The sequence below is a fragment of the Ammospiza nelsoni genome, chromosome 23, assembly GCF_027579445.1.
Source record: "Ammospiza nelsoni isolate bAmmNel1 chromosome 23, bAmmNel1.pri, whole genome shotgun sequence".
Classification (NCBI taxonomy): domain Eukaryota; kingdom Metazoa; phylum Chordata; class Aves; order Passeriformes; family Passerellidae; genus Ammospiza; species Ammospiza nelsoni.
In genome coordinates this window covers 4,735,971-4,867,001 of record NC_080655.1, presented here as the reverse complement: position 1 = coordinate 4,867,001, position 131,031 = coordinate 4,735,971, and the positions used below count along the sequence as shown (strand labels likewise).

Sequence of the window (131,031 nt, the reverse complement as noted above, 5' to 3'; positions counted from 1 at the left end):
AACAGTGTCAACAAGGACATTTATGTTTTTTACTTAATCTTTAAGTATTTCATCTTATGGACTCTGAGCTTTCTTAGCCAATCATGTTTTGACACACAAACCTACAGGACTGTACTCAACTCTAAACTTTTTTCTACTTACTTTAATGTGTCTCCGCTTTAAACTATAAATCCACATTCTTGCTTCTAGCACCTAAGTTTGGAAGCCTTTTCTAAAGTCTCAGATCAAATCTTGTGTTTAATTCTAAGCTTTGGCTTGCAGGCCCAAAGTTCTAGGAGTTCCCTGCATTTCAGATTCCAGCAAAGATGAAATGCTGTGCTCTTCCCAAAGGTTGCCTTGAATCTCCTCTTTCTTAAGAAAGGTAAACTTGGGAGACTGACAATTTGGTCTTTCACAAATTTAGATTATTTTCAGAGGTTTCAATAGCAGAATAAGGTTCCTTTCCATCGCCTCAGTGTTACAGAACTCTTGGGTTTTGTCTTTCCTTCCAGAGTTGTAATTTGGGAATAATTTACCTGAAATCCCTGATGTCCATGAAATAAAACCAAATTCCTATTTTCTTCAGATAAACCAAAAATTTTTGAGTCAACTGTTGACTGAGGAGGGCAGGCTAAATCTCAGATGCAAATATTTCAGCATTCCAGGCTGCTTAGATAAGATCTCACTGCAGCTATAGGCTCCTACTGCAGATTTGGATCTGAATGGGAGCCTAAATATGGAATTTCAGCATGTGCCATCTCCATGGCTTCTGCTGAACATCCTTATGTGATTTGCCACTCTGTGTTTAAAAGTGACAGCTGAAATGTGGTCCATGTTAAACAGCTAAAAATGCAATTGGTTTAATTTTATACTGCAGAGAGGGTGAGGTAAAATGGTGCTGTATCAAATACATCGAATTTTTCTTCTGCCATGCCTGGAGGAACTAAAAGCAGTGCGGAACACAGCCCATGGAATCAATAGTGAGCAGTTTTTTAGTAATATCAATGAAGAAAAAAGGTAATATTACTTACTTTTCAAGGTCTTGGCCCATTGTAAAACAGGCAAAAATAAGAATTGCCAAAAATGTAACTGTCTGCAGAGATCTCTGGGGCAGGAACATTTTCTCTCTTCTTTAAATCAGCTCCACAGGACCAGAAGCTGGCAGAAATCTTTTCCTCTGTTCTTGCTTTCACCTGACAAAATGAATTTCAGCCTTTAAGCAGGGGTGAGAGTGGAGCCCTGTGCTGTGGTAAAACACCCCAGGACCTCCCAATCATCCCAGACCTGTGTGTTTGTAACATAGACAGGAAAGGATGGACAGGGTTCACAGAATATTTCTGCATTTCCTTGCTTTGAATCTCCTTTCCCACTGCTGCCTCTCGAATAACATTTTGTCTTGTGCATTTGCAAGCACAGAAAATTATTTTAGGACTTGGAAGAGAACCTCCTGATCAAAAAACTTCACAGCAATTTGACACAAAGATCAGGATTGCTGAAAATCATGAAACCCAAAAGGTATTTAAGGTGGAGCAGGAATATCAAGTTAAAACATGTTCACAGCCCTGGGGTTTGGGCCTTCAATAACACAACCTTTTCCATGAGCAAGACAAGTGCTGACACCCAAATATCCAGGATTGTGTTAGACTGATGCTGGATTTCTTTTCTGTGAAGAAGTGGATTTCTGGCTTAGGGAAAGGACAACTAGAAGATGTAATTGTGCAATTAAAAATGATTATTTTAATCTATGTTATCATTTCATCCAGCTCTACATCTGGTCATGGCATTGGTACATCCATACCTACCCATCCCTTCAACCTCACCACACCTTTTTTGCCAGGTCTAGCCCTAAAATTTTTGCATTTTTGGTATTGATGACTGTACTCTGCTTTAGGATGGGCTCCAGCCTTTATTCCTGTATTAATTGTTACATCAAAACCTGGAGGGACAACAAAACAAAAGTTCTAGCATTTAAGTTGTTATGTAAGATTAGTAAAGACAAGTTCCTGAACAATTTTTGTAGGAACAATTCTTTCTGAGCAGAAGAAATTTGAGATTATAAAAAACTCAGCATCTCCTCAGAAGACTTAACTTGAATATTGTCAGTGACTGGATAATAAAGCAAATTAAACATTAATAGAACATAAGTGCAAATCAGTTCTGTATTTGCTTGTAACAAGTTTGTTCTTAATAAGCCTGCCCTAGTAATTTGTGAGTAATTTTCTTGGGCAATATGTTGAAATCAAACTAGATGTGAAATAACAAGTGGGTATTAGTTCTGATGAAAAACATGTGTATTAAATGCAGATACATGCACATAAATATCCATAGAGATGTGTGTATTAAATGCTGAGGGATATTTGAAGTTATGCTAATGCAGAACTGCTCAGACACAATAGAGAAATGACATTTTGCCACTGTGATCAACACTAAACTCTACATTAATTAAAATCATCTCTCAGTTACAAAAGGAACATTATCCACTTACTGGAGGTGTTTGGATCCCAGGGAAGTCCTGACCTGCAGAATCTCCTGCCAGCCCCGTGGTGATGCTCCAGTGCAGTGACACTGAGGGCCCTTGAGCACCTTTTATAGCAGCCCAGGGAGCTCAGAACAATGGGAATGGGCTGCACAGCACTCTGTGACTGACACCTTGTGCCAGGGAAACGAGACAGCTCCAGCAGTAATACATCTTGGATTTTAAAATATTCAGCTCTGACTAAAGGCAAGATCACAGCTTTGCAGGCAGTTTCTTCTTCCTTTACAGTCTCTCCTGGTTTGTGAGAACTTTTGATTTTAACACAGCTTGGCTGTGCCCCAAGATGATGGACAGCTGTACCAGAACTGATCAGGAAAAGTATCTCTGGTGTGGAAACAGATTTTGCTCCTTTCCTGTTCTTATGGCTCGGGTATGGACCCTGAGTTGGGTAAGAGGAATCTAAATTAACAGTACTGGTGATGCCTGCAATGTACAGTCAGCAAAACCCAGTTACAGAATCACAAAATGAACCAGGTTGGAAAAGATCTTTAAGATCATCTAGTCCAAGCTATGACCTAACACCTCCTCATCAACTAAACCACAGCACTGAGTGCCACATCCAGGATTTTTGTAATCTCATCCAGGACAGTGTCTCCACCACCTCCCTGGGCTGACAATTCCAGTGCCCAATCACTTTTTCAGTTAAGAATTTTTTTCTGATGTCCAACCTAAACTCCCCCTGGTGCAGCTTATGGCTGTGTCCTCTTGTTCTGTTCATGGTTGTCTGGGAGCAGAGACCAACCCCACCTGAGCACAGGCACCTTTCAGGAGCTGTAGAGAGTGATAAGGCCACCCCTGAATCTCCTTTTCTCCAGGCTGAACAACCCCAGCTCCCTCAGCCATTCTTCACAGGGCTTGTGTTCCAAGCCCTTCACCAGCCTTGCTTCCCTCCTCTGGACATGTTCAAGCAAGTTCAGTTACTCACAGCAAATCTCAGGAGCTGGTAAATAATAAAATTCCAGAATGGTTAGGCTGGAAAGGAGCTTAAAGCTCCCCATCCCACTCCCTGCCATGGCAGGGACACCTTCCACCATCCCAGATTGCTCCAAACCCATCCAACCTGGCCTTGGGCACTTCCAGAGATGGGGCAGCCACAGCTGCTCTGGGCAACGAGAATAATTTTAATGTTCAGTACAAATTTAATTTAAATCTCTTGATTGCACAGTAAAAAAAATAATTTGAAATTTTGGAAAATGGGAGAAACTCACTAAACAATAAAAGTGTAAGTGGTAGTACAGGCAGAAAGCCAAATTCTGATATGTTTTGAAATCCTGCAAGCTGACACCACACAAGGTTTTATATTCACTGTATGACCTCTAGGCAGGTAATTTCAATAGAATTTGGATACTCAGGATGTGGCTTGATCATTAGGCTGGAACCACTTAAGAGGACCAGTTCCTGCTTCTCAAAGTGAAAGTCAGTGAATGTGTTTGTCACCTCTGAGGAGCAATTCCCTGGGAGGATTGCAAAGATCATTTGCTCACTGTTTTCTGATTGCTTTCCCATAGGCACAGGGCTGTGTTCTGACAAAGCCAGGCTCAGGTGGATGCAGACACGTTGTCCTGCACAGACAGACCCCTTGCAGGGCTCCACAGCCTCTGTTCTCCAGCTTCCATGGACACCAAATTGCTTTTCATTGTGTTCCTCAAGGCAGCTTGTCTGAGACAGCCAATAAACATTCCTGATTTCATTACCTGAGTCCTGATCACTAAAGACAGCGTTACTCATTAGAGTGTGTCACCAATTAAGGCTGACATTCGTTAGCACTTACACTGTTACACCAAATTATCTGCTGTGGATCCCTTGGTTACATCTTCAAGGATTAATGAGCGTTGGCCAAAGTCCTGTGAGAAACATCTGGGACAATTCATCCATGAACTTTTCAATTCTCCAGCGTACAATTGGTTTTCATTGGATGCAGTTATGGCTTCTCCACCGGAAAAACATCAATTGAGTGACCACAAGCAGAGATGGTGACGTGGGATCAGGACAGGGGAACTTGGAGAATGTTCTGGTGGTCACAGCACACTGCCATGGCTTTGCCCTTCCACCAAGGACTCTGGAGAAATCAGAACAACCATGGTCATCACTTTGGGACATCCCACACTGCCATGGCTTTGCCCTCCCACCAAGGACTCTGGAGAAGTTGGAATAACCATGATCACCACTCACACTGCCATGGCTTTGCCCTTCCACCAGCCATTTTCTTCCACAAAGGACTCAGGAGAAGTCAGTCTAACCATGGTCATCACTTTGTGACATCTCACGAGGTGGGACTGCGCCGGGGTTACCCTATATCCATGAGAGATACAACATTTCTAAAGAAAACATAAAATGTGTCCATTGCACACAGGAGGAAATGTTCCCAGCTGTAACGGGGTCAGCGCTAATGTCACAGGGGGGAATTGTACCACCAGCACTCCCAGGTGATATTTTTAGATAAATTGACCTCTGTGAGAGGCCTGAGCAGTGCAGAGAGGAGCAGGAACCCTTTCTGCTGAAGGGATTTGGGCTGACCAGAGCTTGGTCCTCCCTCAGGGCATCCTCCACAGCATTTTTGGAGCCATCAAAGGTTTCAGCCTTGGCTTCAAAGCCTTCTCTCCCTCCCTCCAGCTTTCCCTGCTCCCTGCCTGGGAGGGCCTTTTGCTGTTCCCTCACCTCGAGCAGGAGTTTTGGAGCAGCAGGGTTGTGCCAATTACAGTTTCCCAGGGAGCGATTCCTTTGTTTTGCTTTCCAGCCCTTTCCCCGGGGAGCCAGGTGGGGGAGGAAGGGAATATGGCCTGCTGCAGGGCATGAAAGAAAAAGGGAAGAGAAAGCCTGGAGGCCCAGCTGAGGGGGAAGAAGGAGCTGGGGGAGGGAACAGAAAGCAAAGCGAATGTGCAAATAGCCTCGTTAGGCTAAGGGGGATCCTCTGGCCTGGGATGTGAAAACTTAATTAAACAAAGACTGTGCTGCATCAAAGGGATCCTCTATCTGTAGGGAGAGGGCTGGGAGATCTGAGGAATTTTTTCCATCTGCTGTTCTCTGTTACTCACCAGTAACAGGAGTGTGGGCTTCAGAAGTCTTCCTGCTTCCCTGACGAAAACATCAACTCTTTTTTGATTACCATTATTTTTGGGTTGTGTTTTTTTGTTGTTTTTCCCTTACTGCTCTTAGCCCAACAGACCCGAAATCCTGTGAGTGGAAAGCCGGGCACCGCCCTGCGAGAGGAAACGCTCTGACCACACTCAGGGCAAACAGAGCTGCTGGAGGAGCAGCAGCTGCCAAAGGGCTGTTTGCCCTCCCTGGCCTCCCCCACTCAGAGACAGGAGGAAATGACACCTCCCAGCAAACCACGAAGATTTTGGCACCATCACACCTGCACTCGGTGCTCCAGGGGCATCACCAGCTCTCTGTCCCCAGGAAGGAGCCAGCAGACCCATGGCTTCCATCACCATTTCAAGAGGTTCAGCTCCAGGCTTCCCCTCCTTTCTGGGTGCTTTTAGCTCTTCTGTGTCACCCTCTTGTTGCTGGGGACAGTCCTGTGCCATCTGGAGAGGTGCCAGCAATCTCATTTGGGAAGGGGCAAACTGTTTGAAATTGTGGCCCCTGTGCACTGCGTCATTCCAGAGAAAACTCCCATCTTCCAGGGAATTAAAATTAGAGTTGAGCAGCAGTGACTCAGGCTCACTGTTTTCATTTTCCATTTTCTGTTTCCAAGCCAGATCTACAGAAGATCCTGGGACTCACAGCTCTGTGTGAACACGGTAACAAGGGTGAATGTTTTGTCCTCCAAAACCTACCCTGAAGCCAAGCCTGGGGCTGGTTCTCTTTTCTGCCCAAAATTGTCTCCAGATGGAATATTTTATGTGTGCAAAACAAATTCAGGTGAAGCTGAGACAAAGCTTCAGGTCCCTTTTGCAGCTTCTGCAACACCCACTGGGCTCTCTGAGCTTATCCCAGGTTCTACAGCGTTGCAAAACTCTCCTGAAGACCTCACCTGAGTAAAAACAAAACAAAACAAAAAGAAGGGATGTGTCCTGGTGCCATGAGCCCTGTCTCCATGAAAAGGAACTCTCTGGGATCTGCCCCTGCAAGAGAATGTCACTGTGGTGCCAATAGCTTAGACATGAGACCCCAACAGTGGCAGAAGCCTCACACCTGGAAAGGTGAGGATGAAGGATGAGCAATTAAATGTCATCCACATAAAGAAATGTCACACTAATTAATCCCCAAGTGCTGAGTCTTGGGGACATGCTGTGCTTGGTGCTGTGTCTTACTTTAGGTCTATGATATATAAATTACAGTCTGTTGTTTCACTCTCTCTTTACATGAAGTCTGAGGTAGAGATAAAAGCTTTCACTGTGTAAAAATATATGTTTTAAAAGTGAGGAAATAAGGGACTTGTACCCTTTAAACAGAAGAGTGTGTGGGAATAAGCTCATGCACTGAAATATATCTAAAGATCAGGCTTGTGTAAGTCTCTGTTTCTTCAGAAAAAAGCTTTCACCAGGGCTGGCTGATGGGCAGGATGTGAAAATGGGGTGAATCCACAGGAACCTCATGACAGCAGGCTCAGATGTGCCCTTGTGCAGTTTCTGACTGAAGATGCATCCCCTCCACCAGTTCCTGTTGTGTTTGAGCACTGACATTTCCCACAAAAGGCCTTTCTGTGGGCAGAACTGTGCCAGTAAATAACTGGTTTTGCTGGTGTCTGGTTTTGCTTGAGGAGCAGCTCTCAGAGATCCTCCTGCAGATAGAAGTGTTCTCCAGTAAATATTATCTGCCTTCTGAGGAATCCAGAGCTCCAGGAGCATTTGGACAATGCTCTCAGTCACATGGTGGGATTTTGGTGTGTCCTGTGAAGGGCCAGGAGTAGATTTTTGATGGTTCTTGTGGGTGCCTTCCAGCTCAGAATATTCTGTGGTTCAGCGATCCTTTAAATTTGTCTCACACAGCTGAGGTTTCTTCGAAATCGCAACATCTAGAACATGTTCATTTTCCCCTGAGACTGAAATCTCAGAAACCACAACAACAGCTTGACTAGAACACCTCACTGCAGACCAGTGTGGTCTCGGATCCTGCTCTGGGCGTTTATAACACATTTAACCAATGATATTGGACACAGGTGGTAAAAGCAGTGAGTGCAATGCAGCAAGATTTTCCAAATAGAGGATTTCCCAAATACAGCAGGATTTTCCAAATACAGCAGGATTTTCCAAGCACAGCAGGATTTTCCAAGCACTCACAAACATGGAAGAAGGAGGGAAGTGATGTAGCACAAAGCTCCCACACATGTGACATGCACAGGGCTAGTTTGGGGACCAGTTTTGGGTCACAATCGAAGCACTGGCTTTGCAATGACACAAGAATTATGTGGCTTTGGAATGACACAAGGATTGCTGGCACATCCAGCCCCAGCTCTGGGAATTTTGCTGAGCACTCTGAGCTCTGCTGTGTGCCCTGTGATGGGCCATGTTCAGTTTCTGAATAACACCAAAAACAAACTGAAAACGGATTGTGTTTGGGTGATGTGATTTTTGTGGGCTGTGATTTATAAAATCAGGCTTAACCCCAGGGAAGAAGTGCTTGAATAGAGCAGGTAACATGTCCTAGGTGAGTGCTGAGTGCACTGTTTGCTTTGCAGCAGGTGAGTTGACTTCTGAATAAATCCTTTGTTCCATGTCTGTCACCCAGAATTATCTTCATACATCATCTGTAACTTTGGTATGAAATTAAAAGTTCTGTTAGGATTACAAGGTTGTCCAAATTGCTCTCTAATATTTGTTCTGTTTCTTTTTTAAATATCAATTATTTTAAATATCAATTGAAATGCACATTATGTGATGTGAGGGGGGTCTAGGAATGCTGCAAACCCCCTTGGAGGAGGGAGGTGAGTGCTGGAAATCACCTTCTCAAAGAAATCACAAAGTGAAATGGCAGAACAGCTCCAACCTTCAAATTATTTCCTTTGTTTGTGTTGCCTCAGGAAATTAGCCATCAGCTAATTTAGATTACAATGGATTAGATTTCCTTAATTAAAGGCAGGTAACTGTATATACAATAAAGATACTTTGGAGCATTCATAACCTCAAAATCATTGTTGTGTTTCTGTCCCTTGGCCAGTTTTGACCCTTTGAGGATTTTACTGAGAAATAGCTCTTAAAAATAATGGGGGATTCCACAAAAGATTTTTTGAAAATTCCAATTAATTATATCAGCTGGTTGTTTTTAATTCCGGTTGGGTTTCTGGAATTTTGGTAGACAAGGACATCCCTTCCTCTGCACAGTTCCTGTTTGGAAAGCAGAGTCAACAAGCATTAATTTGTACTCAAAATGCCTTTTTGTGTATTACATGATTAAAAGTATTATTAATTATACCTGTACCAGATAAATTTATCTTCTCTGGCCCATGGCAAAGAGTTGAAGTCTGGATTAAACCCAGCCTGGCTGCGAGGGGAGGTTTTTGGGAGGTTATTGCAGCAACAACCCTGGGTGGATTTCTATTACCTGATAACAGAAATCAGGAAGTTTGTGATCAAAGACAACCCCTTTGGAACAAGTTTATTGTTTAGTTAGAGGTTAAAACCCATGTTGTATGTACAAATGTTGTGAATGAATGATTTTGGCAAAGCATATCAACAGCACTGCATATCTGTACCTGAAACTCCTCTGTTCAAATCCTCTCGTTTTCTCTAGTACAAAGAAAAAAAAAAATCAGTTCCGTCCTTTGTGCCTCAGTAAGCAAAGCCCAGACGTAAAATTTACCAAAAACTCTGACTTAAAGCAATTTGCTCAACACATGTATTTAAAGCTCAGGGAAAGAAATGGGTCTGAGAGAATTGAAGCGCTCAGAGGTGTAAACTCTACCTGGAGGGACCTCATCCGTCCAGAGACACAAGGAAATAAAACTTTATTTTTATGTTAGCCGGAAAACCGGCAGTTATAACGCTGTTACCGCTCCTGATTCCAGGGCCCGGGCGGGGCCCCCTCAGCGCTCCCGCCATTGCCGCCAAGAGTCCGCCCGCGCGCGCGCGCGCCGTGACGCCGCCTGTCAATCAGCTCAACGGCGCCCTCTGATTCGCTGTCGCCTGGCATCACGTGGGAGAGGACTGGCCTTATATAAACGCGGGCGGGGTCGTTGCTAGCCGCCATTTTGTCCAGTGAGGAAAAGCGGAGCTGGGGTCTCGCTGAGGGTCGAGTCGGCTGAGTTTAGCGCGGGCTCCCTTCGCGCGCCCTCCCTCTAAGCACCGGTGAGGATCTTCACCCCGGAGGGCGGGGGGGAGGCGGCAGCCGCGGTCTTGGTGCCCGGCAGGGCGGATGGAAGCGGCGGCGGCGCCAAACAAAGAGCAGCCGCCATTTTGTAACGCCGGGCCTGGGGCGGCGGCTACCGCGGCCCTGAGCGGAACCGGGTGGGGAGGTGGCGGGTTGCCGGGAGGAGCCCGTTCTCGGCCTGTTCCCCGCGGGGTGCGAGGCCAGGCGGGGTGGGAAGTGCCGCGGGGGCGGTGGGGCCGCGGTCCGTCCGCCAGCAGCAGCGCTGGTCCCTCACGGCGTGCCGAGGAGCAGCTCCGGAGCGAGTCCCCGGGCATTGCCCGCAGGCCACGGCGGGAGATGGCGCTGCCCACTCCCGTTCGTGCGCGGATCGCCCTGATCCTAATCCCGATCCGGGAACAATGGAGCCTCCCCCGCGCAGCGCCCTCTGCAGACCCCCCCGCGCTAAGCAGGAAGAGAGGCGCAGGGACCTCCCCCTGCAAATCTAAACAGTAAAAGTAAACGAAATTCCTCGAAATAGTGAATTTTAGTCTCAGTATGCCATAGCAGCTGTTTTGTTGGGTTTTAAGTTTTCTCTCACCCCACTCGCCCCTTCCAAACAATGTCTCCATCACAATGCATTACTGCTGAAGTTTCAGGGGGAAGTAGCCAATAGAGCGACTTCCCTTGGAAGTGAACAAGCACATGAGCAGTGTTAAATATATGTGAACTTCTTTTTTTCTTGCCCTAGCAATGCATCGTGACTCTTGTCCGCTGGACTGCAAGGTCTATGTGGGTAACCTTGGAAACAATGGCAACAAAACAGAATTAGAGCGAGCTTTTGGCTACTATGGACCACTGCGCAGTGTATGGGTGGCGAGAAATCCTCCTGGGTTTGCCTTTGTGGAGTTTGAAGATCCCCGAGATGCAGCTGATGCAGTCAGAGAGCTAGATGGAAGGTAAAGTGTGCTTGGCTTGGCTGGTCAAAATATGGGACATTGTAGGAGTGATGCAGTTTTAAATTGTGGAACTTAAACTGAAAGACTGAAGTCTTGATGCATTTCTTATGTACTGTTTTGTATGGTACTATAAGGATGTTCTTATGGTGCAGCAGTAGAATCCCAGAATGGTTTGGGCTGGAAGGAACCTCCAAGCTCATCCAGTCCCACCCTCCCCATGGGCAGGAATGCCTTCCACCATCACAGGCTGCTCCAAGCCCTGTCCAGCCTGGCCTTGGGCACTTCCAGGGATCCAGGGACACCCTGTGCTAGGGCCTCCCCACCCTCATAGGGAAGAATTCCTTCCCACTATCCCATCTATCCCTGCTCTCATTCATGAGTAGCATTGTAATCTTTAATTTTGCATTTCACTGTTGATCTCCCAAGTTAGGAATTATTTGCATCTCTTTGTGCATGTTAAATTGCAGATGGTGTTACTACAAAGAGGTAAAACTGATTGTGGAGACTCTCCTTTGCTCTTTCCCTGCCTGCTTTACTGGCACAGCAGTTTTGAGAAGCAGCCAATCCTTTTGTCTGCCAAAGAATCCCAGAATGGTTTGGGCTGGAAGCCCATCCGGTTCCACCCTCTGCTGTGGGCAGGGACACCTTCCACTGGAGAGCCTGGGCTGCTCCAAGCCTGGCCTTGGACACTTGCAGGGAAGGGAAGTGCTGGAGCTGACTCTGGGCACTGTGCTTTGATGACAGAACATTTTGCATTGTTTATCCACCTTGTGGATTGTGTATGCTTTATTCCTGGCAGTGCTGACCAGTTCCCTCTCTCCCCAGAACGCTGTGTGGCTGTCGTGTCCGCGTGGAGCTCTCCAACGGGGAGAAGCGCAGTCGGAACCGCGGCCCCCCTCCGTCGTGGGGCCGGCGCCCTCGGGATGACTATCGCAGGAGGAGTCCCCCTCCTCGGCGCAGGTACCTGGGCACAGCACACTCCTAGAGCCCTTGGCACAGTTACCACCTAGCATCCTAGGAGCAGGCTTGTTAAAGGCATGTTGATGGATGGCATTCATCTATCTGATCATGATTCGGAAGTGACAGATGCTAAAAGAAAAAAAAAAAAAACCCAAACCAACCCCCCCACAAAATCGAGGTGAACTTGAGTTGTGTTGAATGTTGTTGGCTTTTGTCCATAGGTGACTGTGCAGTTGGTAGTCAGTGCCCTCTGTCCTGGGCTTATCCTCCTTCCTCTTAAAACCTGCTCATCTTCTAGTCACACTTTGCCTTTCTTCCCCATACTTCAACTTAGGCTGTTCCTTTCCTTTACTCCATATTGGCAAAACATGACATACAGCAGTATAGCATTTCCATACCAATGGGTTTTTCCACTTTGTTTGCAGAACTTAAATACTTCCCAAGCAGGCAGCTGTTTAATAATAGATTGAGTAACAGTTGCTCTAAACATCTGGAATCTTGACACTTTAGTGTTAGCTTGGAAATAAAGCATCCTGTGACGATCCTGTCACTTGAGGTTTGCAAACCCAGCTCTAGCATATAGCAGGATTTTTGGGAACTGGCACGTTCTTGGACCCAGACTAGTTTGTCTGGCAGTTTAAGTGTGCACCGTGGTTTTTACAGGACTGAATTTACCTGTGGCAGGTGAGTGAAGTCCTCCCAAGCCAGGGTTTCAAGCTTACCCTTTTGCTGTTGAAAAAAAAAAAAAAAAATAACACATTAGGAGTATTTGTTAGCTAATAGATGGTTGTACTGATGGCTTGTTTTTCATTTTTTTTATGCTTTTTTGGTCCATCTATTAATAAAAATGAACCCGTTACAGAGTCACCATCATGTCTCTTCTCACCACCCTCTGAGTCTGCATTAGCCAGCCAACTAGCCCTTTCAGCGTCATGTGACCAGCGCGCCCCATGCAGCTTGGCTGGTGTCGTTTCACATGACCCAGGCATGGCCAGTCGTCAGGTTGCACCGCCCTTTGGTTCCCGAGCATGCTGTTTTCTCTCAGCCTTCTCTCCAACCTTAACCAAATCGGCAGCAGCCACCTCGACCGCCCACACATTCCCGGCCAATCAGCTCAGCTGTTTATTTACCAAATGTCTTCACAACAACTACAGCAGCAGCCTTCGGCTAACAAAAAAGCAGGAAAAATCCACAACACCCCCTTCGCCAACCAACTAAATACAACGCAACATCTGGCAAAACCTTTTCAGCAAATTCTTCTTGGCAGTCAGTCCGGCAGCCTCACCTCACCATTTCTAGCTTGTTGAAACCAAAGACTTGTAAGTTTTTCCTGCTTATACAGTTTACTGCTGGTTAAAATAAGGAGTAAGCGGCTTATAAGTAATTACTTTTCTCAATCAAAGGCTGGCTGTGCATAATAATTGAGTGGTAACGTACATATGTTGCTTGAGAAAACTTTTAAGGGTGATATGGAAGCTCTTACACTGTGATTAATGTAAAAACCAGGATATTTGCATGTGAGATGCCAAATGAAATTTTTAATAAGGCTCTAACAAATGTAGCTTTTCCTTGCCAGAAAAATCCTATCACCTTTAAATGGTTTTACTAACAGTTTTCAAAACTTAAAACAATTACTTTTTGGGATGAACTGGGCCGAGCTAAGGTTATATTTTTTAATTTTTTATTTTTTTTATAAGAAAATAGTCTAAACACACTCTATGGCATTAAAAAATGACAATCACAAATATGCAGTTCTAATGTAGCACTTAATGGCATTATCAATATTGACACTGAGCGCATTTTCACTTTTTTTTTTCCACTTGATATCTCTTTATGTCTTGTTATGGACCTTTTTGGCTTGCATGGGTTCCAAAACATTTGCTCTGTGCTATTTTTTTTTTTTTTTGGAACCACCTGTGGGACTTTGGTGTGGTGTTCTGGGCAGTGTATTTAGTTGAAATGGAAAGTGTTGCATTGGACAACTCTGCTCTGACGCGTTCTTAGTTAAGTGAATTCGTGGTTGGAAACGTGCTGTTCACACTGAGCTTGGTTTTACTGCCTAATCTTTCCATGCCTTTTACTGGATGATGGATGCCAGTTATTCTTGGCACGTTCCCTGGGCCCAACAGTGAGTTTGACAAGTTGGGAAATGCCTCAGCCCATTAAAGCTCAAAGAATGGATCAAGTGCCTCACATTTGCTTTTCTGGTTCTAGATCACCGCGAAGGAGAAGCTTCTCCCGGAGCCGCAGCAGGTACGGATCCCTCCCCTACCCCATGGACTCCTCCAGCCTGGGGGGTTGGAAAAGAACAGCCCAAAACAGCTCCACGTGTGGGCTGTGCACAGTCAGTAGTTTGGTAAAAGAGAAACAGATTGGTTTCTGTCATATTGCTTGCCTCGAATTACTGAGCTGTTTGAGATTCCAGGGATAGCAGTGGAAGGATACTGAGAACAGAAGTAATTTCCTTTCTGTAGCTGCCTGGTATCTTCTGTTGCTTTCCCCTGAAGTTTAAATGTTCATGTGCTACTCTCTCGCAGATAATGTGAGCATAGGATCGAGCCCTGAGGTGGGAAAAGACAGTTAAGATTGAGTCCAGGCATAAATCAGAATGTGATTTGAGTGGGATTCTGAAAAAAAAAAAAAAAAGAAAAACAAACAACAAAACCCACACACAAAAAAATATTCTACAAAGTACTGCGTGCCTGTTTACAGCCCATTATAAGGTGTTGGCTCAGGCTGATTATTCTTCCCTCTAGAAAAGGTTAATAGCAGCATCAGTAACAGGTTTTCCCTGCTTGAACAGTTAGACATTTTCACTCCTGAAGGGAAGCTCCTCAGGGAGCCTCCTTGCCTGATGAAGCTTTGTTCTGATGGTGTTGTGATCTGTGCCAGGTCCCTCTCCAGAGACAGAAGAAGAGAGAGATCACTCTCACGGGAGAGGAACCACAAGCCCTCTCGCTCCTTCTCCAGGTCTCGCAGGTAAGGAGAGCCTTCAATGTTTGTGGTTCAAAGTAAATGTGAAAATAACTTTGTGCCTTGGTGGAGAATCACCTCTAATGTCAGGAGATTCTTCACTTTAACACAATACTCAGTTTTATTAAAGATATTTTTAAAATGCTTAAATATCACCTGGTGATTGTGGCTGGGGGGCTTAAAGGAAAAATCTCTTCCTGACACCTGATCCTAACCTTACCTGTCTGTTCTTCAGTCGCTCCAGGTCAAATGAGAGGAAATAGAACTGTGGGAAGGAGCTGTGTACAGGAAGTCATGAGATCCGAGGCCAGGAGTATGTACAGAACATTTTGTTTTGAGACTTCATAAAGCTTGGTGCATTTTTAAAATGTTTTAGCTGTTGAACTTGCTTTGTTCCTTGTATCTTGTAACAGGTGGCAAATGTAAAGATGTGAATCTGTATATGGTTCTGAGCAGATCCTATGATTTGTAATATTAATGGTTTTCCAATGTACCATTAGACATGGGGAGTGTGTGTGTGTGTGTGTGGAATGGCAGATGGTCTGTGTTGTGTAGCTCGGAGAGCTGGGCTGGGGGTGGCAGGGGCTCAGCTCAAGGAGGTGTGCAGGGATGGAGTGTTCCTTGTGGGATCAGGCCAGGAGCAGAGCAGGACACGGGTGCTCCATAGCCCATGTCTGGGAAAGAGAGTATTGAGGCAGGGGGAGGGTAAGGCTTGGGGGCTGCAGCTTTATCCAGCTCCAGTTCTGACTGAGCTGCTTTAAATTCCATTAAATAAAACTTTGTAGCTATAGTGTCAGTTAATTTTGTACTTGGTGTGAGTAGAGTCCCTTAATTAGTTGATTTTTGATTAACCATGTATTCCAGAAGCTCTGAATAGACCAAATCCACAGCAGATCTGACACCTGGAGTGGATGTGTTATGTCTAATGGTACATTGTAAACATTAGTTATTAAACATTTCTTTACTGTACAAGAATTTTCATGTCACTTGTAAAATGTCTTTTGTGAGATCCTTGGGATTAAAGTTTTGGTTACAACTCGTTGTTCAGTATTTAACTCTTCCCTGACTGTGACAGTCCCCTCACCTGGCTGTAACACAGCTGTGAAGTGTCCAACACAGCTGTACCTGCTCACCTGTCCGTGGTGAGGTGCAGTCTCACTCCACCATGGCAATCTAATCCTGTTTTACAGCTCCAGCTGGGGTGCTCAGTAGCCAATGCCACCTGAATCCTTGCCTGACAGGGAGCCCTGTAGTGATTCCTTGGAAAACCAAACTGGAGATGCAAAGGTTCACCTTGAGCTTTGTATGCCAGCTGCGGGTTGGGAACAGCAGTTCAGATATTCATCCCATCTCAGTCTGGAAACCAAAACTTACCCTGAAGATTCCCTTCCTGTAGAAATGTGGCATGGCTGGAGAGCAGCTGGAGCTGCCACAGTGCCCAAGGGCTCCCTTGCACCTGAATCTCAGATTGCTCCATTGCTTCAGTTGTGTGGTTTAGATAAATCCATCATGACAAACACTGGTGGTGTGTGACTGTGTTCACAGGGGTTTTAGGATGAGGGAGGAGATGAGGATCTGACTCCATGTTTCAGCAGGCTTGATTTATAATTTTCTGATATATATTACATTAAAAGGTACTAAAAGAATAGAAGAAAAGATTTCACCACAAGGCTAGCTAAGAATAGAAAAAGAAGGAATGATAAAGGCTTGTGGCTTGGACAGAGTCTGAGCCAGCTGTGATTGGCCATTAATTAGAAACAACCCCATGAGACCAATCCCAGATGTACCTGTTGCATTCCACAGCAGCAGATAACCATTGTTTACATTTTGTTCCTGAGGCCTCTCAGCTTCTCAGGAGGAAAAATCCTAAGGAAAGGATTTTTCATAAAAGATGTCTGTGACAGAGGTGGAGTTTCCTTTGCTTGGTTGTTTCCAGGCAGCGAAAGGGAGACAGTGAAGCATAAGGGAAGGATGTGCTGGTGCTGCTGAGCTGTGTCTGGATTGATTTATTTTTTTAGTGACTTAGTCTTTGTTGGGCTGGGTCTTGAAGGTCTCTTCCAACCCCTCTGAGGTTCTGTTGATGAATTAAAGACTGCAAGTTGCTGTGTGTCCCACTTGTCCCAGAAACGCAGGGTGGCCGCAGGTGCTGCAAGAGGCACTTAGACCCCTGGAGCGGGATTCAGCGCTGAGCTGGGAATGCCCAGGCCCGAGCCGGCTGTTGCGGAGGGTGAGAACAGCGGGTGGAGCTGGCTCGGGCCGTGCAGTGCCGCCGGTGCCCGGCAGAGGTCAGCGCGGCTCCGGCCCGGGGCCTGTTCGCTCTCGGGATGCCCCAGCCCAGCTCCGGGCCGGGCCCGGGGGCTGCCCGCGGCCCTGCTCTGTTCCGTTCCCTTCCCCTCCGTGCCTCTGGCAGTGTCAGATGTGCAGAAGGGTCACAGCTTGTGGTGCCTCTGCCGGCACAGACACTCTTCCTGTGGTTACCTGGGGGAGCAAGGAGCCTTCAGTTCAGCTGCTGCAGGGGGAGAAATCTGAAGTGCCAGAGACAGTGGGAAGCAGGTTGTGGTTTTCATACGCAACACTCTTGAGGAAGTGTTTCAGTTTCAGCTTTCTGACTATTTTACTCCCCAGCTGAATGAAGAAGTTGCTCCTTAGATCAGAAGTGTGCTGGTTTTATGTAATTGGGTGGAGGTTTGAAGGGGAACACAACAAACAGCTTCTAGAGAAAGATGGGAAATTTATAAATATAAATAAACACTGAGTGGACAGCCCTTCCCACAGGGTGTAGGTAATGAGCTATTTTTGATGTACCAGCACATTTGTGGATTTCAGGCATCTCCTTCCTGTCTGAGGGAGTGACCAGCCTGGGAGTGTTGTGTTTAAAAAGTTTGCTCTCAAATTAAATGTACAAGGAAGTGTTGGTGTTCTGAGGCTGGGGACATCCCTTGCCTTTCCCCGAAGATTCTGACACCAGGAAGAATCACCAAGCAGTCTGTCCCTGCCAGGGTAGGACAGAGGGACGCTCACTATCCAAGGCTCCTTGGCAGAACCTCAGCCACAGCCCTGCTCTGGAGACCCTTGGAGTGATGGAGCAATTGCTGCTGCCTGACACCTTCCAAATTGTTTCAGGGCCTGGTTTCATGGTGCTGACAGTCATGCTTTACACAGTGTTTCTAATTTGGGGAGAGGTTTAACTGCCCCTGCTTCAGGCAGAAGCATCCTGGGGTTAATACTCAGAGATCCTCAGCAGTGCCTGAGCACATCCCAATTATTTTATACACTTTCCCTGGGGAGAGCATTGTGTGCAAATGGGTTTGCAAAGAAGAGGATCTTGTTTTTTTCTTTTTATGTACATGCTGCTCTTTGTTTATGACCAAAGATCATGTTAAGAATGTGCCTTGCAGTTTAGGACATCCTTAACCTCTCCTTTCTTTCTTTTGTTGGGATTTGTTCCACTGGCCTTCAGACAGGGTTATGCTTGGGTGTGAGGAGTTGGGATCATCCCAAGCACTGACAGTGCTGCTGGTTAGCCTGCTCCATGTGCAGGATGACATATGTTCATATACATAATGCTAGTTAGGACAAAAACTGGAAAAAAGGAGGGCTGACAGATAATGGTAGAAAAACAAGGAAAAAAATCCCTTGAAAAATAGATTAGTTTTTGTCTGTTCCACTAAAATTCATCAGGTTTTAGGATACCTTATCCTGACCCTGTTCAAAAAGCTGAAGGGAGCCAGTATGGAGCATTCCCACTGTTGATTTCAAAGCTGAGCCTTGGGAAGAATTGCCAAATCCCTGTCCAGAGGTGCAGCCTGGCAGTTTCTCCTCTATTAAATTGATTTGCTTCCCCTCTGAGAGCAGAACAGAGCTGCAGAAGTCCAGACCAAACATTGCTCTATGAAAAAAGAGCTTTTTTCCTCTTGGACAAACAGGTGTGCTGTTTTTATCCCCCTCATCCTCCAAAGCCAGTCTGGTTCTGGAGCTTTGCTCTTCTGTCCTCCAGCCACAGCTGGAACTGCAATGTGTTACTGATGGATTTCATCCTCTGCCTTTGCCTTTCCTTCTTTTTGAAACCAGAGACACCACCCAGTGCCCATGGATCTTCTGCAGCAGCCTGGCACAAGTTATACCTTGTAGTTCTGACCCTCTCCTGCTTTGGTGGGGTCTGGCAGCAGAACCCAGTGCTGGAAGGATTTTTTGACCTATAGATGTTTTCAGGGTTTTGTGTTTATTAATAAAATCATAGAAAAGCCCTCTACCATTGAGTCCCACCATTCCCCCCCCAGCAGTCCCTGAACAATTCTGCAGCTTTTTACTGCTCTTATCACCATTTTTCAGTTTCCAGTTTTACTTTCATTTGCCATGATGTCATCACCATGGGCTGCCTCCTTGTCTCTGGATAGACAGATCCTCAAAGTGGCTGAATGTTGGACAAACATTTGTGCTGGATTTAATCCCTGTCTCTGTATCCCTGCTCAAATACTGTCCTAGAAATACAGTCCCAAAACCTGAGCTGCAGTTCCCCCCACCGATCAACCTACTCTGTTGCTGTTGTAGTGCAGAGTTAAAACAAGTTAAAAACAAGAGAAAAAAACTGGAGCATCAGCCCCTTTTGCAAACAAAAGGCTGAAGGGCAGGAGTGCAATTCCAGTCTCTGGTTTGACCTTAGCTCCTGCACAGGGCCATGGCACTTGCTGTACCTGCCCTAAAGAGGCAGCTCCCACTGCCCTGCTGCTGGAATGCCTCAGCTTCACCCCTCAGCCTGACAGAAACTGGCAGAATAAAGCAAATTTTTGCTTGGTCATGTTTGCAATTAGTCAGGAGCTTGCCAGAGCTGAAGCCTTGTCCCAGGCTCTGACATGAGAAGTGTTCTGGTTTCCTCCAAGCCCATCACTGCCTGGGGTTGCTCTTTTGTTTCTGCAGTTTCACTGGGGCACGGCCACGAGTTCCTCTGTTAATGCCTTTCAAACAAACACGGCTGGGGACTAAAATAAACACGGGATCCAGACAAATATAAAATAGACATGCAAGAGGAACACTATGTTCGTTCCCAAGTGATTCATGTGGCTATTATTTAATAATTTAGTGGCTGACATAACTTGGAGTTGAACAAATCTTCACATTGATTCGGGTGGTGTTTCTGCTCGCTCCTCTAAGTCATTTTAGTCAGATTTTCTGTGGGAGTGACCACAGCTGGAAAAGGGAAGCACATGTCCCTCCCATCTGGATCCTGTCACCATGGCCAGCAGTGCCACTCCACAACCTCCCTGGCCGTGAGGAGATTCCTCCTGCTGCCTTCACACTGTTGTTCTTGGGCACTTTGCTGGGTGACACAGAAGTTGTCATGTGCCACTGGCTGGTGGCACCCCCAGAGCAGCCCGAGGTGTGTGACAGGCCCTGGGCAGCCCCAGGCTCCTTGGGGACTGTGCTATCAGGGTGCAGCAGGGGTGTCAGGGTGGGGCACTGTGTCACTCAGGCTGTCACTTGGGAACATCACCCCTGCCAGCTGTCAGACAGCCATTATCTCCTCGTGGGCAGAGGCTGCTCAGAACATGAATATTCAAAAATATTCAGCAGGAAGTCTCGGCGCTGTCCCAGCCCTCCCTGCTGACGGAGGGTTTGCTGTCAGTGTTTGATATAAAGTGTTTGCAGTCAGAATCCCAGAATGGTTTGGGTTGGGAGGGACCCTAAAACTCATTTTGTTCCACTCCCTGGAACACCTTCCATTAGCCCAGGTTGCTCCAAACCCCATCCAAGCTGGCCTTGGACACTTCCAAGGTTGGGGCAGCCACAGCTTCTCTGGGCACCCTGTGCCAGGGCCTCTGCCTCATTGCAGGGAAGGATTTCTGCCCAACACCAGTGTTATTGCACCTTGTGCTGCTCTTCCTGGTGCTGGATTGATCAGCTTTTCATGCACTTGTACTATAAACTTTGTGGGAGGAGGTTGTCCAGCTGGGGAGATAAGCTCCAGGTGTGGTTTGCTGCCACTCCTGGCAGGTTGTCCTTGCAGCTGCCTGGCTGACACGTGCCACCCAGGAACTCGTGGATGAAACTCCGCCAGGTTTGGAGTCAGGAGTTCCCCTGTGCAGGGAGTGTTTGACAGGGACCCATGGGGTATTTTTTGATCTGGAGATATTTTCAGTGTTTCCTGTTTCATAGAAACATGAAATCATTTAGGTTGGAAAAGCCCTCTAAGATCATCATGTCTGTCTGTTCCCCCGAGCACTGCCAGGTCCAGCACTAACCCATCCATACCTTTTTTGAAATGTGTCCAGGCGTGGTGACTCTGCCACTGCTGTGGACACATGTGCTTGACAACCCTTCTGGTGAAGGAATTTTTGTGAATATCCAACCTAAACTTCTGGTGCAGCTTGAGGCTGTTTCCTCTCATTCTATCCCTGTTCCCTGGGAGCAAAGCCCAACCCTCCCCAACTGTCCCCTCCTGTCAGGAGTTGTGCAGAGCCACAAGGCCCCCCCTGAGCCTCCTTTTCTCCAGGCTGAGCCCCTTTCCCAGCTCCCTCAGCCACTCCTGGTGCTTCAGACCCTTCCCCAGCTCTGTTCCGTTTTCTGGACACACTCCAGCCCCTCAATGTCTTTCTTGCCATGAGGGGACCACAACTGAACACAGTTCTCAAGGTGTGGCCTCAGCACAGGGGCAGGGGAACTTCAACTTTACAACATCCCCCTCTCTTTGTCTCCCTCCTGCTCCCATTGTGGATTTACAATTGATAATCTATAAATCTCTCAGTGTTCTGCCAAGCAGAGGTTTGTGCAGAGGTGGGAAGGGCTCTGGTGCAGCATCGCTGCTGGTGGGTGAAGCACAGAACATTTTAAACCCTGTTTCCATCTGTGGCACTGCTGACCACAGCTCCAAGTTTCAGCAAATTTCCTTATTTTTTTTCCCTGAAACTGAAAGAGAAAATTTTATTTTGGCACCTGGAACTCCCCAACTTTAATCTCTGTGCAACTGGGCAGAGCCCCTGTGGTGAGTGAAGCATGTGCACCCCCATGGCCCAGCTTGGGGGGCCAGTGGGGTGAAAGCTGCTCCTCCATCCCCAGAAATCCTGCTCTGCCTGACTGACAGGTAGGAGGAAAAGTGCAATCGACCCTTACCCTGTGTCAAGGTGGTGGCTGCCATATCATCACCCCTGCCTTTATTGCCATCTCAGCTGTCCCCTCCCATTACCTCTGCTCTGCTCTGGGCTCTGCACAAGTCACTGCACAAGGCAGGGCTCTGTCTGTCTGTCTGTCTGTCTGGGGTCTGGGGTCTGGTCGTGCCCTCCTACAGATCCCATTCCATGACATGTTCAGGGTCTGCCTGGTGTCTAGATTCTGGTCCTGTCCTCCTGCAGATCCCCTTTCATGACATGTTCAGGATCTGTCTGGGTCTGGATCCTGGTCCTGCCCTCCTGCAGATCCCATTCCATGACATGTTCAGGGTCTGTCTGTCTGTCTGTCTGGGTCCTGGTCCTGTCCTCCTACAGGTATCATTTCATGACTTGCTTAGAGTCTGTCTGGGGTCTGGGTCCTGGTCCTGCCCTCCTACAGATCCATTTCATGATGTTCAGGGTCTGTCTGGGGTCTGGGGTCTGGTCCTGCCCTCCTGCAGATCCCATTTCATGACATGTTCTGGGTCTGTCTGTCTGTCTGTCTGTGTCCTGGTCCTGTCCTCCTGCAGATCCCATTTCATGCTGTTCAGGATCTGTCTGGGTCTGGGTCCTGATCCTGCCTTCCTACAGATCCCATTTCATGACATGTTCAGGATCTGTGTGGGTCTGGGTCCTGGTCCTGTCCTCCTACAGATATCATTTCATGACATCTGGGGTCTGGGTCCTGGTCCTGCCCTCCTGTAGTTCCCATTTCATGCTGTTCAGGGTCTGTCTGGGTCTGAGTCCTGGTCCTGCCCTCCTGCAGATCCATTTCATGCCATGCTCAGGGTCTGCCTGCCCCTGCTCTGCCCCTTCCCTCCCTGTGCCCACGCCCAGCCCCACTCCTCGCCCCCCAGCACCAAGTGAATCACGAGGCTGTGCTGGACTGGGGCATTCCCACAAGGTGAGACTGGAGATCCAGGAGATGGTGACACACGCTGAGCCAGTGGGTGTTAGGATGGGCAGGCAGGTCAGTGTGCACATCCCAGAGCCCAGGTCTGTGTGGGACAACCCCAAACTCTCAGCATTTGAGAGTGGAGATGCCCCATCCTGGTGTCTGGGTGCTCCAGGCAGAGGGTGCCCATGGAATCAGAGTTGGTTCAGGGGTGACATCGTGAGTAAGTTCTTAGTCAGAGCTCTCCATCCTCACCTCCTTCTCGTGGCTGTACAGGGCCAGATCGAGCTCCCAATGGATTTCAAACCATCCATGGCTTGGAGAGCAGCAAACCCCTCAGCAGCAGCACCGTGCCACACGTGCTGTGCATTGGGAAGAAGTGACATCCATTGACAGCTTCCAGGGGCTGCAGGACAGGAGCAACCCTGCCCCACTCACTTATCCTTCTGGGTAAGGTCCTGCTGTCCTCCCCCTGCCCTCACTGAGATGCTTCTGGGTGCAAAATAACCCCCAGTGAGCATTTTGGATGGAGCTTATTCCCTGCAGGAAGCACTGCAAGAGGCTGGAGCCGCTCAGCCCTGGTTCCCAGTGGGTGTCTGTGTCCCCTCCTGTGGGTGTCTGTGTCCCCTCCTGTGGGTGTCTCTGTCCTCTCCTGTGGGTGTCTCTGTCCTCTCCTGTGGGTGTCTGTGTCCCCTCCTGTGGGTGATGTGTCCCCTCCTGTGGGTGTCTCTGTCCCCTCCTGTGGGTGTCTGTGTCCCCTCCTGTGGGTGTCTGTGTCCTCTCCTGTGGGTGTCTGTGTCCCCTCCTGTGGGTGATGTGTCCCCTCCTGTGGGTGTCTCTGTCCCCTCGTGTGGGTGTCTCTGTCCCCTCCTGTGGGTGTTTGTGTCCGTGTCCCCTCCTGTGGGTGTCTCTGTCCCCTCCTGTGGGTGTCTGTGTCCGTGTCCCCTCCTGTGGGTGTCTCTGTCCTCTCCTGTGGGTGTCTGCCCATCCTGCCGTGCTCCAGGCCGTGGGCACTGAGGTGGAGCAGCAGGGGAATAAAGGGACAGCCTGGTGCAGGGTTTGGAGCCAGGTACTGCAGCCACCCGGCCATGCTCTGAACAATGAGGCCTTTGCTGCCAGCAAAAAAACCCCACAAAGCTTCCAAGCTGCTCATGGAAAGTCAGTGAAGCAATTACGTTAATGACTGTGAATGGGGCTAAAAACAATCTTGGATGAAAATGAGTGAGGGGCCGAATGAAGCGACCGATTCATAGCCTGGCTCTCGCATCCAGGAATATTTCCAGTAAGCAAAGGCCTTGTTTTAGGACTGTCTCATCCCCTATTTGTGCTTGGTGGGACTCTATTTCCACTCTGCTGGGTCTGGTGTCTCATCAAAATGCCTTCATAAATGGGGCAAACAAGGGCTGGATATGGCAGGGGAACAGTCAATTAACACGATCCGAGTTCTTTTAGGGGCAGAGTTAATCAAGCATTCAGCGTTTTGTCATTCTTGTCTTTCTTTCCTGGGAAAATCCTATTAGTATAAAATCACTTAATAGGGCACTTCAAAGAGCTGATGGGAAAACAGGCTTTGCTGGGATACAAACGCCCTCCAGCCGAACACTGGGCTCATTTAGACTTCTGCTGGAGCGTGAGGGTTTCATTAAGAGCCTTCACGTTTCCCACTTAAAAGAAAAAAGCTTGTTAGCAGAGATAATAAAAAAAAAAAAAAAACAAAAAAAAAAAAAACAACACAGAGAAAAAACTCTTGGTGATTTGAATCTTGCTGAAGAGGCTTTTCAGTGCTGGAATACTCAGGACTTTGTCACTGGCAATCTGCTGTCCTGAGTTGAGTAATTTCCACCTGCCTGGGATGTTCTGGCAAATAAAAGCTGTTTGAGGAGGGGAAAAAAATTACCCCTGTGCCCCATGGAGTGGGACACAGTCTGGCTGGACATTGGGGTGTAGGATGGGTGTTCTGCAGGACTGAACCCCAAACCCATGTGCTATCTCCCCACTGTCCATGCTGTGGCAGAGGTCCTGTGTTAGTTCCCCCCATTTTCAGGGTGTTTCTCTGGGTAGAAATTCACCTTTTTGCAGAGTTTGTGTTTATCTCACCTTGAGAAATAGGTGTGATAAACATAAAAAAAGTGTGCCCTGATCTCTGCCATCTCCATCCCAAAAGACCTGAGGGATGCTCATCTGCCCAAATCTTTGCTGTTTCCCCTCTGTGCCGGTTGATCTAACAGGAATATCACTTCCCCACCCTAAAAAACCCTTTTCACATAAGACCTTTGACCACTAAATTTCCAAACCGTGTAAAATCCTTCCAGACAGGAATCTGTGTGCCTTTAGAAGTCCTGATGAGCACGGGGTGGACCTCAGTGTGTTACTCAGTGTGAACACAGCTCCACCAAGCCACATTTCCCCATTTTCCAAGGCTGGAGCATTCCCACCCCAATCCCTCCATCCCACCCAAGCTGTTCCCTGCTCCAGGATGGAACTGTCCCCATGTCCCCCTGGCTTTGGGGGTGCTGCTTCCCGAGTCAGAGGAGGACACGGGGCAGGGACGAGCCTGTCAGGGGCGCTGTGCCCGGGCACGTTCCCTGTCGGATCCCTGGCTCTGTGAGGATGGGCTGAGTCACACGGCTCTCCCTGCCCAGAGTGATGTGTTTGCTTCCGTGTCTGCTCAGGCTTCCACTCCCCTCGGCTCCTGCGGGTCCCACCTGGGGAGATCCCCTGGGAATTCAGCACTCCCGAGGGTGCTGCTCAGTGTTTGGGTGCCCCCGGTGCTGGGAAGGAGGTTCCTTTGAAGGCTGTGAAATATGCAGTAATTTAATATATTCCTTTTGCTTCCAGGCATTGGGACGGGTTATTCAAGGAAATGATAAACACGGATTCTCCCACCAACACCTTCCTCCCGTGTGGGGGTTTGGGAGCCCGGGACAGGGGAGGTGACAGATCCCACGCTGTGGCTATAAATGGTGAGAAGGAAATAGCCCATCAGCCCTCAGTGCTGATCCTGGTCCCCAGTCCTGTGTCTGCCTTCGTCCTCCTCCTCCTCTGTGTTGTGGGATCAAACACCATGAATCACATTTGGGATTTTCTATTTTTTTTTTTTTAAAGTTCCTGTGTCGCCTTCTTAATCACTCTTCCTCTTACCCCTCCAGCCCTTTTTTCTTTCTCTAGTAATGCCACTGCAGACATACTCATGGACTTCCTGAGCCAGACCCTGACACCATCCCTCTCCCACTTCCCATTTCCAGTTACCCCCTTTGTCGCTGGAGCTCCTCTCTCCCACAGGAAGGGAAGCGAGAGTGGAGTTTGCAAGAGCCAGAAACCTCCTCAGACCCCCATCACAGCGTGTGGGGAGTGAACCCTCACCAAAAAATCACTGAGAGTTACTTTCCTAAGGGAAAATCTACATCTGATTGATTTTCTCGCTGTTTTAGTCCTGGGATGAACCCCTGGTGTAACTGGGATGTTCCCAGCAGCCAGGCTGGTTGGTTTATCTCACTTTTTGAATCCCTCAGTCTTGCACCAGTGGCTCTGGGGCCACTCTGGTTTGCACAAGCTCCTTCCTCTGCCACTTCAAAAAGCTGCTGGTTTGTGGAAATGGAAATGGTCCCATTTCCTTCTGTGCACTGGGGGGCAGGAGGGAAGGGTTCTATGGTAAAAAGGGAAGTGTTTAAAGCAGGGAGCATCCTCTGGTAAATGCTGCTTCAACCCAGAGTCCCAGAGCAGCACTGGAGCTGCACTGACCCAGGAGATGCCCAGGCTGGGGCGGTGCCAACTGCATCCCTCACATCCAGAGGCAGCAAACCCACACCTGCAGCTGGAGCAGGGCTGGAGCTTGGCAAGGAAATGATCTGCAAACTTCCTCTGCATGAGGCTCTGAAGGCTGCTCCCTGCACCCAGAAGCAGAAATCATTCCTAGGTGGAAAAACCAGTGACAACTTCCCTGTCCCAACTTGCCCCCTCCTCTCCCTGCCTATTGCAAACAGAAAGGATGAATTTTGGAGCCTTTAAGTCCAGACTGCATCTTTACAGGTTGGGTTTTCAGCGCTGTGACATGAATTTAGCTTTCCTCATCCTCATTTCCTGTCCATCCAACTGTGCTTCTCTGGAGGCAGCCACAGGGCAGCCACATGAATCAGGCAGGCACCACTGAACTTGGAAAGCTCTGCAGAGTGTGGACGAGTGATTGACACTTTCAACACTTGAAACACTTTTTCCACTGTCACCTTGTCACTTGGAATTGTGATTTCCCCATTTCCCATCTTCTTTTCGCCTTTCCTGTCCATCCAGCTTGCCTCTCTGGGGGACTGCACAGCCACTGAACCAGATTCCAGCGCCTTGGCACAGCTCTGCAGAGTAGGGACAAGAGATTGTGAAATACTCCTGCAGCTCGTGGCAGGAGCTGAACATGCCCCAACACATTTTTTAGCTGCTCTGGCCAGGGGGAAGCTGCTGTTCCAGCTGGAAAAAGCAGGAATGGTCTGCACACCAAGGGTCCTCCTCAGCACTCCGGTACCTGATGACTCCAGGGGCTTTTGAGGCACTCCCAAGGGATCACTTTAACAAGGCTTTTGTCACTTGGAATTGTGCTGTCACCTCTTTGTGCCCAGGGGAGCAGGTTGTGTTTGTCTCTGTGTGCCTGAGCCATAAGAGGGCTGCAGGACAGAGCCCCTGTGCCCCGCTGGGCTGGCTCTGAGGGCTTCCCTTCCCTCCTCGGGCTGCCAGGCAGGGATGGAGCCACCAGCCAGGCTCAGGGCAGCTCCCTCCAGGCCCACAGAGTAACCCCAGCAGAAGCTGACCTGTCTTCACAGCTTCCCTTGGATGCATTTTCCAGCTAAGCCACAGATCCCCTCGAATCCTTGCTGCAGGTTCCTGCAGGACATGCACAGACTTGTTCCTCCTCCTCATCCCTGCCTGGACATCTGCAGGACTCAGAGCAGCAGATCCTGCTCCAAACACTTTTTTCCACCCACGGTGGGTGCTGGGGCTCAGCTGGTGGAGCAGAACCAGACCTGGGGGAGACAATCCTGTTGGAGAGGCCAGGGATGGGTTGGGCAGTGCCTGGGGGCCAGGGGAGGATCATCACCATGTGGTTCTCAGGTTGGCACCCAGGGGAGGATCATCACCGTGTGGTTCTCAGGTTGGCACCCAGGGGAGGATCATCACCGTGTGGTTCTCAGGTTGGCACCCAGGGGAGGATCATCACCGTGTGGTTCTCAGGTTGGCACCCAGGGGAAGATCATCACCGTGTGGTTCTCAGGTTGGCACCCAGGGGAAGATCATCACCGTGTGGTTCTCAGGTTGGCACCCAGGGGAGGATCATCACCGTGTGGTTCTCAGGTTGGCACCCAGGGGAGAATGATCACCGTGTGGTTCTCAGGTTGGCACCCAGGGGAGGATCATCACCGTGTGGTTCTCAGGTTGGCACTCCAGGGGCTGAGCCACCCCGTCCTTAACCCCTGAATCTCCTTCCTGCAGTGCCAGGTGGGTGGGACAGCCTGGGCAGGACAAGACCCTCTTGGAGCTGGGTGAATTCCTGTGTGTCCTGGCTGGAATGTGGCACCTGGATCCACTGCAGGGAGCTCCTGGTACCCTCAACGAGATCTCTGCATCCCTCAGGGGCATCTCCCTGTCCCCTGACCCCTTTAGGAAGGGAATCTCTGCATTTCCTCATGGGGAGGGGTCCCTGTGTTCCCTGATGGGGGAGATGCCTGCACCTCCCAGGGAGGAGAGCCCTGTATCCCCTGGCTGGGGTTTCCTTTATCTCATCTCCTGCCTAAGGTTTCCCTCTGGCTCCTGATGCCGGGGCCCTGCACCCACCTAGGAAGGGCTTCCCCCTATCCCCTGGTGGGGGTCCCTCCATCTCCTGCTACAGGGGCGTCCAACACTCCCCAAGGAGGGGGGTCCCGGTATCCCCTAACCCAGCTCCGCGCTGTCCCTAGCAAGGGGGTCCCGGTGCCCACGGTCCTGGCATGGCCGGGTCTCCCCTGGCACCGCGCACATTCCCGGGAGCCGGGATGGGAGAGGAAAGGGCGATGGGGGCGAGAACGCACACGCAGAGCGGGGGAGAGGAAAGGGCGATGGGGGCGAGAACGCACACGCAGAGAGGGGGAGAGGAAAGGGCGATGGGGGCGAGAACGCACACGCAGAGCGGGGGAGAGGAAAGGGCGATGGGGGCGAGAACGCACACGCAGAGCGGGGCCGCTCCGGGGCGGGGCGGGAGGGAAATCCCGGGCGACGCCGGGCCCGGCTCCTCCCCGTCCTCGCTTAAAAGGCGGGGACGCGCCAAGCTCGGACAGACGCGCGGAGCCGGCGGTGAGTGCGGGCGGGGCTGGGCACGGCCGGGCCGGGCGGCTCCGCTCCTGCGCTGCCCGGGGAGGGAAGGAGGGCAGGAGGGCGAGCGAGCGCCGCTTTCCCCGGGGAGCGCCGGTGCCTGGAGCGGGGGAAACGCCGTAGCGGGGGCGGCTCCGCCTGGAGCCGTGTGCCCGGCGCTGGGAGAGAGCGGGGCCGGGGTGACGGTGCTGAGGGTGGCGGTGCCCGGGGGTGGCGATGCCGGGGCTGGCGGTGCCCGGGGCTGGCGGTGCCCGGGGCTGGCGGTGCCCGGGGCTGGCGGTGCCGGGGGTGGCGGTGCCGGGGGTGGCGGTGGCGGTGCGGAGCCCCCCGGGGATCCGGAGCCCCCGGGCTGGGCCACGCTCGCCCCCCGGTGGCGGCGGTGCGGTGCCCGGTGTCGTACAGGGTGCGGTGCCCGGTGCTGTGCAGGGTGTGGCGCAGGGCACGGTGCGGGCGCGGCGCCACCGCCGAGCATCCCGCGGGTCCCGGCCAGCCCCGTGCCAGCCCCCCGGAGCCATCGGTGTCACGAACCGCGCGGAGCAGCGGCTTCAGCCGCTCCCGGATGCGGGTGCCCCCAGCCCCTCCTGCTCGCCCAGCCTTGCCCAAACTGGTGGGACTGGTCCTGGCTGTCGCAGGCGGCTGTGGAGCCCCGCTCGGTGTCCGCAGGGCTGCTCTCATCGCCCAGCTCGGCTGGCGGGGTTTAACGGGGCCGTGCACCTGCCGCTCCCTCGCCCCAGTCCCGGGGTTCGCTCCGGTGCCGGGAGCTCGGGGCTGCGGCGGGGCAGAGGGCGCTGGAAGCGGCACCAGCCCCATGGGAGGGGACGATGACCCGGCGCCGGTGCCGGTCCCTCCCTCGCTGGTGGCTTTGGCAATCTGCAGCCGTGAGTCAGGGCCAGGCTGTTATCTCGAGGCTCCAGGGTGGCACCTGAGTGGCGTCGGTGACCTGGGAATGGGGACATGGGCTCGTGACGCGGGCGGGGAGGGCCGGGGGTGTCTGGCCATGATGACAGAACGTGTCCCCCTCTCCCACCACCTGCCCGGGCTTGCCTGGACATGCTGGGACTTGCCTGGCAGTGAGGTCACCCCTGTCTGTGCGCTCGCACTGCCCGGAGATAGGAAGCTGGATTGCTATTTTTACTCGGGGTGCTGGGTCTGAGCCCGGGGTGCCCACGGGGGTGACCAAAGGGACTGAATGTGGCCCCCCAGCCCCCCCCGCTGGCACACTGGGTTGGTGACATGCCTGGTAATAGGATCACTGAATCTTTAAGGCTGGAAAATTCACCTTTTTGCAGAGACCTCCAAGATCCTCGAGTCCAAAATCTGACTGATCCTCACCCTGTCAGCTAGACCAGAGCTCTGGGTTCTACATTCAGTTGTTTCTTGCACATTTCAAGGGTGGAATGTGGGGAAGACAGTGTGGCCCTGGCAATCCAGAGGGGCTGCAGGTGCTGAGTTTGGGGAGAAATCTTCCCTGCAGGAGGCTGAGAAGTCGCTTCTTGGAGAAGTTTGGGGATTGGGAGGATCTTTTGTGGCCTGGCTTTGAGAGTCCCAGATTAGGTGGGAAATGGGAGCTGTGAATCTTCCTTTTTAAAGCTGATTTAATGAGTGTGGCTGTTGCAGTAAGGGCAAGCCTTAGCTCCGAAAACTCAAATCCCAGAGCGGTGCTGCCTCTTATCAGCTGGACTCGATGATCTTGTAGGTGTTTTCCAACCTAAACAATTCTGATTCTGTGTCGAGGTTCCTCATAAGTGGGGTGTAGTGAGGGGTCCATTATCCCCACATGTGTGTCAGGGGAAGTTCTGCTCGGATGAAAAGGCTTTGTCACTTTCTGGGAAGGTCAAGGCTTTTGGCACCGATTTGAAAAAAAACAAACAAGGTCTTGTTTCTGGTTACCCAACAGCTCCTTGCAGATAAGGAGGGTGGTTAACAAAGTGGTCAAGCTTGTGGCATGTTCTTGCAGCTGCTTGAAGGTTTCCTTACAACCGGGTCTGAGTTCTTGAGATGAAGAAACTGGCCAGAAAAACATCCTGTTGCTTCACTTGCCCGTGTGCCAACTTGCCCTTGCCTGCGTGGAGGTGGGGATGAGCAGGCTGGGGACCAGGGGAGCATCATCCAGCTGTGGCTCTGAGGCTGGCACCCCGAGGGCTGTTGTGGGTGGAGCAGTGAGGTGCTGGATGCTCTGACCTGGCAGGGCTTTGCCTGCTGGAGGGGGAGCAGGGAATGTTGAATCTGCACCTTCCCCACCTCCTGTCTCGCACTGGGCTGTGTCTGACCTCAGCCCTGCTCGAGCCTTTGCTAAAATCTCCAGAATCAGAATCCAGATGTGTCAGTCCCCTCTGGGCTGCCTCAGTGCAGACCCAGCCCAGCTTGTCCTGCCTTGCTTTGCCCTGTGTTTGCTCCTCTCACTGTAACTCGCTCTGCTTTCCCCACAGCCGCCACGATGCCGCTGTCCCAGAGCAGGGCTGGGCAGAGCCCCTGCAGCAGCAAAGCCTGCAGGAACCTCTTTGGCCCCGTGGACCACGAGCAGCTCCAGCAGGACTTTGAGGACAAGATGAAGCAGCAGCTGGAAGAAGCTCAGCAGCGCTGGAACTTCAACTTTGAGACAGAGACTCCCCTGGAAGGGCCCTTCAAGTGGGAGAGGATGCTGGTGGCTGAGCAGGCACCCCAAGAGGTTCACAGCCTGGTCAGGGCTGTCATCAGCAGTGACAGCAGGAGCTCCCTGGCCCACAGGGTGCCCCCCAAGGAGTGTGGTGTTGGCAGGATTTGCCCCGAGGAGGCTCAGCAGAGCTCGAAGGTTTGCAGGGCTGGTTCCCTGCAGGGCTTGAAACGTGGGCAGACCACGATCAAAGGTGAGCACTGGGATTGGTGTCACTACTTGGGGGCTTGGTGGCATTGTCATGGCAGGGACACACAGAGGGGGCTTGGGTGCCAGAGCCCTGCCTGGCTCTTGGGCATGGGGAGGGGTCCCACCCTCCCTGGATGTCTCCTAGGGAAGCAGAGCCCATCTTCCAAAGGGTACAAGGCCACCAACTGGTGCCTATTGGCTGCTGGGGACTGGTGTTGGACCTGTGGGTCTTGGTGCTGAAGATGCCCCCAAATTCATCACCTTCAGTTCCAATGGCCTGACCCAGTCATAGAATCACAGGATATTAAGGGGTTGGAATGGACCTTAAAGATCTTCAAGGTCCCATGGGCAGGAACACCTCCCACTAGCCCAGGTTGCTCAAAGCCTTTATCCAACCTGGCTTTGAACACTTCCAGGGTTGGGGCACCCAGAACCTCCCTGGGCAACCTGTGCCAGTGTCTCACCTCCCTCACAGTGAGAAATTTCTGCCTGTGCTCCATGGTCAGGGCCTGGAGTAGAGCTGCAGCAGAGACAAAGAGCAGAGGCAATGCAGATTTACAGCTCTGCTCTGCAGCAGCTTTGCACGGGGGCTTCAGGGTGAAACCCCCCTGGGCTGGGCTCGGGGTGCCTCCCTGGGGACACCTCCCTCTTCCTGCCCTTTCCAACCCTTTCCTTCTTCCTTACAGACTTCTACAGTGCCAAGAGGAGGATCGTCCCTGCCCGGCCCCAGCCGTGACCCGCTGCCACCCGGAGCGTGGCTCCCCACCCTGAGCTGTGCTGTAGCCATGTAGATCTGTAGTTCCCTATTTATGACTTGCTCTGGGTCCTGAGGGACCTTCACTGTGTGCAATGTAGAGGAGGAGCCCCACGGTGGGGCTGGAGGAGGACTGAGATGGACCTGGTGGGATGAAGGAGCTGCCCTGCCTGCAGAAGTGTCCTGTGCCTGTGGGTCCAAGCACCGTCCTTGTGCTATCCTGCTGTCCTGCTGTGGTCTGTCCCCTGCCTAGGGGCCGGTCCTGGGGGACACTTGTGTCCCAACCACCTGGTGGCACCAGATATCTTTAAGAAATGTCACCCGTGTGGGTTGTGGAGCCCTGGCACAGGGGGTGCCCTCTGTCCCCGCAGGATGGGCTGAGCATTGTCCGTGTGTGGGAGCAGAGTGAGGTGGAGGCTGCTCCTTCCCAGGCTGGGCAGAGGGAGCTGTTCCCTGGACAAACCTTCCCTGGGAGCAGCCATGGGGACCAACGGGAGGCTTTGGGACCCCCTGCACTCTGCTGGCCCCAGATCCCACCATCTCACCCTGTTGTTGGCTTGCTGAATGGTGCTGCTTGCCCCCGTGCCCCTGCCTGCCCCAACACTGACGCCAGGCTGGGGAGCCCCTGCTTTGCCTCTGCTGGGCTCCTCTAGGAAGAAGAGGAGGTTCTACTATTTCAGCATCAGCAGCAGGGATGATGCTGAAATAAGGAATTGTAGCTTGTTCTCCTGGACTCTTTCTCCTTTGGGGCTGGTGGGGAGAGGACCCTCACTGGCTCTGCTCTGGGACCAAGGATGGCCTGGGGTAGAGGCTGCTCAGTTCCAGCACTGAAGGATGAGTCCCTGAGGGACTCAACACTGTCAGATCTTGGCACTTTCATGGAGTTCATCTGCTGCTCTGCTGGATTTGGACTCTGGAAACTGGTGCAAGATGGTCCCAGGAAGAAAAGGGACAGGGTTGATCTCCTACCTTGCACCACCATGCACTTTGCTGTGGGTGAAGCTGTCAAGCTCCCAGCACTAAATGTTTATTTATATTTAAAATAATCCTATGAAGTTATGTGGGGAGAGGGGTAATACCTGTTTGTCTGTAAGTGTTAACTCTGAATAAACACTTTTGCCTGAATAAACACTGAATGCCTCTGTGCAAAGGCATTCTGGTTAATGTGGGTGATGGGAGCAGGGCCTGGCTAAGGTGGGGATGTTCTAGGGCTGGGGATCCCTCTGGGGGTGTAGCCCTGAGCTGGGATCTGCCTTTGGGAGGGCTGAGAGGGACAAAGCCTTGCCACAACCTCTGTGCTTGACCCCATTCCCTGGGGACCGTGGTGTGGTGCTGCCACTGTCCCCAGCAGAAGCCAGAGCCACCTGTGTGGGGTGTCCCTGTGGCTCCTCTGTTGCCCCCATCATTCCCCTGCCCCACTGTGCCCCTGTTCCCCCTAACCCTCAGCACATGGCCATTAGCCATGGGCAAGCTGCTCCCCTCCCTGTGCCTTTAAAGGGTGCTGGGGGCCCACAAGGGTGACCCACGCTGTGGGATGGGGACACAAGAACATGTGGTGGCATTGCTGGTGGCATTTTCACTGAGATCCCAGGGGAATCAGGGATATATCTACCCTGCTTCCTTGGAGGACTGGGCAAGGCTTGGATGCAGACTCAGGTTCTGGTTGATGTGAGAAATGCCCAGATTTGCAGAGGATCCAGATGAAAAGAAAGCTGATAGCAGTTACAACCTCATGTCATTGCTCAGCTGAGGATCCCTAAGGCCTCTGCCTGTCCCTGGAGTGAGGGGTGACATCCTTGCAGACCCTTGACACACACTCAGCCTTTGAGCTGCTGCTGAGTCAAACCCTACAGATTTAGCCCCTGTAATCTTTCCCCTTACGTCAGTCCTTCCAAACCCCCCTGGCTGCTGCCAGGAGCTCCCCTCTGCTGTCACCTCCTGTTTGCCAGGAGCAGGAGCAATGAAGGCAATGAGAAATAAATCAGTGAAACCCCTTGTCTGTGCTTGTGGCTCTGGGGACAGCCAGGCTGGGCTCTGCAGGGCTGAGCTCTGAGTCCCTGGGACACCCCAGGACGGCGTCCCCCCAGCTTTGGGACACAAAGCAGTGATGGCAGCTGGGGAAAGGATGGAAACATCCCACTCTCAGCCCAGGCTGTGTTTGCTGCTCCCCAGCCCAGCACAGAGCAGGGATGCTGAGGGTCAAACCCTCACAGGGGGAGGCTCAGGTGCTTCCCTTCCCTTGTGCACACTCAATTCCCTCTCACTGGCACCTTCCAGCATCTCCTTGGGGTTGGATCGTGCCCTCCCCCTGGGCTGTGCCCTTTGCTGATCCACTGGGAGCACCATGCCAGAGCCTTGCTGGGCAGAGGGCACAAATCAAACTATCCCAGGGATATTTAGGGTTTTCCCTTCAAAAGGGAAAATTTGCTCCTCAAATCCTTGGGGGAAGCCAAAATCCAGTCCTTTCTGTGCAGCAGCAAACACTGCAGAGGGTTGGAGGGTGAGGGGACACTGAGCCCCCCAGCCTGACCGAGGGGATGTTCCAGTTTGGGGTGAGCAGCAGCAGCTTTGCCCAGAGTGTGGAGAAGAGCCAGCTGAGCTTTACCTGGCCCTGATGGAGCAGATGGACCTGAGCTGGCTGCTGCTTTGTTAGGTTAAACACCAAATGAGCAGCGTGTGGCTGGTTCCCAGTGAGGGATTTCACCTGTTTAGATGGGCAGAGAGAGTTGGGGCATTGCTCCAGATTGCAAGGCAAGATATTTTCAGTTACCATCTGTATGGCAGATTATCTTTTGTCAAGTGGGAAGTTTGCCTTATCTCTCTCTTTGAGTGACCACATTTACACCTCCCTTGGGAGGAGACATCTGCAGATAACAGCTATTGAATGTCACTGCATGGCTGATAAGAACTACAGCATCCCATTGGCAGATGTGAGCCCAGAGGGAGGAGCCAAGCATTCCTACCCGGATATAATCTGGAGATTCTGGAACACCAGCACAGCTTCTGCACTGGATTGCCCAGAGGAACAGCAGCTGCCTCTTCTTCCCCTGGATCTTCAGAGGCAGAGACTGCACCTTTCTCCAGGATCCCTGCTCCAGCAGAACCAGCCCTGACACTGCAGGAGGGCTGAGCCACAATTCCAATGGGACTGCTGCCAGCACCCTGACCCACAGGGTGTCAGGCTGGGTTCTGACTCTGGCAGTGTTGGTTTGGTTTCCTGCATTGTTTATTTTATCTTTTTCTTTCCTTCCCTATTAAAGAACTGTTATTTCCTGCTCCCATATTTTTGCCTGAGAGCCCCTTAATTTAAAATTTATAGCAATTCAGAGGGGTGGGGAGGTTTTACATTTTCCATTTCAGGGGAGGCTCCTGCCTTCCTTAGCAGACTCCTGTCTTTCCAAACCAAGACAGGCATCAGCTCCCAGCCCACAGCTCCTGCCCTGGGAGCCTGGGCTCTGCTGTGGGCCAGGGGATGTTTGTTCAAGTTATGCTGTAGAGATAACAGAGTTTCTTACTGCCAGTGTTCCCTTCATGTTTTGCAGTTAAAGAGCAGGAAAAATGCCTCTGGTCCATCTGATCCCCTGTCCCTCACAAAGCAGAGTGGCTGCAGCCCATGATCAGATAGTCGATTTAAAGCCAAGTTTATAATTCAGGCAGGAGCCTTAAAAAAACCATCAGAGAACAGCACAAGGGGGACATCTTCAAATTCTGGGGGCAAAGAGCCTCCATGGGGGGGATTTTCAGGTTGTTCTGTCTTTGATAGGATGTTATAATCTGGGGGCTATAAATAATATTGTATTTTGGGTTATTTGGAGTCTTAAAACAATATTTGCTATTTTCCTGCTGTTCTTCCCCCCACTCCAAGCCCCCCCCAGGCCCAGACTTGGCAAACCAGGAAAGGATGGGGACTTTGCTGCCCTTCCTGATGGCACTGGCAGTGCCTTTGCAGAGCTGCCTTGGAACCTGGGCACTCTGGGGACACCGTGACCCTCTGGATGGCTCCTTCCCTCACCCCCTTGCAAGGCAGCAAACAGGAAATGTGTGAGCACCGGCAGTTGGTGTCACTCAGAACGGAAGGTGCCTTGAGTAAGAGATGAGAGCAGAGGCAGCTCCGTCCCTCTGAGCTGGGAGCCCCTGGGCCTGTGCCCCACTCTGAGCGTCCCTGTGGGGAGGGTAAGTCCTGCTGGTCCAGGGATGGCTTGGGCATCACCTTCAGCAGGAGAAAAGGGAGGGAAATACGTTTTTTTTTTCTTGCTGTTGTGATCCAAGGGGGTTTTCCTGCTGTCTGTGAGGGGCTGTGGCCGGGGTTCCTTTCTGAAGGCTGGGAGCAGCACAGGGTGCTGTGGAGGGAGGCAGGACAAGGAGCTGGGGATGCCATGGGGGGCCCTGCTTGGCTGGGGGAGGGGGGGCATAATTCCCATCCCATCCCATCCCATCCCATCCCATCCCATCCCATCCCATCCCATCCCATCCCATCCCATCCCATCCCATCCATCCCCCTGCTCGTTCAGTGCCTCCATCATGCTGTGGGCTCAGCTTACCTCTCCTGGAGCTGGAGCAGGAACCAGGGGCTTCTCCATGCCTTAAACAACCCCCCTGCCCCCCAGAGCTCCCACTTCTGCTGTCTTAGAGGCTGGGACCACCACAAAGCTGTTTCTGGTCCTGTGGGACTCCAGCAACTCCACAAGACCCTCTTGTTTTAAAGGCTTGGGGCTGGTTTTGGGCTCTGTTCCCATTCCTGATGCACACTGGGGCGTAGCAGGATCTGTTTCTCATGGCAAAGGGAGGGGGCAGAGGGGTGCAGGAGCTGCTGTGCCCCCAGGCTGGGAGGGGAGAGCTGGGCTCAGCCAGACCCAGCACGGCCCCGGCTCTGCGTCACCGCTCCCCATGGCTGTGGTTTCCTTCTCTCGCAGCTTCAGCTTTGCCACACAAAGAACAGCCCCTCTTGGGGATGGCATGGGGGCTCTTGGTGACACTGCCACCCACCCAGGCTGGGGACAGGGCACTGGGGTCCCCAGCTCAGGCCCCACGAGCCTGGGTGAGCAGCAGTGTGGTGGAAACCTGCCGAGGGCTCCTGCCTCTGCCCGGAGGTGACTCATGGCTGTGAAAACTGGGGGAGGATTTCAAAAGGAGCTGCTGAGCTCTGAGAAGGCAGGTGTGACCAGCACGTCTCGCTCAGACCTCCAGCATCACCTTGGCTGCTCCTTTGCTGGTGTCACTTCCTGGCTGTGTCACCTCCTGGGTGACCCTTGTGCCCTGTGCATCCCCCACAGCCAGGGAAGAGATTTCCCTGGGAAAGGTTTGGGGACATTTGGGATGGGTGCTTGGCTGGTGGCAGGAGCAGTGTTCAGCAGGTGGGAGCTGGGCTGGGAGCCCCTGGCAGGGCTGGCAGGAGCAGCTGTTGCTGCTGCAGATTCAGGCTCCATTTGTGCTGAGCAATCAGAGATAAGGGCTCCCCTTCCCTTCCTGTTGCCAAACTCTCCTCAGCAATAGAGGTTTGGGCCTTGACAGCAGCACAATGAATTTCCAGCTCGGTCTCTCTCTGCTGTCCCCCACCAGGCTGGAGCAGAGGTGCCCAGGAGGGCAGGGCTGGCCGAGTGTCCCCTCCAGGCCAGGCCAGGCCATGTCCGAGCGCCGGGCGGGCGCCAAGGGCCGGCGCTTGGGCTCCAGCCGGCGCAAGCAGCTGCAGGAGAGCCCTGGGCAGGCCCCAGCAGCAGCACCCAGCCCCAGTGAGGAGCCACCATGGGCATCTGAGATAGTGCAGAGGGTGCAGCAGCTGCTCAGCACCAGGGACACGGAGCAGGCGGGAGTTGTCACCCGCTCGGACATGCAGGTGAGGATGGATGTCACAGACATCTTTTCATGTAAATCCTTTCCTTGGGATATTTTTCCTCCAGAGAAGCTGAGAGGCCTCAGGGACAAAATGTAAATTATGGTTATCTGCTGCTGTGGAATGTAACAGGTGCATCTGGGATTGATCTCCTGTGGTTGTTTGTAATTAATGGCCAATTATGGCACAGCTGGCTCTCTCTCTGTCCGAGCCACAAACCTTTGTAATTAATTCTTTTCTATTCTTAGCTTAGCGAGCCTTCTGAGAAAACCTTTTCTTCTATTCTTTTAGTGTAGTTTTAATGTAATATATATCTTAAAATAATAAATCAAGCCTTCTGAAATATGGAGTCAGATCTAGATCTACATCTATTCCCTCATCCTAAGACCCCTGTGAACATGGTCACAGATGGGGCTCTGCCCTGGGCTCCAGCACTGCCAGGGTCACAGGAGGTGCTGTCACAGGTGGGTTTTACCCTGATTTGCTTTGGTTTTAGAAGCTGCAGGAGGAAGGTTTGCCATGCAGCAGGGAGGAGCTGGAGCTGGTGTTTGATGGGCTGGATGCTGCTGGCACCGGGCGCTTGGGCACAGAGGAGTTCACGGCCGGGCTCCGTAAGTGCAGCCTGGGCTGGTCCCAGGGCTCTCCTGGGGGATGTGAGGTGCTGCCTTTGCTGTGTGGCACAGCATTTATTAATTCTTATCTATAAAACGATTCATGGGCATGAATTGTCCCCCTGACCAGCTCTCAGCTCGTGGCTCGTCAAGAGCGGGGTCCTGCTGTGCTGAACCGCTGTGTTGAAGCCATGGAGAGGGAAATGTCAGGGTTTGGGCTTTGCTGTTGCCCTGCTGGGCATTGAGGATTTGGGGTATCTGTCAGCAGGGCAGTTCCTGAGCTCCCAAAATGCTGCCAGGGAGCACCGGAGGAGGAAGACGGCATCGCGGAGGGTGAGGCTGGTGCTGCCCAGCCCGGTGCTGGAACAGGGGGACAGTGAGGAGAGCAGGCACTTCAGAGCCTTCATGGAGCAGCTGGGCACAGAAAACCCCTCTGAAGAGTGAGTGCCCTGCTTGGCACCCCTGGGTGTCCTGCAGGATGGACAGAGGGGGAAAGGTTGGGGCAGGAGATCCCCACACGGGCAGGGGGCTCAGAAATGCTGTGGAGGTGCCTTTGCACAGGAGCAGGGTCCCAGCGAGCCCAGAGCTCACACACCTCAAAAAGTGTGAGTTCAGTGACTCAGCTGGCCAGGCTTTGGGGTTCTGGGGGGATGCTCAACCCAAAACACCCCTGTCCCTGCAGACAGGAGATCTGGCAGCTCTGGGTGAAGCTCCGGCAGGATGAGCCCCAGCTGCTGGACAACCTGGAGGGATTCCTGGCCAGGATGAGGCAGCGCATCCGAGAAACCAGGAGTGAGAAGGAGGCTCTGGAGCTGACCCTGAACAGGTGAGTCACCCCAGGATAGTGCACAGGGATGGAGGGATGGGACAGGAAGGACTGGGACAGGGATGGGGCTCTGGAAGGATTCCTGGCCAAGATGAGGCAGCTTATCCGAGAAGCCAGGAAAGAGAAGGAGGCTCTGGAGCTGACCCTGAACAGGTGAGTCACCCCAGGATAGTGCACAGGGATGGGACAGGAGTGATGGGGACAGGAATGGGGCTCTGGAGGGATTCCTGGCCAAGATGAGGCAGCGCATCCGAGAAACCAGGAGTGAGAAGGAGGCTTTGGAGCTGACCCTGAACAGGTGAGTCACCCCAGGACAGTGAACGGGGATGGGACAGGATGGGGCCCTGGAGGGCCACCCCAGCGGCGTGGAGGAACCTGGATGCCTTCAGCATCTCCACCGGCGGCCGGAGCAGAGGTTTTGCCAATGTTTGGGGTCGGGCTCCCTCTACAGTCACGGCAGCGATGGCGAAAGGGCCGGACGGACTGCCGGACACTCCGCGCTGGGGACACCCTCGGGCAAACCCAGCCCGGCACCCCGAGGCTCCGAGGGCGCTGTGGGGTCCCGGAGCGGGATCTCACCCCCCTGCCCGTCCCTGCTGTCACCACAGGCGTGTGGCCGAGCACGACAAGGACGTGCAGCAGCTCTGCGAGACCCTGGAGCAGCAGATCCAGCAGGAGCAGCTGCGGCTGCAGCAGCAGGTGGGTGCCCATCTCCTCCTGTCCCTTTGCTGCCCCTGCTCTGGGGGTACCCAGCACCCCGAACCCCTGGGCAGTCAGAGGAGGGTGCCAGTGTCCTTGTGCCACCAGAGCATGGCCCGGAGCCGACAGCAGGGCGAGGAGCTGCAGCGGGTGCTGGATGCCAGCGAGAGGGAGGTGCAGCGCTTGGTCACGGCGCAGATGGAGGTGGGCTGCCCCCAACCCCCCTTTGTGAGTCTGGGGTCTCTGGGCTGTGCTGTAACAACCCCTCGGTGCTGCACAGCCTGTTCTGGTGTGTCCCCACCAGCTCTTGCTGTAGGTTGTCACACAGGACCCTCTACACCCCATCCCTGTCCTCCGTCCATCCCCAGAGGACACAAGCTGAGAAATTGCATTTCCATGTATGTGTAACTGCACAAACTCAGCAGGCCTCTTTTACAGCAAAACCTAATTTCTCCTTAGCCTGTAAAGGATTTTGAAACCTGTGAGATTATTCACATCTGCTTTCTCCTTTCTTCCCTACCTGTTTGTGAGCTTTCATGACCCCGACTGCAAAACTCCCAAATTGTGCTCCTGTCTCTATTTAAATCCAGTCAATCTTGGATTGGATTTAAACATCACTCGTATATCCATTTGGTTATCATGGCCACAGGGATCAAACTGGGCAAATTCTTCACATGGGGCGTTTGTCCAGCCCAGGGAAGATGCGGGTGGGGATGCCTAGGGAAGGGGGTGTGTGAAATTCAGCCCTGTTCTAGAGGAGGTGGTTATGAATTATTTTAGGGATTTTTGTCTCTGAGTGCCCTGGTTGCCATCCCACAGCTGGAGCGGCGCTGCCACAGCCTGCAGAGCTCCCAGCAAGCGACCAGCACGGAGAACCAGCAGCTGCAGGAGAGCAACCGGGCCCTGCAGCAGCACCTGCAGCACCTGCACCAGCAGCTGCAGCACACCCAGGGCCACCTGAGGACCATGAGGGCGACAGTGGCCTGGGAGCACATGGGGGAGCCCGGGTGAGTGGCTGAGTGACCGTGTGTCACTCTGTGTCCTCACAGACATCATTTCTCTTGGGTTTTGGTTGTTAATTGCTGCCCTGAGATGTGCAGGATGTCTCTGTTTCAGCCCGTGCAACTGAAGAACGAGTCAGAGCTCTTCACTTTTCAGTCTTGAGGTTGTTTATTAATTCTAATCTATAAAATTTTCTTTCTGCCCAGCTGAGATCTGCTCAGCAGGGCAGCCACAGGCACTCTGTGTTGTCCTTTTATACTACAAACTACGTGTAACATATTTACACTTAATTCCCAATACCTATCACCTATATTAGACAGTGCACTTCTCCTCTAAACCAATCCCAAAGTGCCACCATCACTGCAGAAAATGGAGAACAAGAAGAAGAAGAAGAAGGGCTAAACATACCCAAGTTCTTCCATCTTGTCCCCATAACCCCCATACCAAAAATCCTAAAATCTACATTTTCACCCTGTGATCATTTTGTTATTACACTATTCAAACCTGCATGACTTTCAGGTCATACAAAGCTGGCAACTTGCTCCAGGGGTCAAAATCAAATCCCCAGGTGCTCTGGGCTGTGTGTCAGGGTCTCTGAGCCTCCTGGCGGGGTCCTGGCAAATCTGGACACCCAGAGGGATGCACTGAGCTCTGACATGTTTCCTCCTGGATGGGGAATGAGTTGGATGGACCTCAGGCATCACAGAGCTCCAATGCTTCAATGCTTCCCATGGTGCAGGTTAATCGTGGTTTGGTGTGCAAAGCATCAGAGGAAAAAGCAGGAATATCAGCACCATGCACTGTGTGTGCCTGCAGGGCAGTGCCAGAGAGGTGTGGGTGTCTGTGACCGTGTTCACAGGGGTCTCAGGTTGAGGGAAGAGATGAGGATCTGACTCCCTGTTTCAGAAGGCTGGATTTATTATTTTATTATATATATTATATTTAAACTATACCAAAAGAATGGAAGAAAGGATTCCATCAGAAGGCTGGCTAAGAATAGAATAGGAAAGAATGATAACAAAGGTTTGTGTCTTGGACAGAGAGTCTGAGCCAGCTGACTGTGATTGGCCATTAATTAAAAACAACCACATGAGACCAATCACAGATGCACCTGTTGCATTCCACAGCAGCAGATAACCATTGTTTACATTTTGTTCCTGAGGCCCCTCAGCTTCTCAGGAGGAAAAATCCTAAGGAAAGGATTTTTCATAAAAGATGTCTGTGACAGGTGTCCTTCACCCAGGAGGGCTCCACAGGACTGATCCAAGGATTGTGGGTTTTGCTGACCTGCCCTGACAGCCCTGGTGCTGGGTGGATGTGGTGAAGGGGATGGAGTTCCCATTTTGACCCTTGTGCTCTGTGTTTGCAGGGACAGAGTGGTGGCAGAGTTGCCCATCGTGGTGCCAATGTCCCCACAGGTATTTCAGCCGGGTGTGTGGGGACAGGACAAGGACTTTGTGCTGTTGTCTATGTGCTGAGCAGCTCAAGAGCACAGGGAGCACCTGCAGCACTGCCTCCCTTAAAATCTCTCTCAAACGGGGCTGGTGCAGATATTTGGGAAGGGAGGGGGTTGCAGCACCTTATTTCTGGTACCCCCAAGATTTTGGGTGGGTACAGCTGGATATCTCTCACATCGTTTCAGGTGGATATTCTCCCTCACCAAGTGTTTTTTTCTCTCCTCCTCCCACCCTGTTCCCTGCAGCTGAGTCCTGGGAAGAGCGAGAAGTTCCGCTCCGAGATGCGGATCAGGCTGGGATCCCAGAGCAGTGAGAGCAAAGCCAAGAGCTCCCACCAAGTGTAAGGGGTCCCCTGTGTGCCCCTGGGGTCTGAGAGCTGGGGCTGAGCCCTGGGCTCTGCTCCCTCCACCCTCCCCAGGCAAACAATGAGATTTGTCCTTTCAGCACTCCTCTCCCACCCACTCATCTCTCACTATGCAGCTCCCATCCCTTATCCCAGCTCATCACTCCCTTGGCTCAGGAACTGGCTGTGCCTGGCTGAGAGTTGTCTTTTCCTGTCTGATAATGTCAATATGGGTGCTGGGAAGGGGCCAGGATACAGCCCTGGGTCTGGCTGCCTGTGTGTGCATCCCCCTTTCCCCTGCCCCCATTGCTGCCTGTGTGAGCTCCAAGTGCAATGGGGGGAAATAAAATCAGGTTTGGAGAGGGATGGGGCGAGGATGAAGATCAGAAACCCTCTGGGACTGACTGGGGATGGGAGGGAGATGGAGCCTGACCTGGGAGCTGGTTCATTGCCCCCATTTTTTGCCTTTTTCAGGGTTTGGGAAATGCTGCCAGCAGAAACAAACCTCTCAGGACCCCCACGGAAAGCAAGCTCTGCAGAAGAGGATCCCTTCCCAGAACCCTTGAAAGAGGAAGGTGTCTCTGACCAAAGCTCTTTGCTAAGAGAGATGAATGATGCAATAGCAGCTCTGAGCAAGCATCTGAAGGCACAGGCTCTGGGTGCACCCCCTGCCCTGGCAGACACTGCCTGGCACCCCTGGGACAATGCTGAGCCCCACACGGGGCCAGAGGCAGCCACAGCCCATGAAACAACCCCTGGGGTCCTGCAGGAGACCCTCCCTGGCCACATCCACCGTGAGCTGCTGGAAGGAGACCTGCAGGAGGGACCAGGCACAGCTGGGCTTCGTGCTCTGGATGTGACACAGGCTGGTGGGTCTGCAGGAGCCGGGCACTGCAGGGCTCAGGAGCCAGGGGCAGAGCAGGGAGAGAGCCCAGAGGAGGCACAGAGGATGTTATTCCTGCCAGGAAAGGGAGATGGTGAGGAGGAGATGGTGCTGAACAAGGCTGAGCATCTGGGAGAGAGCGTGGAGGCAGCAGAGCAGGTGCTGATGGAGGTGGAGGGAGCAGGGTGGCTGCAGGAAACAACGGCTTGGGCAAAACCACAGCTCCTGGGAGAAGCTGAGAAGGGGGAGAGAAGCAAGAGAGAAGATTTGGAGGCAGGTCTGGGGCCAGCTGAGGCTGGGCAGGAAGGTGTGGCAGTGGGACAGTGCCTTGCCATGGATGAGGAGCAGCCAGGGAGGACACTGGGGGTGCAGGCCCTGGGCACAGAGCTGCAGGAATGGGCTGACCCCACATCAGGGCTCCCTGGGAAACTGGAAACTGAGCTGGGAGAGCACCTGGAGCCACAGCCCCCATCCCACCAAGGGGGAGCAGCCCATGGGGATGGTGTCCCTGAGGTGGTTCCAGGCCCAGGAGTGCTGGATGAGGAGCATGCCAGGACGGAGGTGCAGCCCCAGGGAGAGACCACGGACTCCAAAGTGCTGGAGGTGCTGCCAGCCCGGGCTGAGCGTGCAGGGAGCGAGGAAGAGGAGGTGGAGGAAGCAGAGCCCAGGGAGGCAGAGCAGCAGCTGCAGGGTGAGTGTGCCAGGGGAGGTGCAGGGTGGAGAGGGAGCGTGGGTGCTCTGGAGCCACTGGCAGCAGCTGTGCCACCCACCCACGGGCAGGGAGGAGGGGGAACAGCTGTGGGACTGATGGAGGCCCCCAGCAGCACCAACACGGAGCTGCTGGCAGAGGTGGAGGCAGATCTGCAGGTCTGGAGTGAGGCTGGATCCCCAGGGACACAGCAGGGAGGGGGTGAGGATCCAGGGGTGCAGCTGGAGAAGGATAAACCAGAGGTAGGGCTGGGAGAAGAAATGGAGGCTGCTGCAGTGCACAGTGAGGGTCCCTCCCCTGCAGAAACACCTGTGGGCAGCACAGATTGGTGTGGGCTGTTCCCAGGTACATCCCAGGCACTGCTGGAGGCAGATCTGCAGCTCTCTGGGGGTCCCAGCCCAGAAAGCCCCCGGGGAGGGAAGGGGGAAAGAGCTGCTCAGCCCCCAGAGAACGAGGAAGAGGATGAGGCACAAGGACAGGGTGAGCCACACCAGCCAGTGCCTCATCCCAGTGCAGTGACCGGGGGTCAGGGAGAGGGGGCTGGTGCAGGGCTGGAGCTAAAGGAGAATCCTGAGAGCCTGGGCACAGTGGAAGAGCAGAGCAGTGGTGCCAATGTGCAGCTGATGGCAGAGGGGGATGAGCTCAGAGTGAGCCCAGGAGGGAGCACAGAGGCAGATCTGCAGCTCATGGCTGGATCCTCAGGGACAGAGCAGGGAGGGAGATTGGATACAGAGGTGCAGCCCCTGGATCAGGAGGGTAAAGAAGAGGTTTTGGAAAGGAAAACAGAGGGTGTCCAGAAAGAGATGGTGTTCCATGAGGGTCCCAGCCCAGGGGCTCCATGGGGAGGGGAGGGTGAAAGAGCTGCTCAGCTGGAGGAGGAGGAGGAGGATGGAGCACAAGGACAGGGTGAGGATGGGCACTCACATGAACCTGAGTTTGATCTGCATGGATCAGGAGTTGAGCATGGTGAAGGGGCTAATGAAGACATGCAAGCACAGGAGGAGGCTGAAAGCCTGGGCACTGCTGAGGAGCAGAGCAGTGGTGCCAATGTGCAGCTGATGGCAGAGGGGGATGAGCTCAGAGTGAGCCCAGGAGGGAGCACAGAGGGAAATCTGCAGCTCATGGGTGAGGCTGGATCCTCAGGGACAGAGCAGGGAGGGAGTGTGGATTCAGATGTGCAGCCTCTGGATCAGGAGGGTAAAGAAGAGGTTTTGGAAAGGGAGGCAGAGGATGCACAGGAAGAGATGGTGTTCCATGAGGGTCCCAGCCCAGAAGGCCCACAGGGAGGAGAGGGTGAAAGAGCTGCTCAGCTGGAGGAGGAGGAGGAGGATGGGGCACAAGGACAGGGCGAGGATGGGCTGTCAGACAAGCCTGACCTTGATCTGCATGGACCAGGAGTCAGGCAAAGAGGAGGGGCTGATGAAGACATGCAAGCACAGGAGGAGGCTGAAAGCCTGGGCACTGCTGAGGGGCAGAGCAGTGGTGCCAATGTGCAGCTGATGGCAGAGGGGGATGAGCTCAGAGTGAGCCCAGGAGGGAGCACAGGGGCAGATCTGCAGCTCATGGCTGGATCCTCAGGGACAGAGCAGGGAAGGATTGTGGATTCAGAGGTGCAGCCCCTGGATCAGGGGGATAAGGCAGAGTTAGTGGAAGGGCAGGCAGAGGATGCCCAGGCAGATCTGCAGCTGTCAGAGAGTCTCAGCTCAGGAGTCCCATGGGGACGAGAAATCAAAAAAAATGTTCAGATTCAGTGGAAGGATGATGAGGCACAAGGACAGGGTGAGGATGAGCTGCCACATGAGCCTGAGCTTGATCTGCATGGATCAGGGGTCAGGCAAGGAGGGGAGGCTGATGAAGACATGCAAGCACAGGAAAAGCCTGAAAGCCTGGATACAATGAAAGATCAGAGCACTGATGCCAATGTGCAGCTGATTGCGGAGGGAGATGAGCTCAAATCAGCCTCAGGAGAAAGCACAGAGGCAGATCTGCAGCCCTTAATCCAGACTGACTCCATGGGGACAGAGCAGGGAGGGAATGTGGCTCCAGATGTGCATCCCCTGGATCAGGAGGATAAAGCAGAGGTGGTGGAAAGGGAGGTAGAGGACTCCTGGACAGACACTCAGCTGTGTGTGACTGCCAGCCCAGAAACTCCCCAGGGAGGGGGGAACTGTGCAGCTGTGCAGCCCAGGGATGGGGCTGGGGATGGGGGACAGAGACAGAGACAGGGTGGGCATGGGCAGATGCAGGAGCTGGTGCCTGACCTGTCTGGAGTGACCATCAGACAGAGAAGGGGGACAGATGCAGGTGTGCAGCCTGTGGAGGAGGCTGACAGCCTGGGCACAGTGGAAGAGCAGAGCAGTGGTGCCAATGTGCAGCTGATGGCAGAGGGGGATGAGCTCAGAGTGAGCCCAGGAGGGAGCACAGAGGCAGATCTGCAGCTCATGGCTGGATCCTCAGGGACAGAGCAGGGAGGGAGATTGGATTCAGAGGTGCAGCCCCTGGATCAGGCTCATAAAGAAGACATTTTGGAAATGGAAGTAGTGGATGCCCAGGCAGATCTGCAGCTGTGTGAGGGTCCCAGCCCAGCAGGCCCATGGGGAGGGGAGGGTGACAGAGCTGTTCAGCTGGAGGAGGAGGATGGGGCACAAGGACAGGGTGAGGATGAGCTGCCACACAAGCCTGAGCTTGATCTGCAGGGATCAGGGGTCAGGCAGGGAGGGGGGGCTGATGAAGACATGCAAGCACAGGAAGAGGCTGAAAGCCTGGGCACTGCTGAGGAGCAGAGCAGTGGTGCCAATGTGCAGCTGATGGCAGAGGGGGATGAGCTCAGAGTGAGCCCAGGAGGGAGCACAGAGGCAGATCTGCAGCTCATGGCTGGATCCTCAGGGACAGAGCAGGGAGGGAGTGTGGATCCAGAGGAGCAGCCCCTGGATCAGGAGGGTAAAGAAGAGTTTTTGGAAAGGAAGGCAGAGGATGTCCAGGAAGAGATGGTGTTCCATGAGGGTCCCAGCCCAGGAAGCCCATGGAGAAGGGAGGGTGAAAGAGCTGCTCAGCTGGAGGAGGAGGAGGAGGATGGGGCACAAGGACAGGGTGAGGATGGGCTGTCAGACAAGCCTGAGCTTGATCTGCAGGGATCAGGAGTTGAGCATGGTGAAGGGGCTGATGAAGACATGCAAGCACAGGAGGAGGCTGAAAGCCTGGGCACAGTGGAAGATCAGAGCAGTGGTGCCAATGTGCAGCTGATTGCAGAGGGGGATGAGCTCAGAGTGAGCACAGAGGCAGATCTGCAGCCCTGGAATGAGGCTGGATCCTCAGGGACAGAGCAGGGAAGGATTGTGGATCCAGGGGTGCAGCCCATGGATCAGGGGGATAAGGCAGAGTTAGTGGAAGGGCAGGCAGAGGATGCCCAGGCAGATCTGCAGCTGTCAGAAGGTCTCAGCCCAGGGGCTCCGTGGGTGGAGTGGAGAGGATCCCTTCACAATGAGGAGGAAGAGGAGGGTGGGGCACCAGCACAAGGTGAGAATGGGCTGCCACAGGAGTCTGTGCTTGCTCCAGAAGGAGCAGGAGGCCGACAGGGAGAGGGGGCTGGTGCAGCAGCACAGCCACAGGAGGAGGCTGGCAGGCTGCACACATTGGAGGCCCAGAGCACTGATGCTGCTGTGCAGCTGTTCACAGACCAGCAGATACCCAAATCAGGCTCAGGAGGGACCACAGAGGCAGATCTGACACCTCTGGGTGTAGCTGGGTTGTGGGAAGGGGAGCAGAGCCTGAGTCTAGGTTTGGAGGCAGTTCTGGGTGCATCTCCCCCTGCAAAGCCATGGGAAGGAGCTGCTGCCGCAGATGTGCCCCCTCCAGCTGGGGCTGCTTTGTGTCCTGAGCCTGCTGCAGAGGGCCCTCGTCTGGAGGCAAACCTGGGAGAATGCAATGGTCCTGAGGGGCAGATTCTGGAGGCTCAGGAATCACTGCAGGGAGAGAGGGCTCCTGCAGAGGGGAAGCCTCTGGATGGAGCTCACGGTCTGGAAGTGGCACAGGGAGAGAGGCTGGAGGCAGGGGTGAGGAATGGAGTGAAAACTCAGGGTCTAGGACTAAACCAGGGCCATGATGATGCTGAGTTGGCCTCCCTGGTCTCCGAGGTGCTGTCACAACTCAGCCCCCTAAAGCTGGAAACGATGATGCAGGAGGACGTTCTCATTCCAGATGTGTGGCGGCTTTGTGCTCCGGGACAGGCAGCCCAAAGGGAGCTTCAGGAGCAGGTTTCAGCACAGGGACATGAGGGGAGGCCTCACAAGGTGACCCAACAGCCAGAGAGGGAGACACCACCCACGAGGGAACCGGAGCACACGGCTGCTGGAGCTGCTGAGCATCTGAAGCAAGAGGTGCCACCAGCATCACCACTGCACAAAGCAGTGAGACCAGGAGATGCTGGCAGTGATCAGCTGGGGGTGGTCCTCAGAGAAAACTCACTGGGGCAAAGGCAGCTCTTGGGAGAACAGAGCAAAGACACCACTGTTGGTCAACGAGAGAAGATCCAAGAGTTTGGTGAGAAAATGAGCCAGGAGGGTGAGCCCAGCTCAGGAGAGCCAGGGGCTGTGACTGCAGCTGGGGCAGCTCCACAGAGTTGTCCTAGAGCTGCCCTGGACCCAGAGCACCTGTACAACGTGCTGTTTGTTGGGGACTCCCACGTGGGCAAAACGTCGTTCCTGTACCGCCTGCACGCCGACACCTTCAACCCCCACCTGACAGCCACTGTGGGTAGGTCTCCTCCAGCCCCCTCCAAGAACTCACTTAGATTCCTGCAATTCCCTTTTCTCCACCCCACAAGCTGCTGGAGGTCCCCACACGTCTGTTAGAGCTCACACCAAGCGTGTTGTACAAGCAGTCCCCAGAGGCCAAGAAGAACCACCAAGTCCCCACGCCTGGGTGCTCGTGGGCAGGAAATGCTGCTTCTCCTTGTCCTTCCCAGCAGCAGTGGCCCAGGGCTTTCCTCTCTGCTTTGCCTTTCAGCTCCATTTCTTCACCATTTCTTGACCATTTCTTCACCATTTCTTCACCATCCTGGTTTTTCACACTTCTAAAATTTTAAAAGTTTAATAGTAATAAAATGGTTATTAAAATAGCAATATAATTAGAGTAATAATTTTGGACAATTTGGATCAGGACAATATGAGACAATAGAAACAAAGAGTTATGGATGTCCAGGTACCTTTTTCTGGGCAGCACAAGCCCAAAAAAGGACCCACATTAACAGAGGATTAACCCTTAAAAACAATAATCTGTTGCATATTCATACACCACATACATGATGCATAAATTCCATTCAGATGACAGACCTTCCCAAAATCCAGTGATTAAACATCTAAAAGCCAGAGGTTCACTTGGGACCAACCCCTGGAGCTGCAGCCTCACACCACGCTGCACCATGTTTCTTCTCCATCCGTCTTCTGTTACAGGGCAGAACTCTACAGTATCAAAATATCCTCTTTTTTGTTTTCCAGGACTGGATTACCAGATCATTGGGGATAACAAGAGCTTTGCTCTGCGCCTGTGGGACTCAGCTGGCCAGGAAAGGTGACCAGCTTTACCAAAATATCCTATTTTGTGTTTTCCAGGACTGGATTACCAGATCAAAAACCTCGTTGTGGATAACAAGCGCTTTGCTCTGCGCCTGTGGGACTCAGCTGGCCAGGAAAGGTGAGGTGTTTGTGCTGGTTAAGGAGACAAACTGGGGTTTTTCCCTTGTAGTTTAGGGGTAATTGATATCCTTTGCTTTGCTAAGGTGCTGGTGCTGCTGGAGGACACAACCTGGGTTTTTTCCCCTGTAGTTTAGGGGCAATTGGTATCCTTTGCTTTGCTAAGCAAAGGTGAGATTGCTCAAGGAGGGACTCTGTACAGTATGTGATCTGATAAAGCATAATAAAGGAAGTAATTAAGATAAAACTGGCGCTCAGGCTGTTCCTATGGCCCCTGCCATCAGGACAAGAGCCAAATCTGGGGGTTGCCTGTTTTGTAGACGTGCACTCCCACCTTTCCCCATCACACCTAGGCAGAACCTCCTTAGAGCGTGCTGGTGATGATCCCAAATGCCCGCAGGTACCGCAGCATGACCAAGCAGTTTTTCCGGAAGGCGGACGGGGTGGTGCTGATGTACGACATCACCTCCGAGTACTCCTTCTCCGACGTGCGCTACTGGCTCAGCTGCATCCAGGTGGGGGCGGTCAAAAGTTCCTGGCACTGACAGGAGTGGCCAAGCCCTTTGGAAAGGGTATTCTGCACTGCTTTCATTATAATTTTTTTTTTTTTTTTTTTTTTTGGTGGAGGATTTAAGGCAGCTACAAATGATTTTCACACGCTGGCGGTGTTTCCCAGGGTAATTTGTTGGTAGTGTGAAAAATTTCAATCGCTTGTTTTTAAATTTTTAAAAGTTTCATAGTAAGAAAATGGTTATAAAAATAGCAATAAACTTATAGTAATAAAAATTTTGGGCAATTTGAATTAGGACAATACGAGACAATAGAAACAAAGAGTTATGGACATTCGGGTACCTTTTTCTGGGCAGCATAAGCCCCAAAAAGGACCCACATTAACAGAGGATTAACCCTTAAAAACAATAAGCTGTTGCATATTCATACACCTCATACATGATGCATAAATTCCATTCAAACACAGGATTCTGTCTGGGCAGTGTCATCTTCTTCCTCTTAATCCTAATGGCGTCACCCAGAATGAGTGAGGCAGGAAGAAGTTCGTTTCTCCTGATAATGGGGCAATAAATTCTCTTTCTCTGAAAATTTAGGTGTCCTGTGGCTATCTTGGTGCAAGCCACTTCTTTCTTTAGAAAAAAGTATCTTACATAGCATAGTTTCTATTATAACATTATGTTGTAACCTAAAACAATATTTAACGCACTACTGAAGAGAATTAATACACCATAACTTTCTAACACAACACGTATAATATTTATTTTAATATTTGCAAAAAGCCAATCATAAAATACGCATTTTTCACACTTTCATTATAAAATAATTTTTTTTCCTGGAGGATTTAAGGCAGATACAAGTGATTCTCACACGCTGGCAGTGTTTCCCAGGGTAATTTGTTGATAGAACCAGTAGGGTAATGATCAACTCTTAAACAATTAAAAATTAGTGCAAAGGAATGGAAAATGTTGCTTTTACATCAAGAATAGTCCACTCTTGAGTCCTAGGGAATGGGAGATTATTCAAGGCCTATTAAAACTTCTTTTCAGACATTACCATTTGACACAAAGCCAGTGTTTAAAAATGGTGAAACAAAATAGGATATTGCCTCACTTGGTGCCTGTAAATCCCACCTAGAGCACCTTCAGAGGGCTGCTGCAGTTGAGCACAAAGTGAATTCATTACAAGTGTAACTCATCCAGTGCTCTGTCATGTTAATAGATATAGGCAGATGATTTAAGGGAAAAAAAAATCTTAAATGCTGTTGAACCAAATCTATTTTAGCCCAAATCCATGGGTGTCAGCCATGGTGTTTCAGGAAATTGTGTAGAGTGTAGCCAGCTGGGCTTCAAGTAAGATTTTAAAGCGGTTCTGATCTTCCCTTCTTTCTCACTCAGGAAGGAGCAGAGGATGGAGTTGCTGTTCTGCTTCTTGGGAACAAAACCGACTGTGCTGCCCAGAGACAGGTCCCTACAAAGGAGGGTGAAAGCCTGGCCAAGGTAGGTGGTGAAGCACAGCCACCCAAGCAAGGCAGGGACACCTAAGGATCAACACCACCAACCCCAAGAGCTGGAGAAAGGGGAAAGCCCTTAATTTACCCCTCATGCATCAGTGGTTGACTAAATGTTCTCTGAATCTCTCACCCTTCCCTGCCTTGCTTTCCCTTTGTCACTTTAATTTGGCCTCAGCACCATCCCAGTAAATTGGCTTATGGAACTGGATTTGTAAATTAAAAGATTTTCAGCTCTGCTTATCTTTGCTGTGAAGTGTTGAGTATCTTCCCAGCATCATAAAAATAATAAACCCACTAAGCACTATCCTGGTTTAAAGATACTGAAATGGTCAAAGTTTGATTAATCTCTTGACATACAGATGGCTAATAAAAATTAGATTAAGAAAATGAGAAGAATCTCACCTTTACTGCCCTAATTTTAAACCTTATGGGATTTGGGCCATCCACGGACCAGTTTTGCTAATGGAGATGAGGGATGGATGCTTATTTTCCCAAACTTGTAGGGAGCAAAAGAGTTGGGAACATCTAGTTATGCCTCTCTCTGTGTTTGCTCCCATGACCAGAAGGCATCACAAATTCTTCTGTCTGCCCAGTCATCATTTCCTTTGGTGTTAAAAGCTGGTGTTGTAGCAACCAGAAAATCTGGATTTCACCCTCATGTTCCAGTAAATAAGTTACTGAGTTATTTGTTTCCTTGATTCCCTCCTGTTCTCTCCTTGACTGGGACTGTCCCATTGCTATTTATTCCCACATTAAACGATTCCAGTGCAGGAACATTACATTTCTACTGGGGGTTTGTGTTTTCCAGGAGCACCAGCTCATGTTTTATGAGTGCAGCGCTGCCTCAGGTCACAATGTCTTTGAGTCCATGGTCAGCTTCACCAGGTGAGCCATGTACTTGGATTTTTCCACCTGTCCTTAATTTAATTGGCTTTTTTTTAGCACCTCCCTGCTTTTTTTTAACTCCAAACACTGGATGCCACCATCACGAGAGACTCCATGCCCAAATATCAGGGAAAACTGAGGGAAGTTCATGTTGGGATGAGCATTTAGCACTGCTCTAACGTCTCCTGAACAACCAGCATTGCTAGGAGGTGAATTAAACCCTCTTGGGGATGCTGCTGATTTCTCCCTGGCTTGACTTAAGCAAGTTCTGTCTGTGATTTGATTTAGGTTGGATTTTTCAGCATCATCCACAGCTCTAGGATCACATGGAACTGGAAGGATCCTGACTCCTTTCAGCTGTGCTGAGCCTCTTGTACCAAGGCTTGTCAAATCAAACAGCACAGAAATACAAAATATGAGGGGAATACACAGCTAATCTGCTTTCTTTTCTCTCAGGTTGCTCAAAGATCGTGAAGATGAATTGAAAAATAAAACAGAAGAGGTACCAAAGGCACCCCAGAAGAAAAAGAGCTGCTGCTGGTGATGGAGAGACACTCCACACACTGATCTGAAACTGCACCCACAGCCAGAAAAGCATAAAAATAACCCTTGGACACCTTCTCTTTTCCTGTGTGTCTTCCTTGCTGATCTTCCTTGGATGCTGAGAGCGAAAGCTGCTGTGGGGACCCTCTGCCACTCCCCCAGAGCACACCAGCCCTCCACAATACTTCTCAGGGAACTTTACCACTTTCTTTTGGAGACCAAAAACAGGCCAAGAAAAGAGGCAGAAAAGGAACCCAGCTGGGTCTGAGATGCTGCAATGATACTGGAAGCAGCAGGGAGTAAACCCAAGCCTTGGGAGAGAAGAAATGAAAACCTGAAGCCATCCAAGTGTGTAAACCAAGGGGGTTTAGTGCTGTTGGTGCTCTGGGCTGTGGGGATTTCTCCTCTGGCTTTGCAATCTGATTGGATTTGATCGGGAACAATGAGATATTCAATATATTCTAAATGCACTTAAATCTCTCCAATGACACAAGGTAAAGATAATTTTTCCCTTCTGTGGTTTATCCTGCCAGTGAGCAGTGATAAGGCTTGACAGAAACTACTGAATATTTTGCTCAAAATAAATTCAAAAGCCCCAAGAGCACATCCAGGGTAAGAAGAAGATAAATGCTTGCAAGAGGTTTCTTTCATTGTGTTGTCCCCAGAGCAGAATTCTGGATTATTGCAACAAATTTCAGGCTGAGCAGAGAAGAATGAGCTGCTGCATCCTGCCCTTCTGCTCTTTGTGAAGTGCTGAATTTGTTTTAAATCCAGCTTGAAAAATCTAAATAAGCACATGTCACAATTTCAAGGGGTTTTTTTCTCTTTTCACAGCTTGATTGAACTATATTTTTGCAGGGAAAAAAAAGACATACAGACTAAATAAATAAGAATACAAGTGCTATATTTTAGTATTTTATATGCTCCATGTAAATTCCCAGCAGTTCAACAGGTGTGTTTAAAGACTGTGCTTATGTGCAGAGTTTGCAGAAATAATTCTGCCTAGTTAGGTTTGCTTTTTGTTGCCATTATTATTTATATGTACATAATGGCAAAGCCATAATAGGAGCCAGTTTGTGCCTTTGAAAAATAAAGTGAAAGCAGGAGTTTGGCTTCTAGCAACACTATATATTTCATATATAATTATATATATTTTATAAATATCAGCTTCACCAGCCACGGTCCAACTTTGCAGTGACTCTGAAATTTTGGGGTCTTTTAGGGATGATTTATTTCTCTTCCACACCATAATTTATCACTCCAGTACCTCTGTACCCTAAGTCTCCATCCCCTGTGTCTGTCCCCAGCCTACCTCAAGTCATTTTCCTTTGGTCCCATCATTAAAACACTTTATTTTCTTAATTCGATATATTTAATGCTCCCATTCCCTGTCCATCCCTCTTTACCGTATTTCTTTATATAATATTTTTAGTGATGGAGCAGCTCCTGAGGAAGGATTTATGTGGCTCAGCTCAGAGCTGTGCCTGGGGGGTTTGGTATTTGGAATATCTGAAATTGCTTTTTCTTATTGTTTGGGACCCTGTTCACTATTTCTTCTTTTACTTAAAAATAATATAAATCCAAGTGTACTTTGCAAATTTGATCCATAATAAGAGAAGCACCATTTCAGTCTGATCAAGCCAAAATCTTTCTACTGGCTCTGTAACACTTCCCCATGTAAAACCACCCATCAGATCAGCTTTTATTTTGCCTAAATGTGCTGGGATTGCACATGGAAGATTCTGCTTGGCCGAGTGGCAGCAGGATTGTGCAAGAAACGATTTTATCTGATTCCAAAATGAAGAGTTGAGGCCGTGGAGGCTGAATTTTCCCATTAGATGGCAGCAGCTGCAGCAATTCCTCCCCACTGCAATATTGCTGCTGCAGGGAAGGACCAGGGAGCTCCAACAGGGCCTAAAGTGGGAGCTGAAAAAAAAAAGAATTCCCAGAACAGCAGGCAGAAAGAAATGTCTATCTTATTCCCCTGGAAATCATCTCTAGAAAAAAAAGGATGGAGTTTGTGCCCAAAGCATGAGTTACTACACTCCAAACTTGGAAATGAATTTTTCATTGCCAGGCTGGGAGAAACACGGGGCAGGCAATAAATCACACTGGAAAAAATTGGGCAGCATGTTGCACTTGAAAGCATCTTTCACCTTTAATAATTCACATTCCAGCAAACATTCCCACTCTGGGATCAAAGGCACCGCTCCTTTGCAAGCCATTAAATGCCTGCACAGTATTTGGAAGAGGATCAAGGCCTGGGATATTAATAGCAAGAGGGAAATGCATATTTGTTTGGACCACAGGATGGGTTTTTTTTTAATCAGGTGGTTTCCTTTTAAGCTGTTTGAAATTCCTCAAGGCGCTCCACAAGAATTAGAGGAGCTGCCTCAGCCAAGCCAAGATTGGGAAGATCTCGGATCCCAGGGATTTACCATCATCCTGCTTGGATGAATCCACCTTGGAAGCAGAGAACCCACACGAGCTTCTGACAAGTTGGAACAAATCTTCAACCACAGCTTTCAGTGCCCCAGCCGTGGGATTTGGGTTTTGCCCAGGAGTGTTTCCCAGAATTTCACCCCATTTCCCTGGAAAGGCAGCAAAATTGAGATGAGGAGAAAATCCCACTCCCCTGGGCTGGGATTGACAGGGCAGGAAATGCAAACCTGAGGAGAGGAAGTCCTTTTTCTTGCAATGTTTAATTCATCTGCAGAACTCAGCACTGCAGGAAGTTGTTGAGGCTGAGAACTTAAACAAGGCTGAAATCTAAACAAGGTTGCTGTAAAGGGTCTGGTGGAACAGGGGGAGTGGAATGAGACAATCTCTAAGGTTCTTCCAACCCAAACCAGTCCAGGATTCTATGAATCTGAGAGATAACAAAAACACCCTTCATACCCACAATCAAGAGCTGACTGAAAATATGTTTAATTGCAGTTAAATACTGAAGTTCATGCCTGAGAGTAGGGTGAGGCTGAGACCCCTGGCTCCTGCATTCTCCCAAGCTTTTCATACTAGGGGTGGCTCCAGGGACATTTTTTTGCCCCATTTCCAGCCCTTTACCCCTTGAAGCCTTTCCCACAATTTTTAGGGCTTTCCCACATATTTTTAGGGGTTGTTAACTGTGTGCTCAGTTGTCACTTGACCTGTGGGAATGGGCACCCGTGTCCCCCATGGGGTGGGGATAAGTGGGCTTCAGGGGGATAAATGGGTCTCCCAGGAGGTGCTGGAGGGTCTGGGGGTGGCTGTGGGGTGATACTGGGGACTAATGGGGTGCTGGGGGATGAAGGGAGGTGTTAGGGATGCTGTGGGATGTGGCTGTGAAAGATTTTGGGGGTTCTGGAGGGTGTTGGGTGTGCTGTGGGCTCAGGAAGATGCTGAGGGTTCCTGTGGATGCTGTGTGGGATGTCTCAAGGTGCTGGTGGGGGCTCAGGTGTTTCTTGGGGGATCTGTGAGTGATGGGGGATCAGGCAGGTGCTGGGGGTGGTCTCAAGGTGTTTATGGGCTCAGGTAGGTCTTGGTGGGGTGTCTCTGACAGGGTCAGGCAGTTGTTGGGGATGGTCTCAAGGTGTTTATGGGCTCAGGTAGGTCCTGGTGGGGTTTCTCTGTGTAATGAGGGGGTCAGGCAGGTGCTGGGGGTGGTCTCAAGGTATTTATGGGCTCAGGTAGGTCCTGGTGGGGTTTCTCTGTGTAATGACAGGGTCAGGCAGTTGCTGGGGTCGGTCTCAATGTATTTATGGGCTCAGATGGATGCTGGGAGGGTCTTAGGGGTCTTGAGGAGCTCTGATGATCCAGGTGAGGCTCAGGCTGGTCTGGGTTTGGGACAATCATGGACTGAGATGGATGATGGGGAAGGGGGTCTCCATATTCTGGGCTGAAACGTGAGCCAGGAGTCTCAGGGGGACATTGGGGGTGCCAGCAGGGAGGGATGTGGGTGCTGGGGGCTATTGGGAGGTACTGGGGTGGTTGGGGATCCTGAGGGATGGTGGTGGCCCTGGGGCTGGCGTGGGTTTTGGGGGTTTTTGGGGGTCCCAGGACAGTGTTGGGGGTCCTGAGGGATGTTTGTGGCACTGCGAGGCCCTGAGGGTGGTGCAGGTGTTGGGGGGTCCTGGGGGTTTTTGGGGGTCCCAGGACAGTGTGTTGGTGATCGCAGGGTGGTGTTGGGGGTTCCTGAGGAGTGTTTGGGACAGCAGAGGGACAGGTGTTGGTGAGGTCCTGGGGAGTGCTGAGCCTTTGGGCCGAGCAGGGTGTTGGGAGTCCTGGACAGTGTTGGGGGGCCCAGGCTGGCCCGGCCCGGGTGTTGAGGGCCCCGGGTAGGGCGGTGTTCCCTGGGCAGCGCTGGGTTCCCTGGGTGGTGTTGGGAGTCCCGGGGAGTGTTTGTGTTCCTCGGACGGTGTTCCCTGAGGGATGTGGCAGACCCGGGCAGTGTTGAGTTCCCGGGCAATGTGGCAGTTCCCAGGCAATGTGGGGGTTGCCTGGGCGGTGTCGGTTCCGCGGGCAGTGTTGGTAGTCCCTGGGCATTGTTGGTTCCCCGGACAATGTGGGGCTTCCCCAGGGCAGTGTTGGTTCCCTGAGCGGTGTGGCGTCCCCTCGCAGTGCTGCTGGGGTTCCCCAGACGGTGTTCTCTGGGCAGTGTCGGTTTCCCGGGCACTGTCGGAGATCCCCTGGCGGTGTTGGTTCCCCGGTCAATGCGGCGGTCCTGGGGCGGTGTTGGTTCCCCGGGTAATGTGGCGATCCCCGGGCAGCACGCAGGCCCCGGGCCGTGCCGGAAGCCGGAAGCGGGGCCAGGCCGTGCCCGCCCCGCCGCGGGAGGAGCCGGGGCCGGGGCCGGGGCTGGAGCCGGAGCGGAGCGGGGCGGGCGGGGCCGCAGCCGGAGCGGGAGGAGCCGCCGGGCGGGACGCGAGCGGGGTGAGGCCGCGGGCACGGGCGGGGGTCGCGGGGGGCCCGGATTGCGGCCTCTGACTGCGGGCTGGGCCGGGGGGATCCCCGGCTTGGGGAGGCCGGGGTGGGGGGTGTCCTGCTTAGTTTATTGATTTATTTTTAAGAATACCCCATGGCTGGGGCTCCTGTGCCTCAGAGGAGCACGGGCGAGGCCGTGGGGCTGTAGCCGGGATCCCTTCGGAGGGGTTTCAGAGCAGGGCTGGGACCTGATCCCCTGGCAGGGCGAGAGAGGCGGCACCAAGCAGATGGGAATATATTTTGATATCTATATATATGTACATCACTGTAGGTTCACCCGCAAGACGAGCGAGCTTTCCCTTTTAAAGACTCCTCCAGCACCGTATCTGTCTAAATATTTACCTTGTAAAGCCTTGGACTAACCACGCTGGGGTCTGTGGGCAGAGCTGGGTGCTGGGGTGCAAACCCTGCCAGCCAAGTGCCATCACTGTTTCTGTTCGTGGAGAGAACTGCTGATTCCTCCCGGACCGCTGGAGTTCATAAAAAACCAGAATAACATATGGGTTCCTCCTTCAAAGGCCTCTCTCTAAGGGGTTTGCAAAGGATGAGCCCTGCTCAGTGTTTGTGATGGCAATGAGGGTACAGTAGCCTGTTGTTATTATTTTGTAGGGATAGGAAGGGAAATAATTGGGTTGATATTTGTTTTTTTAAGGCCTCATCTGTTCTCCCAGCAATGTGGGAGCATGATGCCTTATTTCCTAGCTGGAGGATTGAGTTACTCTTGAATTTGTCAAGGAGCTGGATTGGGTTTTCAGTGTGTGTGATTTACAGGGGCTGTCTACAAAGGTGTTTCCTCAGAGTGGAGAGGGGTGGGAACTGGGATATATCTCAGTGTTGTATTTTAGCAGGATTTTTGTGTTGTTTGAAAAAGGGGAAATCACAGTGTTTGACAGCATTTCTGTGGGGATGTTTGTTATAAGTGGTTCCAGGCAGATCCTGCAAGCAGGAGAAGCTTGTTGAATCTGCTGGAATTCTCCACGGGACTGCTTCAAAGGGGAAAGCTTTGGCACTTGGGAGCCAGAGGACACCAGATAATCTTTCAGACCACTTAGCACACCAATTACAGTGTCCAGGCAACTGCAGTAACCAGAAAAGCTGGAGGGGGGGGGGGAAAAGGCCTTTAATATCCTGCAGATGTGCTGGCTCCTGCTTGTTCCATGAATCAGGGTATTGCATGAATGAAAGAGTTAGTAAAGCTTGTTTTTATTGTCACGTGCATGGCAGGTGCTTTACAGATGAGGAAAAAAAAGTTCTTGTCTTGGAGAGGTTAATATGAGATGTTATTGACCCAACCTGCTTTGCTTGCCCATAGGGCTGCTCAGGTGGCAAGATCTGGGACAAATATTTGCATGGAATGCAGGGAATGCTGGTAGAAGAGGGCCAGGAGCTAATTAACCTGGTAGTGCAGTGCAGTATGTTCTCAGAGTTGAGTTTTAATTTGGCATTTTTACCTTTTTGGTGTTTCTGTGGCTGTGGCTAGAAATGTGACACTGATGTTAATATAACATCTGACATTAACTGCTGGAGTTGAATGCTTAGGCAGCTGCTGAAACAAATCAGGGTTATTTTTCAGCCAGATAATTTTCCTGATCTGATGCTCCATGTGATCACATAAACAAGTGTGAAAGGGCAGAACAGATCCTGTGGGGAGAAGAGCAACCACTGAAGCTGTGAAATGTGGGGATTTTTGAAAATACATCCCAGATTTGCACTAAAAAGAAGATACTAACATCACCCTTGCTTGAGTTGTGACTTGTAGGTGGTTTAGGGGAGAGCTGTCAGCAAACCAGAGTTCAAATCTGAGCTTTATCATGTCTCTAGTTCTGTCCATACATAGAGCTGTGGCTGATTTGTGCCGTGGGAGCAGCCAGGACAAATGACAGCTGAGCAGATCTGAGTTGAGGTGGTTTGTTACTCAGGGCTGGTCAGTGTGTGCTCAGGTGAGCAGAGCCCTGTCAGTAATTACAGTTCTCGCAGTGCAGGGACAGAATCTGGGGTGAATTGGGTGAAGTGGATTCATGAGCTGGTTCCTGGGGCCAGGAAACTGTAGAGCAAAATGGGGACAGGGGTGTGATTTCAGTTTGCAGCTGTGATTATTGTGTTTTTATGTGATGATCCTCAGGCTGTGCTCTCAGGGCAGAGCATTGCTCAACTCTCCCCCAGCTGGCCCAGTTTGATCAGGTTAGTGTTACCCACATCAGAAACGAGAGGCAAAGCAAAACTCTGCAGATTCTGCCTTTCCCCCAGGCAGTGTCAGGCAATGGGAAAAGTTTTTGCAGCGTGATTCTCACATTGGAAGCTTGTACCTTGTCCAGCAATTTCTTTACATCTTTTCTTGAGCCCATCAGCTGCTCTCAAAGAGGCCTTTGTGGCAGAGTGGTAGAGGAATATACTTTTATTTATTTATTTTTTTGCAACTGAATGTTGATCCCTCATGGGTGTGTTCTTATATAAGTGAGAAATTATTTGCTGTCAAATGCCATTTTGTCACCCAGCACAGTGCAGTTCTTGCTGGGATATTTAGTTCTGTGGCATCTCTGACCTGCAGGCAAGCTTGCAGAGGAAGGTGGGGGCTTTGCTGCCTGCAGGGCAGCTGCTCTCACGTTGCTCTTACTCAGTAATCAGTTGGCTTTGACATTAGGTTGCGAAAATTTAAACAAATTGTAAACTGCCGAACTTTGCCCAACACTTTCTGCTTGTTTCTCTGTCCTGTCCCACTGCTGACGGGGGATTTAATGAAAACAAATCCGGGTTAAAATAAGCCACTGAAATCGTAGCACGGGAGGGCTTAGCAGGGCTGCTGTGTGTGATGATCAGCTTTGTATTGTTGGCTTTTGTACTCGGTGAGCAATTGCTTTATGGGACGGATTCATTTGGAGGAGATGAATAAATGGAGTTTCATGGATTGCTGGGAAGCTTTGTTCATTTACATAAGCTGCGAATCTCAGCCGGTTCTGCTCTTGTCAGGGAATTTCACGGCTTCTTTGAGTCGGTGGGAGATCCTGAAGCAGCAGAGGCTGTTAGGAGTGCAGCTCAGTGTTGTGCTCCAGAGGATCTTCCTTCTTTGCTGGGCACTGCCACCTTCCTGGCATGGCTGTGATGTGGGGTTGTGTGGCTGCAGGTGATTTCTGTTAACACACCCCGTCTCTCCTCAGGGATTTCTCCTCGGAGGCCATGGAGCTTTCAGCCAACGAGCTCAGCATCTATGACAAGCTCTCAGAGACCATTGATCTGGTGAGGCAGACTGGCCACCAGTGTGGCATGTCAGAAAAGGCCATTGAGAAGTTCATCAAGCAGCTCTTGGAAAGAAACGAACCCCAGAGGGGCCCCCCACGGTACCCTGTCTTAATGGCTCTCTACAAGGTAAGATGAGTTTTGTGCATGAACACAACATTTGATGGTCCTGTGCACCTGAGCTTTTTATTTCCCATTGCATTTTCTTGATGAATTTTCCAAGATCTTTATTTAAAAAAATAAAGTTTTTTTTTTAGAAGTGTAACTTCCTTCCTTCATGCCATGACCTGCTTCGAGAGCAGCTGCCCAAGATTTGGAATTGCTCACGTGTGCTGTAAATTTACATTGTCCACATCCTCCTTTCCCATAAATTATTAAATAATTAGATTTGGATTGATTTTTCAGACTAAGATTCTCAGTGTTGGCATCCTGAATGGAAATGTGAGGAAGGAAAGAGATTCTTGAAGTTCAGGGTTGAGTCATGAAGTGAACATGGCTCTGTTTCTGACCCTGCCACAAACTTCTACATGTCTTTATTCTCCTTCTGGTCTATGAAATAAAGCTACTATCATCATTCTTGATGGTAGAAAAATGTTTTAAAAGCCTGAACTAAAAGATTCTGTAAGAACTTTTGCAAAGTGAGTGAAAGGATGCTATTGTTCGGTAGGTTTGAGACCATTCAATCCCAGACTGGTTTGGGCTGGAAGAAATCTTAAAAATCATCCAGTTCCAAGTCCCTTCCATGGGCAGGACACCTTCCACTGGACCAGATGTTTGCTTCAAGTCTAAAAAGCTTCCCACTGACATAATATTCAGTAATACTTTAGTGTCATCTCTACAAATCCATTGCAATGGATTTTATTTGGGAAAAAAATTCAAGCTCTCTTCCTTGTGTCCTATGAAAAGCTGTAAAATGAGGCAGGAGAACAGGAAACTGCAAATTTGAACTTTCAGCTTCTGTTCTTGTTTTTGCTGTTGATTCAGTTTGACTTTGGCCAGGGGGAGAAATGCGTCATGTCATCTCTTTAAGGCTTATTTGGGATTCTGGTATGGAGGAGGGAGCTGGTGCCAACTCTGCCAAAGTATTTCGAGGCTTGACGGATGTTTGCAAAAGCCACAGGGTTTTCCTTGTGTAAGAGGCATGGCAGGAGTGCAAGCTTTTATTTGGTTAGGTAGGGAAAAGGAACTATCTGTAGATAATCCTGATTGATCTCATGCTGGATTATTTGCAGTGCTAAAATACAGGAACAGAGCTGTTTGTGTGGCTTGGGTTTGGAGGCTGTTTAATTTCATCCGTGGACAGCCCTAATAATAAAACTGGCTGACAACTCTGGGTACATAAATAGCATTGCAGCTGAACGAGGAGACACAGCAAAAATAAGGAATGTTCATGCTGTGGTGCACAGCCACAGCCCTTTGATACCAGCAGAAGGTGTGTCCTGGTGTGAGGACACCTCAGCTCCTTGCAGTGTGATTATCTCTGTGTCTGTTTTCCCTTGCAGGGACTGCTCACCCTGGGCTTGGTGTTGCTGACTGTTTACTTGGTGATCCAGCCCTACAACCCTCTGCCACCTGAAGCACCACTCTCCAGAGCCCAGGCCTGGGGCTCCCTCGTCGGGCACATCCGCCTGCTGTCCCTGCCCATTGCCAAGAAGTACATGTTGGAGAGTAAGGAAATGTTTTCCCTGCTAGAACATAAGCCTAGCAAGAAATACCAACTTAAATACCAGCCACGAGAGTCACTCGAATGTCTCCAGGGTGCCACAAATGTGTTGCTGGCTTGGCATCATGGTTTTCTCTTTTCCTACCACTGAACTTAAAAATAGCAGCCTGATTTCTAGCTTCACTGGGACTGAAGCATATTTTATATCTAACTTGATAATTTTCTTCTTGCACATTCTCTTTTCCTTGCTTTTAACACCTCGGGTCTTTCTTCCACAAGAGTTCCTTTTTCTCTAGAAATCTTTGCACTTCTGAGAACCAGAACTGAGATAGCTCTGCTAGGGAAATGTCACCTTTTCTTGTTTTTTTCTGAGTAAGGCAAAACCAGTTTCTTAACCAAATCTTGATATCTGTGAGCAAAGTGTAAAAACCTCAACTTGTGGCCTGGTTTAAGGAAAAGGAGTTTTTGCCAAGTGGCATATTGGGAAAGGCCTGGGGGATTGAGTGCTGTCATGTTTATGTGACATTAAGGGCAATGTGTGTGTGTGGGAGGAAGTCAGATAAGGGTTCCCTGTGAGGTGATCCCATCACAGGAGAGCAACATCCCAGATTTTCCTAGAATGGCACAATAGAAATGGAAAAGTTTGGCTATTTCTCATTCTTGGTTAATCATTTCACTGACTTAGCCTGGCAGGTGGGTGCAAGCCTGGGCTCTGCCTCTGCTGGAACACAAAGACTGTCAGTGATGATAAAGCTGTGAATTATTTTGAGCAGGGATGTGGCACACTGTAAAAACAAACTCCTGTAGCCGTGCCCTTGTCATGTTTATATTTAGCTTGGGCACCTCATTGTGTTGGAGATGTCTGTGTTGGCTCTGACCTTCCTGCCAGAGCTAAAAAGGGCTCCCTGAAATGCCAGCACCATTCTGCATTCTCTCCCTCCCTCTTGCTGACATGGGAGTTCTGTTGATTCCAATTTGTATGGGTGGGACAGGGTATCCCTCATTGTTCCTCTTATTCCTCATGGTTTGGGATATTCTGGGAGTGAAAAACAAAGGTGAGAAGATGGCTCTGATAAGCACTTGACATTAGGAGCCTGCTTATCTGCTTCATTCCAGCTTTTCCATGGGTGAACACCCCCTGCTCCTGTATTGAGGTGGAATCCAATGGGAATTTTAATGGTTATTTCACTTTTTACAAAGGCCAGGAGTGACAGGACAAGGGGAAATTAGCTAAATTTGAAGGCAGGTTGGACAATAGGAAGAAATTCTTCCCTGTGAGGGTGGGGAGGCCCTGGCACAGGTTGCTCAGAGAAGCTGTGGCTGCCCCATCTCTGGAAGCTTTCAAGGCCAGGTTGGAGAGGGCTTGGAGCAGCCTGGGACAGTGGAAGGTGTCCCTGCACATGGCATGGGGTGAAGCAAGATGGATTTTAAGGTCCCTTCCAACCCAAACCATTCTGTGGTTCTGTTGTGTTTGTTCAATCAGATTTTGTCCAGAAAGTTGACAGGCTCTTCCTTCAGCTACCACAGGGTCCCTTTGGATGAGAAGAGCCCAGGGAGGTTCCTTGGCACAGCTAAAGTTTGTAGGACAAGAGCTGCCTGAAACCATGAGGATCTCCTTGTCAAGATAAATAAGAGCAGGAGCAGTTCTGGCCTACCTTTGGAAAAATCAGCTGAATGATGAGATGGGGAACCATCCAGAGGAACAAGGGAAAAGGGAAGGATGGAGTGTTGTTATTTAAATGCACATAAAATTCCTCATTTCTCTGAGTCCTGTAAGTCTTCAGAAGTGATGAGCAATAGGATGGGCAGCAATCCAGTTCTGGGGAAAAGAGGAGAGGGGAGAGGCAGTTCCTGCTCTCTTTTGCACAGAATTAGGTTGTGGTGGAAGCCACAGCATGTCCCAATTAACAGATTGACTTGGGGTTGGCTGGAGTGACTTTGATCCTGGACAAGACCCTGGCTATTTAAATGGGAGAGTGCAGCACCCAGGCTGAACCTTGGCTGGGTTCCTGTGGGAATCCCTCATGTCCTGGCTTCCCAGCAGGCAGCTGCAGCCACTGACACTGTCCCAGTGACACTGGTGTCACCATCACAGCTTGCTGCCCAGAGGACACTGGTGAAGCCATCCAGCAGGGATCTGGAAGAGGCAGTTCCATGGCTTGAGGCTGAGTGATCCCCCAAGCCCTTTCAGCCCTGCTTTTTATTTGTTGTATTATTTTGCCCCTAATTTTGGCCTTGTGATCTGCTGAAGGGAAGGGGTAAAGCTGAATTTTGGGTCTTGCAGGCAGGTCTGGTGTTCTCTGATCACAGAATGCCAGAATAGTTTGGGTTGGGAGGGACCTTTGCAGGACACCCAGTCCAACCCCACTTTCAAGGCAGGGTCACCTGAAACAGGTGGGTTTGGGATGGGTACAGAGGGGGGGACATGACCTCCCTGGCAGCTGTCCCAGTGCTCTGCCACCCTCCATGGAAAGAAGTTCCTCCTCAGGTTGAGGTGGAATTTCCTGTGTTTTACTTTGTGGCTAAAACATGTTGTTGGGCACATGGAAAAGTCTGGCACATCCTCTTGGCATCCCTTGGAGATATTTATATGCCTTAATGAGATCCCCTCTGAGTCTCCTGTCTCTAGAAGGGAGATGTTTGCACTGTGCCTGAGCAGCAGAGAAAACCACTAATGAAGGGACTCAATGTACAGACTCCTCTTCCTTTCCCAATCTGGGTTCTGGGATGAAAATTCTGAGGGGGCTGAGGATGGAGCTTGGAGCTTTCTGTGCTTGGGCACCAGTTCAAAGCCAGCTTGGGCTGTTCCTGTTGGAAACCACCTGTTGTCAGCTGGAGGCTGTGCTGGCACACGTTACCCTGCCATGGGCATGGGTGGTCTGGCTCCTTCCTCTGTGCCTGGGCAGGCAGGGCCAGCCTGGGCTGTGCTGTCCCCCCTGAGCTTTGGGGAGCTTTCCTGTTGAGGTTGTGTTCCTGTTGAGGTTGTTGAGGTTCTGTTCCTGTTGAGGTTGGAGCCTGCTCTGCTGGGAGGTGTGGGCTGAGCAGCCAGGTTTGTGTTGCAGAACAAGGGCAGCTCAGTTGTTGGGTTTCCCCTGAGAGCCAAGAGCTCCAGTCAGAGTGGTGGTGAGGCTTTGGGAGGTGCAGAGGTGCAGGATGTGCTCTCCCCTCCCTCCTGCTGATGGTGACCTGCCCTCCATCCTTGTGCCTTCCACCCAAGAGCTGTGCTGTGGGTGACAAGGGCTGTCTGTCTGTCAGTGGCTGTGGGTGGACCTTTGAGCAGCCGAGGTGAGGAGCAGCATCCACAACACTCTCTTGCCTTGTTTATAGGATTGAGTCCAAAGTAAATTTCCTTTTTGCCTGTCTCTGTGCTCTCTTTCTTGCTGACTTTTTTTTTCCCCAAATCAATTCCCATATTAAACCTTATGTTCCCACCCTTTGTTCCTTGATAGTTGACTCTTGGACCCTTGGGTCTGTGCCTCTCTTCCAGCTGTTTTCCCAGGGCAAGATCCCTGTGGTTGGGGAAAAGCTCTCTGGAAATGTGGTTTGCATTTGCTCTTCCTGAGCTGGTGTTTATGCAAACCCTGTTGCTGGGTCACATTGGCTGCTCTTGGCACATCAGCCCTTCATGTATAATCCCAGAGAGGTTCTAAATGGCACTGGGCTGTCAGACATCTGGGTCTACCTGCTGTAAAGAACACAGTGTATTTTGATGGGTTAACTCACAGCTGTCTAATGCTATTCCAGGAAAATGTAGGGCCTGTGCATTGTGGATGAATTTCTCACACAGGCTGGGATGGAGTTTGTGTGGAGTTGTTATTTAAATGCACATAAAATCCTTCATGTCTCTATGAGTCCTGTAAGTCTTCAGAAGTGATGAGCAATAGGCTGGGCAGCAGTCCAGATCTGGGGAAAAGAGGAAAGGGGAGATTCCCTCTGTGTTTCAGTTCTCTGGTGCAAAATAGGGGTACAAGTGCTCCTCTCTCCCCTGCAAGCATTAGGAAGCATTAGGAATACATGAGCTCTCAAAGTCTTCAGTAAAGCCAAATGAGAAGAGGTTTTCTATTCTTTTAACAGAAATTTTAAAACCACATTGGTGGTCCCTCTACTTGATTTTTCTTTCCTTCACAACTATGTCATCCCTATAGCTTTGTTAATACCTAAATATGATTTTTGATGTCAGCTGGTTGGTAACTGTTTCCTGCCAGCCATGCAATGATGTGATGAGCAGAGCATTCAGCTGCTCTCACATTAACTCATGTGTCTGCTTATGGTAATTTCAGTCCTTGCAGCTCAAAAACCTCAGCAGAGCAGGTCTGTCAGTGGGGACCAGGCTGTGGCCCAGTGTGACAATTTGTACGTTGTACTGATAGCAGGGATTGTAATGACCTCAAAGAAAATCCAGTTTTTCTTTTAATAATGACACTTGGTCCTGGGCACACTCATCCTGCACAGCCCAGAATCAGCTGGGTCAATAAATGCTCAGCACACCTAAAATCAGACAAAAGCAGACATGGATCTCAGTGCTGGAAAAGAGATCCTGTGCAAGTTATCCCCAGCTTGGAGAAGAAGTGTTAAATTCCCCTTTTTGCCTAGACCAGTAGGGCTAAAATCATGTTTACAGCTTTATGTGTAATTATTGTAGAGAAAGGAGCCCAGCTGGAGGAGCAGTGTTTAGTAACACCTTGTAAATGGCCTGTCAGTGTGTTACTAAAGCCTGCTGGGTGCCAGAGCTATTTGTGGGGATGGGTCACAGCAGGCTGGGTTACTGGGGGAGAGCAGCAGCTGGTTACTCGGAGAGGGCAGCAGCCTCTGCCTCTTGGCTGGCCCACCTTGGGTTTAGCTGGAGGCTTGCCTTGGCACTTGGCCAGCCCCTGTCTCTTCTCTGATCTTAACCCTTTGCAGGCAAAGCACTTTTCCCTATGCTTCTCTCACTCCAGCCTTGGAGAGTTTTAATCCTTGGCATAGATTTGTGCAAAAGGGGAGCATCCAGCATGCCTGCCTTGCATGGAGACTTGCTGCTTCTTGAGAGCAGCCTGGGCACCCAGGGGTTCATCCAGCCTCTCCCTGTGAGCTCAACACCCAGGGGTTCATCCTGCAGCACCCAGGCACTCATCCAGCCTTTCCCAATGAGCTGAGCACCCAGGTATTCATCCAGCCTTTCCCTGTGAGCTGGGCACCCAGGGGTTCATCCAGCCTTTTCCTGAGCACCCAGATATTCATCCAACCTTTCCCTGTGAGCTGAGCACCCAGGTGTTCATCCAGCCTTTCCCCATGGGCTTTGCAGCCCATGCTCTGTCTGAGCCATTCCTTAGCCCAAGGAGCGTGGGCCTGCTCAGAATAAAGGGTTGAACAATGAGGCTGATTTCTAACTTGTTTCCTCTCCTCTTGCTCTCAAAGGATGTTATTTTTTTTTTCCTCAGCAAAGTTGAGCTGGTTTTTGCTCTTGTTTTTCATGCACCCGCTTTGGGGGCTGAAGCACTTGGAGGTGGTTGTGGGTCACAGCATGTGCAGGGCTGCCTCCCATCACTGCACAGCTGCCAGTTTATCTGATCTTTTGTGTGTGTAAACAACCCTTTTATGATATAACCTGAAAGCAACCAGCAGACATGTGTTGGCTCGTTCAAAGGGGAAAGAAAACGGCTGACTTTGCAGGGCAGGGTGGTGCCAAGCTGTTCATACTCTGTTAATTTGGCCTTGGTTCAGCCAGTGAGCTGTTTATTTGGGTTTGCTGGCAGTAAACTAACCCCAAACCATTGTGGTGCTGTGGAACACAAATACTCTTCCTTTTACTTCTATATTGTGAAGCCTCCAAAATTTCTTGTTCCTTATTTGCAGAGTGAATCCTTACTTTGGATTTGCTTCCCGGCAATGTTTGCCATAGGTGGCCTCTTGCAGAGGCATTTAGCAGCCTGGCAGAGCTCTCTGTGCACTTGTGACACAGACATGTCAAACCTTGCACAGGCTGAGGCCACCATCAGGCAGGTGACAGCAGCTGGGAGGGATTTGTTTCCAAAGCTGTTCTCTGAGGCAGATTGCTCGTGCAGCACAAGCTGTCACTGGGGCAGGTAACCAGAGGTGCAGCTGGACTTTGGATGCTTTCCTGACAGCTTGGCCCCTGCTTTTCATTCTTGAGACTGGTAGGTGCAGATTTCTCCTGGAAATAATGCTCTCTTGTCCCAGTGGACTGTGAATTCCTCTTGGGCTCGGCTCAGCAGACTTGATTTCACAATGTCTGGTTGGATCAAAATCATTTTCATGCCTTGCTCGGGGTTGACTAATGATCCCTGTGCTGGTGCAGCAGCCGTTACCCATTAGTGAGATGAACGAGTAGTTCTTCAAGCTGTTGACTTCTACTCAGAACAACAATAAAGGGGTTCTTGATGGGCTTTTTTGTAGTTGTTATTTTGTTCCTTGCTGTTCCTAAAAATGCTGTGAACCAAGCTGGGAGGTGCTTTCTTCTCGTGGCGTAAATATATTCAGTATAGCCAGAGCTACAATAAAAGTTCAATATGAGGGAGGGGTGAGGATCTGGTGCTGAACAGGGACACTCTTTGTAGTGTATATTTAAAGCCCCACTGTGATGCAGTCCTTAATCAGGACTTGCAGGCTGTAATTAATAATCCTTGTTTCCTGCCTGACTTACTTAGGAGCCCATCAGTTTAGCCTGACTTTGATATGACATTAAAAATGATCAAATTAATTTTTAGCCTAGTGAAGAATTTGCAGCAAGATGGAAACATTGCTTGTGCAACAAAGTGCTCCAAATGCCTCTCCCAAACTGTGCCACTGGTAACTACAGAGCTTGGAATTCCTAGATCTGTAAAGTAAGAATGATGGGATTTAGCTGTGTAAATGTTGTGATTGTGAATTGATGCCTAAATTGTTTCACTATCCCAGGTTATTCCAAGTCTCTTCAAGCCTGGCCTTGAACACTTCCAGAGATGGGGCAGCCACAGCTTCTCTGGGCAGCCTGTGCCAGGGCCTCCCCACCCTCCCAGGGAAGAATTTCCTTCCAATATCCCATCTATCCCTGCCCTCTGGCAGTGGAAGCCATTCCCCCTCATCCTGACCTTGTCCCAGATCCCCCTCCAGCTCTCTGGGATCTCCTTTAGGCACTGGAAAGGGATCCAAGGTCTCCCCAGAGCCTTTTCCTCTCCAGATGAGCAACCCCAGCTCTCCCAGCCTGGCTCCAGAGCAGAGGGGCTCCAGCCCTCAGAGCATTTCTGTGGCTTCCTTGGGACTCACTCCAGCAGCTCCACATCCTTCTTGTATTGGGGTCCCAGAGTGGAGGCAGCTCTGCAGGTGGGGTCTCACCTGAGCAGGGCAGAGGGGCAGAGAATCCCCTTTTAATGAAGCAGCCAGGTTTGTACAATGGAACTACAAGAAAGGACAGAGAAATGTCTTGGGAATATTCAGTGCACAGCCATTCTTGGGAGCCCTGAGTTCATCCAATGTTTGCTGAAGTTGCTTGAATGTTCAGTGTGGTGGGGAGCCAGCAAACTGCCTCAGCACCTGCAGTGCTACAAGCAGGAGGTTTTTGTGTTTTGAACACTTTGTTAGGGTCAGGAGCAACCCTTGGCTCTGTATCCTGCAGGAAAAAAATGCTTGCTGAAGTTGCTTGAATATTCCAAGGATTTCATTCTATGTTTGCTTGAATATTCCAAGGATTGGCCCCAGTGAAGTATGTGGTAGGTCTGGGGAATAGTCTCATCCTCAGAAAGAAGGATCTGGGATTTGGAGCCAGCCTTTGCAGGCTGTGCAGCTGCTCAGTACCTCAGCCAGTCCTCTGGGGAGCTTCCTGTCAGTGCCTGTGGGTGATGGCAGCAGCAGCCCCTGCAGACACAACACCTGGGGGGCTGTGAAGTCCTGGGGGGTCTCCCTGGGACCAGACTTGCCTGTGCAGACCTGGCAGGTGCTTTCCTGGTGGAGATTGCTTCAGCCTTGCAGCCCTGAGTGCTGGGGAGCAAAGCAGCGTGGTGGGGAGCCAGCAAACTGCCTCAGCACCTGCAGTGTTACAAGCAGGAGGTTTTTGTGTTTTGAACACTTTGTTAGGGTCAGGAGCAGCCCTTGGCTCTGTATCCTGCAGGAACAAAAGTTCCCCCTGCTAGAGGCTTCCCTTTGAACCCTCTGCAGTGGCAGATTGATCCTGCACTCTCTGTAGGGTCCCTGAAGAGAGCAGGGCTTGCTGGGATCCTGCTCTCACATCCATGTGGGCACGTTTCCATCAGTGCATTTGCTTTGCTGCAATGGGCAGAAGCAGGGCCAGATCTTCTCAGAAGCCTTGAGTTTACGATCTGATCATCCACACCCAGCATCTCTGGGGCTGTGCACACACACCCCTCTCTAGTGTTGTGGGCAGCCAAAAATTTGGGAGATCCTCTGTGAAAACAGCCAAGAAGGGCGGGGTGCTCATTTTAAATTGAGGGTGACTTGAAAATTATTTTTCTGCATAGTGGAAAGTAGAGTCATAAACTCCTTGTAGTATTAATCATAGATGTGTTTTGAGGGAAGATTGTTATCTTTTGGTCTGTGCTGTGTTAGCAGCTGAAAATCCCAGGCCTGGCTCTGCTAGGAGCTCTCCTGACACAGGGGAGAAGGCAGCTCTTGTTCTGGAGAAATAATAACACATAAAAGGAAATATGAGGTGGTTTTGGCCGATGGGGAACTGAAGTTCTGTGGGACAAACCAAAGGCTGCCCCTCAAAAAGGGGTGAGAAAGCAGAGAGAAGTTGGCCACACTTCTGTCCTGTAATGGATAGCTGGATGTGTCACTGCTCCAGCTGCTCTCCTGCACTCCAGCTCCTCAGGGAGAATTGCCCACGCCCAGCACTTCAGTGTGTGGATGGGAGTGGATGTGACCATGGTGTGAGGGCTGTGCTGGGATGAAAAGAGCATCCTCCATTTGCATCCCTGAGTAGTGTGTGTGTGCACAGACAGCGCTCAGCCTCCACCGAGCCATCCCCAGGGTGTCTGGGCAGGCAGGGTGATAATGTAAAAGGAATGCAGGGAGGGTAAGGAGACAAAATCAGCATCCTGGGTAAAATCCTGCCCTGGTCCCCAGTGGCAGTTGGCTCCTGTGTGCTCCGTCTCTCCTCCCACCCTCCCTGGGAAGGGCAGGCTCTGCCTGTACTTGTCATGCCAGTCACACACATGCTGGTGCACAGACTAACACCCTCCACAATAAATCTAAAAGATTAATTACTAGGGGAAAAAAAAAATCCCACAACCCCACTTGCAGCATTTGAAATGCATCTCAGCCAGTGCTGTGCTCTGGTTATTCATGGGGAAAAGAAATCACCTCCTGAATCGAGCAATTGAGAATGCAAATATCCCAGGCTGGCTCAAAAGAGGAATCAAGCTCTGTACTGTCAAGCTGATTAGCATCCGTTCAGTGGGGTACTGCCCTGAGCCCAGAGGGAAAATTTGGGGACAACTGTGCTTAATGCTTAAGGATGAGGTTTCTGAGTTTTGCCCAGAGAGAAATTACAGCCTTGCTATGCCCCATCTGATGACAGACCATAGAGATGTTTTCGTGTTCTCTTCACAGCGACTGCCCTTTCTCTGGTGAGATCTTTCAGCCTTTTGTTTCCTGTCACTGACCAGCTGTTTTTTGTGAGTTGAGTTTTTTTGTTGTTGTAAAACCGAAGCTTTCCACAGGCAGTGGAACAAAGATTTTCTTTTTTCTCTTGTGAGCAGGGAGGGAAAGTACATTGGAGCAGTTTCTCATGGGACTGGGACTTCTGCTTGCAAGAAGGATTTTACACTTTGTTTTGCCTTTTTTCCCCTTCCCCTGAAAGCAGTGTAGATGCCTTTTCCAGAAAGACTAGGAATTATATCCTGATCCCTTTCAGTCCATATCCCAGCAGTAGGGTGGGAAATGCAGCATTTGGGAGTTGGAAATACTCAGCAAGAAAGAAGCAAAATGAATCCCAGTCTGCTCTTTGTTGTTATGTCCCAATGAACATAAATCCTCTGTAGCATTCCTCGTGGCCCATTGCAGATGTCAGAGGGGAAAATAAAACAAGAGTTTCCCTATGAAGTGCTGCTCGTCCCTTCTTAGCCCTGTGCAGGAGCATGAGTGTGGCTGGAAATTGCAGTGGCAGTGACAAGCAGCTTGTGCATGGTCTTTTTGCCCCAAAAAGCAGCTGTGCATATTTGATTTTTCAGCCAGACTTCTCTCTTCTTTCTCCCTTTGCCATCCCCTCCATTTTTCCTGGTTTGCTTGCAGCAATGTCCAGGAGATTTTGGGGCTGTTTTGGCATGTGCTGGCAGGGTGGGCCTGTTGGTGAGGACAGATCTCTGAATATTTCATGAGAGATGTGTCCCAGGCCTTGGGTTTTTCCTGACCCACCCTGACAGATCAGGCCTGGGTTGGGTTTGCTGCCACTGCCCCAGTTAAGCCTCTCCTGTTGGATTAAGGCTGCAGAACCAGGGCTGTCACTGCCATAAAATCCGTGTTTGAAGTGGAATTTCCATTAAGCTCTCCCATTTCTCACAGCCTGCTGCTGTATCTCCAAAGAATAAATTGTGTTAGGGGTGTTTAGAGTGGATATCAGGGAAGGGTTCTTCATCCAGAGGGTTCTGGGCACTGAACAGGCTCCCCAGGGAATGGGCACAGCCCTGAGGCTGCTGGAGCTCCAGGAGTGCTTGGACAACACTCTCAGACACAGTGTGGGAGTTTGGGATGTCTCTGTCAGGGCCAGGAGTTGGAATTTGATCTTTGTGTGGTTCTGCAAATTAGAGCCACACCCTATCAGAGTGGTGCCTGCTCTGCGCATCCTTTCCACAGAAATTCAGAGGGTGTTCAGCACTGTCCTGCTCATTCCCTGCGGCAACAAGTCCCTTCTCTTAATATTTATTAGTTTTTTGGGACAGCTGTTAATTGGAAGAGGGAGGTGGAATATAGGCATCAAGTTGTGTTTTCATGTAAAAATTAAATTTTTGAAGATGTAAACATATGCAGTGTTCATTGTAGGCCAGTTCAGCTGATTGTGGTGTAACAACAATTTTTGGAATTTAAAATAAATGTGGCAGTGGTCCAGGGGTTGCTCATACTGGGACTTTTCTCCCAATTTCATCTTCAAGTCAATGCATGGGATGAATGAAAACAGCAGCAGCATGTCTTGGTGAAATCTGACATTTCCCAGCATCTTCTGCACATCATTTCCCAGCATCTTCTGCACATCACATGAGATTGGGCAACAATTGCCTGGGACAAATTTCTAAATTAACACAGTGGTAAAGGGGAGGGTGATGATTTCAGGTATGTCCTAGCAGGGTTCATGACACCAGTGCCAGCCATGTGGGAGTTACTCTTTCCACCCTGAATCTATTTTTGGTTTACTGGGTGTTACCTCCTTGATAACACCTTTGGGTTGCTCGTTTGCTTATGGAGTTGTTTCAGTTTAATTACACTGCATATGATGGTTGCCATCCCTCTGTTGCTCATGGAAGGGTAGCTGAGCCTGTGTGCCTCGTGTACAGAGAAATGGAATTTCCATGAGCTCTCTATTGCTCACAACCTCCAGCTCTATCTCCAAAATGTGCTGGAAACATTCCCTGCTGGTGAAGCTGCTTCTTTTTGAGTTACAGCCATCAGAAACTATAAGAAATCTCAGTGTTTCATGTTAGGGATAATGAGTTTGTAATCGAATTTGTCTCCTTTCCATTCCATTTTTGGTTTTACTAAAGAGGTTTCCCTTGTTTCTTCCCCAGAATGCCAGGACTGGTGGGCAGCAGGTTGCAGACAGAACACTTCTGCACTTCCTGCAAACTGCACAGTCTGTTCTGCTGTGAAAAGCCTTCACATAGTGACAGACTTCGGAGAGCTATCAGAAAAGCTCCAGAGACATCAGCCTTTTCTAATCAAGGTAATGCAGGGATTGGTGAGGCTGGGTGATGAGTCCAGACTCTTGAACAGCACAAGCCCAAAACCCCTGCCCAGTATTTTCACCCATGAACTCAAACTGCTCATTCAGGACATGTTTAAGAAGATATTTCACTCCTGGAAAGATGTGGGAGGAAAGAGCTCCCTGCATTGTTCCTCTGACTAATGATCATTGCATTTGGACACTCAGCAATCCATGTGGCTGTTGCTCTTGGATCTTTTCTAGTGGGAGGGAAATGGGAGCAGGGGGCAACCCTGTGGGCACAGCTTTTATCTCTGTTTCATGTTCTTTAAGACAGGGCAGCACCTCTCCTATGAAGAACTGAAGCATTTTCAGTCCCAGGATCCAGAACTGGCAGAGGTTATAATAGAAGAAAATTCAGCTGAATTATGGAGCTGCCCATTTTTCTTTCCCTGGTGAGTCAGAGAAACCATGGGATGGATGGATGGATGGATGGATGGATGGATGGATGGATGGATGGATGGATGGATGGATGGATGGGTGGATGGATGGATGGATGGACGGACACATCCTTTCTGTAGGGGTGCTCAGGCTCTGCCTGTGTGAACCCAGTTGCAGTTTAACTGGAGGGAGGGTGTACAGGAGTGGGTTTCAGGCTGCTTCTGCTTGTTGGCACTGATTTGTTCAGAGGACGAGACTTCTGCACTAAAAATGGAGAGTTGGTGTTTGGTCTCCAGCTATTGCTCGTTTTTTAAGATAAAATTATCCTAGGGACTGTTCTTCAGGCTGTAAATCATCTGGACTGTGATCAAATCACCTGAGGCAGCTGGTTCACATTTCTATCACCTCTGTCTGCTCAGTGGAAATCCTCCACCACTGGTGCTGACTGAGGAGAGATGCCATGACTTCTGCAAACACTGAGAAGTAATGGAAAGTCAAAGAACCCTGCAGTTTGTGTTTGGTCTTGTGCAGAAATACAGCCAACTCTCATCCTGCCCCTTTATCCAAAAGCTCTTTGCCAAAGCCTTTAATGTGAACAAGACATGTGAACAACTCAGAGCTCTCTGAGGTCTCAGAGCCAGCACTGTTAGAGGGATGGTCAGGGTACAGAAGAATTAATCAGTTCCCTAGACAGGGATGTAAAGATAACAAGCCTCACCTGGCCTTTTCCAGTCACATTTCCTGGTCTAGAGAATAACCTTGGATCCCCCCTGCCTCACAGTGTGGGTTCAGTTATGGTTGTGTATGATGCCACCTCTCTGCATCTTTTGTAATTAATAGATCTGGTCAATGAATTGGATCATTTTAAGGGAAAATGAGAGGGAAATGAAGTTCAGGTATCCATAAGGATCTGTTTGCTCCATCTTTACATGGTCCTGGTGCAGGAGCCCAGAAGAGAGTGGGGAGGAGCAGATTTAGAGGCTGAGGTTGAATTTTGCTCCTGACTCCCAGGGCCAGTCTGTCATGCTGTTTATCAAGCATGAACATTTGGCAAGAATTTTATCTGGAAAGTAGCTTTTTAATGCAAACATTATCATTGTATGATGATTCTTTAATATGGGCTGGTTTGTTTAGGAACAAGTCTGTGAATAGATCCAGGATTCTCCAGGAATTTTTCCCTGCCTCCTCTTTGCTGTCCTTCCCCAAGACACTGTCCCTGGAGAGCTGCTTCCTCATCCGCCACCCAGACTTGGGGAATAAGGTGAGAAATTAATTCCAAAGGCATTCTCTTTCTGTCCATGAGTTGTCTCCCAGCAGCTCTGAGGTTTTGTGGGATTTGCAGGGCATTTTTAGCTGATTCAGTCCTGAAAAGGAGCTTTTGGGGCTGTCTCAGTTCTGTCCATCCCTGTGTAAAGTGGCATCTCAAGGTGATTGTGTTTCCCAGCACCTGTGTCTAGTTTGGGGAAGGAGATACCTTGTGCCCATCTCCCCTGGAGCTGGAAATGTCACAGAAACAGAGGGACTTTAAGGATCACCCTGTTCCAACACCCCTTGCCTGCTCCATTGATGTGTCTGGCCTTGCTCTATAGCTGGGTGAGATCTTTCTGAGCACAGTTGGGCAGAATTGTTTTAAGAGCTGCATTTTAGGAGCTGTTCCTGGCAGTGAGTCTCACTTATTCTGAGACACTTCACTGGCCTGATCTCCTCCTCTGTGTTTTCCTGAGTTATGGGGATGTGCAGGCCCTGCCTTGCCTTGGAGCAGAGGAGAACTCTTGCATGCAGCTGACCTCAGCTAAAATTCTGTGCTCCACTGGTAACTGGTGGAGCAGCAAACTTGTTGTTTGTTCTGTTTCACCTGCCTGCAGGGCAGTGGCTATCCCTGCTTTGGGCAGACAGAGCCAAGGAAAGCTTTTGAAATCCTCTCCTCTTGTCCTAGAGCTACAGCCTGCACAGCCTCTTTGCTGTTGGGAGTGGGCAGCTCACCCTGACTGTGTCACCTCTGGACACGTGCAGAGGACACTGTGAGGTGTTCAAGGTGGAGCTAGAAGCTGGAGATTTGGGTGAGTACCAGAGCTGTGGCTTGAAGGGGCTGGGAGTGGAATGAGGAGACTGCTTCCAGCTAGGTCTTTTCTGTCTGACACCTGGGATGGTGGTTTGTGCCATTGTCACCTCCAGGCTGGTGTGTGCATGCTTGTCACAGCACAGGGAGTGATCCTGAGTGAGTTTGTGGCCTGGAACTGCAACACTGGAGATGCTCCAAGCTGAGCAGTGTGGGTGCACAATGGGTGTTACAAACCCAGTGCCCACTGAGGGAATTATCTTTCCAAAGAGCTCCAGCATGAGCACATCCCTTTGTGGAAATGGGAGCGCTCATTAAGGATGGGCCCATCTAACAGAGCCTCTCCATTGCCTCTTCCCAAGGTTATGCCAGCACAGATCACTGGACAATGAGCTTCATGGCCAGAGGGACAGAGCCAGCTGTGATTTGTGATGGAGCTGCCAGCTAAGGATGTTGGGGTGGGAAAACAGAGCTGTTCCCAGGACAAGAAGACTTTCAGCTTTGAAGCCAAGGCAACGTCTTGAGAGGAGCGAGCCAGGGCAACTGGGGCAGGCAGCTTTGCCACCCTGCATGTTTACAGTGTTTAAAAAGGACTATTTTCCTGACCCTTGAGGTAATCCTTTGCCTTTCCTCAAATGTATTTTGGGAGAAGCTCAAGCTATTTATGACCCTCCCTGTCCCCTCAGGTAAGCCCTGGGTTTGCAGCAAAGGGTTTTTTTTTTCCAGGAGCAGCAGATGGATTTCTCAGGATGAGATTCACCTTATGTTCTTTGTGGATTATGGCACTTCTGAAACTTCCTGGGGGGTTTGGGAGTGGATGGGGTGTGTGACATTTCTGTGTACATTCCTCCTGAGGAGGAAGCTTTGAGCCTGTGTAGTCAGGCCCAGTTCTATAAAGGGAATGAATTGGTGATGTGTCCCAGCTCTCCCTCACGTCCGCAGCTGTGTGAGCCCTGCAGAGCTGACCTTGGCTCCTGCTCCCTGCCTGGGGAGAGCCTTGAGCCTGAGGGCAGAAACTCTCACCCACTGCATCCTTCTTGTACCAAAAGAATCCCTTCAGACCTCTCTGTGTTGTGATCACCCTTCTGCAGCTCTCTGTCAGCAGGTTGTGAGTGAGTCAAATGGTAATTGTGCTTTTCTTCACCTCCACTTCCTTTCCTGCAAAAACACCGACACAAGTCTCAGAGGTGCTGGCAGTGGAGGAGTTCTGGATGGAGCTGGGGCTGGGAGAGAGCAGCTCTGTCCAGCTTTCACCTCAGACACCAAGGGCTGCACAGCCATTCTCAGCTGCTCCTTGTTTTTGGAGGCACTGCCTCTGTTCCCAGCCCTCGGTACCTCTGGGAGCACCTGAAACCTCCCTCTTCCCTGGCATATTTTTGCATTGACTCCTTCCAGACCTGGAACTCTGTCTTCAGAATGAACGTTGGTTTTTCCTGGGTCCTTTCCAAGCTGCCTTTGCGTGTTTCCTGCTGCTGGAGCAGCGCTGTCTCCAGTGCCCTGAGAGAGGCTCTGGTTCGGGCTTTGCAGACTGCGGATGCTCCGGTCCCTTCCAAGTCTGATCCTTTGGGTCTGATCCCACTGCTGAAGATCATTTACAGATGTGTCAGGCTGAACTCATAGGCCAGGGCTGGAGTTCAGGACATACTCTCTCACACTTGTTAATATGGAGTTGGGAGGGGTTTTGGTTGACAGCGAGTTAACTCTGTTCTCAGGAGCAAGAGCCTTTTTCTCTGTAAATATTTTAGGTACATGTAAAATGACAGATTGGGAAAATGTCTGTCCAGCCTTTGTTTTTGAGGAGAATGGGAGCAAACATTGTGCTAATCTGATTGGGAGTTGATAAAAGCTGCCAAGTGGGATGACCACTTCTGGCTCCTGTACAAGAATAAGGCAGAGGACAGTTCCTGCTCCAAAGAATTCAGTCTGAGGCCTTGACACTACAAACATTTCTATGCATAACCCTTGGTTTTCTCCTGTCAAAACAATGCGAACAAGCCCAGCACCTGTGTCAGTCTGTGCATGGCCCTTGGTGCTGGACACACACCAGATCTAGTAGAGCCAAAAGGGGAGAGAGAGTCTGGCTCTCTCAGGATAGAAAAGGACTGATATAATTTGTTACCAAGTATTAAAGGGAATTGGACTAATAGAACTTCCATTAGTGTTTTCACTGCTTGGAGTGTATTTCACACTCATGACACTACATTCAATCTTGTACATGCCAAGACACACACACACACACCACCCCTCTCCCTCCTCTTAAAGCCTGGGTCTTAGTTAATGGAAATTTGGGAGTTCAGTGATGGCAGAATTAGGGCCTCATTAGTGACTGTTGCTATTTACACTTTGGCAGCTTCTCAAATCAAATTCAAAGGCTGACCAGGTTACTTCACCTCTTACTGCTTTTGTATCTGACCCATTTTTGTAAAGCATTTGCTCAGAGATGCTGCTGGAGCCATTCTTGCTGAGATTGCGGCGGTTTGGTGACACTGTCACTGCTAAGTGTCCTTGACTGTAACTTGTAAAAGAGCTGCGGAGACAATTCCCAAGTGTCTGTGAAATGCCTGGATTTTGAGAGTCACACTTAAACCATTGTGGCTGTCTGGCTCTTTCAGGAAGAAGCAGAGAAAATGGATCTATTTACATTGTTGTTTGGACTGGGGGGAGGAAGGGGCAGGTTTTTAGCAGAAATGTTCTCACGTAGTGCTTCTCCCTTCCTCGAAGAGTTGCAGCTGGTTGGACAGGAGCTGGTGAGTCTGGCCTGTTTGCAGAGCAGCCTTCCAAGTGCACTTTATGGGCTCTGCATAAGTTTCCAGCTCTGTCTCAGATACATTGCATATGTCCCAGCCTCACTCCCTTTGGAGCTTACATCATTTGTTTTTAAGCTCTCTGGTATATTTTCTCTTCCTCTTCCAAAGGCTGTAAGGAATTAGCTGCTAAACTGAAACAGGAGGGCAGTTCTCCTGCTGATAAAGAGTCAATTTTGGCCCAAGTGCAGAGCCCCAGTCTGCAGCACAGCTTCCAGGGCAGCTCCTGTCTCCAGCTGCCAGAGGAGTGGTGCTCCCACCTTCCACATCCCAGGGCAGGCAAGGAGCCACGGTGGGAAACCCAGAGGTGAGGCCACAATGGCAGAACTGGGATGGCCAAAGGGAGGTTTTGATACCTGGTTGTCTTCCACATCCAGAGTTGCAGCTTCCCAGAGTCCCTGGAAAGGCTGCAGGACTTCCCTGGAGAGGCTGGTGGTCCTGGTGGCCTGCTGAGGTGGGACAGGGCTGTTCCTGCAGCTATTGAGGTTTCACAGCCATGATCATATGAATCTCAAAGGGGGGTGTCCCACCATGGTCTCCCTCACCTCAGCTCCCCTTTTGCACTCTCTGTGCTGGTTTGGACAATCTCCCACTCTTCCCAGCTCACACAAGTCCCCAGTTAAAACAATTTAAAATCCCTTTGTGTGCTTCAGAGCTCATTGCCTGTGAGCTGGGAGATGGATTCCTCCTCACCCCACATCCCAAAGGCTGCAAAGCTGCTCTGAAATCACCCCAGAAATCGGTACTACCCACGAGCCCAGAGGAGGGGGCACCTCTGCCCTTGCCAGGCTGGAAGGACGGGCTGTCCCCATCAGCAGGGCAGGAGGATCGTGGTTTAAAGCTGCTCCCCAAAGCAGGGTCACTGACCAGTGCTGTCAGTCAGTCCTGAACTCAGGGTAACTGAAAGGAGGAGAAGAAAGGATTATTATGATTTACTGCAGTACCAGGAAATCAGCGGCCCCCACGGGAGCCAACCTGGCAGTTCCTATTGATTCTTTTTTTTTTGCTTTCTTTGTTCCTTTTCATTTTTTTCCCTGCCCACTGTTATTGCACACATTGATTCCCCTGAGGGGTCTCTTTTGAGTCAGATTCCCCATGAGTCTCCAGACTGCAGCTTCTCCCACCAGGCCTTGTTTTTGGAATGTTCTGGAGGAGAAGCTGCTTTGTCTGGGCTGGATCAAAGCACCTCCCTTCCCTCATGGCCTCCTGGGCTCCAGCAGCAGCAGGAGGTGGGGAGCAGGAGAGCATCTCATGGTAGAGATGTGAGTTCTGTAATCCCCAGTGTCTCAGAAAAGGGGATCCTTCTGCCTTGAAACCCTCTTGTTCCCTCCCTGCAGGAGGGAAATTTCCACACATCCCAATCCCAGGTCCTCGTTCATCCCCGTGGCCCCCAAGAAAACGGAACATTTCCTGGGGTGAGGCCATTTTGGTGGGTGCACAAAGAGTTTTTGCTTCCTGCAAACCAAACTTTTCTCCTCTTGGTAAATTTTATAGGTAGAATTCGAAATCCTCCTCTTCAGGAACCTCCTCTTTGTAAAGGGCAGATTTAGTGTCCTGCTGAGTTAGACAAGGGAGATGCTGGACTTCCCTTTGCTTTGGAGATTCAAACAAATGGCAGGTGATTTATTTTTAGCATTATCTCCTTGTCTTGGGGAGGGGAGTCACATTCTAAAGGCTCAGAGGTGCTGGGAAGTAAAGCTATATATGCATAAAGACTGTTTCAATGCTGAACACTAAACTTAGTGATGGATTAAAAAAAAAAAGAATGTGAATATGCACTTAATGCAGAATTTTATGGATGGTCCTAATTTAATATATTGCAAACTTTGTAAATACTTGGGAAAAGCTTGTAAAGTATGTAAATAAATGAGATTTGTATGTAAGAAGAATAAAAAAGTTTTTAATTTTTGCAATTAAATACAAGTGTTAATGACCCTTTTCCCTTTTCCTGATTTTTATTCTCATGTTGCATGTCAGCTTTGAGGGGTTATTTAACCTTTTTTGGTACACTTTTTCTAAGGGAAGTGTAATTTTAAATGAAAAGTCCGAACACTTTTGTTAGGAAAATGTCATAAGAAACACTTCGTGAAAAAGGAGCAGGTTGGGAAAGGTTTTAGCCTGATTTTCTGAACAAAGTTGATGCAACAACTCTGCCTATCCCTCCTTTCTTTTCTTCCCAGCAACAATCTCCATCTTTCCTTCACAATCCAGTTGATTTTAGCCAAACTTTGAGGCGTGGAAGGCGATAAACTCCTCCAGAGCTCATAAATCCAAGCGAGTAGGGAGAAAAGAGAGAGATCCTGTTACTCCCACAGCAGAGCAGGAGCCTCTTAGACACTGGCCAGCCCCACTGGAGACCTCGAGATGTGAGTCAGTAGAAACCCAGGCTTGGTCACTTCTGTGCTGGAGCAGAGCCTGTCAGGTGTTGTGGACCATCCTGGGTGGCAGCAGTTTTGGGGTGGGGAAACCTTCAGGAGGGTGGAGGAAGCGATGGGAGAGCAGGGATATGACTCTGGCCAGAAACTCCCTGGAAAAGCTGAGGTAATTCTGGGATCCCAAAGCTTTGGGGCAGTGCACAAAGGGTTTCTGGAGCTTAAACCCAGTTGTGAGATCCCCTTGATCCCTGTGGTGGGGTTGAAAGGGTGCAGCCCTTTTTCCTTGCACACTTTGAATCCCTCCCTGCTGGGTTCCCAAGGATGAGCAGGTGACACTACCAGACATAGGAAAGGATAATGGGGTGTTTGGGGTCATAATGGATGTGGCTCCTGTCCCTGTCCCCATGCTGCTCCCTGGGGTGGGCCATGGGCTGTTCCTTGAGTGAGCAGAAGGAAAGCTGCATTGCACATACGCTGTCAGATGGTTTGGTTATTCCAGCCAGCCCTGAGACTCCCAGCCCTCCTGTTTGGGGCCATGTCAGCTCTGTACCCTGTTCTTCCTCTCCTGATGGTTCAGGGCAGAGGCATCACCCTCAGCTTGCCCCTGTTCCTATCAGGCTGGGCAGCCCAGGGGCTGTTCCTCAGCTGCCAAATGCTGTCCCCCCATCACAGAGATGGGCTCTGCCTCTGTCTGGGGAGTTCTGTGCTGCAAACTGCTCTCAGCAATTGCATCCTCCTGCCTTTGTTTCTAACACATTTCTGACTCTGCATTCCAGGAGTAGGAGAGGACCTGTGTGAAAACAGGGCTTTGTTAATTGCTGTGGGATTGTTGTTACAGATTGTGGGTGGCACTGTGGTGGTTATTTACTACAGGGAACCTGTGAGGAGGAGGAAGCTGATGAGGTTTTCTCTGGGCAGCTGGAAGTGGCCTCATGGTCAGAGGTCCTGGTTCTCCTGGGAAGCTTCAACCATACTGAGATTTGTTGGAGAGATAACACAGGCTGGAAGTCCAGGGAGTTCCTGCAGATCATTGAAAGTAACTTTTTGATACAAGGGGTGGAGGAGCCAAGGAGGAGAGGTGTGTTTCTGTTTTGTACTGCCAAACCAGGAGGGACTGGTTGAAGAATGGAAGGTTGGGGAAAGCCTTGCCTGTAGTGACCCATCTTATGGTGAAACTCAGGATCCTGTGTGGGTAGCAGGGCCAGAACCCTGATTTTCCAGAGGGCCAATTCAACCTTTCCAAGGACCTACTTAGAGGAACCCCATGGGATAGGGCTCTAGAAGGAAAGGGGGCCTAAGAAAGCTGGTCAATATTCAAACATCCAACTCAAGACCAGTGTATCCCCATGATCCAGAAATCAAGCAAAGGGGGCAGGAGACCTGCATGGAAGAGCATGGAGTTTCTAGCAATTCTCAAATAGAAGAAAGACACTTATGGGATATTGAAAAAGGGACAGGCACATGAGAGATCTACAGGAACATCTTTGGGGTATGTAGGGATGCAACAAGGAAGGCCACAGTCCACTTGAAATTGAGTCTGGCAAGGGATATCAAGAACCACAAGAAGGGTTTCTCCAAGTCCATCAGCAGCAAAAGTAAGATTAAGGGAAATGTGGGGCTGCTGCTGAATCCACTGGGTGTCCTGGGCATGGAATATACAGAGAAGGTGAGATTTCTCAACACCTTCTTTGCCTCAGTCTTTACTGCTGAGAGCAGCCCTCAGGAATCCCAGATGTTGGAAGTAAGAGATGAAGGATGGAGAAAGGAAAACTTCCCCTTGGTCACAGAAAGTTGAGAGAGAGAGACAAACTTAACACCCATAAATCCATGGTGGGATGCACCCACAGGTGCTGAGGGAGCTGGCAGAAGTTGTTTACCCACTCTTCATCATCTTTAAAAAACCCTAGAGAATGAGAGAGGTTCCCAAAAACTGGAGAAAAGCCAGTGTTAAATCCTGTCTTCAGAAGGGGCAAGGAGGATCTGGGGAACTCCCAGCCAGTCAGCCTCACCTTCATCCCCAGAAACATGATGGAACAGCTCATTCTGAAGATCATCACAAACACCTGGAAGTAAAGGAGGTTATTGGAAGGGTCAGCATGGACTCACCCAGAGGAAATCCTGCTTGGCCAATCTGATGCCCTCTGTGATGGCATGGCAGGATGGGTTGATGAGAGGAGAGCAGTGGGTGGTGTCTTCCTTGACTTCAGCAGGATTTTGACACTGTGTCCTGTAACATCCCCATGGATAAGCTCAGGAAGTGTGAGTTGGATGAATGGACAATGAGGTGGATCAAGAACTGGCTCAATGGCTGAGCTCAGAGAGTTGTGAGCAGAGCAGAACCCCTGGAGGTCTGTAGTCAGTGGCATTCCCCAGGGATCAGTAATGGGTCCAGTCTTATCTAATTTGTTTATCAACAGCCTGGGTGAAGGGATGGAATGGACCCTGAACAGGTTTGGTGATGGCACAGAACTGGGGAGTGGCTGATCCACCTGAAGGCTGGGCTGCCCTTCAGAGGGACCTGGACAGGCTGCAGAGTGGGATGGAGAGAAACCTAATGAAGTTCAACAGGAGCAAGTGCAGGTCCTGCACCTGGGGAGGGATAACCCCAGGTACCAGCACAGGCTGGGGGTGACCTAGTGGAGAGCAGCTCTGCAGAGATCCATGAGTTGACCATGAGCCAGCAGTGTGCCCTGGGGCCAGGAGGGACAATGGGATCTATTGGGGAGCATTGGGAAGAGTGTGGTGAGCAGGTCAGGGAGGTGATCCTTACCCTCTGCTCTGCCCTGGGGAGGCCATGTCTGTGTTCACTTCTGATCTCAAGAAAGACAGGAGTTACTGGAGAGACTCCAATGGAGGCCATAAAGATGAAGGGACTGGAGCATCCGTCTGATGAGGAAAGACTGCTGGACCTGTTAGTCAGGAGAAGAGAAGACTGAGGGGGAATCTCATCAATCCGTATAAATATATCCAGGAGGTGTCAAAGGATGGTGTCAGACTCTTTAGTGATGCCCAGCAACAGGACAAGGAGCAATGGCCATAAGCTCAAAACACAAGAAGTTCCACCTCAAGACAAGTAAAAAAATCATTCCATGGAGGGTGGAAGAGCACTGAACAGATGCCCAGGGAGTTATGGAGTCTCTCACTCTGGAGATATCTCAAACTCACCAGGATATGTTCCTGTATCACCTGTCCCAGGTGATCTTGCAGAGGGGTTGGACTGGATGATTTGCAGAGGGCGCTTCCAACCTCAACTATTCTGTGATTTTGAGGAAAAGGACAGAAGGTAAACAAGGGGACCCATAACTGAGGGTTCAGGGGTTGGCTGAGGTTTGGAGCAGCAGAGGGGTTGGACTGGATGATTTCCAGAGGGCGCTTCCAACCTCAGCTATTCTTTGATTTTGAGGAAAAAGACAGGAAGTGAACAAGGGGACCCATAATGGAGGTCTCAGGGGATGGCTGAGGTTTGGATGAACAATGCCAGTCCAGGGACTGGGATTCAGGCATGGACAGTGACCCTGCGTGTTGGCACCAGTCCCAGTGCAGCCTCTCCATCAAGGCCGATATGTGACACGGGTGTGTCCCATGGGGCTCCAAAACTCTAATAAATACATTTCCTCCCCAATCTTCAAGCTGTTGGGTGTTCCTGGCTCTTGGGAGGTGCTTTAAATCCGACTGCCAGAGCCGTGGGCTGCTGAGAGCAGAAGCTGCCTGCACAATGCTGAGCTCAGGTCTTCCTCCCGTTCTCCTGGTGCTCTCAGTGCTGGAGCTGAGCTGGTGCCTGAGTGATGAAGAAAAGAAGATCATCGTGGATGAGCATAATAAATATCGCTCCCAGGTCTCTCCTCCTGCCCAGGCTATGATGAAGATGGTAAGTGGCTTTTATTAGAGAGGAATATTGGGGTGTTTGTGTGGTCCAAGGCTTGATCTTAATGCAAGGAGGGGTCAGGGAGTTCCTTAGGGGAGGCAGAGCAATTCTCCTGTAGGGTTACAAGCAGGTGTTAATGGAGGGGTTTCCAAAGCTGCCTCTAAAGAGAAGAGTTTCCTTTACCTTTGGAGTTGTCTTTGATCATTTTCTGGAAGTTCCTAAGCGTGATGTGAGTCCCCAGATGCTCTTCCATGAGAGTGGTGCAGCTCTCACTCACAGGCGTGCCTGCTGGAGCTCCCTGTGATGGCAGGAAGGGCAGGTGAGACCCTGCCATGAGCAGGTGCCATGACCTGGAGACTTGGCCATGGTTTTCCATGGCCACACACCTCACACCAAAGAGGTGAAAAGAGGGAATCCTGCTGTGTGGGACATCACACACTGCTCTGTATTTGCATCAACTTCAAACATGTTCGTCAAATCTGTCAGTTATTTGGGCCCATCATGCTCCTACTCCTCTGCATGCCTTGTGCAGGGCTGCCTTGGATGTGAGGGATCCCCTGTTTTGCTTGAGGAAATCAAGTCAGGTCCCACATCACATGTGGCTGCAGCAGGAGCAAAACTGAGCTCTGGAGCTGGTGCTTTTTGTCTTGCTCAGACTCTTGATTTTATTAGAACTTGGCTATGAAGTTTTATCTTGCACCACATGTGATTTGTCCTCATTGTTTGCAAATTATGGGGAGGAGGAGGACAAGTGTTTATCCTGGAAAGTTGGAGCCCTTTCCTTCTTGGGTCACTGTGTTTGGAGGACACCTCCCTGCCTGGCCCAGAAGTTGCCCAGAATGAGTAAAACCTTTGTGGGCTGATAAATGGGAGTTTAACAACCAAACAAAGCCAAAAATTCAGGGAGAGGAGACCTAACAGTGACTGCAGAATCAAAGGAGACAGAGCCAGAACCCTCAGCACTGTGATGGTTTCTCCACACTGAGTTGAGGATGCTCCATGATAGTGTCAGATGAATTAGGAGAGGTTGTGAGAGTTGTGCTGGTGCCCTGACCTTCTCCTGTTTGAAGAGATGCAGAGAAGTACATCTAGGCCCAGAATGGAGGCCCAGGCAGGTTAAACCAAGGCTTGTGCTGGACAGACCATGGAACTCCCCTCTCCTGAGGGTTGTGCTGGGCAGGGGTTTGAATTTTCTTCATGAATGGGGAAACTTTGGCCAGACAGCGCAGGGGTCCTTGGTGGGTGCCTTGTTCCTGTTGGAGAGCCCAGTGTCCCTCCCTGTGTGCTGACTCCGAGCTCCTTTCAGACCTGGGACCCCGACCTGGAGGTTGATGCTCAAAAGTATGCAGAGAAATGCATCAGGGCCCAGAATGGGGGCCCAGGCAGGTTAAACTTCTTTGCTACACCTTCAGCCCTGGATGTAAAATTGGCCATTGAAGAATGGAACAGGGAGAGGAAATTCTTCAACCCGAAAACATCCGAGTGTGTCCCCGTGCATTCGTGTGACAACTATGTCCAGGTACCAGGGGTGGAGGGGCTGTTGGGGTGGAGCACTGCCCCAGCTCCTCCCAAAATCTTTGCAAAAGGACAGGGAACCAGGTGGGATTCACAATGATGGAGGCAGACCTGGGCATGGTGTCAGTCATGAGTGGCCTTTTGGAGAAGAACTTTTTTGAGACAAGCTCTGCAGCCCTTTTGTTTGGCTGCTCAGCAGTGCCAGCTCAGTGCCAACTTATCTTGGGTAGAAGGATGAGATCTGAGTGTTTCTTCACAGCTTGAGTGGGAGCAAGGAGGAGAAGCGATGGTGGTGGTAAGTGGATGGATGGATGGATGGATGGATATGGATGGATGGATGGATGGATGGATGGATGGATATGGATGGATGGATGGATGGATGGATGGATGGATGGATGGATGGATGGATGGATATGGATGGATGGAGATGGATGGATGGATGGATGGATGGATGGATGGATGGATGGATGGATGGATGGTTCCAACACCAAAGCAGAGGTGGTGATGCTCTGCCTGGGTAGACTGTATGGTAGGAAAGCTGTGGCACTGGGATGTATGGCCTTGGGAAGGTGGTTCAGACAGGGGGAAGGGGGAAGATCCTGAATGCTAAAGTAACGTGGGCATGGGGATCTGGGGCACATGCTGGGAGATGAGGAAGATATTGGAGCAGCCTTTAAGGCCAGGGGAGAGACTGCCTCACCTTCAACCCTGGTCTTTGCCTTAGATGATCTGGGCAACAACAACTCGTGTTGGCTGTGGGAGCCATTATTGTGCAAAGATCAAGGGAATGGAAGCAGAGAACATGCACCTGCTTGTCTGCAACTATTATCCCCCGTAAGTCCCAGGCTGCAGTGTCCATCCCCTGCTCTGTTCTGAGGGGGGTCAGGGATCTGCTCATCCCCCAGAGTTGTCTGCCCTGGCTTTATCTGCCTTGGGGTCAGGCTGGTGAGTAAACAGCCCTGACAGGCCGTGGCAGGAGACCAAGACCTGTTTTCTACATTAATCCCAAGTTTTGCCTTGGCTGGGATATCCCAGCTGAATCAGCCCCCTCTCTGGGATAGGTGTTTCCCCTTTCCTCATGTCTCCTTTATCTTTGCATTTTCTGCTTCCAGGAGTAATATAACAGAAAAAAAGGCCTACTGGGAAGGACCCTCGTGTAAAATGTGTCCCAGGGGCACAGTCTGTGTGAACAACCTGTGTGGTGAGTGAGCAGAGCCATGCATGGCCCTGGGGGGGATGTTGGGACTGAGACCCCGGGCTGGTCTGAGCTCTGAACCCTCCCAGAGCTGTCAGGAAGCTCCTGAACTGCAGTTCCAGGGCTGGACCATGAGACATCAGGAGCAATTGCTGCTCCAAACAGAGGCCAACTGCCTTAAAATGAGGAGGGTTGGTCAAGGGCCTTGTACCCCATTAGGGAGCATTTTTTTGCCCCTTGTGGGGCAGGAGGTTGTGAGGGACATGAGATGTCACCAGTTTGGGAACCCCACAGTGGGGGATGGCCCCAACAAGAGGGTTTGGCTGCTGTTTCAGCCCCTCATTGGTTTCTGCTGGTCCTGCTCAGTGCAGGGGATCCATTGAGGTGAGCCAGCCCTAATCCCTGGCACTTTTCATTTCTGCATCTTCTTCACCCACCCTAACAGCCCTGCCAAAACTCACAGCCACAGCCAAACCAGAGCCCACAGCATCAGAGGCCACCATAACCACAGCCAAGCCACCATCCAAAAGCTCACTTCCAACCACAATCACAGCCAAGCCACCCCCCACAGCCACACTGCCAAACACAGCCAAGCCCAAACCCCCAAAACTCTCACCCATCACAAGAGCCAAACCAAAACCTGCCATCACTCTCCCAACAACAACCCCAGCCAGGCCAAAACCCTCAACACCAAAACCTACCACAACTCTGGCTAAGCCAAAATCCACCACAACTCTGGCTAAGCCAATATCTGCTGCTACAACACCAGCATGTGCCACAAGGGCAAAGACACAACTGAAAACTGCCACAACCACAAAGCCAAAGCACAAAGACCTGATCCTGTTGAACCAGGATCATTCTTTCCTCTGAGCCCAAGTTAGACCCATCTCCAGAGGTTGAGGCAGGCAATGGAGAGCTTCTTAGCTCCCTCACTAAAGAGGATCTTCTACTCTAATTTCATCTTGTCTTCTTTTCCTTCCATATCTGCCCTGGACACAACAAAACCGGGAACAAACTCAGACCGGACAAGTGTGGATCAGCCCAAAGGAGGAGCCCCCAGTACCTGCCTGGGCCTTTCACTCTTCCTCCTCCTCCCCAGTGCCATCCTGGTGGGCCTTCTGCTCTGAAGGGTCTTCCTCAGCTCTCCCTGCACCCTCACCAAGGCTTTTGTCAGCGCTGGTTGTTCCACAGCCCTGGCAGGCTCAGGAGCTCCTTGGACAATTCCTGTGCTCCCTCCTTGTGCTGCCTGCTCTGCTGCAGCCCCAGAGAGCCAAGGGCAGCTGATGCTGGGGGAGCTTTGTCCCCTTCCTGAGGAGACCTGAGGGCAGGAGGGTGTTTGCCATAACGCTGGTGACCTTGGATGCTTCTCCTTTTTCCTGGCTTCTGTTCCATTTCCAGGCTGGAAGTGTTGAGCTCCCCCACTTACCCACAAACCCATATGGCTGACCCTGGGGACAGCAGGGTGACTTGGGGACAGTGAGACATGGTGGTTGCATAGGTCTTTGTCAGGAGGAGTTTCCCACATAAAGGCTCTTTTCCCTCCCAGTGTGTTTCTTTCAGTTTTGGACATATTTTATCTCTTTTCTATCTTATCCAATTAGAATGGCTATTTGAGGATTTCTGTTTCCTCCTGGTTCTGGTGGAGCTCTGGCCAGTACTGCCCAGCTGTTCTCCCCTTTCCTCCTCCCACTCTGCAGCCCTTGCCTCCTCCCTCTCTCCTCCTCCCTCTCTCTTGCTCTCTGGCACATATCCCATTCCTCAGTCACTCCAATGCCACAGATTTATTTTTCACGTGTCCCTGCACCTGTGTGCACACACAGAAGAGAAACCTTCAGAGCTGAGAGAAGCCACCAGCTCCTTCATGTAGCTTTTTCCTGCATGGCTTCATTGCATCATTTCAGTGTATTTGAATTTAAATACAGACCCTGCTTGATGTGTAACTTGTGTGTGTCTGGTCAGGGAGAACAAATCCCCACGTGTGTTGGTACAATCTGAGCTCCAGAGGTACAATTGATGCTGTTAGAGGTTATTGGTGGCTCTGCTGCCCAGCAGCCCCAGCAGTGCAGCCTAGGAGCCCAGCTGGCTGCAGGATGCTCTGAGCTCCCAGCCCGGCCCAGCCCAGCCAGGAGGTGACCAGCAGATGGCACTGGGACAGGCACCGCTGAGAACTGGGCACCTCTACTCGCCCCCACACCCTGCCCACAGCTCTGAGCTTCATTTCACTGCCAGCCTCAGGTGTGGTTAAGAATCAGATTAGAAATAACCTCATGCCCAGGTGCTGTGGATGCTTCTTGTCTCCTGCTGTCCAGCTGCCTTGGGGGAGAAATCCATCCCTGCCCTGTGGACAGATAAAAACACAGCCCCAGAGGCTGCAACTCAGCCCTGTGAGGGGAGAGGGCTCTGAGCTGGGACAGCATTTCAGTGAAGGACAGTTGGCATTCCCTAAAAGTTCCCTCGAAACACCACCAAGAGCAGAAGAACATTTCTCCTCCCAGCAAGATCAGGGCACTTGGGCAAACCCTGATTTTTTGCAGGGCTGGATCCCCCACCCTGCTGAGAGCCATCGAGGCACAATGCTGCTGCTGATTATCAGGCACCAACAGAATTCCAGGATTGCAGTGTTTTATCACTGCTGTGGGGCTGTGAAAACCCTTGAGTTTTGTTTTCCTGGAGGTCTTGACTTGTGGGGACAGGCTGTTGTGCAAGGACCTATTTATAGAGATCCTTGCAGCAGCAAACTCCAAGCCAGAAGGAAATCCGCTTTCCTCTTGCCCTGCTCCCCGGGACAGCAGGGCTGAGCCTGCCCACACCGGCATTTGGGGGCTTGGCTTCAGGGTGAATTTGGGGGTTTAGGCCAGGACAGAGTTTGGTGTGGTGCACAGAAACATTCAAGGCAGAGTTTTGCAGCATTTCCACTCCATTTCTGGAGTTGGCATAAAGGGGATTCTGGCACTGGGGTGACCCTGGCAGAGATTCTGCCAGGTTCTTACAGCCCCATGGCCCTGTGTGCTGAGAGGAGGAGAAGGCATTACCCACCAGCTGTGCTGCCTGGGGTGACATGGTGGCATTTGTGGTGTTTGTGAGGCCTGGCTTCTTTATCAACCTCCCCTGCTGGGTTCCCTCCATCCCAGGGCCTGTTTCCAGGCCATTGGAACCATCTGCAAAACTAAAACAGGAGGGCAGTTCTTCTGGGACTAAGGAATCTATTTTGGCCAAATCTGCCAAGCTCCAGTTTGCAGCACAGCTTCCAGAGTAGCTCCTGTCTTCAGCTGCCAGAGGGGAGTGGTGCTCACACCTTCTGCACTGCCAGGGTGGGAAACCCACGATGGCAAAACTGGGATGACCAAGGGGAGGTTTTGATACCTTGGCCAAAGAGCTCCAAGTGAGCCCTGATGAGGTCGTTTTCCTCATCTTGAGCTCCAGTTTTACAGCTCCTTGGAAAGGCTGCAGGAGCTGGGACCTCCCTAGAGAGCCTGATGTTCCTGGTGACTTGCTGAGGTGGAACTGGGTGGGAATGGGCTGTTCCTGCAGCTGTCAAGGCATTGTGGTGACAGACACAATTGGATGAGTCGCAGATGAGGTGTCTCACCGTGGCCTCCCTCATCTCAGCTCCCCCTAGCACTCACTGAACTGGTTTGGATAATACCCCACTGTTATCCTGCCCAGCTCAGGGAAATTCCCCATCAACACTTGTGTCTCAGCATTTTTAAATAATAGAGTGGATTAATGGATAAATAGTGTGGAAGATGACTAACTCCTCCAGAACTCATAAGTCTGTGTGAGTAGGGAGAAAAGAGAGATCCTGTTACTCCCAAAGCAGAGCAGGAGCCTGTTAGACACTGGCCAGCCCTGCTGGAGATGTGAGTCAATAGAAACCCAGCCTTGGTCACTTCTGTGCTGCACAGTGGGGCCTCTTGGAGCCAGCAGAGCCTGTCAGGTGCGGGTGTGTGGCTCCTGTCCCTGTCCCCATGCAGTGGCTGCTGCTCCAGGGGTGGGGGACGGGCTGTTCCTTGAGTGAGCAGAAGGAAAGCTGCATCCCACATTCCACACACACTTACCTAATGCCGGCTGGACACGAGTGTCAGCTCCAGGGTGGGGCTTGGGCCTTGCACTGCTAATCTTGATGCTTCAGACACTGGCTCCAGAAGAAGCTGTCAGAGCAGGTTGGGATTGAGAAATGGCCCTGCACCCCTTTGGCAGCTGCCCTGCACTTGCCAGAGGCATCAGCTCTTACTCACGTTTCCCCACGAGCCACATGCCCTGGTAATGACTCCTCCAGGGCTGTTTGCTCTTCCCCACAAGCTCTGTGTATCCCAATTTCCTTCATCCTTGTGGCCACGTTATCTCCTGCAGGGTTCAGCCAGGGAGCTGTAGTGCCAGGGGCTATGGGGAGCTTGGTCCTGCATCCCCACATCACCTTTGGGGAGACCAGCATCTGCACTAGTGGAAGGTGTCCTGCTCATGGCAGAGGGGTTGGAATGAGATGAGCTCTGAGGTTCTTCCCAACCCAAACCATTCCATGACTTTAAATTCTCAGCACTGCCTTGTTCCTTGTAAGCCAGGCCATGGTGAGCTGGCCAGCAGGAGCTGAAGCCTGTGTTGATGTTTTCTAGACGTTTCTCCAGGTCTCCAGAGATCAAACAACAAATGTGTGCAGGTGTCTCCATCAAGAGACAGATTTGCCTTAGCAGTACATGGGGATCTCTGGTTTTACCATCTGAGTTGAAGACCTGGTGAGAGCTTGGCCTCAGACCCCACTTGCAGGAATTCCTGGACAATTGAGGGCATGGCTGACCCCAGAGCTAGTGAAGGACAAAGGAACACACAGAGCTCAGAGAGCTGAGGGGCAGCAGCAGAGCTGTTGTGGTGAGAGAGGTGACCCGTGTGGCCCAAAACCGGAGGAGAACCGACAGAGCGTTGCCTGGGGAGGGGAGGGGAGGCAGAGCCGGGGCTGCGATGAGCTTGGCTCGGCTCTCAGAGCTGCCCACCCGCTGATCCTCCGCGATCCCTGCGGAGCTGCTGGAGCCGGGCCGGGCGCTTGCACAATCACAGATGGGAACCGGGGCTGGAGCAGCCCGGGGGGCTCGGCCAGACCCGCTCCGGCTCGGGGGCTGCGGGACACGGGTGTGAAACCCCCCAGATGTCTGCGGGACACGGTGCGGAACCCCCCGGGTGTCTGCGGGACACGGTGCGGAACCCCCCGGTGTCTGAGGAGGGAGCACAGCCTGGCCCCGCCGAGCCATGGTTTGGATATTCCAGCCAGACTCCCAGCTCTCCTATTTGGGGCAATTTCAGCTCTGTACCCTGTTCTTCCTCTCCTGCTCTCCCCTGTGCTGATGGTTCAGGGCAGAGGCATCACCCTCAGCTTGCCCCTGTTCCCAGCAGGCTGGGGCTGTTCCTCAGCTGCCAAATGCTGTCCCCCCATCACAGACCTGGGCTCTGCCTCTGCCTGGGGAGTTGCTGTGCTGCAAACTGCTCTCAGCAATTGCATCCTGCTGCCTTTGTTTCTAACGCAGCTGCGTTCCAGGCAGGGGGAAGACCAGTGTGGAAACAGGGCTTTGTCAAATGCTGTGGGATTGTTGTTAGAGATTAAGAGAAATGGAGCAGGAGGTGGAGGAGACGACCCGTAACTGAGGGCTCAGGGGATGGCTGAGGTTTGGAGCAGCAGAGGTTTGGATGAGCAATGCCAATCCAGGGATTGGGATTCAGGAACAGGGTCTGTCCCAGGGAGAGGACCCTGCGTGGTCGTTGGCACTGCTGCCTCTCCATCAAGGCCGATATGTGAGATGGGTGTGTTCTGCATGGCTCCAAAACTCTAATAAATACATTTCCTCCCCTGTCTTCAAGCTGTTGGGTGTTCCTGGCTTTTGGGAGGTGCTTTAAATCCGACTGCCAGAGCCGTGGGCTGCTGAGAGCAGAAGCTGCCTGCACAATGCTGAGCTCAGGTCTTCCTCCCGTTCTCCTGGTGCTCTCAGTGCTGGAGCTGAGCTGGTGCCTGAGTGATGAAGAAAAGAAGATCATCGTGGATGAGCATAATAAATATCGCTCCCAGGTCTCTCCTCCTGCCCAGGCTATGATGAAGATGGTAAGTGGCTTTTATTAGAGAGGAATATTGGGGTGTTTGTGTGGTCCAAGGCTTGATCTTAATGCAAGGAGGGGTCAGGGAGTTCCTTAGGGGAGGCAGAGCAATTCTCCTGTAGGGTTACAAGCAGGTGTTAATGGAAGGGTTTCCAAAGCTGCCTCTAAAGAGAAGAGTTTCCTTTACCTTTGGAGTTGTCTTTGATCATTTTCTGGAAGTTCCTAAGCGTGATGTGAGTCCCCAGATGCTCTTCCATGAGAGTGGTGCAGCTCTCACTCACAGGCGTGCCTGCTGGAGCTCCCTGTGATGGCAGGAAGGGCAGGTGAGACCCTGCCATGAGCAGGTGCCATGACCTGGAGACTTGGCCATGGTCATTGCCAAGAGTGGTGGGGGAATCCTGCTGTGTGGGACATCACACACTGCTCTGTATTTGCCTTTGCAGGTGAAGGTACTTTTATCTTTTGGAGGGAATGTCAACTTGTCAGTCAAGGTCTTTCAGTTATTTGGGCTCATCACACTCCTAATCCTCACCATGACTTGGTGTCTTAGAGATGCAGGATCCCCTATTTTGCTTGGGGAAATCAAGTCAGGTCATCAGTGGGACCTGTAGTAGGACCTAAAACAAGCTTGGTGCTGCTGCTGCTTTTTCTCTTGCTGAGACTCTTGATTTGATTAGAACTTGGCTATGAAGTTTTATCTTGCACCACATGTGATTTTTCCTCACTGTTTGCAAATCCCACAGAGAAGGACAATTGTTTATTATGGAGAGTTGGAGTCCTTTCCTCTTTGGGTCGCAGTGTGCTTGGAGGACACCTCCCTGCCTGGCCCAGAAGTTGCCCAGAATAAGTAAAATCTTTTTGGGCTGGCAAATGGGAGCTTAACAATTAGAAGAAGCAAAAAGTTAAACACAGGGAGAGGACACCTGATCAGTGACTGCAGAATCAAAGGGGACAGAGCCAGAACCCTCAGCACTGTGATCCCATGGAATCCACCAGGCACAGCAAACTCAGAGTATCACAGCTTTGGAGCCAAAGTCTTAGAGAAAACCTGAGGGAAGTGATCTCTCAGGGTCCTTAAGTCAATTCCAAACCTGTGGGGGCTGCTCCTGGCTGAATCTTTGATTGCAGCCTCTGTGCTTTGAGATGCTCCCTCTGCAGCTTCTGCTCCTGCTTGAAGACTCAGGACCTGCTCTTGGTCCGGGGCCAAAGGCTTTTTCCTTTTGAAGCCCAGCAAATGTTTAGCTCACAGCAGCCCTGACGATTCCTCAGCAGAGGTTTTCCATGAGAACACCGTCCTCACCTCCCTCCTGGGACCTTTGCTTGGGCTGAGTTTGCTCTGGATTCACCTGCTGCCGTGGCACTGTGCCTGGCTGAGGTCACTCCGTGCTTCCTTTGGCGACATGGGGCTGCTTGCTTTGGAAATATTTAGTTGAAGGGGGGGAATCTGTAGCCTAAAGCCCCTTTGCTAATGAGGCAAATCTGCAGGTGTGAGTCCCCGTTTATGGAGCCCAGCTCTGTGCCAGAGGGAGAGGGGTGTGTGCTCCCCAAATTGGGTCTCTGTCAGCGTGGCTTGGGGCCATGGTGGGAGCTGAACCAACACTCTGTGTCCCATCCAGGTGTTTCCTCCCCCAGTGCCTTCAGGCCTGTCCTCATCCCCTCAACAGCCCAGTGGTGCCATGTCCTCCTGTCTGGCACCTTTTGGATCCAGCTCTGGCTCTGTCCAGGTTCCCCCAGGACTCTGTTTGCAGGGCCAAGCTGCTCTCTCCATCAAGGATGGTCCAAAGAGCTGCAGTGCAGGATTCTCCATATGAGAAAAGGATTTCCCCCTGTGAGAAAAGCTCTCCTCCTCCTCCTTGTCCTCCTCCTGCACATCCCTGTGGCCGGGGGCTCAGCTGGTGTCGGGGCTCCTGGCTGGCGGCCACATCTCAGTTCCAGACAAACAGATGATGTTTCCAGGAGCCTGTGCTCCCAGGCTTTGTTCAGCTGCCAGGAGAGATGTGTCCCCTTCCCCTCCTGTCCCCACCCTGGGTGAGGAGGGATGGCCCCAGACCCCTCTGGTGTGACCCACAGTGGGTTTCCTTCTTTCTTCCATGACTTCATGGTTTCTCCATGCTGAGTTGAGGATGCTCCATGATGGTGTTAGATGAGCTCCAGGAGAGGTTGTGAGAGTTCTCCTGTTTGACCCATAAGCCAAGGTTCATTTTGTACTGGGATTGATCGTGGAGTTCCCCTCTCCTGAGGACTGTGTTGGGCAGGGGTTTGAATTTTCTTCATGAATGGGGAAACTTTGGCCAGACAGGGCAGGGGTCCTTGGTGGGTGCCTTGTTCCTGTTGGAGAGCCCAGTGTCCCTCCCTGTGTGCTGACTCCAAGCTCCTTTCAGACCTGGGACAAGGAGCTGGAGGCCCTTGCTCAATCCTATGCAGAGAAATGCATCTGGGACCACAACAAGGAGAGAGGCCGACGGGGAGAAAACCTCTTTGCCATGGCCCCAACGCTGGAACTGGAATTCGCCGTGGAAGACTGGAATGGGGAAGAGAAATTCTACAACTTCACAACATCCACGTGTGTCCCCGGGCAGATGTGTGGCCACTACACCCAGGTACAGCTGCTGGGGTGCAGGGGTGGCTGCTCAGCAGAGCTGGGTGAAGGATTTTCTCAGAAAGATGAAGTCTGAGTGTTTCTTCACAGTCTGGGTAGGAGCAGAGATGGTGGTGTGTTGTTATAGCGCACAAAAGAACACAAGCACACACACTGCTGTTCTCAAGGTAAAGAATAAAAGAGAAGTTTATTTTGTGACTCCAACATTTATAGTTTTCCAAAAGTGCCAGTGGATTGGAGGGTGGCAGTGCCACCTCTCCAATGACACTGGACAAACCAACAGTCCATCAACTTTCTCCTCTTCCATAAGGGAATGCAAAACAATGAGTTATTTACAGAAAGTGTGTGAGAAAGTTCGCTACAAGAATGTCAACATCAGAAGGCTTAGAAAAATCTTTAAAAAATCAGGGTGACAGTGGTGGATCCTGAATGCCAAAGTAACATGGGGATATGGGATGTGGGGCATACTCTGTGGGGTGAGGATGTCTTTGGAGCAGCCTTTAAGGCCAGGGGACATTGCTTTCACCAAATTCCCTCACCTCCACCCTGGTCTTTGCCTTAGGTGGTCTGGTCAAGCACACATCAGATCGGCTGCGGGGCACATTTCTGTGAGAAGATTGATGGGATTGAAACAGAGAACATGCACCTGCTGGTCTGCAACTATTATCCCCCGTAAGTCCCAGCCCCTGCATGGATTGGTGCATCTCAGTGGGGTTTCTGTGCTGGAAATGCCCTCATGTCACAGCAGGGTTTGTCCTTGGTCAGAAATAGAAGTTCCAAATAATGCTGCTGTTATCTTGGGTTGGTCCCAGGCTAAGGAAGGGTTGTCTGGAGATCCCGGCCCATTATTGTGACTCTGAGTGCTGGTTCAGCTCCTGGAACACACCCAGGGAAGGACCTTCTTCCCCAAGAGCTGCTCAAGGCTGAGGTGGCAGTAGCTGAGGGTACAACCTCTCCCCTGCCCTGGGCCTGGTTCTTCCCAGCTGGCAGCAGCCATTCCCTGGGTGCCTTTTGCCCTTTTGCAGCAGCAGGAAGGGTTGGATGTGGGAGGAGAGCTGGGTACCTCCTTCCCAGCCCTGGGACCAGCCTTGGCACCACTGGCTTGGAGCTGCTGAGAGCACCAAGGGTGGCCGGTGGCTGCAGACCCTCCTGGGGTCTGGAGCAGAAGTGAGACAGAATTCCCTGTCCCAATGTCCATCTCCTGCTCTGTTCTAAGGGGGGTCAGGGATCTGCTCATTCCCCAGAGTTGTCTGCCCTGGCTTTATCTGCCTTGGGGTCAGGCTGGTGAGTAAACAGCCCTGACAGGCCGTGGCAGGAGACCAAGACCTGTTTTCTACATTAATCCCAAGTTTTGCCTTGGCTGAGATATCCCAGCTGAATCAGCCCCCTCTCTGGGATGGGTGTTTCCCCTTTCCTCATGTCTCCTTTTGTTGCAGTGTGATGCAGTGGCCTGTCTCGATTGTCCCGGTTCTTTCCCGGGTGTGCCGACAACCTCTCCCTTCCCCTCCCTTGCCCCTTGCTGAGTGCTGTCCGTCAGCCTTGGCATTCCAACAGAACAAAGAACCCCGTGGTTTCTGTGTCTTTGAACCCCAGGGAGAGGGGCAGGGAAGGGGTAGGGGTCCTACTGTGACCGTGTTCACAGGGGCTTTCAGGTGAGGGAAGAGACGAGGATCTGACTCCATGTTTCAGAAGATTTGATTTACTATTTTATGATATATATATTACATTAAAAACATACTAAAGAATAGAAGGAAAAGTTTCATTTCAGAAGGCTAGCTAAGCTAAGAATAGAAAGGAATGAATAATAAAGGTTTGTGTCTTGGTCAGAGAGTCCAAGCTAACTGGGCTGTGATTGGCCATTAATTATAAACATCCAACATGGACCAGTCACAGATCCACCTGTTGCATTCCACAGCAGCAGATAACCATTGTTTACATTTTGTTCCTGAGGCTTCTCAGCTTCTCAGGAAGAAAAATCCTAAGAAAGGATTTTTAATGAAAATATGTCTGCGACATCCCATCAACCAGGTAAGGGGGGGAAAGTCTCAGGGGACAAATGACACCTGGATGGCCCAGTGTCCCCAGGGCTGAGAGGCATCTTTTGAACTTCGCTAATCACACAACACCCTTGCTGGGATGCCAAGACTGAGGGACAGCACTCAGCAGGGGCAAGGGAGGGGAAGGGAGAGGTTGTTGGCACACCTGGGGAAGGAACCTGGATGACTGAAACAGGCTATTACATCACACTACAACGTTCTTTATCTTGGCATTTTCTGCTTCCAGGGGTAACATGAAAGGCAAGAAGCCCTACGTGGAAGGACCATCATGTGAAATGTGTCCCAGGGGCACAGTCTGTGTGAACAACCTGTGTGGTGAGTGAGCAGAGCCATGCATGGCCCTGGGGGGGATGTTGGGACTGAGACCCTGGGCTGGTCTGAGCTCTGAACCCTCCCAGAGCTGTCAGGAACTGCAGTTCCAGAGCTGAACCATGAGACAGGACAACTACCTCAAGATAAGGAGGGGCTTGTGCCCTGTTAGGCAGCATTATTTGCCCCTTGCATGGCAGGAGGTTGTGAGGGCCATGAGATGTCTCCAGGCTGGGAACCCCAGAGTGGGGGATGGCCCCGAGTGACCTGAGAGGGGTCAGCTGCTGTTTCAGCCCCTCGTTGGTTTCTGCTGGTCCTGCTCCGTGCAGGGAATCCATTGAGATGAGCTGAGCCAGCCCTAACCCACGGCACTTTTCATCTCTCACCAGAACTCGTTGTAGAAGAGACCACTCCGGCCTCTGTGACAACAAAGGCAAGGCCATCCACCCCAGGCACAGCCAAACCAGAGCCCACAGCCAAACCTGAACCCTCAGCCAAACCAGAGCCCACAGCCAAACCTGAACCCACAGCCAAAACAGAACCCACTGCCAAAACAGAACCCTCATCCACAGCCAAAACAGAGCCCACAGCCAAATCTGAACCCACAGCCAAACCTGAACCCACAGCCAAAACAGAACCCACAGCCAAACTTGAACCCACAGCCAAACCAGAGCCCACAGCCAAAACAGAGCCCACAGCCAAACCTGAACCCACAGCCAAAACAGAGCCCACAGCCAAATCAGAGCCCACAGCCAAACCTGAACCCACAGCCAAACCTGAACCCACAGCCAAACCTGAACCCACAGCCAAACCTCAATCCTCAGCCACAGCCAAACCAGAGCCTAAAGCCAAACCTGAGCCCACAGCACCAGTTCACACCACAGTTGAACCAGAACCCACACCAGTGTCAACCACAGCCAAACCAGTTCCTACAACACCAGTACACACCACAGCAAAACCTGAACCCTCACCAGTGTCCACCACAGCCAAATCTGAGCCCACAAAACCAGTGTCTACCACAGCCAAGCCCAAGCCCCCAGCACAGGCACCCTTCAGCACAGCCAAGCCAAAACCTGCCAGCACAGTCCCAACAACAACCCCAGCCAGGCCAAAACCCACCGTGCCAGCAGCCACCAGCACTGCAGCCAAGCCAAAGCCCACCTCAACGGTGGCCAGGCCAACACCCACCACACCAAAACCCAGCCTAACAACCACTGCCACTAAGCCAACAACCATCACTACCACCAAATCAACACCCACCCCCCTGAAACCCACCACAGCAAACACTACCACCAAACCAACACCCACCACCAAACCAGCACCCGCCACAACCACCACCACTACCACCAAACCAACACCCACCACAACCACCACCAAACTAATACCCACCTCAACAAACCCCACCACAACCACCACCATCACCACCAAACCAACACCCACCACAACCACCACCAAACCAACACCCACCACACCAAACCCCACCACAACTATGGCCAAGCCAACACCCACCACACCAAAATCCACCCCAACTGCAGCTAAGCCAAAACTTGCTGCAGCCACAGCCAAACCAACACCCACCACCCCAACATCCACCACAGCCAAGCCAGCACCTGCTGCTACCACACTAGCACCTGCCACAACAGCAAAGACACAACTGAAAACTGCCACAACCACAAAGCCAGAACCAGAAAGGCCTGATCCCACTGAGGCAGCCAAGATCACTCTTTCCTTTGAGCCCACCTTAGACCCAGATTATAAAGTATCTCCAGAGGCAGACACTGGAGAGCCTCTTAGCTCCTTCACTACAGAGGATCCAGCCTTGTTAGAAAGCATGGGCACGGCCTTCAGCCCCAGATCAGTCCCAGAAATAAAGAAAGGTGTCAAAGAGCATGGGGAGGAGAAATCAGCCTTTCCCAGCCCATCTCCATCCCTCAGCCAAGCTGCTCCAGAGATGAAGCTAGGTTCCAATAGAGATGAGCTCATAACCCCCTCCAAGTCCATGGTCCTCAGCCCTGAAGAGCCCACGTTCTTGCGCTTAACATCATCCTCCAAAGACAAAAAAGGGCCAAGCCCCCATTTCCAGACCTCCCTCTCAGGTAAGGCGACCGTGGAGTTTGCCCTGGCATGGACACTCGGACATTCAGGGATCCCCAAGCAGCATGGAGAGGGCTTGGGAGGAGCAGTGTCACACTGGTCCTTCGGATCCTCCTCTTGTATGTGGCACCAAGCCTTTCCCTCACTCTGCTCTAACCCTGAGGGGCTGTTGGATGTCCCGTCCCTGCAGCATGGTCCCGTTCACAGCCTGCTCCCACTAACGCACAGCTTCCCTGGGCAGAGCTCTGCTGCCTCACGGAGCACGTCATGGCACACCTGCATGAGTGGGAGCTTCTCCTCTGCCAGATCCTCCCCTCTAACCCCACATTCTCCTCTCTTCTTCCAGCAGGTGCCCTGGACACAGAACTGGAGACAAACTCGGACCAGACAAGCGTGGATCCACCCAAAGGAGGAGCCCCCAGTACCTGCCTGGGCTTTTCACTCTTCCTCCTCCTCCCCAGTGCCATCCTGGTGGGCCTTCTGCTCTGAAGGGTCTTCCTCAGCTCTCCCTGCACCCTCACCAAGGCTTTTGTCAGCGCTGGTTGTTCCACAGCCCTGGCAGGCTCAGGAGCTCCTTGGACAATTCCTGTGCTCCCTCCTTGTGCTGCCTGCTCTGCTGCAGCCCCAGAGAGCCAAGGGCAGCTGATGCTGGGGGAGCTTTGTCCCCTTCCTGAGGAGACCTGAGGGCAGGAGGGTGTTTGCCATAACGCTGGTGACCTTGGATGCTTCTCCTTTTTCCTGGCTTCTGTTCAATTTCCAGGCTGGAAGGGTTGAGCTCTCCCACCCATCTGCCCATGTGGTTGGCAGGCCCTGCCACAGCCTGACCCTGGGGACAGCAGGGTGACTTGGGGACAATGAGACATGGTGGTTGGCTTTGGTGTTTGTAGATGAGACACAGTGGTTGGCTTTGGTGGTTTTTCCCAGCAGAAATGCTCTTTTCTTTCCCAATGTATCTGTCTCAATTTTGGACAAGTGTTACCTCTTTCCCTTCTTGTCCAAACAGAATTGAGGATTTCTGTTTCCTCCTGGTTCTGGTGGAGCTCTGGCCAGTACTGCCCAGCTGTTCTCCCCTCTCCTCCTCCATTCTGCAGCCCTTGCCTCCTCCCAAGATTCATTTTACGCCTGTGCCTGCACCTGTGTGCACACACAGAAGAGAAACCTTCAGAGCTGAGAGGGGCCACCAGCTCCTTCATGTAGCTTTTCCCTGCATGGCTTCATTCTTTGCATAATTTCAGTGTATTTGAACTTAGATACAGATTCCTCTTGATGTGTAACTTGTGTGTGTGTGGTCAAGGAGAACAAGTCCCCACTTGTGTTGGTACAATCTGAGCTTCAGAGGTACAAGTGACACTGCTGGAGGTTATTGGTGGCTCCTGGGCCTGTTGCAGGACCACTGGCATTGTCTGGGCCACTGTGTTTTATTTTTGTTTGTCTCTCCTCCCTTCACCTGAGGATTCCCAGTCAGGTCTGTTAAATATGTGCCAAGCTGTGCAGACAGATGGAAGGAAGAAAATGGGGAGATGCAGACCCTGCTCTGGTCATTGCAACCTTTCATTTCTTACACATGAGGTGGAGGATGACCTGAAGGCCATTATTCTGTCCTGTGCATCTCCAGAGCATGCACTGAATAAATCCTGTTGTGAAAATCTGTTCACTCTCTCTGGGCATCTGCACACCTGGGAGCTGCTTACTATTAAAAATGCTCTTAATTATGTGCTCACACAGAACTGCTAAAAGACAACATGACTTCTGTGGGTCCTGAAGGGGTTTTTTGGCTTTGCAAAAGCATCCATGTGCTGCCTTTTGTAAGGGTGTAACTTAATGTTTTTAAACCTTTGTAAAAGCAGCAGGAGGCCACGGGGATTGGGGATGACGTAGGGAATTTTTCTTGAGCATCCAGCTGAGTGTAAAGTAAAAATGTGTCCCCACCAGGAATTCTAGGGCAAGGGAAGCAAGAGAAAAAGAGCTCAGAGCAAAACAAGAAATAAAAACTATGGCTGGAGCACATCTGGTTCCCTGTTTTAGGAAGCCTCTCACACCCTAAACACAATTTCTTCTTTGCAGCAGAGAAAAAAGTTAAATTCCAAGTGTGGGCCCCCAGATTCTGTTTTTGCAGTGTTTTCACATCAGAACATCCATGTGGGAGCAGCATAAGGGGCAAGGGGCAAGGACCTTGAGAGGCAGAATCAGCACTGCAGTGATGCTGGTGTCTTTGCCTTCTGCTTTTCCCCAGCCTCCTGCCCCTGCTTTTCCCAGCAGAGCTGTCCTGCAGCTCCTCATTCCCCTTGTCCCGAGGCCCTCATTCCCCTTGTCCCGAATTCCCTTTGTCCCGAGCCCCTCTGCAGGAGCCGGGCAGAGCTCTGAGCTCTGAGCCCAGCCCGGCCCAGCCCAGGCAGGAGGTGACCAGCAGATGGCACTGGGACAGGCACCGCTGAGAACTGGGCACCTCTACTCGCCCCTGCCCGCAGTGCCGAACTTTATTTCACTGCCAGCCTCAGGTGTGGTTAAGAATCAGATTAGAAATAACCTCGTGCCCAGGTGCTATGGATGCTTCTTGTCTCCTGCTGTCCAGCTGCCTTGGGGGAGAAATCCATCCCTGCCCTGTGGACAGATAAAAACACAGCCCCAGAGGCTGCAACTCAGCCCTGTGAGGGGAGAGGGCTCCGAGCTGGGACAGCATTTCAGGACCTCGTCTGCTTTTGCATCTGTGTGAAAGACAGTGTGGCATTCCCTGCAAGTTCCCTAGAAACACCACCAAGAGCAGAAGAACATTTCTCCTCCCAGCAAGATCAGGGCACTTGGGCAAACCCTGATTTTTTGCAGGGCTGGATCCCCCACCCTGCTGAGAGCCATCGAGGCACAATGCTGCTGCTGATTATCAGGCACCAACAGAATTCCAGGATTGCAGTGTTTTATCACTGCTGTGGAGCTGTGAAAACCCTTGAGTTTTGTTTTCCTGGAGGTCTTGACTTGTGGGGACAGGCTGTTGTGCAAGGACCTATTTATAGAGATCCTTGCAGCAGCAAACTCCAAGCCAGAAGGAAATCCGCTTTCCTCTTGCCCTGCTCCCCGGGACAGCAGGGCTGAGCCTGCCCACACCGGCATTTGGGGGCTTGGCTTCAGGGTGAATTTGGGGGTTTAGGCCAGGACAGAGTTTGGTGTGGTGCACAGAAACATTCAAGGCAGAGTTTTGCAGCATTTCAACTCAATTTCTAGGATTGGTGTAAAGGGGATTCTGGCACTGGGGTGACCCTGGCAGAGATTCTGCCAGGTTCTTACACCCTTAAAGCTTTTTTTTTTTTCTGGGAGGAGAAGGCATTACCCACCAGCTGTGCTGCCTGGGGTGAAATGGTGGCATTTGTGGTGTTTGTGAGGCCTAGCTTCTTTATCAACCTCACCTGCTGGGTTCCCTCCATCCCAGGGCCTGTTCCCAGCAGGGACAGGGAGGTGTTTGCTGCTGGTTGAGGGAGAGGAGCTTCCTTTGCTTCAGCTCCTGGATCTCCCGTGAATGCAGTGGGTCAGAAGGGTTGGGGTGAGCACCTACACCCTGCTGGGTATTTGGGGTTATGCTGCTGGCAGTTCCATCCAGCTTCCAAGTATTCCTTCAGAGTGTTTGGGCTGAAAGTGCTCTTGTTCCTCAATGTCCTGTGAGGGTCTGGGGACAACCCTCCTTTCTTGACCTTGCTTCCTGGCTGCTTTTTGCTAAAAGGAGGTGCCCATTCCTCCCTGCCATTGTGGCTGCCCCAATGCCATGTGCTGTGGGATCCTGGCTGGTGAGTCAGGTTTGTGTCCCACAGACCCATGGGTATGAGCTCAGCCAGGCTGGTCACCCTCCTCCTGGGCAAAGCTGCCCTTTCCTTTGTGCCAGGATCCATTGGAGAAATTTAACATTACCTGGGCTGGTTTCTTAGCCCTTGATGGGATTTATTTGAGTTAGTGAACCCTGTGTTCTCCTCTTGCTGATATGCACATTATAAACATGTTTATAGCAAGGACTATCCAGGGCAGAGGGAAGCCCAACCTGCAACCCTTGATCTGACTGAGGGTGAGGAAGCAGGTCAGGCTTTGTGTAAGAGCTGTGCTGAGAATTTGTGTCAGGAAAGCACCTGCTGACAGCCACACACATGGTCCCAGCTGCTTGGCCAGCACAGTCTGCCCCACATCCTCATCTTGTTTGTGGCTTCCCTTTCACACCCAGGAGTTTGGTCAGTCAGGAACAGTGATCACCCCTCAAGAGGTCCCAGTTCACCAGCCAAGCTCACTTCAGGGCAATAAAATGACTCAGTTTTAAAAAAGTCAAACCAAGTTTATTTTCACGAGGGAATATCTCCAGTAATATTTTATTCATGGCTTCCAGCTCACACAGTTCCACTGTTTGAGATTCTCTGCATTAGTATCAATGCCATGGAGGGGGACGGAACAGAATCCATCTGGGACATGTGGGATTAGCTCTTTTCCAGGGGACACCTCTCCAGATGAAGTGGATTTGCTGTCCTGTTCCCATCCTTGTGCTGCTATTTTGGAACCTTCCAGGCAATCTGTGGGCAGGAGCCCTGCCCCTGAGCAAGCAGCTGGAGGATAATAATGCAGCTCAGAGCACCAAGCTGTAGTTTTGCTCAGCAAGTCGCCAGGACTGCTGAAAAGCCAGATTTATGGAGAGAGGGCTGCATTCCTTCTCTGCTCGGAGCTGCAGCATCCCCACCCAGCAGCTGCAGCTCCGCCCTGTCCCAGCAGAGGGGCCTGAAATTCTGCTTCATCCTGGGGACTCCAGCAGCCAGCTCTGGCTCTCCCTGAGCCTCTGAAATGGGAGGGCTCCAATTTCTCTGTGCTCTCTCCCTCCCATTTCATCTGAGAAGGTGTCCTCTGCTTGCCCTCGCTCCCCAGTCTCGGGTCTCACAGTCTCCCTGGCACTGAGATGCTCGTGATAATGGCCTGAAATGTCCTTCCTGGTGCAGCCCTGATCGGGTTACAGCTCCACTCCTGCTCCTGATCCTACTCACTCTGGAAAACGGCAGAGGGATTGTCCCATCTGCTCCTAAGAAACAGAAGAATTAACAGTTCCCTGTCCCTTGCCAAGGGCCAGAGCTCTGAGCAATGTTGACTTCTCTCATGTCTGTTGTCAGGAAGAGCCCAGGAGGATTAGAACCTGCTCCTTCTGCCTCATGTCTCTTCCTTACCTGTCTCCACTTCAGGACAAGATTTTAGTTGGAATCATTGGATCACCTTATGTAAACACCCAGGAGCCCCAAAATTCCCTGATGGGGTTTGCATGTGAGGGAGTTCAGTTGATAAGGGATTATCAGAGCAGAAAGAACCCTCTGACTCTGTTCCATGGGACAGGCTGGGAACTTGTCCAAAACCAAATGCACTTCCTGAGCAGGGGCCAAGCAGCCAAATCTGATCAGCTCCCAGGGCTCTGAGTCCACAGGCTGAGCTTGGCCCTGGGTCTGCTTCTGAACCCAAACTTCAGAACTGGGCACAAAAGCATGAAATAATTAACTCAGATCTGTCCCATTTAAACAAAAGTATCTGCTCCCCTCCAGACCTGAAAAGATCAACACATTTAAACACCTTACAACTCGAATCCATCTCCTGAAAAAAAAAAAAAAAAAAAAAAAAAAAAAAAAAACCAAAACAATAGAATTGAACACTGAGCTGCTGTGCAGACTCATTTCCCTGGTTCTCTGGAATCTTAGAGAGGTGGGTTCCCTGGAAGCAGGTGGCTCCATGCTCCAGTGCCTGAGGCATGAAGCAATTCCTGGAAGAATGCAATTCTGGATGCTGTAAGAGAAACACCCACTGAGCTATTTAACAATGCCATGCTGCTTTTTTGGATCCTCAACAAAAGAAGCGATGCCTCAGGAGCTCCTCCGTGGTTTTGCTGCTCTTTAAGGAAGGCAATAGACTGTATAGTTATCACCTGAAATGGGATCAAATCCCTCCCACCAAACTATACAACCTACTACCTCACCTCCACAGAGCAGAACAGACGGGTCACAGCACGGATTTGCTTTCCTGGCACCACCTGCCCCACAGCTGGTGTAGAAATGGACGAGCAGAGCTGAAGACCTGACTGTCTCCTTAGGAAAGACAGTAGATTGTATAGTTAGCTCAGAGGGAGGACCAGACTCCACAACTATTCAATCTACTACCTCAGCCTCAAGGACAGCTTGGGACCGTGGCAGCCTAAGGCACTGAGATGATTCTTATCCAGGCACTGAGATGATCCTTATCCAGGCACTGGGATGATCTTTATCCAGGCTATAGGATGATCCTTATCCAGGCTATGAGATGATACTTATCCAGGCATTGAGATGATTTTTATCCATGCACTGAGATGATTTTTATCCAGGCACTAAGATCATCCTTATCCAGGCACTAGGATGAGCCTTATCCAGGCATTGGCTGCTCCACAGGTCCTGCAAGAAGGAATGCATGAAAAATCAGAATTCTTGATGGCAGGGGAGAGGACTCATATCCAGCCTTGTCCTGGAGCTCCTTCTCCTTCTTCAAACCTCCTTCAGCCCACTTGGACTGTACCTTGTGCTTGGCACTCACACCAGCTGCAGACTTTGTGCACCCAGGGGTGCAGAAAAGCAGCAGCCCTGCCCTTGGAACCTGGGGCTGCACATGGAGATAGCAGAGCTCTCGGGAAGCTGCAGCAGCGCCAAGCACACCCAGCCAGGCTGACCTCACCTCCTGAACACACAGCATATCTAGAACAAACCTGCCAGACCAGATAAGAGAATCCATCAATTTAGCTCCCTGTGCACTCCAGGGAATTGAGCAGATTAGAAATAACTAAGTACAAGGAAGCTTTTAGGCTGCAAATGTAATGGTATCGAGTACATCAAGGCAGATCTTATTTCCTAAACAAATGAGTGCAACATGCAGCCGTGCTGTCCCTCTAATGCTGCAGCCCAGCCAAGCAGTATTAGCATGGATCTGAGACAGACTGGCTTCCCCCCAAGCCCTTGGCTCACCTTCTGAGGCTTCTTCACTCTCTGCACACCCAAATACAGAGGCGAGGTATTAATCTGGGAGTTTGAAAGGAACGTGTGAGGCTCTTTTGCAAGGAGAAGAAAGAATTCCCCTTGGAGATGAAAGAGGCCCTAACGACGAGGGAGCCACGCCAAGCAGGCTGCATGTGCAGCCCAGCACAGCCCCAAAGGACAACTTCCCATGGGAGCTCAGCAGGAGATGTCCCCAGCCTCCACAAGCATCTGCTGAGCGCTGTGCTGGGAGAGGAGGGGGCTCAGGGAGAAGTTTCCAAAGGGATAAAAGCTGCCTAATGCTTTGTGCTTCCACAGCTACCAGGCAACAGGCTAAATAATCCCAAAGCTTTGGTCAGCTACTGCAGCTGGAATCCTTGGGAGAGTTTAGGGTGGCCTCAGGTGCAAGGGTGTCTCTGCAGCAGGGGTGGGAAGCGCCCTCTCCCAGAACTCTCCATGGGCTCTCCTCATGGCATTCAGCACAGGTAATTCTCCTAATTTCCTTTGCCAGAGAGTGACCCACTGAGCTGGACCATCTGGCCCAGGCCTGTCCTGCTGTAACAGGGCATGAACATCAAACCCCAACGTGGCAGAACTGGATCCTACAGCACCAGAGTGCCCAGCCCATCGCTGGTGCCAGCTGCATCCCAAACAGCCTCCTGCTGGGAAATGCTGTTTCTCCTGGTTTTATCAGCACAGAAAGTGATGCACAGGGGTTGCACATCCCTCCTCAACCAGTCAGAACTTCAGTGAGGTGACAGCCAGGCTTTGGGGTCCATCAGGTCTGTCACTGCTCAGCTCCTTGGGGACAGAAAGGATAGTTTAAACCAAAATGTTTCAGCTTCCCAAAAATTTACCACAAGCATCAAGCAGAAGGGTGGCAAGAAAACCACCAGATGCTGCACTGGTCAGGGACTGGGAGGGTGGGTGGTGTAGATGACTCCTGGGGGATGCATAGAGGCACAGGATGATTGTCTTCTCCAAGGAGACTTTTAGCAACTTGCCTGGAGGAATAATTTTTCCTAGTTCCCAATCTGGTGGTTTTTATTACTTTAACCACATAAGCCAGATGTATCAGGCTGGCATTTCAAAGGTCACTCTTGATGCCATTGCAGACAACAGGCATTTGGGCCAATCTCAAACTGTTAGTGGAAAATTACATTAAATAACTCTGAGCTCACATAGATGTAATTATACATGGAGAGAGGGAAAAAAATCCCTTCTGACTTCTATAAGTAAACCTGAAAACAGAAGACTTAATTATAATAATTGTCTTAATAAGAGTATAGGTTTTGGGAATACCCAACTGCTGACTCTGGAATCCTGATTTTAGCAGGATCTGTGAAGAAAGGAGTCAAACAGGAGGATTTATGGATCAAACAGGGGGAATTTTTTATGCCCAGTAAGGATGACTAAGAGCATCCTACCCTCAGTATCACTGTCACACTTGTTTGTCCTACACAAATTGCAATGACAGGAATTCCCTCTCCTCATGGCCTGAGGTCTAAACCATCAAAACAAAAGACAAGGAAGGAAGGAGATGTGCCCAAATTTGCCTGGATGTGATGCAGCTATGCAAAATTCTGGATAAAACAGCCAACAGGGTCTGCAGGGCTCAGAGACCCACACCCAAAGCTTCTCACTGCCCTCTGAGATTAAACACAGTTTTGAAAGATTATTGGATCCTTGATTGCCAAGAACCTTTTCAAAAAACACCACTTTCTGTGCAGGCCTTAAGGCAGTGACCCTGTAATTTCCACTTTCCAGATTCATAGGAATCCCTCAAAATTGATCAAATCTGATTTCTGTGAAAACACTTCATAGGTTTCTGCAAGCCACTGTACAAAGGTCCCTGTGCACAGAGTGTGTCACTACATGGTCCCACTGTCTACTGCGCTTGGAGGGGTGAGGAAAATTGGGAGGTAAAGGGTTTTTTTTCACAACAAGATCCTCCAGGCTGCAATAAAAATGGCATTTGCAGTCCAGCTTTCAGACTAGTTTTTGGGATCCAAGTGACCTAAACTGCTCGGGGTGGCTTGTGATGACTCCAGCAGAAAACCCAAGATGCTGTCCCCCAAATTTTAAAACATCTTTGCCCCAGAGATTGCTGAGCATGGCCAAGTGTCTGCATTTAAAAGGAGCCCACCTCGGAGAGGAGCTGGAAAGGCTCCGAAGCCTGGAGGAGCTGCTCTGGTTCATTAAGGAGCACTGAATGAAATGGAGGAGGGGGGAGGAGGAAACCAGAAAACAACAAAGTCTCTGCTTTAAAAGCTGACACCACTTTCAGCCTTTGTGTCGGTGCCGAAACGTGCCAGGCACAGGGAGGGTTTCTCAGTGGGAACTCAGGACCCTGAGTGTCCAGGAGGATTTTCAGCCTCCTGGAGCTGGGGCAGAACCAGCCCCGGCTCCCTGGAACGGTGGCGGTGGCACAAAATGGCCGAGTGTGGCCATTTTGTTCCCTTGGCTTCGTGTCCTCCCAACCTGGCTGGAAAAACAAAACCCAAACAGACCAAAATAGAAAATTAAAATAAAATAAAAATCAAACCAAAAATAAGCGAAAAGAAGGGTAGAAGGTTTTCAGTAACTCCCCAATATTGTGGGGACCCACAGCGCCAATTGGAGGTGCTGATCCGGGCGGCAGCGAGGAACTCGCTCGCACAAAAAGCAGAAAACAACCCAAAAACCCATCTTGGACACACCCTGTGCCACGGGAAAGCAATAAAAATTACATTTGCCAAACTAGCCATGAAGACAAGTTGTTTATAACTTCTCCCAGGCCAGGAAAGCCTCTCAGCAAAGCAAGGCCAACCACCTTCGCAAACACCCCATCCTAAAGTCAATATTAAATATCACACTTTGAAACAATTAATCAAAGACACCAGGAATAGGGAAAGAGAAATGGAAGTAAAAATATTTACAGTTCAATGCTGCAACAGCCCATGCCTCTCAGCAATGCTTTTACTCCACACACTTTTAATGACATAGGGAATATTTCACATCAATTTTGTCATCGCATTTATTATTAAGCAATTAGCAGGTATCTTTATAAACAATTGCTCATCACTAAGGGGTTGTCTTGAGTCCTATCAGATGTTTCTAAACATCTGGATCATTATTAATGAATCTGATATTGTTATCTATAATGCAGGCATCTGTAACCTGCTTGTTGTATGACTTATCTTTTATTAACCCTTCCTAAATGCATTATTAAAGGTGACTATAAAGGCAATGCTTTTTCTAAATATTTTCCTAAATTTTTCTAAATATTTTCTAAGTATTTTCCTTCTTAATTTGTATATACCTCACCCTCTCCTGAAGCAAAAAAAGTCCCAGAATTTTTGTCATAAAAGATAGCCGCTACTGATATTTCACAGCGTAATTTCATTAAATACTAAAAATAAGAAGAAAAAAATATCATTCAAGCTTATTTTTACCTGTTCTGCACTCAATTCTATAGGCTAACTCAAAAATTGAAAGAAAAACCTCTTTTTTTCTGTAATACTCTATAAAACTGGTCTATTAATACTGTTAACCTTCTCAATGTTGAGTTCATAAGCTGCTCATGAAAGGTGTGCAGGTAATGTCCACCTCCAATGTAGATTTGGACCAAAACATTAAATTTGCACCGTGAAGCACCCGCCCAGCCCCTGCCCTTGCAGCCCCGGCTCCAGGACCACCGTGGCCCTGCCATTCTCTCTATTGTCTGTTTGCAAACAAGCCAAGGGGATATGGAGGCAAATCAAATACCTTTCTGTGCAAGGAAAGCCATTTTTCACCTCTTTCTGCTCTCCTTCCCAGCTCCGATCTGCAAGTGTCTGCTTCTCTCCACATGTCTGGAAAGCCACTCAAGGAACAGCAGGACGATCATTCCAGCACCTTATCAGAGCCTGATCCCCCCCGTGCCACAGGGCAGGGATCTGCTCCTCAGAGTGTCCACGAACAAAGTGACGTGGCTACTCACGCCAAGACATCCAGGCTACTGAAGGAAATGCAGAATCACTTAAAAAAAAAAAATCACTTTTATTTGGCGCATGTTCTGGTGTTTTTGCCCTGCTTCTGTGCAAAATTTTATGGTAACGCCACCAAGTTGCTTTAAACTTTCAAGGCGTGTTCCTGTTGATGGTGTTTCTGTTGTGTATCACACCTTAACGTGTGCAGGATACACACAGAGTGCAGTAAACAGCTTGTGAGCACAGTACAGCTCCAGCCTTGGGAGAAAAGCAAGGGCTTAAAAAGCCAAGAACAGCTATTGCTTTAAATATTTAAATTAAGATGCTTTTATTCCTGAGATGAAAACTTTCAAGGCAAGAAGGCAATAAACAAACAAAAAAAAATCCCTAAAAAAATATCCTCCGGATTACATCAGCTAAATCCAGGCAGTGCCAGCTCGGTGGAAAGGTCAGATCCCGTAAGCACCAAAAACAAGAGGACACACAACAGGTTAAAACGCTACCGTCCGGCAGTGACCGGCTCTGGTCATACCAAGCCGATGTGTAAAACCATCCGCCCGTCCAAAAACAAATTAAGACAACAGTGCTCTCTGGTACTTTATAAATCCAGAAGAAAGGAGGGCTGTTTTATTGAATATAGCGAACAAACCTTTCCGTCCGGCTATTCCGTGCAGCCCCGCGGCTCTGCGTGCACCGAGTAGCCCTTACGCTGCTCATACAAAAGCTCAGTTTGGCAATTCCAGGCATTTTCAGTGCTCAACATACGCCAAAACTACCCACTCTCTGCCTCTGCCTTTGGTCTCATTCCAAAATGTCCTTTTTTTTTTTTTTTTTTCCTCTTTTTTTTTTTCTTTCCCTTTCTCTCTCTTGCTACAGCCAGTGCCACGTAGAGACGGGAGAGTTGGGCTCGGACATGACAGCAGCCTCCAAAAAAGAGCCAAGTCCCAGCGTCCCGGCTTCCCCCTTCCAGACGGGAAACAAAATGGCCATGGAGCAGCCATTTTGTTTGCTGCGGGATGGGAGGGAGAAGGGAAGGGAGGGGAGACGCAGGCCAGGCGGGAAGGATGAGGGGGGAGAGGGGAGGGCGTCGATTCGGCAGGAACCCAAAAGCTCTGCAGCCATGCCCGGGCGCGTCCTCCTTCCTCCTCCACAGCAGGACTGAGCCGGAGGGATGGACGCAGGGTTGGTTTTCCAGCCCTCCCAAGATGGTTGAACCTGAGTTGCCCGGCCTGATGTGGGTGACATTTCCCTCCCTGGGCCAGGCTGGCACCTCCATCCCGCCCGTGGGGTCCGGCCCAGCTGCTGCCGGGCTCTGCGAGAGCTCCCGGAGGGAACCAGGCAGGAGAGCGGAAACCAACGCAGCAACGTCAAACTCCTGAACTTCCCTGGGCAGGAAATGGTGTAAATAACACCCGCAGAGAGGGGGAGAGGAACCCGCCTTGGGGACAGCGTGGCCTCCACAGCCCGGATCCCAACGGCACCCGCGGGAGCAGCAATCCCAGCAGCAATCCCAGCAGCAATCCCAGCTTTCCCTGCTCGCTCTCACTCCCGTCAGGATGAGCCTGCCTCAGAAACAGAGGCTCTCTCCAGCAGCACCTTGTGCCCACAAAATCCATCACAACTTTTATCTTGCTGCCCTTCCAGGGAGCGGCACCACAGCTGCCCATCCCATGGCTTGAGGAACCAGAGATGTCTCTCACTGGGCCCTCGTCTCCCAAAAGCACAGGGCTGAAGTCCCAGTTGCATCCAAAGAGACACCCAGATGAATCCCACCCTCCACCATGCGCATTATGTTCCTCTAAATCCTCACCAAAACCAATGACAGGTTTTTAGAGCAAGGCAAACATCTCACAAATCTGTCTGGGAGTACCAGCATGGGAAGACCTTTAGGAGGACACAAATCAAACAGCCCCTGGACCAGCTTGAGGACCTCTTCTCCCAAAAGCACAGGGCTGAAGTTACATCCAAAGAGACACTCAGATGAATCACACCCTTCACCACAGGTGTGATGTTCCTCCAAATCCTCACCAAAACCAATGACGGGTTTTAGAGCAAGGCAAACACCTCACAAACCTGTCTGGGAGTACCCAGCGTGGGAAGACCCTTAGGAGGACACAAATCAAACAGCCCCTGGGCTGCCTCCTTGTGTAGATGGGACAAGCTGTGAAAATCAGGAATATTCCAGGATTTAGGACTGGTAAGATCTCCTCATTAGAAGTCCTATCCCTTAAGGATGCAGGGAACTGGAAATGCCAAAACCCAGCACAGCTGTGAAGCTGTTACAGGGCCTGTAGGAAAATCCTGTAAGAAGGCTGTCAATAGGAAGAGGCACTCTGTGCCATATTTACATGGGATAAATTTAAGCACAGGAGGCTGGACCTGCTCAGCTTTCTGGAGCCACTGGGGAGGGTAATTTCTCTGCAGAGTAATTCAGAGCAGAAGCATAATGGCAACATCTTGAATTATCCTGTGAAAATGTTAAATCTTTAGATCTTTTTTAATAACCACTAATCCTCACTGCAATTTCTGGCAAAGTAACCTAAGATCTCCAGGTGAAAATTGTTATGATTTATTAGTAATTTGTTGTGATTGATTAGGCTTATTAAAATGTCCCTAAAAATAAGTATCAGCTGTAACAAACTCCACTGAGAGCCTGCTCAGGATATCCTGATTTCTGGTAGGGGTTTGATGTGGAGCCATTTGACCCCACAGGTTGGTGCCCTTTGTATTAACCTCAAAGTCTGGGAATTTTGAAGGAATTTGAGAGATCCAAGTCTGGTTTATTTTACTAGGCTTTGAGAAGACAAGGTTTGCTTGAAAACACCTGTGCATGGAGAGAACAGTGCATTTCTTGTGAAGTACTCTTCCAGGAAAACCAGCAAGACAGGCTGGAGAATGATGATCAAAGGGCTCTAGATGTGCATAGGAAGAGATCAAGAATGGCCACATGCAGCATGTCAGGGTGAAGCTTAGAGTAAAAACCAATTTCAGCTGCTCTGGCACCCAATATTCTCATCTAGAAACCCCCAACAACCTGAGGAACTCTGTTTTTACCCTTATTCTGAGGGAAAATGAACAGAGCAGGATGAAACACATTTACAAGACACATTTGGGGTGTTTTGCCTTTCCCAATAACAGCTCCCCTACATCAGCAGCACCTTCCTGGTGGTCCTGAGATGGAGAAATACAGAACTGGGGACATGCAAGGGGCTGGAGCTGCTCAGTCTATCAACAGCACACCCAGAGCTGCATGCAGCCCCTCAGCACTAGTTGGTTATTCAACAAATCTTAGTCAAATTAGGGGGGGAAAGATGGAAATACAGAGAATAAGAAATGGGGATTTTTGGGAGGCTGATGGAGGGGAGAGTGTCTGATGCATCAGCAAGAGAATGAGACCAGGAATGCACAGGTTTTGTGGACCTGGGAGGGAGCTGTTTGTGTCAGGAGAGGGAGGTGTGAACATGATTAAAATGCTGGAGCTTCACAAAGGACAAGGGAGGAGTTGCTGAGCAGGGATATTTTTGTAGCCTCCAATCTGGGCTGCTGTGGGCTCAGCAAACTGGTGGTGGATTGAGCTGTGGTCATGAAAGGAGTCCCTCCTGCAGGGCAGGCCACTTGCTTTGGTGCCTTCTGCTCCTGAGACCCCACCAGTCCCTCATTCCAGGCACTCCCTTGACATTCCAGAGTTTGGTCTGTGGCTGCCTGGGCTGCTGGAAGCCAGCAGACTGATAAGGCCCCACAATTAAACCCTGTGGGATTCTCCTCCTCAGGGAAGCATCCCTGCACGCAGGAGTTGGTTCTCATTCCTCTGCACACACATCCTCGCTGCTGAGAATTGTCATTTGAGAGCAGGCAAAGCACACAGAGCCTTCAGGTCAGGGCTGGGTGGAGAGAACAAGCTTCCCCTTTCTGTTTGGGGTCAGGGTTCCTGAGAAAGGGTCTGTGGTGTTGTCATGGGTCTGGCAAGCCAAAGAACTCTACCCTCCTTCAGCTCAGGGTTTTTTCCAGCCATGCTGCAAAGCTGTGTAAATCAGCTGCTCATCCTCATGTGTTGGAGTTGAAGGGCTTCCTCAGCATCAAAGTTTCTCCTCTGGCTGTTTGTCTGAATCTCTTCAGGAATTATCCCTCTGCTCTGATCCCATCCCAGTGAGCCCATACAAACACAGCCCCACTGCCATTCCTCGTGTGCTCTCTCCTCCCCACACTGGCCATTTGCTCATGAAATTTAGAGCAGATGAAGATGTGAGTGAAAAGCCAAGGTGGTGAGAAAAAATTTCCCTGAAAATGAGGAGAAGTGGTTTTGGTTTTATTCCTTAGCTGGTGCATGTGGGTGAAGCAAATTGCCTCCTCTGAATATTTGGATGGATTCAGTTCTTCTCAGGTTTGTCCAGGAGTGCCTTCTCTCACTGGGAGCACTCTCTTGGGATTTTTTAGGAGTCCTCCATTTCTGCCTCGAATAAATGATGTGCATAAGCCAGCAGCAGTCACACAAAACCATTTGGGACAGAAAAACCCAGACTTAACAGCTGCATTGCTAAGCTTGTGCATGCAGTCTTAGTGAGTCACTTTGCCTGTTTCCTCCTTTGGGAGACAGATATTCCCTACCTGGGATGCTGAGAAGGTTATTAGTTAATGTACTAATTAACCAAATGTGCTTTGAACAATAGAATTGCTCCAGGCAGTGGATCTCATGAAGGTCTAAGTCTAACACTGGCTTTAACAAGATTGGGCTCCCAGTTCTTATCAGCTGGGACACCTTGCCCCTGGCCAGGGAGAGAAGAATTGAACTCCTATACATTATTCATGCTGTTGGCACTCCTGAAGCACAAAGGCTGAGTCCATCCAAGCTCCCATCAGGGATGAAGATGGAGCTGCCTCATCACACACCGAGCTCTGGGGCTCCAGAAAAACCCCAAGCCCGGCTTTTGACAACATTGCTGACCTCTTTAGTACATGCCCAGCAGTCTGTGAGCCACATCCCACCCTGCTCTGGAGCTCTGCTCACACCCAGGGCAGCTTCTCCTCTCTCTTCCAAAAGCTGGGTGGTGGCACAGAACTCTCTGAAGTGAGAGATGCCTTCTCTGTCCATCTCACTGGGACCCATCCCAGGCTGGATTTAGAGCTGCAGCTGCCACAGATCCTGCAAGCCAAACCAGTTGAGGCTTTGGCCAGTCCTGAGCTCATCCCAAAGCCATTTTGTGCAGCTTCAGGCACCTCAGGTGTCTGTTGAGGCAACTGAACAGGGAAGTCAAAGCCCATAGTGGAGATTTTAACCCACTGAAAGGTTCCAACAGAGATGTAACCACTGGAGCTGGTGAAGGTTGTTTGCCTTGAATTCATGTTTGGGATGAATACAACAATCCTGCACTGCCTCAGGGTGCCAAAGTTACCCCTTAAAAGTGACACTGTCCCCAGGCCTGGGGGCACTGGAAGAACAGAATTGTGACAATTTAGATTACTGAGTTTGATTCCCAAATGTGAAACTAAATTCTCCTTCCACACCAACCCTGCAGGTTTAGCTGGTTCCTCCCCAGCTGGAACAGAAAACACCAGGCAATGTCACAGCTATTCCTTCTGTGTCACATTCACACAATGCAAAGACCAAATGGAAAGAAGCTGAAAATCATAATTAGGCAAGCAAGTCTGAAAAATTCATCCCTCTTTAGTCTAAGTCTGAGGCAGGTATTGTCTGAGACTCTGGAGAGCTGAGTTTTCAGAGCTGCATTTTCAGAACTGAACTGCTTCTGAAAGCAGGGCCCCTAAAATAAGCAAGATTAGCAAATGTTCCCACCTCCAGCAGTTCTGACGATGACACCAACAGACAGATTTTCATCACCCTTTTGGCTGAGCCCTTCTGGAACTGTGGACATATTTTCTACAGGCAGAATCCTTTCTAAAACCCCCCCTTTGCAACATAGAAACTGTACAGATTCCAAACTGCAGCCAAGTTTGACCACAGATCCAGCTCTCAGCCCTCTCTGTAGATGCAAAAATGCTTTGGAGAAGCAATATCAATATGGCTTTGCTAATTGATGGTCTTGTGCTGGCTTTGACCCATCAGTTATTGACCACCCTCAACTGTCATTTCCTAAACCCATTTTTTTCTGCTTGTTTATCTTCCCCAGCCTTGTTTGCACACAGCCACCACCCAAAAACCCCCTGACAAACCCAGGGATTGAGATTTGTCTCTCCTATTTCAGTAGCAGCAGAGCACAGAACAATGTAGGGCCTATACAAACAAGCACTGCTGTTTTCTTTTGCTTTTCATTTATTCCTTATGGTAAATCAGTGCATTCCAAACCAAACAGAAATCAGAAGATTTAGGAGCCAAGGAGCAGCCCAGGGGCTGAGGACAGGTTGCATTTAGAAATGAAGCAACAAGTAGCCCTTGAAAGCAAATGAAATGTTTAACCTGTGCTGCATTCCTGAGATTGTTCCTGGCTGTAATGACACTTTGGCAGGAGCTCCGGTGCCTGAACACCACACATGGGGGAGGACTGGGCTGTGCATGTGAACTGCCCTGGGTAGGGACAACTTTCACCTTCACGGGGACAGCATTTGGTGTGACAGATCCCCAGGACACTCCAGCGACCACCAGTAAGGGCCATTTCAGTGGAGGTTGACACTGTTTGGATATACAGGACTGGGAATTGTAACCCTGAGTTTTGTCCCAACTCTGTCACCAAGATGGACCTTTCAGAAGACCCTAAAGGACCATGCAAACTCCAGCCACTGCCCTACAAAGAAAACCCATTGATCCACACACCAGCTCCTCTTTTGATTTCATTTCAGCCACTGCATTACCTGACATTTGTACCCACTGCAGGGCTGTCGTGTTTTTTGCATAGTTGGACAAAATTGCCAAGGAAAAGAAGCTGAAATGAACCCTGGGGATCCTGCACAGCACCTCTCAACTTTCCCAGTGTTCTCACAGAGCAGATTGAGAGCTCAATCCCTCTCCTGACCATGAGGGGCCCTGTGTGTCCTGTGCTCAGCATCCCATGGGATGAACGAGGCTTTGAAGCCAGGCAGCCAAACATAATCCACCTTTACCTGCGTGTGGCAGAGCTGAGCTGGGCTGAGCAGGCAGAGTGTGGAAAGCTGAGCTTATCTGTGTGTCACAGGGATCCCTTTGAACTGCTCCAGGCCCCTGGGAGCAGCCACCCTCCCTCCTGCCACAGCAGTGACCTTTCCTGGATGCCAGGCTCCATCCAAACGAGACACCCAAGGCCAAGGGAGGCTGGCACAAAGGTGAGCTGGCAGGAATTCCTGCACTGCAGGCCCTGCTGCCTCCTAAAAAATCAACCTCTGACACCTCCTGCTCCAGAGGGTTGCCCTGTCAGGCTCGAAAATGCCCCATGGTGAAAAATAAAGGACAAGGGGAGGAAGAAAAGGGCTGGGTGGTGCAGTTTGGGATTGTGCTGTGTTGGCTGCAGCTCCTCCAGGGCTGCCCCAGCCCAGCAGGGAGAGGAGCAGGCACTGCCCGGGCTCAGAGTGAGCCCTGTTCCTATCCTGCCTGAGTGGCTGTGGCAGAGAGGGATGGAAACAGTGCCTGAGAGAGGCACCTGCCTGCAGTGGGGCAGAGAGGGATGGAAACAGTGCCTGAGAGAGGCACTGCCTGCAGTGGGGCAGAGAGGGATGGAAACAGTGCCTGAGAGAGGCACTGCCTGCAGTGGGGCTGTGACAAACAGGGATGGACACAGTGCCCCAGAGGCATCTGCCTGCAGTGGGACAAACAGGGAGGGAAACTGTGCCCCAGAGACATCTGCCTGCAGTGAAAATGAACAGAGGGCTCTGGGGCTCTCTGGGGCTGTTACAGGGATGGACACAGTGCCCCAGAGAGACATCTCCCTGCAGTGGGGCAGACAGGGATGGACACAGTGCCCCAGAGGCACTGCCTGCACTGGGCTGCGCATGGCTGATGCACAAGGATGAACAGATGGGTTGATTACACAGGGAGAAATGGACACTAATCGTATCCAGATTCACCAGCTGCAGGATTTCCTCCTGAGCCCTAAAGCACAGGAAGCCCATACCTGCCTGGTTGTCCTGTCTGTGCTCATTAGTCCCTCCCCCGCCCTGGGAACCACAGCCCCGCTAATCCCCCGGGCAGGGAGGGCCGGGACTGCAAAGCTGAGATGCACATGGGAGGTCCTACCGTGCTGAGGCACGGCTGGAGCAGCCCCGGGGCAGGGCAGATCCTGCACAGCCCGGCTCCATCAGCTCAGCTCGGGGAGTTTGGTGCCAGGCTCTTCTTTTGCTGCTGCCCCTCTGAAGAGCCAGGAAGGTTTCAGGGTCAGCAAGGTCAACAGCAAAGGCTGTGGGGTTTGACACATCACTCGCTGTGTGTCTCCTCATCTCTGCTGAGATGCAGCTGCCCCTAGGGTGGGGTTTGGTGTGTGGCTGTTTGGGACAGGGAGAGAAGGAAGTTTTGTGGATTTAAAGCAGCAGAAGCAATTCCCCACTACTGAGTTGAGAGGTGATGTTGGAAACCTCATCTGTATTATATCTGGACACTGAAACATGCCAAGTGGATGGGTTTCATCACCTGCTTGGATTTTGGGCAGTGCCACCTTGGAGGAAGGAGCAAAGCCCTCCTTTTATCCATCTCCCTCTGTGTTCATCCCAGCTCTCTTCAGAGGCAGCTCCCAACACACAGCAGCTGTGGGGATGGTCCCAACATCCTCCCTGTGGGCTGCTCAGTTCCAGGGGTATTAGCCCAACCTTCCTCCCACAAACTGGAGCTCTGGGAGCAGATGTGCAGATATGCAGACACTAAAGCTATCAATCACACTGGCATCAGCAGCTGCCCTGACTTTTGGTGGAGTCTGTGTGAGGAGTTTCCTGTTCAGAAAACTCTATAACCCAACTTGTTGATCTGAGTTGGGATTTTGGGACCTTCTCTCCTTGCACGCCCAGGGTACCTCCACTACCAGCCTGAGCTCACCTTTCTGTTGTCAAAATTGATTAAATTAATGCTCCCATGTTTGGGCCTGCTCCCCATCCAGATTCACTCTGGCTCATGTGCCAGGCTGCCATGTGCTGCCCCACAACCTCCCTTCCCCTCATCAGAGCTGATGCCCAGTGCCAGGCAAACCCAGACTGAAGGATGGGAGAACCTGAACTCTTGGTGTTAGTCCCAGAAGCTCCCAGGCCTGGCAAAGCTGTTCCAGGTCTTCACACCTGGCAATAAAACATCAGCATGGACCATCCTGTGAGTCCACATGGACCTAATATTGAGATAAAGGTGGCTGTGGCTGCCCTAAAGCTGGGGGGAAGAGGAGGAAGGTGAAAGGAGGAAGAAGCACAATGTTTGTTGTGGTCTTGCAGATGAGGAGAAACCTCCTGCCCAGCCCTGCAGGAGCCAGGGAGGCACGGCCACCTCCCTTGGGCAGCAGGATGGGGATCCTGGCAGCAACCACAGAGGGGAAAAGCCATGCTGGGGAAAAGCCCTGGTGTGGGAATGAGCAGGAGAGGTTCAGTGAAGCCACCCCAGGGTGATATTTGGCTGCCATCACCTCAGCAACACAGCCCCCACTCCTCTGACTGCACAGACCTCACCTCATGCAGTGTTGGTTGTGTGTTTGCTGGGCCATTTCTCTCACATTTTCTGTGGCCAGGACTATCTGGAGAGCAGCCCTAGCATGCCAAAGCCTGTGTGTCTCATGGGCTTTCCAGCTGCAGAGCCAGACAGCACAGCTCAGTACCCAAGAGCAGCCCTACAATAACAAACTGGGCACCTCCTGTGTCCTCCCAGGCCTCACCTTTCACTGCAGCCAATTCTCACCAAAGTTGAACAGTAGCTATGAGCAACTCCAACATAAAAAACCAGTACCACAGAAAAAAGGTAGAGAGAAATGAGGAGAGGTGGCAGAGAGAGAAAAACACTGCAGGGGGAAAAATAAATGGGATTGATGCTTGGACACCATGTTCCCCATGGAGCCTGCCAGCATCAGCTCTCCCTTGGATGGGCTTCTGTAAGGATCTCATGAAACTTGTACCCCCAAATCCCTTGGAACAATTAGTGGAAAGGCTGAGGGTGGAGCCCACAGAGGTCAAATTAATCTCATTGCCTTTTACCCCTTCTTTCCCCACCAGAAGTGGTTGCTAGAGTGGTGAAGCTGCTTACATGGATGGTCCAGCATGGGGGAACCTTTCCCCCTCAGGTCTGGCCTGTGAAGACACAGAGCTCAGCATTTTCTGCAGCTGTAAATGAGGAGTTCTCACCAAGACAATTTTTGCTGTGAGTTGTAGGGGATTAAAACAAACAAACAAAAAAAAAAAAAAAAAAAAAAAAGAGGAAAAAGAAAAAAGGAAATCACAATTCAAATTCTGCCTTGGCCAAACTTGGTCCTTTTAAGGAAAGGAAATTACCCAGAGCCACCCTCGAGAAACCTGGGGGCCTGATCCTGCTGTGAGGAATGTCTGTGCAAATCCAGAGTGGCTCTGCTGCCTGCTGGGGGTTACAGCAGCTGAACGAGGCTCCAGCCTCAGAGCAGAGCTCCTGGTCTCCTGCCAGGAGATGGAGCAGAGCTCACACCAGAGCAGCCTCAGAGCAAACTGGGGATTCAGAGGCAATAAACAGCAGAAAGATCTGACTCCCCCTTTCAAGAATTCACCCTTTCTGCTGAGCCATGTTCTGGAAGCACAAGCCCTGTTGTGCTGTGAGCTGTGGAATAAAACAGCTGTGTCCCTTGGCTGCATGGCTCTTCCAGGGGTGCCAGATGTTTTGCTTAGGACACGTCAGAAGAGCCTTGAGTTCAGACTTTTTTTCCTCTCAGGCTGCTTGCAGGACCTTCAGTGGGGTTTTGGTTTTTTTTTTTAGTATTTTTTCTCCACCAGATTTTCACAGGAAAGCAATAGGGATTTGGAACAAACTGGGAAAGGTCTGGTTTCACCCCAGCCCCTCTTTGTATAAATAATCTGCAAAGGAAAAGCTGCAATGATGAGTAAAACACTTGTGCTGCCTTTTCACTGGAATTAAGGGTCTGGATGTAACCCACTGTGTCCACATGCTCTGCTGAGGAGACATTTTGGGGGTCAGACCCCACAAATGCCTGAAATCCCCCGTAATGTGGGGATTTCAGCTGCCAAACCAGCCGTGGGGTGTTGTGGAAACAGCACAAGCAAGGTCCAGGACAGGACCCCAGCATCCCAACCACCAAACCAGGGTGCATGAGGCCACGGGGTCAGGAGATGTGAAATGCCCAGGACACCATCTCTGGGAGGTGAAGCTGTCACCATCCTGGTGGGTGAGGCAGTTTTGGGAATGTCCCCAGGGCAGGGCTGATACAGCCAGTGCAGGCTGCTGGGTCACAGAGGCACAGAAGGGCCGCAGCATTTGGGTGCTTTGTGGCCACTTTGAAGGTTTTACTGTAGGGCCATGCGTTGCTCACTGAAAAAAAGATTTTTTTCAGAGAAAGGGGGAGGAGCAGGGAGGAAAAATTTGGTGAAGGAGGAGGGGCGGCTTCCATGGCTCCGAGCGCCTGCGGAGTGCGCGGCAGCCAGGAAGGAGGACCCTGCCCTGCAAACAAGCTGCTTTTGTTGTGTCCCAGCCAGGCCTAAATTAAGTTTGACAGAAAGAGGGCATATTCCCCCACGCTGGGGCAAGCCCTGGGCTCGGGTAGGGCTGGGCCACCCTGCGGAGGGAGCCTCGGCCGTGCCAAACCTCGCCCCGGTGCGAGGCGCGAACCTGCACGAGGCCGGAGGGGCCGCAGGGCCCGGGAACGTCCCGAGCCCTCACAGGGCTCCCTCCAGGAGAGGCTGAGAACACCCTGAGCCTTCACAGAGGCTGGGAACACCCTGAGCTTTCACAGAGGTTCGGAACACCCTGAGCCTTCACAGGGCTTTTTCCAGCAGAGGCTGAGAACACCCTGAACCTTCACAGAGGCTGGGAACACCCCGAGCCTTCTCAGAGCTTCGTCCACCCCGAGCCTTCTCAGGGCTTTCTCCAGCAGAGGCTGGGAACATCCCAAGCCTTTGCACGGCTTCCTCCACCCCGAGCCTTCACAGGGCTCCCTCCAGGAGAGGCTGGCAACACCCCGAGCCTTCACAGCGCTTCCTCCACCCTGGGCCTTCTCAGGGCCTCCTCCAGCAGCACCCGGCCCAGCCCCGAGGCCGCCGTGGCTCCAGGAAAAGCCGCCTCCATAGTGCCCTGTCCTGCCCTGCTGCCGGGCATCTCCCGGCCCCGCGCCCGCCCGGGCACGCCGTGCCAGCATGGGGAACCAGTCAGCTTCTAAACAGTTAATGCTGACAAAACCAGGCAGCTTGAATTCCCTGCTTCCCAGACCGCTCCTGGTGGAACTCACCCCCTTCAAATGAAATAAAATGATCCTCCTGCTCTGACCTCGCCCTGCTGTCCTCCCCGCTGTCCTCCTGTCCTCCCTGTCCGTGCATCCGCTCTTGCCGTGCCCCCACCCAGCGCTGGCGCTGCCAGGAGTGCCCGTGCCCAGCGTCTCCCACCACGTTTGCTCCGGCTGCCATGTTGAATTGCAAATCCGACATGATTCGACACATTCTCCCCCTCGGTGGTGCCCGCTGGGGAACTAAAGAGGCACCTGGGCAACGACGCCCAGCTCCGGGTGGCTCTTGGGGACGTCCCGGGTGCTGGGGCGAGGGCAGGGAGATAAATCACCCTCCAGTTCTGCTCCAAATGCTGCACGTAGGGACCTGCCTATCTGCTATGCTACACATCCCTCTCTAGGAGACCGATTAAAGTCGGGTGTTTTAGCACCAAGGGCCAGAGGACTCGGCAGGAAGGGATTTTGGGGAGAAGGCAGGTTACAGCAACAACAAAGCAACTGGAGGAACAAAACGTTATTTCAAATCAAAGGCAAAAAAAAAAACCCAACCGCACGACCAAAAAAAAAAAAAAAAAAAAGAAAAAAAAAAGGCAACCAAAATTAAGAGTGAGGTTCGATTTCGTACCAAGGCAGCAAGAGAGACGCACCGTGGAAGAGAGTGGTTTTGTTGTTGAGTAGTGGCTGGATTTAGCTCCGCTTATCCGGACAATCACCAGGGAAGGATCCTTTTCCGAGAAAGGCCAGTTTGAGTGAGACAGCTTTTTTTTTTCCCTTCTCTCTGCTCGCTCTCTCCCCTTTCCTTCTCCTCGCAGCTCAATGCCAAGAAATGGGCGGTGCCTGGATGCCAGGCTCCATCCGAACGAGACACCCAAGGCCAAGGGAGGCTGGCACAAAGGCGAGCTGGCAGGAATTCCTGCACTGGGAGCCGCGCGCCTGCGGGACGAGCCCGTCGCCTCCCAAAAAATCAGCCTCCGACACCGCCCGCTCCGGAAAGTTGCCCCGTCAGGCTCGAAAACGCCCCATGTGGCTCAAGCACATGGCGAAAAAAAAAGGACAAGGGGAGGGAAAAAACCCCAAGACCCCTCTTTGCATCGACGCAGGTTAAACAAAAGGCCTGGGGAGGTGGATTATTTTTTTTCCGCCCTCCCCATGCTCCTTTTCCCGCCTTCCCATCCCTCTCCTCCCTCCTCTTGTCCTCCATCGTTGTCTCCCTCGCACGCCGCCCCTGCGTCCAGGCAGAAATGAGCCCTTGGCTCCCTCCTTCCTGGTTTTAGCACGACAGGAGGTGGTGGGTCCTTGAATAGGAACACGCACACCCAACACGAGAGGGACTCGATGGGGGCAGAAAAAAAAGAGGACAAAATATATATATGTACATACAAACAACAACCCACCCGCCATGGAGGACGGCTGGGAGCAGTTGTTGCCCAGGGTGGCAGATTGGGGGTGGTTTGGGTGCCAGGGGGTTTTTTTGGCCTTATTTTGTTGCTGCCCAAGCACCTGGGTCGTGCCGATTGTGAAAGGGAGTCACGGCGGGTTGGGAAAGGGAGCGGAGGGGGGGCAGCTGGGGTTGGTAGCTCTGCTGGGGAGATGCCAAAAAACCAAAACAAAACACGTTTTCATTTTGTCTGCACCAGCCTGGGCGCAGGCGAGCGCGGGAGAGAGGGAGGGAGAGGGAGGCGCACGCCAACAGAAAGCTGCCGTGCTCAGACGCGGGCCTGCGGCCACGTCCCTCCGCAGCCGCCCCAGCAGCCGTTCCCGCTCCCTCGTCCCCCTCTCCCTGCCCACCCGGCTTCGCCTGCCAAGTCCGAGTTGGCACGGCTCCCCCGGCTGCGCCGAACAAAGCCGTCACCCATCCCCGAGCCGGAGCTGACAGTAAGCAAAGTGACAGGCGCATCTTCCGCATGTTAATCCAAACGGCAAGAAGGCGAGCGAGCTGCGGAGGCCCCCCCCGTGCCATGCACACACACCCCCCCCGCCACCGAGCCACCCACCCCACCCTTGGCACCCGACAGCCCCGGTGGCCTCGTGCGGGGATGGTGAGGCCCCCGCCGGCGGGAGCACCGAAGGCTCCTCGTCGGCAAGGCTTAAATCGAGCCGAAGCCCCGCTCGGCGGGCAAACGAGGCCACTCGGCATCTGCTGTACCTGTTCCCGCTGCCTTCATCTCGCCTTGGAACCGTGACAAGAGCGCACTCGCCTCTGGTGGGCTCTCAAAGCCGCGGGTCTGTAACCCTTTGCAGGAAGTTGGCACCGATCCCAGGTAGGACTTTACTCCCCGGCTCTCGCTCTCTCCCCCCACCTCCGCCTCCTGCTCCCTCCCCTCCGCTCCCCCACCCATCCTGTCCCTTGGGCCCCTCTTGCGTCCCCCAAAACACCACCCGGCCCCCGTTCCCCCTGCGCTGCTCACCCGCCTCGTCGGCCGGGGGTAGCGTGGGTGGCGGCCGACGGCTGCTGGGCGCCCACTGAGCCCTCGTGCCCACCGCCCTTGCTCACATACCCTGGAAGGATGACCTGGGCAAGACAGAGAACAACAACTTCCTGCTCTGGCTCCCTAAAACGCCTGTTTCCACGCAGGGGTTAGGCAGCGCGGCGAGACGGGGGGAGCTGGGAGGAGGTTTGGGGGTTTGTCGTCATTGAACCAGGCTTTTTTTCTTTTCCTCTTTTTTTTTTTTTGGCTTTTTTCTTCTTTTTTCCCCCTTTTTTTAGTCTTTTTTCTATTTTTTTCCTGCCTTTTTCCCTTTTCTTTATGCCTTTTTTTTTTTTGAAACATATATTTTTGCCCTGCAGTCCAAACCCAACGCAAAGGGAAAGGAAGGGAAGAGAAATCAAATGGGAAGAGAATAGCTCCAAGTCGGTAGGACAATGCACGGGAAACGGGGAGATTAGCGTAGCTCTCAAAATCCATCACGCCCGCTCCGTTTCTGAACCGTTCGCCCCCGCGCCTCGTCTTTTTTAATTCTCCCAGCTCCTGAATTATTCCAGTCCACGAGCGGGAGGGGAGCGAACAGTCCGGAGTCCCTCAGAGCTGCCAAGAGCATTGCAACAGGAAAGAAAGGAAGCGGGAGAGGGAGAGCCAGGCAGAGCCCTCACAATCGAGCAGCGAGAAGAGCAAGGAAAAATTAACATCCAATTAGTGCTGTGTTTAACGAGGGAGACAGAGGCGGCTGTTGTTTTATTGCCCTGTTCTTTTCAGGCGCATCTGACAGGCAGCAGGGAAGGCACCCCTGCTCTGAGTGACGTCATCATATTTTATTTTTTAATTATTCCCCCCCCCCGTCTTTCCTCCTCTAAGTTTTGCACAGATGATCTCGGCAACTCGGCCAGAGAAATTTGGGACTTTCTCACATTCAAGCCACCGTCTGCCCCCCTCCACCTCCAGCCTCCCCCCATCCACCGACAGCAACCCCGGAAAAACAACAGCGCCAACCCACCCCAAAGTCTTTGTTCTTCCAAAAACAAAAGGAAAAAAAAGGAGGGAAGAAAAAAAATCAGCGTTGGGATGAGAGCTGGAGGAGGTTTCTCCGCGTGCGCGTCCGAGTGTGTGCGTGCGGCGGTCGGTCCCTCTCCCGTCCCTCTCCCCAGACGCTCGCTCGCCTTGTAAAACTTTGCTGCATGTGACGCTGCTCCGGCCTCCTCTGGCAGCCTGACAAGAGCCGCCCGGCCGCAGAGCGCAGGCGGCTTTTCAGGGAGGGAGAAACTCCATTCTGAGGGATGGGAGCGTTCACATGTCTGCAGCGAGGGGCAGCGCCTCGAGCCAGGGCCGCAGCCACGGCAATGCCCACCCTCGCCATGCCTGCCCGGCCCGGGGTCACAGCAGGGGGAGAAGGGACAAGTTTAAAGCTGGGGAGACTTTTCCCCTTGTGTTTCTCCCCTGGGATGGGGAGTTGTAAGTGCCGGCACGTTGTAAGTGCCGAGGGAGGTGTGCAGGGGTCACGGTGGCTGCAGGGAAAGGAGTCTGACCTTGTGCTGACTTTGTGCTGCCACCTCTTCCCCAAAAGACTCAGATCCCCTCAGGGTGGGATGAAACACCACCGGCTCCCCCTGGGAGCACTGCCCAGGAGGGAACAGAGCAGCTCAGTTTAGGGGAATTTGAGGGAGTTTACCCTAAAAAACCCACAGCAGGCAAGCAGGAGCATGGAAAGCAGCTTTCCCACCTCGTTCCCATCCTCTTACCAACCGTGAGTGATGGACGGGGCTGTCCCTGTCAGCGTGGCAGGTCAGGCTGCTGTGCCGAGCTTTGCTCCTGTGCTCTTTGTGGCCTCTTCTCCTTGTTTCCAGGCAGGATTTCCCTTATCCAGGGGGGAATCCACGAGGACCTGGCTCCTCTGTAATCCCCTATTTCAAATGAAGGCCATCCCAGGGGATGGGGCTGTGTGAAGACAGGGACAGGGACAGGGACAGGTCCAGGGCCACCACGCTGCTGGTCCAGTCCAAGTCCCCGCCCTGAGCATTTCCTGGCACCAGCCAGCCCCACCACCCCAGCAGCAGGATCTCCTCTGTGAGGGTTATTATTTTTTTACATTTTTTTTTTTTTTTTTTTTAAGGAATTATTTGCCTACGTGGAGCTCGGCGCTGCGGGAGAACAGAGCAAAC

At 51.1% G+C, this 131,031-nt stretch overlaps 5 protein-coding genes and 1 long non-coding RNA gene across 8 annotated transcripts; 5 read left to right on the top strand and 1 right to left on the bottom strand.

Annotated features, from left to right (window-relative positions):
- The first annotated feature begins 9,630 nt into the window (after nucleotides 1-9,630).
- On the top strand, nucleotides 9,631-15,673 carry SRSF3 (serine and arginine rich splicing factor 3). Its single transcript, XM_059487994.1, has 6 exons — nucleotides 9,631-9,747; nucleotides 10,497-10,704; nucleotides 11,530-11,664; nucleotides 13,879-13,917; nucleotides 14,557-14,643; nucleotides 14,873-15,673. Exons 2-6 carry the CDS (start codon nucleotides 10,499-10,501, stop codon nucleotides 14,898-14,900), a joined length of 495 nt encoding a protein of 164 aa, XP_059343977.1. The 5' UTR covers nucleotides 9,631-9,747; nucleotides 10,497-10,498; the 3' UTR covers nucleotides 14,901-15,673.
- Nucleotides 15,674-28,922: 13,249 nt separating this feature from the next.
- On the top strand, nucleotides 28,923-33,729 carry CDKN1A (cyclin dependent kinase inhibitor 1A). Its single transcript, XM_059488129.1, has 3 exons — nucleotides 28,923-28,986; nucleotides 31,434-31,850; nucleotides 32,533-33,729. Exons 2-3 carry the CDS (start codon nucleotides 31,442-31,444, stop codon nucleotides 32,580-32,582), a joined length of 459 nt encoding a protein of 152 aa, XP_059344112.1. The 5' UTR covers nucleotides 28,923-28,986; nucleotides 31,434-31,441; the 3' UTR covers nucleotides 32,583-33,729.
- Nucleotides 33,730-58,977: 25,248 nt separating this feature from the next.
- On the top strand, nucleotides 58,978-83,045 carry C23H6orf89 (chromosome 23 C6orf89 homolog). Its single transcript, XM_059488080.1, has 8 exons — nucleotides 58,978-59,006; nucleotides 62,213-62,420; nucleotides 63,794-63,959; nucleotides 75,669-75,823; nucleotides 76,136-76,257; nucleotides 77,378-77,504; nucleotides 78,180-78,303; nucleotides 78,665-83,045. Exons 2-8 carry the CDS (start codon nucleotides 62,232-62,234, stop codon nucleotides 78,748-78,750), a joined length of 969 nt encoding a protein of 322 aa, XP_059344063.1. The 5' UTR covers nucleotides 58,978-59,006; nucleotides 62,213-62,231; the 3' UTR covers nucleotides 78,751-83,045.
- A 4,081-nt stretch (nucleotides 83,046-87,126) lies between these two features.
- On the top strand, nucleotides 87,127-92,046 carry LOC132083359 (peptidase inhibitor 16-like). Its single transcript, XM_059488018.1, has 5 exons — nucleotides 87,127-87,349; nucleotides 88,653-88,865; nucleotides 89,586-89,695; nucleotides 89,974-90,062; nucleotides 91,077-92,046. The coding sequence occupies exons 1-5, from the start codon at nucleotides 87,197-87,199 to the stop codon at nucleotides 91,181-91,183; spliced, it is 672 nt and encodes a 223-aa protein (XP_059344001.1). The 5' UTR covers nucleotides 87,127-87,196; the 3' UTR covers nucleotides 91,184-92,046.
- Nucleotides 92,047-95,903: 3,857 nt separating this feature from the next.
- Nucleotides 95,904-104,839, top strand: LOC132083282 (peptidase inhibitor 16-like). Of its 3 annotated transcripts, XM_059487910.1 has the most exons (7): nucleotides 95,904-96,141; nucleotides 98,516-98,734; nucleotides 99,296-99,405; nucleotides 101,017-101,105; nucleotides 101,489-101,596; nucleotides 101,669-103,195; nucleotides 103,540-104,839. In XM_059487910.1, exons 1-7 carry the CDS (start codon nucleotides 95,989-95,991, stop codon nucleotides 103,680-103,682), a joined length of 2,349 nt encoding a protein of 782 aa, XP_059343893.1. In that variant the 5' UTR covers nucleotides 95,904-95,988; the 3' UTR covers nucleotides 103,683-104,839. The 3 variants fall into 3 exon arrangements, with proteins under 3 accessions (XP_059343893.1, XP_059343892.1, XP_059343891.1); XM_059487909.1 differs by having other exon boundaries at nucleotides 101,489-103,195; nucleotides 103,543-104,839; XM_059487908.1 differs by having other exon boundaries at nucleotides 101,489-103,195.
- Nucleotides 104,840-109,384: 4,545 nt separating this feature from the next.
- LOC132083456 (uncharacterized) lies at nucleotides 109,385-115,090 on the bottom strand. Its single transcript, XR_009419952.1, has 3 exons — nucleotides 114,785-115,090; nucleotides 113,933-114,161; nucleotides 109,385-109,612 (listed from the first exon to the last, which is right to left on the bottom strand). It is a non-coding gene; the product is annotated as an uncharacterized LOC132083456 (long non-coding RNA).
- Nucleotides 115,091-131,031: the final 15,941 nt, after the last annotated feature.

Bases quoted from the DNA above. Each gene is read 5' to 3' on its own strand.
- CDKN1A (XM_059488129.1), top strand. From the start codon at position 31,442: ATGCCGCTGTCCCAGAGCAGGGCTGGGCAGAGCCCCTGCAGCAGCAAA. The intron at 31,851-32,532 runs GTGAGCACTGGG...TCTTCCTTACAG, and splicing joins TGGGCAGACCACGATCAAAG to ACTTCTACAGTGCCAAGAGG.
- LOC132083282 (XM_059487908.1), top strand. From the start codon at position 95,989: ATGCTGAGCTCAGGTCTTCCTCCCGTTCTCCTGGTGCTCTCAGTGCTG. The intron at 96,142-98,515 runs GTAAGTGGCTTT...AGCTCCTTTCAG, and splicing joins CCCAGGCTATGATGAAGATG to ACCTGGGACAAGGAGCTGGA. The intron at 103,196-103,539 runs GTAAGGCGACCG...CTCTTCTTCCAG, and splicing joins TTTCCAGACCTCCCTCTCAG to CAGGTGCCCTGGACACAGAA.
- C23H6orf89 (XM_059488080.1), top strand. From the start codon at position 62,232: ATGGAGCTTTCAGCCAACGAGCTCAGCATCTATGACAAGCTCTCAGAG. The intron at 75,824-76,135 runs GTAATGCAGGGA...ATGTTCTTTAAG, and splicing joins ATCAGCCTTTTCTAATCAAG to ACAGGGCAGCACCTCTCCTA. The intron at 76,258-77,377 runs GTGAGTCAGAGA...TGGTTTGTTTAG, and splicing joins TGCCCATTTTTCTTTCCCTG to GAACAAGTCTGTGAATAGAT.
- SRSF3 (XM_059487994.1), top strand. From the start codon at position 10,499: ATGCATCGTGACTCTTGTCCGCTGGACTGCAAGGTCTATGTGGGTAAC. The intron at 13,918-14,556 runs GTACGGATCCCT...GATCTGTGCCAG, and splicing joins TTCTCCCGGAGCCGCAGCAG to GTCCCTCTCCAGAGACAGAA. The intron at 14,644-14,872 runs GTAAGGAGAGCC...TCTGTTCTTCAG, and splicing joins TCCTTCTCCAGGTCTCGCAG to TCGCTCCAGGTCAAATGAGA.
- LOC132083359 (XM_059488018.1), top strand. From the start codon at position 87,197: ATGCTGAGCTCAGGTCTTCCTCCCGTTCTCCTGGTGCTCTCAGTGCTG. The intron at 88,866-89,585 runs GTACCAGGGGTG...TCTTTGCCTTAG, and splicing joins CGTGTGACAACTATGTCCAG to ATGATCTGGGCAACAACAAC. The intron at 90,063-91,076 runs GTGAGTGAGCAG...GAACAAACTCAG, and splicing joins CTGTGTGAACAACCTGTGTG to ACCGGACAAGTGTGGATCAG.